The sequence below is a fragment of the Panthera onca genome, chromosome B2 (genome assembly GCF_046562875.1).
Source record: "Panthera onca isolate mPanOnc1 chromosome B2, mPanOnc1 haplotype 2, whole genome shotgun sequence".
In the NCBI taxonomy this organism is placed as follows: Eukaryota; Metazoa; Chordata; class Mammalia; order Carnivora; family Felidae; genus Panthera; species Panthera onca.
Genome location: NC_138343.1, coordinates 132,280,829 through 132,425,007, shown reverse-complemented (window position 1 = coordinate 132,425,007; position 144,179 = coordinate 132,280,829). Strand labels below are relative to the sequence as shown.

General features: G+C 42.5%; 1 protein-coding gene across 1 annotated transcript; it reads right to left on the bottom strand.

The window, feature by feature from the left end:
* Window positions 1-75,735: 75,735 nt before the first annotated feature.
* SAMD5 (sterile alpha motif domain containing 5) lies at window positions 75,736-134,436 on the bottom strand. The gene is made up of 2 exons (XM_060616865.3): window positions 130,535-134,436; window positions 75,736-80,139 (listed from the first exon to the last, which is right to left on the bottom strand). Exons 1-2 carry the CDS (start codon window positions 130,988-130,990, stop codon window positions 80,077-80,079), a joined length of 519 nt encoding a protein of 172 aa, XP_060472848.3. The 5' UTR covers window positions 130,991-134,436; the 3' UTR covers window positions 75,736-80,076.
* Window positions 134,437-144,179: the final 9,743 nt, after the last annotated feature.

Genomic DNA, 144,179 nt, shown 5'->3' with positions numbered 1-144,179 from the left:
CTGTTGACAACAGCCAAGATAAAAAGACAACCTAAATGTCTGTAATTAATAAATGATACACACACACACACACACACACACACATACACACACACACACACAGAGAGAGAGGAATATTCAGCTATGAAAAAGAAGGGAATCCTATTTGCAACAACCTGGATAAACCTGGAGGACATTATGTTAAGGGAGATAAGCCAGGCACAGAGAGATAAATGCTGTATGATCTCACTTACATGTGGAACCCTAAAAAGTCACTCACAGAACCAAAGAAAACAGTGCCTGGCAAGGGTAGGTATGGGTGGTGGGGGCGGGGGGCGGGGGATGGGGAAATGTTGGCCAAAGGATGCAAACTTTTAGTTATAAGATGAATACATTCTTGTATCTAATATATAGCAGAGTAATTAAAGTGAATGATACTATTGTAGATTTGAAATTTTCTGAGAGTAGATCTTAAGTGTGCTCATCACATACACACATGCATACAAAGGGTCACTCTGCAAGGTGATAGATATATTAATTAGCTCGATTATTTTTTTTTTTTTAACATTTTTTATTTATTTTTGGGACAGAGAGAGACAGAGCATGAACGGGGGAGGGGCAGAGAGAGAGGGAGACACAGAATCGGAAACAGGCTCCAGGCTCCGAGCCATCAGCCCAGAGCCTGACGCGGGGCTCGAACTCACGGACCGCGAGATCGTGACCTGGCTGAAGTCGGACGCTTAAGCAACTGCGCCACCCAGGCGCCCCTAATTAGCTCGATTATGATGATCATTTTACAATGTATACATATATTAAACCATGTTGTACACCTTTAAAAATCACATTGTACCCCCTAAATATATATCATTTTTATTTGCCCACCAAACCTCAATAAAGCTGGAAAGAAACAAAACTGTGTCCCTTGACTCATCTCTCTAGTTTTACCTCTTTTTGTCCTTCCCCATCTCTATGCTGAGTTCCATCTTCAGTTACAGCAAACATCTATCACTTCCTAGGTTGTCTGTCCTCCCTCACCTCTGGGATTCCTGCTACGTATTCCTAACCACAATTCCCATCAATACCCCTTTCATTTGGCCAACTCCTACTCATCCCTCAGGTCCCAGATCATGTAACCCCCTGAAAGCCTTCTCTTCTTGTGGACTCCAAAAGCATCTTACCCTTGCCCTCATCTCCCATGTTTTAACTTACATAGACTAGATGCCTTCTGCATTTGTCTCATCCCCTATTGGATCCCTAGCGCCTAGCAAGTCCCTGGAAACCGTCACGGGCTCAATAAATATTTGCTAACTCAAAGTCTGAGCGTGGGTTCCTTTTCCTCCTACGTCATCGCTGCTAAATCCTATGCAAGTTACTTAACTACACTGAACTCCAGTATCCTTTTAGGAAAACAGGGTACCAATACTTATCTCACAAGCTTGTGCCGGAAGTTAAAAAGCTCACATACACAGAACACTTGGCACAGGGCTTGCCATTGATAATGATCCTATTGTGCTGCAACCTGATGACCCAAGGGTCGGTTCTGGCCTGTTCACGTATTTTATTAAGCTCAGACTGCTACTTAAGTTTTTTTAATGGTCTCATATAAAGATTTAGTTTTAGTTTATTATGAAACAAGTCTTAAGAGCTGACAGCCCTGGATCTGTATTTCTCACGCAACATTCAGCCAGAGCCCATCACCCTTTCCCGAATAAAACACAAAGTTCAGTTTGCCACAGGCCGCACTAATCCTTATGCTCTTATCCCTGGCCTGCTTCTCAGCTTAAGCCCATCTGTGCCTAAGGCCTTTGCTGTGCAAAACTATGGAAAGCCCTTTGAGATGAAACACTGGCACACGGGAACAAGATGACACCTACTACATCGGAGTTCAATGTCACCGGCTCTCTTTCTCCAGACGGTCTGCACGTTTAAGCTGCAGTAAATTTATAAATATATTCAGCTACAGGAAAATTCTAGGATTCTGACCTGGGGGGTCAGCATCATCACCTCAAGCAGAAGAAGGGACAATATTCCTTTTGTTTTAGAAGCAGACTGGATGAACTTAGAGAAAGGAACCTGGAGAGTGCTTCTTTGAAAATAATTTCTGAACCAGCTTCCACAGGTGGTGCTGACTGAAATGCTGACCTTGTATAGCCCAGGGGAGCTGGCCTTTGCTCCATTTCTTAAAAGACAGAGGTCAGGCCCTGTGAGTCCCAAGGGGGAGGTCAGCGCTTCTCCTCGCACTCGCCATCAGCCGCCGGTGGCATTTCTTCAAATCATCCAGGCATCCTGTGGGGCAGGGTGGCGGGGAGGGGTATCCCACAGAGCCTCTGACTGTGGCATCGCCTTCTTAAAGTCCCGGGACACTGGTGTTCCATGCCCGATGAAGGGGGCTTCCCATGGGGTCTCTGATGTTCGGTTTTGTTGTCTCTCTTCACAGAGTACAGAAACCTGTGTGAGCAGCCTGATCTCCGTTTCTCTACAGATCAAACTACACCCAGCATGCTTCAGTAACAAGCTCAAACTTCAGGGCTGCTGGTCGATGCTAATTCTGACTCTGATCCTAATTTATGATTTGACCAAGGGCAAATCAAGGGCCTTCTATGAATCCCACTTCTCTTTGGTGATTGGGAGAATTCCTGAGTTCAGACAGATGGTCCACGTAAAAATACGTGCACATCCGAGGGTTTATAATTACACCATAAAATCATGCTTTAACTATGATCTAGTTGAATGAAAGGATTAGGAAGCATACCGGTTTTGAAAAAAAAAAAAATCAAATGGATATATTTGATAACGTTTCTACAAAAAAAAATTAAGAAACATATTTATGGTTCTGACCAAGTTCTAAGACTCTCTAAGTCTTGACGAGATACTGACACTGTCTAGAAAAAAATTGCTCCTTCAGTCTCATAGTTGAGGTTGTGTTTATTTCCACGAAAGCATTAACTTTATAAATAAAAAAGCGCCTTAGATCAATAAACACTAATAACAAAATAAGAATAAATCTAATTTATTCTGAAGACTTCAAAAATATTTTCTAAGGAATGCTAGTAAAATGTCTCTGTCCACTCATCTCTAATGCTTCTTGGAATATAGTACCCTATTCCTCCCTCGTCCCTCCCAAATAAAGACACATTAAGGGAAGTCCTAATTTCAAAAGGGCAGAATTCCAAGTCTCCTTGTCTCCTCAGTTTTCTAATAGGAGTAGCATTTCAGGAGCAAGGACTTCTGGGCTTGGTGTCTACATTTTACAGTCAATAAGAAATATTGTTTATAATTTCACGGAAGGTAAAACATTTCACCAAGGGCAAACATTCATCACGCAATGAATCAACATCCAGTCACCTTTATCCCCATTCACATGCAAATAACGTCCCAATTTTCCTACTTGTCATTATATGTGACATTTAAACTGAGCTACTTTGGACCTACAACACTGGTTAACCCCAGGCAAGTTAAGATCCCAAACAAACCCTTGCTAATATGTCAGGCACTCATAATTTTTTTCTTTCTTTCTTTTCAGCAAAGCCTTCTGAAAAAGTATACCAAATCCTGTGTCACAAAATGCTTCGGAGTATACACTTTACCCAAGCAGAAAAACTCAACTTAAAATTGCTTCTCATTCGTAGAGAAGTGGTAAGTCTAAGCAATTTGGGATGATTTTCCAGTTGGAGATTTTATTCTCTTCCCTCTAAATGTTTCCCCAGGATAAAAGGAGTAAAATTCAAATCAGACAAGTGGTCTTTTTTAAACTATATCAAAGTGAAATGAAGGATTGGAAAACTACTACACGCTTGGATAAAATTAGCGTCTTTACTGTGCTTTTTAGTTGATCTTGTCCCCCTTACCTTAGATAATTAAGAAAAAAAGCTATCTACAAAATTAAAAGGACTGTAAAAGACTCATCTAATTACTAAGCAAATATTTAAATTCCTTTTAAAAAAACTGATGGGATGCTGAAGCCCATAAAAATATATCTGGAAAATATATCAAATATAGAGGAAAAATACAGTATACAGGGAGAGTATAGAACATAAATCATCAAATATATTTAACCATATTTAACTATGTACTTTAACTATAAATATATGTTTAACTATATTTAACTATAAACAAAAATACATTCTTAATTTTTAAAAGAAGCATTAACAAATAGAATGAAATAGTCTTTTTTACTTAATTTTCAGGAGGTCTCAGTGTAATACAATTGAACTATTACTCAAGCTTCATGGTTTATACTCAAGTATAATTATATCATATGATTCAGTCATTTTGCAGACTACCTTTCACATAAAGGTACTCTATTTCATACTTTTAATAAAGGTGTTTTCTGGAGAAGCTGGGTGGCTTAGTTGATTAAGCATCCAACTCTTGATTTTGGCTCAGGTCATGATCTCGTGGTTCATGGGCCTGAGCCCAGCGTTGGGCTCTGTGTTGACAGCATAGAGCCTGCTTGGGATATATTTTCTTCCTTTTCTTTCTTTCTTTCTTTCTCTTTCTTTCTTTCTTTCTTTCTTTTTCTCTTTCTTTCTTTCTTTCTTTCTTTCTATATATTTTCTTCCTTTCTTTTCTTTTCCTTCTTTCTCTCTCTCTCTTTCTCTCTCTCTCTCCCCCTCCCCTGCCCATGCTCTCTCTCTCAAAATGAATAAACACTTTTTTTTTTTAACAAAAGATGCTTTCTGATAATTTGATTATGCATCCTCCCTCCAGCCCCTGCTGTCCAATTTAAATCATGTGGGATTATCTTCTCATGTGCTGCTCCGTCAAAACAGAAACTGTGATGTTCTGCTACAGAAGCATATGGATATTTTTATTGCATGCGTACAATTTACTCAAGAACATTGCATGAGTCATTACGTTCTTCTCTTTCCCCATTCTTAGGCTTTAGCTCACGGGTAGACTTCTCCATTGGTCCTGCGTCTGTATGAGAAACCACACACGTTGCTTGTGGCTCACGCAGCACCAGCGGTGGCAAAGTTTGTGGTCCCACACCCTCAGGCTCCTGGCCCGTTGACCACCCATCTGCTAGAGCTAATTCTGTGACGGCAACAACATACTTTCATTTGTCCCCTCGTGAAACCTGAGGTCTTTTCTTTAGTCCAGCTACCCTGTGTTTCCCTTCTAACAGCTTTCAAAAAAACAGCAGATACTTGAGAATCTATGAAAACCCTTTGCTCAAGAGGAGGAGTCTGGACACACAACAAAATGTAGCGTTCCATTTGGGGCAAGCCTTGTTATCATAGGCGTTGTGCTGTCCGAGGTCATCCTGAAATCCCACACAGATCCCATCGCGAAAGACCATGTAAGCAACTTCAGGTTGCTGTTTGTTTAGCAGCAATGTTGCACTTGGCCGCAAAGGCTCTGGGTGAGCCCCATCAAATAAAATGAAAGGGTGCTCTCTGTGCTTCTGCGGAGCCAAACCTCCGGCAGCGGATCTGACTCCCTCCCGCTGCCACAGGGCTCCTCCTGAAGTGGATCACATAAGGAGAAGCGAGCTAAGCCTGCCCCTCCAGCCCCCGTGCACCTTGCCTACCCACCCCAGCTAATACGCCAGATCCCCAGCAACACAAGCCTGGCAGTGTGCAAGTAGCCCAGACGGGACACGCCACCCCACAGTGAATCCCGCCCCTAGGAGAGGGGAAGAGAAGGCACACACCAGTCTGACTGTGGCCCCAGCAGTGGGCTGGGGGCAGACATCGGGTCGGACTGCGGCCCCGCCCACTAACTCCAGTTATACACCACAGCACAGGGGAAGTGCCCTGCAGGTCCTCACCACGCCAGGGGCTCTCCAAAATGACCAAACGGAAGAATTCCCCTCAGAAGAATCTCCAGGAAATAACAACAGCTAATGAACTGATCAAAAAGGATTTAAATAATATAACAGAAAGTGAATTTAGAATAATAGTCATAAAATTAATCGCTGGGCTTGAAAACAGTATACAGGACAGCAGAGAATCTCTTGCCACAAAGATCGAGGGACTAAGGAACAGTCACGAGGAGTTGAAAAACGCTTTAAACGAATTGCAAAACAAAATGGAATCCACGATGGCTCGGCTTGAAGAGGCAGAGGAGAGAATAGGTGAACTAGAAGATAAAGTTATGGAGAAAGAGGAAGCTGAAAGAAAGAGAGATAAAAAAATCCACGAGTATGAGGGGAAAATTAGAGAACTAAGTGATACACTAAAAAAAAATAATATACGCATAATTGGTATCCCAGAGGAGGAAGAGAGAGGGAAGGGTGCTGAAGGGGTACTTGAACAAATTATAGCTGAGAACTTCCCTGAACTGGGGAAGGAAAAAGGCATTGAAATCCAAGAGGCACAGAGAACTCCCTTCAGACGTAACTTGAATCGATCTTCTGCACGACATATCATAGTGAAACTGGCAAAATACAAGGATAAAGAGAAAATTCTGAAAGCAGCAAGGGATAAACGTGCCCTCACATATAAAGGGAGACCTATAAGACTCGTGACTGATCTCTCCTTTGAAACTTGGCAGGCCAGAAAGGCTTGGCACGATATCTACAGTGTGCTAAACAGAAAAAAATATGCAGCCGAGAATCCTTTATCCAGCAAGTCTGTCATTTAGAATAGAAGGAGAGATAAAGGTCTTCCCAAACAAACAAAAACTGAAGGAATTTGTCACCACGAAACCAGCCCTACAAGAGATCCTAAGGGGGATCCTGTGAGACAAAGTACCAGAGACATCACTACAAGCATAAAACATACAGACATCACAATGACTCTAAACCCATATCTTTCTATAATAACACTGAATGTAAATGGATTAAATGCGCCAACTAAAAGACATAGGGTATCAGAATGGATAAAAAAACAAGACCCATCTATTTGCTGTCTACAAGAGACTCATTTTAGATCTGAGGACACCTTTAGATTGAGAGTGAGGGGATGGAGAACTATTTATCATGCTCCTGGAAGCCAAAAGAAAGCTGGAGTAGCCATACTTATATCAGACAAACTAGACTTTAAATTAAAGGCTGTAACAAGAGATGAAGAAGGGCATTATATAATAATCACAGGGTCTATCCACCAGGAAGAGCTAACTATTATAAATGTCTATGCGCCAAATACCCGAGCCCCCAGATATATAAAACAATTACTCATAAACATAAGCAACCTTATTGATAAGAATGTGGTCATTGCAGGGGACTTTAACACCCCACTTACAGAAATGGATAGATCATCTAGACACACAGTCAATAAAGAAACAAGGGCCCTGAATGATACATTGGATCAGATGGACTTGACAGATATATTTAGAACTCTGCATCCCAAAGCAACAGAATATACTTTCTTCTCGAGTGCACATGGAACATTCTCCAAGATAGATCATATACTGGGTCACAAAACAGCCCTTCATAAGTTTACAAGAATTGAAATTATACCATGCATACTTTCAGACCACAATGCTATGAAGCTTGAAATCAACCACAGGAAAAAGTCTGGAAAACCTCCAAAAGCATGGAGGTTAAAGAACACCCTACTAACGAATGAGTGGGTCAACCAGGCAATTAGAGAAGAAATTAAAATATATATGGAAACAAACGAAAATGAAAATACAACAATCCAAACGCTTTGGGATGCAGCGAAGGCAGTCCTGAGAGGAAAATACATTGCAATCCAGGCCTATCTCAAGAAACAAGAAAAATCCCAAATACAAAATCTAACAGCACACCTAAAGGAAATAGAAGCAGAACAGCAAAGGCAGCCTAAACCCAGCAGAAGAAGAGAAATCATAAAGATCAGAGCAGAAATAAACAATATAGAATCTAAAAAAACTGTAGAGCAGATCAACGAAACCAAGAGTTGGTTTTTTGAAAAAATAAACAAAATTGACAAACCTCTAGCCAGGCTTCTCATAAAGAAAAGGGAGATGACCCAAATAGATAAAATCATGAATGAAAATGGAATGATTACAACCAATCCCTCAGAGATACAAACAATTATCAGGGAATACTATGAAAAATTATATGCCAGCAAATTGGACAACCTGGAAGAAATGGACAAATTTCTAAACACCCACACTCTTCCAAAACTCAATCAGGAGGAAATAGAAAGCTTGAACAGACCCATAACCAGCGAAGAAATTGAATCGGTTATCAAAAATCTCCCAACAAATAAGAGTCCAGGACCAGATGGCTTCCCAGGGGAGTTCTACCAGACGTTTAAAGCAGAGATAATACCTATCCTTCTCAAGCTATTCCAAGAAATAGAAAGGGAAGGCAAACTTCCAGACTCATTCTATGAAGCCAGTATTACTTTCATTCCTAAACCAGACAGAGACCCAGTAAAAAAAGAGAACTACAGGCCAATATCCCTGATGAATATGGATGCAAAAATTCTTAATAAGATACTAGCAAATCGAATTCAACAGCATATAAAAAGAATTATTCACCATGATCAAGTGGGATTCATTCCTGGGATGCAGGGCTGGTTCAACATTCGCAAATCGATCAACGTGATACATCACATTAACAAAAAAAAAGAGAAGAACCATATGGTCCTGTCAATCGATGCAGAAAAGGCCTTTGACAAAATCCAGCACCCTTTCTTAATAAAAACCCTTGAGAAAGTCGGGATAGAAGGAACATACTTAAAGATCATAAAGGCCATTTATGAAAAGCCCACAGCTAACATCATCCTCAACGGGGAAAAACTGAGAGCTTTTTCCCTGAGATCAGGAACACGACAGGGATGCCCACTGTCACCGCTGTTGTTTAATATAGTGCTGGAAGTTCTAGCATCAGCAATCAGACAACAAAAGGAAATCAAAGGCATCAAAATTGGCAAAGATGAAGTCAAGCTTTCGCTTTTTGCAGATGACATGATATTATACATGGAAAATCCGATAGACTCCACCAAAAGTCTGCTAGAACTGATACATGAATTCAGCAAAGTTGCAGGATACAAAATCAATGTGCAGAAATCAGTTGCATTCTTATACACTAACAATGAAGCAACAGAAAGACAAATGAAGAAACTGATCCCATTCACAATTGCACCAAGAAGCATAAAATACCTAGGAATAAATCTAACCAAAGATGTAAAAGATCTGTATGCTGAAAACTATAGAAAGCTTATGCAGGTAATTGAAGAAGATATAAAGAAATGGAAAGACATTCCCTGCTCATGGATTGGAAGAATAAATATTGTCAAAATGTCAATACTACCCAAAGCTATCTACACATTCAATGCAATCCCAATCAAAATTGCACCAGCATTCTTCTCGAAACTAGAACAAGCAATCCTAAAATTCATATGGAACCACAAAAGGCCCCGAATAGCCAAAGTAATTTTGAAGAAGAAGACCAAAGCAGGAGGCATCACAATCCCAGACTTTAGCCTCTACTACAAAGCTGTCATCATCAAGACAGCATGGTATTGGCATAAAAACAGACACATAGACCAATGGAATAGAATAGAAACCCCAGAACTAGACCCACAAACGTATGGCCAACTCATCTTTGACAAAGCAGGAAAGAACATCCGATGGAAAAAAGACAGTCTCTTTAACAAATGGTGCTGGGAGAACTGGACAGCAACATGCAGAAGGTTGAAACTAGACCACTTTCTCACACCATTCACAAAAATAAACTCAAAATGGATAAAGGACCTGAATGTGAGACAGGAAACCATCAAAACCTTAGAGGAGAAAGCAGGAAAAGACCTCTCTGACCTCAGCCGTAGCAATCTCTTACTCGGCACATCCCCAAAGGCAAGGGAATTAAAAGCAAAAGTGAATTACTGGGACCTTATGAAGATAAAAAGCTTCTGCACAGCAAAGGAAACAACCAACAAAACTAAAAGGCAACCAACGGAATGGGAAAAGATATTTGCAAATGACACATCGGACAAAGGGCTAGTATCCAAAATCTATAAAGAGCTCATCAAACTCCACACCCGAAAAACAAATAACCCAGTGAAGAAATGGGCAGAAAACATGAATAGACACTTCTCTAAAGAAGACATCCGGATGGCCAACAGGCACATGAAAAGATGTTCAACGTCGCTCCTTATCAGGGAAATACAAATCAAAACCACACTCAGATACCACCTCACGCCAGTCAGAGTGGCCAAAATGAAGAAATCAGGAGACTATAGATGCTGGAGAGGATGTGGAGAAACAGGAACCCTCTTGCACTGTTGGTGGGAATGCAAATTGGTGCAGCCGCTCTGGAAAGCAGTGTGGAGGTTCCTCAGAAAATTAAAAATAGACCTACCCTATGACCCAGCAATAGCACTGCTAGGAATTTATCCAAGGGATACAGGAGTACTGATGCATAGGGGCACCTGTACCCCAATGTTTATAGCGGCACTCTCAACAATAGCCAAATTATGGAAAGAGCCTAAATGTCCATCAACTGATGAATGGATAAAGAAATTGTGGTTTATATACACAATGGAATACTACGTGGCAATGAGAAAAAATGAAATATGGCCTTTTGTAGCAACATGGATGGAACTGGAGAGTGTGATGCTAAGTGAAATAAGCCATACAGAGAAAGACAGATACCATATGGTTTCACTCTTATGTGGATCCTGAGAAACATAACAGAAACCCATGGGGGAGGGGAAGGAAAAAAAAAAAAAAAGAGGTTAGAGTGGGAGAGAGCCAAAGCATAAGAGACTGTTAAAAACTGAGAACAAACTGAGGGTTGATGGGGGGTGGGAGGGAGGGCAGGGTGGGTGATGGGTATTGAGGAGGGCACCTTTTGGGATGAGCACTGGGTGTTGTATGGAAACCAATTTGACAGTAAATTTCATATATTAAAAAATAAAAAAAAATAAAAAAAAAAAATAAAAAAAAATAAAAAAATAAAATGGAAGGGTATATAGGACACTGGAGAACAATGGAATGTGAGGATGGTGGGAAGATTTTACAATTTTTTTCCCCATCCCAGCTGGAGGGATCTAGGAGACGGGGAACATCCCTGGAATCTGAATAAAACTTCTGTCAGGATGGAGTTCTGGGTTTAGGAGGAAAGGTCTGCCACTTGCTCAACCCACTTCCTGGTCCTCCCTGGTGATCTAGGTCCTAAAAGTCTGCTCCACAGGCAAAAATAGTGCTAACGATTAAAAAAGAAAACATGCTTCCACAATCAGTTTCAGGAGCTGGCAGAGTTACACCCACTGGTGTAAAAGCAAAGGTCTCGGAAAGTAAGATGAGTGACAGAGATCTGACCCCTCACCTGCGCTCCTATCTCTGGCCAGACCTCTCCCCGCTCACCGCTTTATTTCTCTACACCAAGCAATTCTTTCCTTCCGGTGTATTCGTGAGCTTCTCCGAGGACAAGCACAGACCACATGCAAAAGGTCAGCTCAAAATATAAATCTCTTGCATGTGCAAAATGTCAGCCCTAAAACAGCTCCATCTCTTAAAAAAGGTGAATAAATAATTATTCACGTGTCCATCGACACAAGGATCTGCAATATCAAATAGAATGTCAAACCAGAGAGCATTAAATAGATAGGAAACAGCTAAGTGTTCCTCACAGAATAAATGAATAGATTGGTTATTACGTCATGATGAGTTCATGTGCTAAATTTCTTGTATGTGGGGAAGTAATACTTATCCTCACAGAGTTAGGCACACCTAAGTGGCTCGGGCTTTCTGTTCCTTTTCTGGGACTTCATTCTGGGGTGACAAAGGTGTAGATGGCGACCAGCTACCCCCTGCCCCCCGGGATGCCGTTCGCATTGGCACTGAGTCCCCACACACCCAACGTGGGAGAGGGGTGGCCTTGGAGGAAGCAGGCAGGTTTTGACCTTCCATAGGCATGTTTTATGGAATTAGCTTTGTGATGTTGCAGCCTCGGTTTGGAATTATTTATAGTAAGACCGGGGTTGCATAGCTATTAGAAAGAAAACAAGAAGTCAGTTTATTTGCTCTCACGTTGATGTTTCACTAAAACACAGCTTTGTTTTCCTTATCTGTACAATGAAAGGGTTGGGCTACATGACCGTGGCACTAAATGCCGCTAGGAGCCTCTCAGAAAGAACGTCTTTCAGGGAACATGCAAAACGGGACGTTGCAGCTCAAATGGAAAGGTCACATGTTAAAAATGCATTACAGGAGTAGGGTAATTCAGCCACTGAAATAAAGGACTTATTAACCTTGAACATTGCCATGATCACTGGGTCTTCCAAATTGGACTTTAAAAGCCTTTTGGAATCCTGCAGGGTAAGTCTCCCATTTTACAGCTGAGGAGTCTGAGGCCCAGAGAGATGACATTTCTACCCAAGGGACCTTTACTCAGGGCCTTTTTCACAGCTCATATATAGAATTAAATGCACTGACCATGACAATGAGAAGCAATGGAAAAGCTGGAAACTAAACACTTTTATCAGCCCTTTCAAGTGGGAAGGTTTAAAAACAAATGGATTTTCTTTTTAACTAAGAAACAATTACGAATGTCACAAACAGTGGGCCGCAATCTAGCTCATTATTTTCCCCATGCAGAGAGAGGGAAAAAACATCGTGCGATGTGTGTACAATAACCCCATTGTTCACTTTACAGAAAACAAAAAGGAAAGTTTGAACAAAAGGGATAATTCATTATTTCCGGATCTGTACGAATTAAAACAGAACAATAAAATAGGAAAATAAACCAAACGTCTTCATGGCAGTCTGTCATTATTGCAACAAAAAAGCAAGTATCCTAAGAATGTGATTTTCTTTGAGGCGTTTTATAATTAAGTGAAAAATAGCTTTAGTAAACACATCACGAATTCAAAATTCCAGCGAAACAAACAAGGATTTTACCGCCAAACTCTAAAACTTACTCAAAGTTAATAGGTAAGATGAAGAGATTCTGTGTTGCATGCTTTTGATCAAATACCACACATGTAACCACAGAAGTCTCTCAAAGGCATGCGGGGCCGAATACCAAAGAAAGCTCCCAGCAGGGCTTTGAGACAGCTGGATGTTAATCATGTACAAAACTCTTAAAAATTTAGGATCTGAATCATCATTTTAAAACACACACACACTCTTTATAGACATTTTGAAATTTTATGATGAGAGTCTAATCATCTACCCATTAGATTTTTGAGCAAAAGAAATTTTTTTCAAGGCCGGGAGAGGGAGAGTGTCGGAGAGTTTGCAGAAGGCGATAACCAAGTTGGGGGCAGCCTGACGCGCAGCAGTCCTGAAATACGCTCTGACTGGTGCCTCTCTCCTGAACACTGCACTTTACCACATCCGGAAGGTCCACCTTCCAAATGGGTGTGACTTTCTTGATCGCACCCACTGATCACATCCATGGCGGCCCATGAGTCCAGCAGCTCCTACACAGAACTTTCCAGCAACTGGGCAGGAGATGGCATTGTGTGCTACCGATGCCCGTTTCAAAGGACAAACGTGGGAAGGGAAATTCTTGGGGGAAATCTCCCAGTGTTGGACTTCCAACTTCGAACCCAATATCTTAGCTGAAAGAGCTGAGCATGGAGCTAGGCTGTTCCAGGCAGAAAACTCCAGGGTTCCGGTGAAAAGTCCAGACTTCTCAGATCCCGTGTCCAGCCATGCCCATCTATCAGTGTGCGGCTATTATTAATGTCTACCGGATGTTAAAGGAGATTTACAGAGGATTAAGGAACCCAAACTTACTATTAGGCAATCTTTAAGTTTCTACAAGAGTTCAATGAATCTTCAAAGGGATATTTGAGGAGTTGAGGAGGCAGAACAAGGGAAGCTAACACTAAATTAAAAAATACTTAACTGCTAGGCAACAAGATAAGCATCTGAGTGATCTTCTTAAAGACAAAGTCCCCAGGTCTAACTTTACAGGTCATGGCTTGGACACAAAATCTTGCAAAGCCGGTGGCCATTTGGGTTGGCAACTTTTCTAGGTGTTCTTCCATTTTGGTATCGAGGAAATAGCCTCCCTAAAAGTTTATTTCTGTTAATAAGGACACTTCCCATTGGACCCATTTTTAATGGGAAGAACACAGTAATACCGGTTTATTTGGGTAAATGTTTAGGTTAAAATATGTTTTCCTTTAATTTGTGAGACAAGTTTTAGCGTTTTGAACATACTTTAGGGTTCCTCCTTGAAACGTGGTTAGATTTTGCAGAGCTCTGTTTCTTTTGTTTATCATCTCTTACCACCCGTAAGCCTTTTTAGCTGTAACCTGTGTGGTCTCCACTGAACAATTCAACTCTCATGCTCTTTTCTGCATCTCTACCCTTACAAAAGAACCCGCAATATTCTTGCCCTTTACCACCAGCAGCAACCTTTCCTAATTAAAGCAAATCAATAAATAACTGTCTCAATTAGAAGTTGTTCATGTTTCTAAGTGGCTATTAAAGATTACCTGTCATCATAATAAAACAGAAAAAAGCAACGAATGAAACAATGAGAGTGCATCAAGAAGGAACCCTGGGCACCCGAGATTGGAAAATAAATGTATAAATAAATAAGTGCCTTCAGTTCTGGAGATGTAAAATACATGGAAGGAGAGAGAGGAGTCTGAGATTTAAGTCTGGTCCTACCACTTTTCAGCTTTATGACTGCAGGCCGGTCATTTCACTTTCTTCCATTTATAAAAAGGGAATGAGGATATACTCATTTGCCTTTTTAAGCATTTCTTATTATGAAATATTCAAATATACACAAAAGAGAATGGGATAATGAACACTATATACTTATCATCCAGAATCAAAAACTTTCTAGATTTTAACATACATGCTTCACCTTTTTTTTTTTTTTTCCTTCTTTTAGAGCATAAGCGGGGGAAGGGCAGAGAGAGACAGGGACAGGGGATCCCAAGCGAGCTCTGTGCTGACAGGCTGACAGCAGTGGGGCTGGAACCCACGAACCGTGAGATCATGACCTAAGCCCAAGTCAGACGCTCCACTGACTGAGCCACCCAGGTGCCCCGCTTCACCTATTTCTTCTCTCTTTAAGTATCTTTTTTTCTTCCTTCCAAGATTTTATTTAAACTCACGTTAGTTAACATACAGCATAGAGTGTAGAATTGGTTTCAGGTATAGATTTAGTGACTCATCACTTACATATGACACCCCGTACTCATCCCAAATGCCCTCCTTAATGCCCATCACCCATCTAGTCCCACCCCTCCCCCTCACCTCTCCTCCAGCAACCCTCAGTTTGTTCTCTATCGTTCAGAGTTGCTTATGGTTTGTTCCCCGTGAAGTATCTTAAAGCAAACTCCTGACATTGTTATTTTTTTTAGCCCTATATACTTTGAGCATGCCTTGATTAGAAATATGGACATTCTCTTATAGACTCACATAACATTTTATTCGATAAAATTTTTATCACAAGAATTTTTATGATAAGATGTTTATGTGATAATAATTCCTTCGCAATTATGTAAAAACTGGTCGTTCAAATTTCTTTGCCACAAAATCTGCTTTTTATAGTTTGAAAAAAAAAAGATTACCTCTCCTTAAGTTTTTTAGGGTACTGGCTGCCATGCAAAATAGAATGGATGTTCAAATTGATAAACCTGAATAACTGTTACCTTGTGATATTCTAAGAGTGAACACGTAAAAATCCTTCCAAAGAAAGATGCAAAGAAAACATCTGCAAGCACATTTTTCAACCCTTTTTAGTGGGAAAGGAGGCAGCTGTGAGGGAGCGTAAGCCTTACGCTGTCCCCTCCCCTGCTACCCCTGCAGGCCTCTGGCTGCCGGAACTTTGGAAGAGGATGGAGCACCCCCACTTTGCTCAAGGAGCCCACTAAGATGAAAAGGGATCACGAATAACTCCTCCGGGGTCTCCAGAACAGAAGCTCCATTCTTCCTGACCAGTGTGGACACAGCTTTAAGGTCTGCAGGAAGCTTAGGGAGAAACGGGTCTTACTGGAGACACCATTCACACTCATAAAAATATACATTGGCTGGGCCATATAAAATTTAATAATCCTTATCTCAAAAATATGTATATAGTCACAGGCCAAGTACTCGATAATGCTCAGCACTTTTTAAATTAGAAACTTCATTAATTGTGCTTTTGTATTCCATGGATAATTCCTATAACTACCGTATGATGCTTAGAATTGTAACTACCTCCTAGTTAGAAATTCTGGCTTCCTGGCATGAATTCCGAGACTACAACAATGCAAAAAAGGTTTGACGCTGAATAACTCTCATTTGCCAAGTACTTGCAATTTACAGCTTAAGTAATTAACTTTGTCTCGTCTATCTTTAGAACTAGCATACAGAGCACCCTGCCTGTACAGAACGTGTCCAGGTCAACGGATGTTTATATATTTGCACTAACTACTCTTCCCTACTGGGAAATACCAGCCAGCCTTTGCTCTGACACAAACAAATTAATAAACACATTTCAAAACATTAGCCTAGCGAATCATCGGATAAAAACTCACTCATATATTTGTCGCCCATCAAGATGCATATACAAGTAACATGAAATAAATTTAACAGCACGATCCCTGAATTCCAGAAGGTCACCATCTAACACAGAACAGACTGAAGTCGACAGACTCATGAAGAATAAACGTGCACATAATTTATTCCATAATAGGCTATAAAAGCGTCTCACATCAAGGACTGAGACACCCCATATTTATTAGCCCAAACGTGATTTGGGCAACCTGCTGGTCGCAGCACACATAGTCACTTGGGCCCGCAGTCACAAAATAATGCCACACAGCTCAAGGTAAGCCCTGCTGAGCAGAGCTGAATTTTAAACCAAGCTTCGGAGGCAGGTGGACATCAACACCATCATGTACCAGATACTCATGTCTCATGTTCCTAATCAAGTTTTCAAAGGAATTCCCTTTGGCTGTGATTCATAGAGTGGAGGAAGAAAATGCAATCATGCTACTTTAAAACAAAATCAAATTGCCAAAGTATGTATCTAGGCAGAAAAATATCTTTATGTAATTCCTTTGAAGCCTTTGGTGAACAAATGGAAAAATTTCAGGAGTGGAGATAAATGGACTAATGTTCCTAACTGACACAAAAAAGTAAGTTACATGTGCCATAACCATCCTATTTCTTATCAAGAAGCAAAGCATTTTCAGAAAGTCATTTTTTAAAGTAGCATCAAAAGTGATTTTTCCTTTGCTTTACACTCTCTCTATATTTTTTTGAATATTTGGTGCAGAGAGAGACAGAGACAGCACATGAGCAAGCAGGTAAAAATGGTAATGCTTTTCTCTATAGTCCCCATTACCATTACTAAATGTAATTGAATGTATTAGCAGGTCTCTGTAGGAATGTGATATGCTAACACACTCTAATTTTCATTAGTTTCTCAAAACTGTCATGTGAGGAATTTAAAATATGTGCTTGAGAGAAATTAATAATGGCTGGTACTGAACAAAAGTATTAAACTGGCTTAAAATTAAAAAAAAAAAAGAAAAGAAAAGAAAAGAAAAAGAACCTGCCTATGAAAAGGAAGACACTTCAATCATCCACAGGAAAGGCTTCTGATGACTGGCCACCATGCATTTTCCTGAAACAGCTGCTTTGCCAAGAGCAATAACAAACCAAAAAAGTCCTCATGTCCCCATCATGGTAAACATCTTTTTTTTTTCTGCCCAGGGTAGAGTTAGGGGAGCTAGAAATTTTGCCGAGATTAAGGGCTTCTCTTTGTTTTTACTAAATGAGAGGTATACAAATCTCACAGTCTTCAGTTAGACTGCATTTTTGTTTGAGAAGACAGTCAATGAAGAAACCAGTTCTGCTAAGACATTAATGCCTGGGCCGTTTGGGGAGTTTCAAGATGGCGGCCACTTTCTAGTCCTTCATCCCTTGCATCTAACAAGCACACCAGGGATTGAAGAACACTTGCAGGCAGTGTTTTCATTCTACCCCTGAAATGACCCCCAGGACAACAGGTAGGTATTAGCCCTTCCACCGTACAGATAGGAAAGCTGTGGTTCTGAGACATAAAGTGCACCTGCCTTTAATGACACAGGTTCACCGGAGATCTGGAGCTGAAATGAGTTTACTCCATGCCATGTAAAGTTTATGGAGAGCCTTGGATGTCCCAGACTCTTTCATGCTGACCTGAATATATGGGGGCACTCCTCACCCTACCTGGACTCCCCCTGTTGTGGCTGTGGGATTTCCCCTCCATAGAATGAGAAGGGCTTGGCAGATAGAGCCCTGTTTCCTGGAGCGTCTTGGCTGGCCCCAGAAAATGGTGGCTGTGCGGTGCTTGAGCAGCTCTGTGCCAGGTGAACAGTTTTCCACGGGTTTCCAGCACCCAGATTTCAACCCACTACTCAACCACTTCTCTGTTCAGTGTCTTCACATGGCTGGAGCATTACTACCTGGAATGAGTAATTCTAAGATATATTCCTCTATTTACCCAAGACATTGCTGTTGTTGTTTTCTTCACTAAGTCCACTGTTTAGTCTGAAGTAAAAGTATATTTGAAATTAGGCTGCTGCCCATGTTATCACATTCGGTTGCAGAGGGGGACCATGGGTCCCAGGGGCTGCTCATCAAGAATTTAGATCATACTGTGAATAATATTTAACATTTGGTAGTGGCCTGCCACATGACAGACCGTTTATGAGGATTATTAGGTGGAGAAAAGTTAAATAACTTGAGAGGCTGGACCTTCACCCAGGTCTCTCTGACCCCAGAGCTCAAACACTTAACTGGACAGCACTACTCTCAGCCATCATGCCAGGTCTTGGCCACAAAAATAAATAACATTGATTTAAAAAAAAAATGACAGATACAGAAATAAAATGACAAGTTACCTTATTTTTTATAATCCAGACCAACTGATATAAGAAGAAGATGAGGAGACTTTATAATTTCATTCCTATAGTTTCATGCAAGTATCTTGACCACATGCTCATAGCAATGAATTACTTGGAAGATATTCTAATTTCTCAATTTTTTTTAACGTTTATTTATTTTTGAGACAGAAAGAGACAGCGCGCGAGCAAGGGAGGGGCAGAGAGAGGGAGACACAGAATCTGAAACAGGCTCTAGGCTCTGAGCTGTCAGCACAGAACCCGATGCGGGGCTCGAACACACGAACCGTGAGATCACAACCTGAGCCGAAGTTGGACGCTCAGCCAACTGAGCCACCCAGGCGCCCCAAATTTGTCAAGTTTTTGATGATGGATGTCTAATTTCTCAACTCTTGATAAAGGTGTCATCTCTGAGTGCCTAAAACATGGTGGAAAACCTCACGAAAATGTACATTTCTTGGTGTCCAGAGCACTTAAGTCCTCCTATTACATACATTTCCTTGCATTCTCAGAGCTCCTCAGCCTTTGTAGGTCTCTCCAGTCATTTGTGCTATCATCTCCTCAGACCTCCCAGAGCACAGATATAGCCACCTGCTGGGCACCTTGCCAGATTTCATCTGTCTTCCAATAATGTATGGACACATCATTTCTCCTGCCTAAACGCCAAACGTAAGACAACAATGACGTTCCTCTGTGCATGTTTGTATGCCCAGCACCTACTACAGCGGCAGGTACGGGTTAGACGATCGAACTCATCTTGGTTGAACCAATTACTAAACAAACAAAAGCACTCATGGATTCTATCGTAATGATATTGCCAGATAGAAATCTGTGTAACAAAGGACCCCGACTCAGTGGCTTGCAAGGTCAAAGATTTATTCTCGTGCATAGATTTGCCTAGCCGAGCAGATCTGAGTGGGCTTCAGGTTGTGTAGGTCAGCTGGGCTTGGCCCCAGGCAGGTTGGCTCTGGTCTGCTCCATATGTATTCATTCTTGGGCCCAGACTGAAGGGGCGGTAGCTACGCGGGCATCCTCTTTTTGTGGTTAACCACTGGCGCATAAAAGGCAAGTCAAAGAACGTAAGCACGTTTAAGGCCTCTACTTAAGTTAGGTCTTTTAATATTCCACGGGCTAAAGCCAGTCACATAAGCCCAAACTAATGGAGTGGGAAGCACATGCCACCCACAGGGAGAGCAGCTGGGGTGGGGGGAGGGGAGTGGGTATATTTGCCAACCATCATCCAAATCACGACAACTATACCAATTAACTCAAAGTCAGAATGGACGGAAGCAGAGTTGAGACTAAACGTTTGGGAGCCCCAATTAGAAACTACTTCAGAAGAATATAAGGACATCTTCCAATTCCAACCTCACACCTCAGTTTTCTCACGGGTAAAAACGAGGATATGAGTCGATCCTACGTCATAAAATCGTTACGGAGACTAGTAAAATGTTTCAGCCTAGTGTCCTGAACACCAAGAAATGCCCATTTGGGGTACCTTTTAATATGCATTTGATAAGTGTTGACATGATGACAGTGGTGGTGGTGGTGACAACGGGGTTGATGAGAAGGAGCATGGTGACAAGTCACTACCAACTGCAGCTATTCATCAACGAACTCATTTTACGTTTAAAACTTCAACGATTTCAGGATTCCTGCACAAACCAAACATAACTACATCCGTGGTTGTCAACGTAACGCGTGGCGAGTATGTGAAATTTCTGTCTGTCTTCGGTTGGCTACTCCCACTCTATCACCGAGCCGCCTTCTTTCCAAGGTCCTGGAAGTCCCACTGTGGGGTTTAGCGCCTCTTCTTTATTTTATCCTTTGTTATTTCATACTCATTCAGTTTATTACACCAAACCCTTTCTCTCAGTCTCCCTTTCACACCTTCACTACGTAGACTGCACTCTGGCAAAGCTTGAAAGATGCCAAACTTCCTTTTCCTACGTTTACTTCTATTTAGCGTCCATTCACTACTATCAAACTCGTATTATGTTGCAGAAGACAAGTCTAGTAAGGAAAGAAATCCATCTCCTCCAAATGCTCACAACCCAATGGATGAGATAAAACTTCGATGCCTCCCTTCCCCGCCCGCGCCCTCTCTCTCTCTCAAAAAAATAAACACGGAAAAAATTTACAAAGACTTCAGTGCCTCAAGAAAATGAAAGAACGCAGATGTGGTGTTTTTTCTCTCTCTCAAAAAAAATAAACACTGAAAAAATTTACAAAGACTTCAGTGCCTCAAGAAAATGAAAGAAGGCAAATAGTCCACACAATGGAATATTATTCAGCCATAAAAAGGAGTGAAATACCGATTCAAGCTACAACGCGGGTAGACCCTTGAAAACATTATGCCAAATGAAAGGCCATCATAAAAGACCATCTATTGATCTGAAAGACCATATCCAGGATTCCCTTTGTAGTAAATGTTCAAAGGAGGCAAATCTTATATCGAGAGGAATATTAGTAGTTGCTGAGCACTGGCAGGGATGGGAGTTGGGGATCGATGGGGGGTGACTGCTAATGGATACAGGGTTTATTTATGAGGTGATAAAAATATGCTGAAAGTGATTGTGGTGATGGTTACACAACCCTGAATATACTAAAAATCGCTGAGGTATATAGTTTAAATGTGCGAGTTGTATGGTATGGATTACAACTCAATAAAACTATTTTCCAAAAGGAGGAAGTAGACACAGTTTTTCACGCATGCGCACACACACACACACACACACACACACACGAGAAAAAGCGTGAAAGAAAGAAAAGGAGGAGGAATTAGAAAAAAAAGCAGATCTTGCTGAGATGCTATAAAAAAAAATCATTACCTGAAATGTTTAAATTATATATAAATTGCCAGATCACGTTCAGTGCTCTGCATAGAGGTGGTGTGTGTTAGCCTCCAGAGGAAAGGATTTCCACACCAATACCCATACTTTCCTTGGAAAAACAGCAGTTGTTAGCTTATGGGGGTATACGCTTCCTCCCTAAGGCTATCGTCACCAAGTGCCAGATTGTACCGTGTCCCCAGTCACTCCCGCTCCATTCAGCGATCCGCAAAGCTAATCATGTCGCCGGCTATTTTGCCCCTGCTGACGGGAATTAAGAAACTGTAGGCCTTGGGTCAGGAAACCTCGCAGAGAAGCGATAGCGGTAAGTGCCAGCTGGAATTTCTCCTCTTTTCAAACCAAGTGGCTTGTAACCCTGGTGAAAGTTTATCTCTAATAATTCCTACAGTTTTAAAGGGAGCAACAGGGCGATTTGCCTCAAAAAATGCTATATTTGGTATGTTTTGGAAGAAACTTCACAAAGCCTTAGGCATTGAAAAAGATGGCCTCTTTTGAAAGAGAACACGAATCCAGAAAAGCCTGTAGTCCTGTCATTTCATCCAACTTCCCTTTTCGTCCAAGGGGTGCATCTGACACTTAACTGCCTTTGATTCTTTCTGTCCCACCACACCTAAGGCATAGAAAGTGATTAATAGGTACTTGAAGAAGGGAGGAGGAGGAAGGTTAAGATGGTGGGAAAGAAAGAACATAGAAATCAGGGAGGAAGGAAGAACTTGTATTGACTGTAAGACATTTCAGTTAGTATTCCACAGCCTGTTAAATTTTAAGTCAGGAGGCACAAATACGGGAAGTGATCTAATACCCACCATAGCATCAATTTGGAAAGAATGTCATGTTGCGGTCTATTATTTTTAAAAGAACATTAGCCATTTACACATATGTTCGAATGTTAGCACTTGGTACTAGGTTGGAAATGAACAAATAGCCCAAGACAGTCTGTTGTCACAGGGCACTTAGCAAGCCTGTAGTCTGAATCATCCCAACCCTTTATTCATCTTTTGTAATGAATGGGTGAAAAGCCAGGACGATTTTGTCTTCAGAAAATCCAAGGGTCATAACTCATTAAAAACTCTTCCATGGATGGGAGGGGCACTTAGGTATTTCAGAGCACATCACTGCCAATGGGTAAGTTGGAAGAGAAGTGGCAGAAAGAGATTCTTCATACACCTCAACGAGAAGAAACCATGTGGTCAGAAACCTAGAGATAACAGTCCATGTAAGGTTGAAGAAGAAAACACCACGACACAGAGCAAGAGCTTAACAACTGTTATTACTATAGTGAACACCATAGTTCACATGGCTCTGACCATCAAAAAATAGGAGATCATATGTTGCCCTCTCCTACATATCATCCTTTTACTATGCTTGACTACTATTCACTTTCAGTTCAACTGAAACCCTCAAACCTTTCTCACACTCACTGCTAAATTATATCCTCTGTCTTGTACATATATGACTGGTTTTAATAACCTAAATGCAAGGCTTTTCATCTATTCCCATTAAATTTCATCCTATTGGAACTTCCTTATCATTCTAACCCTTTGAGACCCAATTAGAGTCTGATTTTGCCTTCCATCACATTAATATTTTCCATAGTTTCATATCCAGGATATGATCATCACCAATATCTTGCTCATTTTCTAAGTTTCTTGGGTGATGAGAAACAGAGGAGAATGCTCTGTGACCTTCCACTGGAGAACGCACTCTAGAATGTCATCAATAGAATAATGAGCACTGTTGAGTAGGGTCATTCAGTTAACGAACGCAATCAAAGATGCTATCAAATTAGTGGGTAGTTTTCCTTCTATTCTCCAAAGAGAGTTATGAGTTCCATAGGCGGCAGGGGGACAGGGAGAAAAGGGAGGGGGGTCTCCCTTCTCCCTAAGCCAACTCTTTCTCTTTTTCTTTTTCTTTCCTTGCTTTCTCTTCTTTCCTTTTCTTTCATTCTTTCTTTTTTTCTGCATATGGCGTTTTCTCATGATCTTCTGTTTGAGAACAATCCCGTATTCAAATGAATTATTGAAAACCAGTGATATAGACCAAATTTCTCTGTTTGCCTTGAGTACATCTGAGATCCTTTGACAAATGTCTTTTGAAATTCAGATAGATCGTACCGACCTTCCCTCACTAACACTCCTGTAATGCTACCATTAAAGCAAATAATCTTAGCGCAAATCTATGCTGACTCCTCATCATCCACTGTTTCTCCTTCCATTTTTCTTAATTCTCAAAATACAGTTTAAGACACTTATACTGAGCTGGAATGAGCATTAAGTTTATTATTTTTGAAAATTAGGGACACATTTGCCAAATCATAGAACTGTAGAAATGATCATTTCCCCCCACAAATTCTTAGAGATGATCAATAATGATCTATCAATAGGATTTCCAAGTTTGCTCTGTATGTCAGAGTGTAATTCATTCCTACCACGGGGTTAGAGTCCTTTAAAGGAGCCGAAAGCTCTCAACTCCTATTTGGGACCTCCTTCTCCCTCACCTCAAGCTTGTGAGCAGATTCAAGAAACCTCGGCAATATTCAGGAAACAACAAACAAATCTATCAGCAATATCTACTGGTCCTCAATAATATTTTCTTGCACAAAGAACTATATGTTTTCACCGATGAGAAAATATTTTTTCTAGGCTTTCCATTCAGTATTCAGCAAGTATTTTGAACAAATCCTTGGCATTCAGATACGGTGGCCACTATGATTAACCCTTCCACACTTATCAAAGATGTAGAACAATGACCTAGAGGCAGGGAAACATCTGGACAGAAAAGAAGTGAAACAGTCAAATATAAATAGCGTCTTTAAAACTCTAATAAAATTTCACTTTTGCCAATAGCTTGCTTTCGTTTGAGCCAAATTTCATCTAGGTACAAGGCTGGCAATACTTTAGGCTGCCATCCAAACACAAAGAAATTGTCCCGCAGATTTACTAGATAGCACTGCAAAATCTAGACCGGGCATCATAAAGAACACAGGAAAAAGGAAGGATAATTATGTAAAGCCAACATTTGAATGCATTGTGTGTGGCTGGCAGCCTTCTCCTGACTCACATTAATATTCACATCGGGCACTGTTTAATGATGACATTCAGAATGGGGATTTGGAGCAGGAAGAGGTATAGAGGCAATCAAAAAATAATTTATTGCAATAGAAATATTCCTCCTTTTGAAGCATCATTTTAAAAAGAGGCGCTTTTTTCCCCCGTCCCTAATTTTGCTAAATAGCTTCTCTTCCCTGTCAAAAACCCCAAGGATTCTTTATGAGCAATCTCAATTGGTACGATAAAAAATTCCCACATAAAACGTAGATTGCTCAGGTGACGTCCTACACCTTTCAGATCATCAAACTGGGTTAAACATAAGCAAGAGCCTTCCGTCGGTCGTGAGGTGCGTTCCTAAATATTGTTATCCCGTTTACCCGGGTAACTTTTGAAAGCAGAGAGAAAAAGGAATGCTGCTTCTGCTATTTGTACTCCAAACCTGTCCAATGTTGATATTCAAATTAAAGTTGCATCCAGGGATGAGAAATCTCAGGTTATTTCCAACACTGAATTTCAAGGTAAAGTCTCCTCTCCTGAGGTAAATATTTCCCGCTAGTTCCAAGGCCACTGCCTTTGTATCATTATTAAAGGGACGGAGTTCCATATAGAACCCAAGATGCTTATTCCTTTATTAGAAACCCAGAAGAAGGACGAGGAAGATGAGCAGAATTACAACAAAACACGACAACAACAACTCACAGTTGTTAGTGCAAATTATGCACACCAAACCCTCTGTTAAGTGCTTTACTATGCGTTACTTTTTTTTTCCCCCAAAGTACTTACCTCATAAGGTAAGGTATTACTATTCCCATCCTAAAACTCCGGAAACTAAAAGGGCAATTTTCCAAGGTTATGTGGCTTATCTAAAATGCATAAAGGCAACACTAATTGCTAAAGCTAAATCTCTATCAGAGGAGGTAATAAGGAAGTGGGATAATTATGAATAAAAATACAGATCAGAAAACAACAAGTAACTCTAGGTTGACTAGAAAACATTTCCTCGAATAAAAACTGGAAGCAATTGAAATTTCCGAGGCTAGCTGGCACCTCCATCGCTAGGAAGATATAACAAATAAAACAGCTGCAGTGGCTTCAGGAAACATGAGTTTAATTTTCTTCAACACAGCAAAACCTCTTAAGGTAGATGGTTGCTGGAATTGGTTCAATCATGCTAAGGCCAGTGACACTGCAATCCTCTTGGTTATCTCCTCATGGCAACAAGAGAGCTGCCGCAACTCCAGCCATCATACCACAGTCCAAGAAGTGAAACACGTGCTGTCAAATGCATAGGTCAGAAAAGCAAAAGCTTTCCCCAAACAGCTACCTTTTGCCTCATCATTAGACTTCCAGGCCTTGTAGGTCAGAACGAAGTCTCATGGCTACTTTTAACTGTAAAACAGGAGATACAAACAGGATTGTTGTGACTAGTTTAATCATTTGTGATCACCTGGCCGAGCCCCCCCTGCCTGGAACTAAAGAGGAGTTCTGTGAGAAAGGCTGTGACTGGATTTGGGGTTACATTAGCTGGCCACCGTGCCTTAGGGATCTGCCACCTTTTTGAGTAAAGACCCAAATAGTAAACATTTCAGATTTTGAAGCCACATGTAATCTCTGCCACATGTTCATCTTTATTCTTGTTTTTAACGACCCTTAAAAAATTCTTAAGTCCTGAGCTATCTAAGCATCAGCTGTGAGCAAGGCTGTGGTTTGCCAGAGGTTCGGGACAAGGCTCCAGATATGAAGGAACTCTAATCAGCTAAGACTGCTTCTGAGCCTTAACATTTCCCTAGATCTATACTTTGATTTTCTCAAAAGAATTAAGACCGGGAGCTAGGAAAACCAGATTCCTAGCCTAACAAATAATTTGACAAATAAATGTGTGACTTAATAAGTAAGGCAAGTAGTTTCAGAACTCCCCAAATAAATTGAGTTCTTTCAGCCAGACTGGGTCCTGCAAAGTGGAGGCTAGACTTGATGGGCCACAAGCCCCCTCCAGCCCTAAGACTGAGTGATTTGAACATCAGGAAAGCATAAAAAAGGGAAACAACAGCATTTATCGCAATGACTAAAAGCCCAAACGGTGGGAGCACCACATCCGTGTTAACCACAAAACCTTAGCGGATTGAGCCTATGGTCCCAAGAGACCCCGAGCCCTTGGAAGGCAAGGGATAGTCACCCACAGTCACACGGCCCCTCCAGCCCCCACCTGAAACGCTCACCAATGGAACAACGGGTCTGGAAAGAAGTTACCCATTTCTCTTGGTCTTTGTACTTGACCTTCATTCTAACTGCCCTCCGACATCACTCCCTCCACTTCCCTGCAATGACTAGGTGCCCAGCCAGAGGAGAATTGCCCTAAATAGGCAGGTTTTAAGTAAAAAGAAAAATAATAATAAAACAATAAAAAAGGAAGTTCTTGAATTTTTTTTCATTATCTGCCCTTTTTCATTAACATAAAAATAATGTTTTTAATTACTTCACACCAAGCCAATCGGATGCTCCAGGAGGATGAGGCGTGGTTCCCGTGGCCTGTGTTCCTGGAGTATTTCCACTCGCCCTGGGGGGTGGGGAGGTGTGCATGGCCCAGCCAGGACCACTGCTTAGGCCTGCCGGCCAAGTTCCACTTTTTAGGTTCCTTACGAGCCTAGCTGGAAGGGTTTCAATGTTCTCCCTTTGATTTCAGAATTACAAAAATTTGGAACGTGAAACAAATGTGCCCAGGAAATAAATACAATAAAAAAAGCAAATGTATGCGCCCTCGGTTAAATTTCTAACTGAAACATCTTAACTGGCATCTACCATTTGCCAATTCTTCATTTCTCTAATGTGTTCAATCTTACTTAAATTTAATGGCCCTTTGAGATCTTGAGTTTTCGGATACACTAGGCATAATGAGGTTAGAGTTACAGTGAGCAAAAGCTTATTTTCTTCCCCCAACATCCTCTGTTTTCAGGAAGAGTTCTCGCAAGGAGCTGCGGAGGTATATTATTTTCTTCAGTGCAAATGTTCTAACAGGCAAATATACCATGGAAATGGCAAAGGTAACATCAGATTATTCCACCTCCCCTATTCCGTCCCATATATGCTACAGTGGGGGAGAAAGCGGGCCACCTCTTATGACGCTAGTTTAATATTCGCTACAGTTTGGTAGCATAGCAGATGTCCTCAAATACAGACGTACAATTTTTGTGTCAAAATCCTTTGGTATTAGAATGATCTTTAACACTGAAATAATTTGTCCTATGTGGCTAACGATTCGTTATTCCTACTGTGGGTGTGCGTGAGGAATCATTGGAGGAGAATAGGTACATAAGCATTAAGAGTAGTAGGCAGGCAAATTCTGGGGGGGTCTGTGCAGCTCACACAGACCCCTCTTGATTGCCCCCCCCCACCCCATATGTGCACACACACACAGTGCGGTCATGCTTATAAACCATAATCCCACAATCCAGGGCAGCTAATTAAACCAGGCTAGACCGTCCGCTGGAGAATATGAGATTGTGACCAAGCGACCGTATGCATTTCGGGTTGGTCTCCTGAACAAGGGCTGTTGTGGGGTCACCTTCCTGCTATGTGGACTATGAAGGGAACAAAGGCAGTTGGGCCACAGGGATGACAGACAGAAAACCATGCCTGGTGCCTTTGACAGTTCACCCTTCCTTACTTCTCAGATCTAAAATTTCACAGTCTTTCCCTGAGACTTCTTACCTCCAGCCTCTTTCTCCTTTTTAACCCAACAAGTACAGGTAGATACTCAAGAAGCCTCACTCAGATCGTAGCACTCCGCATCACATAAGCCTTCGCCGACCACCCAGACTCCAGAATACAATTCATACTCAGCAGCCTGGCACACAAGACCCTCCGTGACGACGTTCTGATCCATCTTTTCAGCCTTATGGCCCACTGCTCCCTTCCACGCAAACACCCGCAAACACGCAAATGCACCCGGTTCCTTCTTCGATCCTTGTCTCCCCTCAAACTCCTCCTTACACATGCAACCCCAGCGTCCAAACCTAACCCGTTGGTGAGCGAGCGTACTCACGGTCTCTCCATCTGGACGCGCGTGGGAACTGACGCTACTTTCCCAGCCCACGAGGTGAACCGAGCCGCTGGCGATCTCTGGCTGGCCACGTCCTCCGGCAGGCGGCTTAGGTCAGCGACACCCTACGCCCAGCACACTGGTAAGGGGGCCCGGCTTCTAGAACACAGCCTCCTTCACGGAACCCCTCTGGGTCCTTCCGGAAGGACTGTAGGCCTCTTAGGGCATTTACTACTTCTGCCTTGAAGCTCAATTCGTTAGGCCTGTGTCTCATTGCCCCCACACTGTGAATTCCTTGCCGGTAGAACTCCTGCCCAGGCTTTGCCCATAATCGGTGCGCCGTAAGTGCCGTGGTTTTCATTGCGAGAGCGGAACGAAAGCAGGAAAGCGGTCCACTGCGGTGGCTCGGGTGTCCTAACAGCAGTAAGGCACAGAGAAGGGAAAGGGTAAGCGAACTAGGCAGGAGAGAGCTCCACGTTGCTGACGTAGAGGAAGGAAGGAATGAGATTCGTGGGGCTGCACGGGAAAGAGGAAGAGCAGTGCACCTGCTCTTTCCAGTAAGGGTCATACGTGGCTCCAAGGATGAAACCAACATCCCACTGATTTTGATGAAATACGTTCTACTTCATACAGAATCCGTAACAACTCAGATGGTAATAATGTATCTTCACTAAACCATTAAGGGGCAGAGAACACAGCTGAAGCTTCCCTCAGTCGACTGGGACTCCACCGGACCTGCTCTAATAGATCTCTCAGGCTCATCTGCAGGGGCTTGGAGACCCTGAAGGATCTGGGTGCTAGTCATTTAGGGGTACTCACCACTAGATGGCATGCGCCTTTGTCCGGAAGCCTAGCGCCACGGTGTAAGGCCTCCCTAGACCACTGGCTAACAATGACTATGGCCCGAACACTCTTGGGACCACCTCGCAGGTTTCTCCTGACCGCTGGCCATGTTTCTCAAGAACTTCCGAAGGAGCATTTCTTCCCGCACAGAAATCACAGCTAAGCAGAAACGGTACAAGCCCGCCCCCTCCAATTCATTTATTTGGAGGCAGAAAGCAAGGATCTCTTGTACTAATGGGTGACTTTTGGAGCATCAGGGAGCATCTTGACTTAACTGTTTGCTTAGGAGCAGTACATCCACCACGAATGCAGGTCAGGAAAGCTTCTCTCCAGATCCAGGTGTGTGCTTCTTTTCTGTCAGGATATCAGAACTAAATAACCCAATGCATTTCCCTTTTTAGCGTGGCTGCTAGGAAATTCGGATGTAAACTCAGTGTTCACTTAAGTACTTCATTCCTTTCAAGCACATGGTGTTTTTTTTTTATTGTTTTCCTTTTAGATTTCCTATTTCTTTTGAATAAGGATGGAGAGGGTGTCATTTATGAACGGTGTGGAGGCATCTCCTTTTACTGTTTTGTTTGTTTACTAAGAGTTTCCACTTCCTAGGTAGAGACACATTCTCCTCAATAGATAAGGCAACTTAAAAACATTGGTGAACCATCGGAATGTACGAAAGGAACACAATACTATGAACAGATGAATCCCCTAAGTAGACATGTGTTGTTCAAATGACTTAGTGAGAAATGCAATGCTCCTAAGAACCAGCTTGGATGGTTTCTTTCAATATCCTTTCTGGAAGTGCCTGGGTAGCTCAGTCGGTGAAGCATCCGACTCTTGGTTTCGGGTCAGGTCGTGATCTCAGTTTTATGAGTTCGAGCACTGAGTCGGGCTACGTGCTGGTGGTGGAGAGCCTGTTTGGGATTCTCTCTCTCTCCCTCCCCCGATCTCTTTCTCTCTCTGCCACTCCCCAACTTGTGCTGCCTCTCTCTCAAATAAAAAAACCAAGACTTAAATAAATATCCTTTCTGCACTCCTAACATGACCAGGTACTCTGAGGGGAGGCCTCCCACTGGCCAAGTGGGTAACTGGTTCCAGGATTCAGCAGAAACTAAAGCTTTCCAGGTTGACTAGATAGCTGGCTCCTGCTAAGGACTGAGTATGAGCAGTGCCCTTTGTCTCCTCACATCTGGCTGATGGGGGTGGACCATCTCCCCGAGTCTCTGACCTCACCTTGCCCTGTGTGTTCAGTCCCTGATCGCTTGTTTTGCTTCTGGTATCTTCACCACTGATGTCGAAACTCTCGTAGGTGCAGCTGGTTCCCAAACCGGCTGCCCAGTCTATGCCCCAGGCTCCATTTAGCCCCACCGCCCCGCCGATCCTCTTGGAATCTGCCCCACGTCCCACCGTTGAGCCTGAAGTGCTATCAGGTGTCCCTCCACGGGGCTCCCCCAGCACTCAGCCATTTCTCCATCTTTCGGCTTAAACAGAGGCCAGGTTTCTCTGTTCTCGTTCTCCCTTCAGCTAGATGTTAATGGCATCGCACTTCAGCTGGAACTTATCGATCTGTGGGCTCCTAACATCCAGCAGTGCCCAGCGTATTCAGAACGCTCCAATGTCCAGCACGTCACTTAACCTCTTTGCCTCTGTTATATCAGTTTCTTTAGCTACAAAACAGAGATTATAGGGCTATGGTGAGGATTAAACTGGTTAACACGTAAAAAGAGGGTTCTGGCCTATTCTAAGCATTCAATAAAATGTAGCCATTGTTAGGCACTCCATAAATGTTTGGTTGAATAAAAGACTAAATAAATATGGATATAATGACAAAATCAATATTCAAAGTTGAACGGCTCGCTTGCCCAGTAAGTTTTGTCTTTTAAACATTCTCACATTGGATTTATGTCAATAAACCTGTGTGGTGGTTAAGGGGTAAAGGGATTGCTATTGCACAAGGCACATATCTGTCCCAGACAGAACTGGAATGCCACCAGAAGTATGTACTGTATGGAAGGCAGTGGCCAAATTCCCTTTCTCCCAGCCCTGTGCTCTTTTTTAGAATCCAAGCCAGTGTGACAAGTTTAACATGTGACACAGTGGAGAAAGTGACCCCCATAAGCTAATGTAACCCAGCATTTGTTTCCGGCATCTGCCAGAGCAATTTCAATTAGCTTCCAGAATAGACACTGCCGTGTAGCTGATGCAGCAATTTCCATTTAAAGCAACTATGGAGCAATTTCATTTCATAAAGCCATCCCTGCAGCTCAGATTCGAGAGCATGCCACATTTGCGAAGATGAAAATGACATAATTACGCTCTAAGTTGAGTTTATAAGTCACAAACCAATTCCAAAGGCCAATGAAACAGAAAAGTTGCTTTTCCCGGGCATCTCTGCAGTCGTTTGGGGCCCAGTGGAATGGCAGCCATGGAGGAACACACAAGCAACCCACGAGATCCTGCTTTTCCTGAAGCTCCTGAGTGTCTCTCACTTGCTCTTCAAGGCAGACTATTAATTTTTCTTAATGTCCCTTCAAGTTTCCAGAAGCCAGTGCAAATCTCCCGTCCAGAGCATAGCATCTTTTGGTACCAGGTGTAAGATTCACCTAGAGAAAGACTATCCACAAACCTGTCCTGTAACAGATTCACAAGCAGAGAACCTCAACCAGGCAAATCCCAACAGTTTGAGTTCAGACAAGACACTTTTACCCCCTCATTTCAACCTGCTCTGTCCAACTAGAATGCATTTGTTAGCACCAAGGACAAGGAGAATTGTCTGACCAACTATCACTCCCTCTCTGCTTCTTGTGAAATGACCAGCTAGCAAGTGAACAGAACTATTAAAGGTGAGCGTGGCCACTGTTACAGCCTAAGGCAAGGATCGCAGTGACCACAGAATCCCCAGGAAAGGAAGTAGGTGGGAAACATTTATTGAGCAACTATTATACGCCAGACCTTACGCTTTCCGCTTGAAATATCATTCACTCTTCACCAGGCTGCACCTCGAGGCAGATACAGGTAGTTAGGCTTTTACAGATGACGACACTGTGCCTAAGAAAGGTTAAGGCAAAGGCATGAGGTCACACAGCCTACCAGGTTGTGGACCCTAAATTTCACTCTGCCTGTGACCAACTTTCTGGATCCCCTGCAGCATTTTCTCTTAACAACATAAGAGTCAAGATGAAAGTCACGACCTCTGGTCCAGAAGAGTTACAGTAAAGAAACTGTTTATGTCTTTGGTATATTTCAAACTACAGTTAACATAATTTACTTATTAAAATAATACTCATGCATACATTTTGGCTCACCAAAAAAATATGAATCATTCCAGCCAATATTTTCACATCACTCAGTCAAGGAAGGTAAGTTTATACTAACACACACTTTGTGCATATTTCAAGGAGCTAAACATTTATTTTGCCAGTTTGGCATGCACAGCGAATTCTTCAGCTATTTCTGGAGGGCTCTTAGAAACAAGTTCACAGTCGTGAATAAGATAGTGGGTACTTCCCCCCCCTCAAACAAATAAAGTCTCAATTTTTGTTAATTTTTTTATATAAATAAAAATCATTTTTTGAATTTTTGAATTTTTCCAAAGTCATAGAAAATAGATGCCAAGAAGGCACGAGACAAACATTACCTGTAACCTATTTTTAAGTTAATAAATATTTAAAGGTACACGTTTATTAAATCTCATCTTAAAATCAGACTGGCCATGTATTCACGTGTTGTTAATAGAGACTAATTTTGCATTTCAACAAGCTTTTAAATAACAGTAATATAAATTGTAAAATCAGGGCCATGGTCTAATAAGCTTTGTTTGCCTGTATTGGTATTTTTTTAAACGTTTATTTACTTTTGAGACAGAGAGAGACAGAGCCTGAACGGGGGAGGGTCAGAGAGAGAGGGAGACACAGAATCCGAAACAGGCTCCAGGCTCTGAGCTGTCAGCACAGACGCGGGGCTTGAACTCACAGACCGCGAGATCGTGACCTGAGCTGAAGTTGGACGCTCAACCGACTGAGCCACCCAGGTGCCCCTCCTGTATTGGTATTTTATTTTATTTTATTTATTTATTTATTTTTTAATTTTTTTTTAAGTTTATTTATTTTTGAGACAGAGAGAGACAGAGCATGAATGGGGGAGGGTCAGAGAGAGAGGGAGACACAGAATCTGAAGCAGGCTCCAGGCTCTGAGCCATCAGCCCAGAGCCTGACGCGGGGCTCGAACTCACGGACCGCGAGATCGTGACCTGAGCCGAAGTCGGACGCTTAACCGACTGAGCCACCCAGGCGCCCCTTGGTATTTTAAATTTACTGTTCTACATGGATACTTTCTGCTGCTTAGCTTTTTTTCTTTTTCTTTTTTTTTTTTTTTTTTTTTTTAAATTTTTTTTAACGTTTATTTATTTTTGAGACAGAGAGAGACAGAGCATGAACAGGGGAGGGGCAGAGAGAGAGGGAGACACAGAATCTGAAACAGGCTCCAGGCTCTGAGCTGTCAGCACAGAGCCTGACGCGGGGCTCGAACTCACGGACCGTGAGATCATGACCTGAGCCGAAGTCGGACACTTAACCGACCGAGCCACCCAGGCGCCCCTAGCTTTTTTTCTTTTTAATTGCAGTATATTTTTATATGGTAAAATGCAAAAGTCACAAGCATGCACCTTGACAAGCGTTTACATATGTATACTCTCATTTACTCTCCAAATTGGCACAGGACAAACTTACAACCTCCCAGAAAGTTCTCGTGTGCCCCTTCCCACACACTACTCCCCTGTAATCCCAGGCAATCACTTTTCAGCTTCGAAAACCATAGACACTTTTTGCCTGTTCATCTTCACAGAAACAGGGTCGCAAGCATGTCTCCTGCTTCTTGTGTCTGGCTTTTGTGGCTCAGCGTCGCGTTCCTGAGATGCTTCCACGTTGTTGCCTCGGTTTATCAGCTCGTCACGTTGCAGGCCGTCTCCTCGGCCACAGAGGCCACCTATTTGCTTAACGAATCCTCCCATCTTGCTGAGCTCGGTCACTGCCACCTCCGCCATCACCCGTTTCTTGCTCCTCCCGGACGAAAGTAGCATCTCCTCTTCTGTTCGTGGCTTCTTTCCAACGTGTGCCAACCGGCTCCGTGTGCCGGGGTGCCCCCACTCCACAAAGCGATTGGCAGGAGAAGGAAAGGAGTCCAGATGAATAGTCACTTAGTGGATGAGTGTAAACAGCGGCAGCCATGGACGACCGATTGAGAAAAATGTCTCATTTGGCAACAACCCGTTTTCACGATGCTCCCACCCTCCTTCCTCTTCTGCCGCTTTGTCTTCTGCTGTCTCCACCCCCTTCCCCTCCTCCTTTAAAAAAAACTTTTTTTTAATGTTTACTTATTTTAGAGACAGAGAGAGACAGAGAGTGAGCCAGGGAGGGGCAGGAAGAGAGGGAGACACAGAATCTGAACCAGGATCCAGGCTCTGAGGTGTCAGCACAGAGCCTGACGTGGGGCTTGAACTCACAAACCAGGAGATCATGACCTGAGCCAAGGTCGGATGCTTAACTGAATGAGCCACCCAGGCGCCCCTTCCTTATCTCTTTCTTATTCCTTCCAGCTCCCCCTCTGCTTCTCTTAACCTCATTCTCCTTGCTTTCCTTACCTTGTATGTTCATTTTTTCTTTTCTTATGTAATTAATCCATGGGAAAAACATGATGGAAGATCAGGCTACTGAGTTCCCATAAATTTTTTTAGCCTTCTGCCAAGACAACGGATGATGTGTCTGGTGGTCTTGAACTGGAGGATCAGGAGGACAAAACCAGTGACTCAAGGGTGTCAGTCCAATGATAGGAGTCAAGAATGATTCTTGGTGGGAAATGAGCTAAGTGCCAAACAGCTCGGGTACCCGGAAGGGGGCTCACGAGTTTGACCAGGGCTCAGACTGCTCTCCTCATGTATGCCTTAGAAGCAGGCATATTAGAGGACCAGGAGCTCAATATGGATGGAAAGCTGTAGATTCACAGGACAGGACCCACTAACTGGCCACCCTGCCTCTGCACTTCACAGCCACGTTAGGGCATGCAGGAAGGTGGGGAGTGGATTACAGGACATAATGAACTTTCAAGAAAAGCTGAGACTTTAAATGCAAAGGCTTCAGAAAAAAAGAAAAGAAAGAGGCTGAGTCTGTCACTGGCTCAGCTCTACGGCACGGATGAGAGGAAGAAAACCAGATAAAATGCTGTAACTCAGTGTATTCTCTAAATGAGACAGTGGCCCAGAGAGAAACAGTGATTCATCCGATATCACAGAGCAGGCTCCTCTGCTCTCCAGCAGTTTTATTAAGGCCAAATCTAGCCCTGTTCCTATCACACACACACACACACACACACACACACACACACACACACACACACAGGTTCAGGAGCAGGATATGACAGGTAAAGAAACTCATAGAGAGTAATTCAAGACAATAGAAGTTGGAGTAAAACATTTTTGAAAGAGGAGGTTAGGAAAGTAGTTTGAGGCCGGATTACTAAGGATTTCCATGCCAAGGAATAAGGTTGAAGTTTGATCCTTGAGAAGCAGTAATGAAATTAAGGGGGTTTAGAAAGAAAATCCAACAAATTATAAGGTATAAACAGCATTTGAGGCCATAGGTTAACCTGGCAGTGACACATATCGTGGCTTATTGGGCTGTGGTGTTTGGGTCCATCAGGTCTCAGAATGGGTCTCAGGTCCCATCCGTCACCACACAGATGCCATGTGACCTCCCCGCGATAGCCAGAGCTGGGCACTTGATCAAAGATCAGTCCACCTACTTGCTGGACAGCACCAACCAACTAAACCAACCAACTAAACCAACACTACCCTTGCTTGGTGAGACTTTGAACTTGCGACAAACAATGACAGATAAGCAATTGGTGGTGAGAGTAGAAGCCAAAACTGGATCGGAGAGAGAAGTGAACTACATTCGTGCCCAGAGGCAGCGGGAAGATAGAAGTTCCAGCTGTCTTAGAGCCCCAGTGATAGGCATCTTTTTCCCCCCCGAGTGACATTTTCAGCTCCATGGGGCTCAAATGTGTGACTGTTCCTGGGGTTCTAGGTGACCTGTGTGAGATTCCTGCCATAGATCCTTATAACCAGACCTGACTGCTTCAGATGACTTCAGAGAGTCTCCGTTCCTCTTAAAGATTTCAACCAGCAGAAAAGCTGAGGACTATCTGGCTCAATTCCAAATCTTCAGAGGAGTCCAAACCACCCTTCCCATTTTGCACTATGGAAAACACCACTGGGTGGGGGGGGGGGGTGGTCACAGAAGTTGTCCCTCACCCTCCCTGGTTGTTTCTGACCAGCCTCCACTTTAATCGGCTCTCTGTCTCTTCTCTCCCTTCCCACCTAGGAGTGTGTATCTGGTCACTCCCCGCGCCCGGCTGGCCTTTTCGCAAAGAACTCTGGCTCTTACTGACCTCCACCGGTTCCTCCTGACTCAGTCTCTCCCCAGGAGGACACTCATCCCACGCCAAGAATCCTGGTCAAGCCTTCTGCAACCATGAGGGCAATGAAGGCCAAACCCTCACCAGAATGACTGACTCAATAACGCTGGTCCATCTCCTAAGACGGAGGCTGTTCACGATGCCCTAAGAGGGTGGGGGACGGTCTGATTAAAAGGACTGGTAGGTGATTTGAATTTCAAAAATATTCTGATGTTCTTTGACATGTCCAGCAAGTATCTTACTCGTAGGAAACTACTGGTAATGATACAAATTTCAATTCCACGCTTGAATACGATTTTGTAGGAAATATATTGCACGACAGATGGTGGCGGGGAGAGACGGCTAAGAATCATATCCCTGGAGGTCTGCCTACACACAACATCGCCCGGCACGACAATTGCTCCCGCGAGTGTAGTCACTGCACCAAAGCCAGTCATGTCTTGAATAAAGTGTCTCTTTAAAGGGGACATTTGCCTCCTCTTTCTACTCCAATGGGGTAGCTAGGAATAATAGAGGTTGTGACGGACTAAATGCTTCAGGTAAATTATCCATTTCCTTCCTCTCCCTGTGTGTTTATCAGCCAGCCCAAATATTTTTCACATATAAATGTAAATGGAAACCTGAACACGCACAATGTAAAATGTGTAACAAGAGGTATGTGCCCAGCATGGAAAGTATCTCATAAGTGAGAAAATTATGCTCACCGTTTACAGAGCACAGCATACAACATAATGTGCGATCTTTATGCTTTGTTGAGGGCTAGTCTCCCAACTGTTTAATGAAAGCAACGGAAGCCACAAGTTGGGTTGACTTGAACTGGACTGTTAGGAAAATTAAACCCAGGTGTACCCAAGAAAATAAATGTTTTATATGAGGCAACTTTTTCCTCGGACTTACTAAATATATTCTCCTTTTAGCAGCCCAGTAGATATGTAAAGTCTTTTAAAGAGTGTATCAGTTTGCTGGGGCTTCCATAACAAAGTGGACAAACTGAGTGGCTTCACAGATTTATTGCCTCACAGTTCTCGAGGCTAGAAGGCCAAGATCAAGGTGCTGACAGAGTTGGTTCCTTCTGCAGGCTGTGAGGGAGGGATCGGTTTCTGGCCTCTCTCCTTGGTGTATAGGCGGCCATCTTCACATTCATGTGATATTCTCCCTGTATGTGTGTCTGTCTCCAAATTTCCCCTTTTTATAGAAATACCAGTCATATTGGATTAGGGCCTACCCAAAGGACCCCATTTAATTTGATTACCTCTGTAAACCCCCGCTTCCAAATAAGGTCACATGCAGAGGTACTGGGAATTAGGACGTCAGCATATGAACCCCACAATGAGGGATTTGAAAAATAATAGCTGTTAAAGGTAGCTCTTACCCATTTGATATAGAAAAATGAGCTTCCTTTAAAAAGTAGCTGCTTTCTGGGGCACCTCGGTGGCTCAGTCGGTTAAGCATCTGACTTCAGTTCAGGTCATGATCTCATGGTTCGTGAGTGCGAGCTCTACATCAGACTCTGTGCTGACAGCTCAGAGCCTGGAGCCTGTTTCAGATTCCGTGTCTCCCTCTCTCTCCGTGCACCCCCCTCCCCACTCCCGCTCATGCTCTGTCTCTCAAAAATAAACGTTAAAAAAAAACTTTAAAAAATGTAATTGCTTTCTATTGTCAAAAGGAATTTCAAAATTCCATCAGAGTTAATAAAAACAATTCTAAAAACTAAAATGCGGTGGAAATATGTGCTCCTTGTGCCACAAGTACAGAGTATTGTGATGGGGGACCCACCTTGGGCTATCAGGTGTGCCTTATCTCACTCCTGGCTTTTTTGTCTTGGCTTAATAAGTCCAAGGGCATTATTAAATCCTCAGCATTTGCCAAACAGAGTGAGGAAATTGAATAGGAATCAAAAACAAACAGAAAAGATCCCTTTACAGCATGTCGGAATCAAAGGGAACCAGCAAAGTCAACTGACCCAACCTTCCGTACATTTCTTGAGTCCTCTCCAAAGCACCCACACCAAAGATTCATCCAGTCCACGCCGGGCAGCAAACCCATCCTAGAGGATGTCCATCCTCCTTTAAACAGTTGGGAGGTAGAAAATTCTTCCTGATATTCAGCAAAGTAGATGATAATTCTATCCATAAGACCAAATAGAATCTAATTCCTCTTTCATATGACAATACCCCCAAGTATTTGAATCCTGTGATTCACTCATACATTCAACAAATATTTGCTGTGTGTGTGCTATGTGGCCAACATAGTCTTAGACCAATTAGAGTCTCCTCCATGATAAACATTCTTGGGCCTCAAACATCTCTCATGGGAAACAATTTTATTCTCCTTTACCATTTTGACCTCTCTGTTCGAAAGAGGAATTTTTCTCCTTTTAAAGTATGTTTGCCCGGAAGCAGATACAATCTTAATGGTTAATTTTTTTTTTTTTTTTTTTATCTTTTGGGTTCAACTCATCACTCCATCTTAGATTACTGCATGATAAACTTGCAAAACGTGGCAATCTAATTATTATAAATTCTGTTGAATTTAAGAAAACGTGAAGGGGTAAATCGCTGATCTAAATGGAATTGTAACAGTGTTTTTTTTTTTTTTTTAGAAAGGGAAATTTTGTTATGTATATCTTTTTTTTTTAATTTTTTTTTAATGTTTATTTATTTTTGAGCCAGAGAGAGACACAGCATGAATGGGGGAGGGGCAGAGAGAGAGGGAGACACAGAATCGGAAGCAGGCTCCAGGCTCTGAGCCATCAGCCCAGAGCCCGACGCGGGGCTCGAACTCGCGGACCGCGAGATCGTGACCTGAGCTGAAGTCGGCCGCTCAACCGACTGAGCCACCCAGGTGCCCCTCTTTTTTTTTAATATATGAAATTTATTGTCAAATTGGTTTCCATACAACACCCAGTGCTCATCCCAAAAGATGCCCTCATCAATACCCATTGTAACAGTTTTTTTAATGAGTTAATATTTTTCAAAACATCCCTTCTGTCCACCCCACTTTCCATCAATTGCTTCATTAAGGAAAAAAAATCTGATAAATATTTCTATTTCAAGTAGCTTACATGATTCTTTGGTTTCCATAATAGGATTAAAAGCACAAATATTATCGACAGATTCCTCACCATCCATTCCTACCGATATATTTTGCAAAACTGAAAATGCTGCTAAAACCAGCAATAAGAGCAGGGCATTGACTAACACTGAAAATGACAAACTAGTGTCAGAGAAATCTTAAATGCGGAAATGCCACCAGACCATATTTTAGCAGTTAAGGCCGTGATTTTATCCCACACAAGATAGAAATCATTGACCACAGTCTAGAGCTTCAGAAGTTCTGGCAAACAAGTTCCCCATTATGTATTTTCCTGTTTGTTTGTTTCAATAGCTCTCCCAGTCTCCGCGCTCCAGTTTTCCAATAAGGTACAGCCTGGTGTTTTCCTAACATCAGCACACACGGACAAAAGTCGTTCTAGACCTACATGGGAAGCTATCCTTAAGGCAATCATGTACTAGGTGAATTAATTCGGTTAATTTGCCAACCTGGGCTCACAAATTCCATGATGCTGAAGCTTAATTAAGCCAATGTGTCAGAGGATCAAAAGAATTCTTCCAACCAAGCTGAGTAAAGGATCCTTGGCACTTCAAGGAAAGATGAGTCAAAACTAGTTCTCTTCTTAAAAACCAGAACTGAAATCGGATCCCCATCTAATACCGCTGGCACAGTCTCGTTTGTTTCAAAACTCCCCAAACCTGCCAACTGTTTCTCCCCTGTCTTGAAAATAATTTTGTAATTACACAGCACTTAACCTTACAGGGAAACTATCTCCTGGCTCAGATTTATGAGGTAGGGGGAAAAGGGCATAATTTCCTCACAATCTCATACCAACTGCAGAACACTTTTGTTTTCTTTTTAAACTACATTCATCAAGAACTGCCAGGCCTTTCTAGTAGGAAAAATTAAGGGTAGTATTAAAAATGATCTGAGCACTAACGCAAGCCATAAGTTTGAGATGTTGATATTTAAGCATCACTTAGTGGAAAAAACAAAACAAAACAGTAAGTACATACTATGTAAAACAGCAATTTTGTCAGTCTGGCCTAACTGACTTTGGAGGTTTCGTAAACCACCAAAATTTCCCCGTGTTAGAAACAAAACATGATTTTCTAATATTAGGTCTAGACCCTAGATTAAAAACCAGAGTTATTAAATTTAAAACTGTGCATTTTAATTCAACCACCATGGGGAACTAAAGCCTAACAAGATATATGCAGCCTCATATCACAAGCTAATACAAAATGTCTTTTAGAAAAATTGGGAGAGAATAGTATCACCTAAAGCTACAAAAACACAGAGACTAAATCCACACTGCCCAGCTTTCAATTCTTGCATAAACGTGGGAAAATCTAAGCCTCCACCTCTCGGCCAGGTAGGTTCTTGAATCAAATGGGCTTTTCCATTCATAAATGTGCTAAAGGTCAATTGACCTGAAATTCGGTGCAACAGCTTAGTGGGAAGATCTTGGTCAGGGATTTGGGAAACCTGTATCTTGGACCTGGCTTTCGACATAATTAGTTTTGTGACACAGTGAGTCTGTGTCACACACAGACACCCACTCCTGCTGGGCCCCAAGGAACAGACAGCAGCAGAGGCACCCCACCCCCGCCATGGGGGGGGGGGGATGGAGGAGGGAGGAAGGAGAGGTTCATTACTCCCTCAACTCAATCTACATATTACTGTTAATTTCTGAGTAGAGCAAATTTGAAACATTGATTCCTGTAGGGTTTTTTTCTTTTTTTTGTAGTAAGATATTCAACGTGAGCCCTACCCTTTTAACAAAGTTGTAAGTATACAAGGCAGTATTCTTATAGTTACAACGCTGTGCAATGAATCTCTAGAACTTCCTTTTGCACAACTGAAATTTCATACCCCTTGATTAGCAACTGCCCCCTCCTCCCCCCGCCACCCCCCCCCACCTCCAGCAATTACCTCTCTAATCTCTGCTTCTGTGAGTTTGACTATTTTAGGTGCCACACATGCGTGGAATCAAACAGTGTTTGTCCCTCTGGGACCGATTTAGTTCCCCAGCATAATGTCCTTCGGCTTCATCCATTGTGTCACAAACCGCACGATGTCCCCTTTTTTAGGGCTGAAGAATATTCCATTGTATGTATAGACCACATTTTGTTTATCCATTCATCCATCCGATGGACAGAAGGACACTTAACGTTGTTTCTGTAACTTGGCTATGGTGAATAACGTGGCAATAAACATGGGAATGCAGTTATCACTTCAAGATCTTGACTTGGATTCCTGGAGTTTTAAAATCAGGATTGCCTTCACGGAACGCTTGACTCTAATAAGAAAGGCTAAACCCAGAAATTTAATGAACCATATCTCTTTGTTTGTCAATATAAACTTATATTAACACCTATCTACAGACCTCCATGCACACACACACAAAGTGGTTGGAGAGAGCGCTAAAAATTTACACTTGCCTGGGTCGCATATCAGTGGGCCAAAAATTATGCCGATAGGAGGCTCTGTTTTATTAATAACCTGCCATCTTTTCCTCCCTAACCCTCAATTTAATTTCTGTTGTAATCACCTAGAAATCACTTCAGTTAACATATCTGATGTAATTCCCTGGGAAGAAACATAAGATCAGTTTCTTTTTCAAAGAATGTGAATCTTGAACTTAAGCACTCTTATCTTTCAATTTCATCTTTACCTTTGTGTGACTTTAAAATTATAGCGCCGTAACTTGTTTCATACTTAGAAAATGTATTTCCATTACATGCATTCTGGTTGATGCTTATCAGCTGCAAATAATGTAGCCTCTTTTCCACTAGTTCTGCTGAATCACATGCTTTCAGAGTCCCCCACAGCCTCAGCCACACCATTTTTATTTCAGCATTCTTGGCCGAATATTTCTCTCTCCCCTTTCTCTATTTTCAGTTATCTCACAACTAATCTTATTCTGTAACTATTCTTTTCTATGGGGTGAGAATTTATTGTGATTATGTTTATTTACCTTATTCTGGAACTATTCTTTTCTGTGGGGTGAGAATTTATCGTGATTATGTTTATTTACCTTATTCTGGAACTATTCTTTTCTATGTGGTGAGAATTTATTGTGATTATGTTTGTTTCCACAGGAACCCCTTCAAACGTAGGAAAGGCACCCTTCCCAAACATGACCTAATCGACTATCTCCCTAAATAATTTTTAAAAAACACGTTAGTATAATTTAAAAAAAGAAAACAAAAAAGCTACAGACTCCATGGTACTGACTCAGCCCTGTCATCCTTTCCAGTCCAGAAGTTAAGGGAAACAGAGAGAGAGAGAGAGGGAGAGAGAGAGAGAGAGCGAGCATGCAGCCCTTAGCCTGTCAAATGAGTATGAAAGAGATTTCATAAATGAGAGATTTTACCAGTTTTCAGGCTGTTATGTAGCTCTCAATCTGTGCTAAGACATTTTGAAAATGCAAGATACATGTGTGTCTTTTACAGAGTAAGACAGCACCAATGAAATGCAACAAGGTGCTGCAATTTGGGGCGAGCAAATTCAGGCAGCTGCTGCTGGGCTAAGGAGATTGGAGGTTATCTTCCAGCTTGGCTGAATCTTCAGCCTCTTCCTTTAGGATAATTGAGTGCTAATTCAAGGGAAGGAGGCAATGGACCAAGATAGTTTTCATAAAATACGAACACTCCCTAGCACATGTTCCTTCTGGCAGCTGGTTCTCCATGAAAATTCTGAAATGTATAATCGTATTCACGGTGGAGTTAGCTGTGTCAAATCTACAGGTCGACCAGCAACAGACTGTGATTAATCCTTTAGTACCATCTGAGACAAGGATAACGGTGAGGTCAGGCAAAAAAAAAAAATAAATAATGCTTGAGCTTGGTTATTTAATTAAAAAAAAAAAAATTTATACCTCCCTAATGAGTTTTCCGATTCATGACAAGGTTTGAGGATTATAATCGAAGGTATGTTTATGCTGATAAACTGTGGACATGTGTTCAGTTGTGAACGTTTAGAGTGTGTCCTTGGACGTACTGAAGTTCTAACAGTCTGAAACAGTAGTCAACAGACACATGTCCAATGGTATTTTTTAAAAAACGATAAATTACAAGCTATGGTTAAATCCAAATCTTACACTAACCGAAGTTCTTACCTCAGTGAGAGAAGTGGTTCTGGATATAAAAAATAACCCGATCGGGGCACCTGATCGGGGCTCAGTCAGTGAAGCGTCCGACTTCAGCTCAGGTCATGGTGTCACGGTTCACGATTTCGAGCCCCGCTTCGGGCTCTGTGCTGACATCTCAAAGCCTGGACCCTGCTTCGGATTCTGCGTCTCCCTCTCTCTCTGCCCCTCCCCCGCTCGTGCTCTGTCTCCCTCTCTCAAAAATAAATAAATAAAAATAACCTGCTTATCTGAACATCTGACAGAAATAGCTGCATGCATACCAACAGAAGAATTCCAATTTATAGCATTCAGTGTATGTCTGATATTATAAATCTATAATCTGTAAACTCATATGGCAGAAACATGGTGATTTCAACCCGATGTTTATTTTTGGATACTCATTTCCTAATGACCTGCGGCCAACTTGGTGGCTACACCACACTGGTGGAGAATAAGAGCTGAATCTCAAACAAGAAATCCTGTCGGAGGAGCACGTAAATTCAGCCTCATCGGTCCTGGGGCCCCCTTGTGCCTTCCACGTGAAACCTACGGAAAACTAATCGAGCTGTCGGTCTTTCACGTTATGTTTGTCCCACAAATCAAACAACCATCCCAGTCCAGTCCCAGGCACAGCAAGAAAAGCCCAGATCTATCTTTGAAAATTCTGGTCTCGTGGATACGTGTTCTAAGTCTTCCCGTTTCACCGTTCTTGTTGGGCGCCCTATTTGCACAGCCGGGAACAGAACTGCGATGGTAGTATTTGATTTCCTGAAGGAATTCTGATCTGGGGTAGCCTCGCCTCACCTCTGCTCTCATCCACGAGAATTCATCATTTGTTCTCACACTTTCTGCTTTCTCCAAGTCTCCTGAAGGTGTCCTATTACCATCCAACAGAACGTAGAGACCCTGTGATCAAGTCTTGACAAGCTTCCTCTCATTAGTGCCTTTTTTAATCATCAAGGGTGACAACCCCTGATAAATTATGTCAAAACACAGGATTCTAAATGAGGAGAGGGAAAGTGGGGGAAAGTAATGTACTCCAAGAATAGATATGTCTATTCATCTAACTTTGAAATTAAAGAGAAAGACAAACCTGAGGGCAGGGAGCACGTTGAGCTAGATGGGGGTGGTGGTGGTGGGGGGGGGGGAGGTGGAAGAGACAGGGAGGTGGGATTCAAAATGAACCTCCCCAAAAGGAAGGAAATGGGGGGGGAGGGGGCAGTCTCTTCTCAGTTCTGTTTAGTTACTTCTTTCATCAAGAAGTAGGGTATTTGTGTGAATCCAAGACAAAGAAAAAGCCAAAAGGAAAGAAAGAAAAGTCTGGCATGTCAAACTGTAGACTCTTGCTCCGTTCCCGTGTAAGAACATGCTGACTTGTAGATGAACTCGGTGAAGCTGGGTTGGAGCAAAAGCACAGAGCTCGAAAAGAGGGATCACGGAGAAACTGCAAAATGCATGATGGTCCGCTGCTAGATGGGATGTCCGAGAGGGGCCCTTCCCCTGGGCTCTCAGGCCTGGGCACCAGTTCTGACCACACTGTGAAGAGGGAGAGTCAATTTCCACTTGTCACTTTTCTCCCAGTCTCTGGTAAAAGCTAATAAGCTCTCCCTCCCCCAAAGAGAAGACTTCAGGGAAACCCAGGCAGGGGGAAGCAAGGGAAGGTCCCTGTGCTTCCTCTAAGGGTCTCCTTGAGCCTCAGCCAACGTCTGGATTTGGCATCTGTTGTTGCCTCACAGGTCGGGCTGGTCCAGTAAAATACGTGGAAGTAAAACCTTCAGGCAAATGACTGAAAGGAACAGCCCAGGCCCAGCTTGATGTGTGTGTGGAGGGTTTTAATTTCACCCAGCAGTCGGGCGAAGATGTGCTCATTTTTACAAATTTCCTGTGACGAGAAACTGACGGAAATGTGATCTGACAATGGGTCCGGTTCGCATTGCTTCCAACGCTAACTCAGGAAGGAAACAACTGAATTCAATGTTGAGGCCTCAAAGATGCTCACAAGGAAGTGTTTGGATTGGTTCTTTCCCCCCCCAAATGATGTCACTAGTCAAAATATCAACTGCAATCTGGAAAAAGAGAATTGAAAAGTTAAAATAATGCATTTCTCATCCAATTCTGAGGAACACTAGAGCTACATTAGAGTAGAATTTGTACCTTACTATAATAATTAAAATTGAAGTGACAGATTAACTTCCATTTTTATAGTTTTTGAAACCTTATTTCATTGCAAATCTTAAATTGCTTTGGCAAGCAAAACTACCTGGAACATATCACAACACGTTCAGTCTCCTTTATCTTAAAAAACAAACCCATCTTGACCTTCTTGCCTCCTCTATTGCCTTCTTCCCTTCAAAGCCACGCTTCTTTTAGGAAATCTGTATTTTTCTCCTCCCTGGCTGCTCTCAACCCATGGCAACTTGGCCTTCTTTGTCATGACTCCCATCAAGCTCACCAGTGTTTTGGCCTTGCCCAAGCCAAGAAATACTTAGACCCATTTGTCACACTGCCTGCTTGCTCCTTGGAACTCCTCCCCTGTCTTCTATGACACCCACTGTGGCTCTCCTCCCTTTCTTGGTTCTCCTCCTACCCCACAGATCACACCTCCTCCATGTTCTGTACTGACAGCTGTCCTGCTCTCCCTTTCATAGTCTCTGCTCCCCCAAAGGTCCACTCTCAGCTTTTGTCTTTTTAACTTGTACATAACCATGTTGGGGAGTTCAAATGGGTTCACAGCCTCAACTATTGCCCAGAGCTTTTTCTTCCCTCCCGTCCTCTTCTCCATTCTCTGTGCTTGGGACACACCTCCAAGACATAAGTCAACTCAGTGTTGGACACATAATGAATGAAGAGTAAGTATCAACTGATGAGTGAGTGAATGAATGAATGTATATGGCTGATGTACAGAAGTGTTCTTATCTTTGCTAGGAGATCCAAGGGCTGGGTTCCTGAAGGAGGCTGGATTACATTCAGTCTTTTAATTTGTTTTAATGTTTATTTATTTTTGAGAGAGAGACAGAGTGTGAGTGGGGAAGGGACAGAGAGAGAGGGAGACACAGAATCTGAAGCAGGCTCCAGGCTTCAAACTGTCAGCACAGAGCCCGATCCGGGACTCAAACACATGAACCACAAGATCATGACCTGAGCCAAAGTCGAACACTGAGCCACCCAGGTGCCCCACGTTCAGTCTTTTAAATGTAGTACTCTGAGCTATGCTGTGAAGTCAGTATCATCATCATTATCCTCTTTTTCATTTTGTAGATGCCGTGCTGAAGGGTTTGGCATAATCCAGCCAAAGTAACATGGCTCCAGGAAGAAGGTAGTTACAGAAGAAGGACTAACCAACTAGGGCTGAGGTGCTGGATGGCCCACAGGGGAGACAGAAGGTAGTTCTATCTCAGCAGCAGTTAGATGACCAGATGACCAGAGCAGTTCAGCCATGCCTGGAGGAAGAAGTCACTTCTTAACCTACTAGGCAAGGATTCCCTGGGGATTCCCAAATATTGCCACAGAAGCACTTGTCCAAGGGACCTGGAGTCCCAGGTGAATTTGAAGCAAGACGCAGGAAAAAAAAAAGAGTTTGCCACACGAAGTTTTGCCTTGGAAAAGAGTGGCTCTGGAACAGTCATGAAATTTATATGACTAGAAATATTGGTATAATTTTCTTGCTTTATTGAAACAAATAAATCATATTTTAGAATGTGATGACTCTTCTCTTTTGAGCTGAAATGTTTAATTTTGTAAGTACACTTTCCAGAATGGTGGGAGGAAATGCATCTGAAAAGCTATTAAGATTTTATCAAACGTTATCAATTCACGACACAGAAGCGTGTCACATACGTGAGTGAGAAGGATAACCTGAAATAATTACAAATAGATTTTTGCTCACGGCAAACCCACAACAAGCCCTCTTAATAAATAGTCCCCCTTTTACTGTAAAGTTGAATAAGTCAACGGGATTAATTCATGGTCTGAAAACATATCTCAGGAGTGCTCAAGGGACAGTATCTCAACAGACATCTGGAGAAGCCACTGATTAATTAATAGATTAATTAATCAGACAGCTGTACTCTTAGGAGAGAATTTAATTGTTTGGATTAATAACCCTACTAATTAATCCTAAAAATCAACAACCTTATAGTTGAGAGAATGCTGATTTTGTAAAGACCCATCTGTATGATAAATATCCTTCTCAGAAACTTACCAGCTAACTAGACAATGGCATCCAGGACGCGGAGTCACATCAGGAATCCAGGTGATTTTTCATTTGGGTCACCCCTCGCACCCTCTCACTGCTAGCATCACAACCTAGCCCCACTAGCCCTTAAGGCACAAAGGGGAAAGTCTTCAGGTGGTATTTGTTTCAAACTTGAAGCACGCGGCACTAAAAAGTAAGTAATTTCCTAGAAATAAGGCTCCGAATAAATTTAAAGAGACATCACCACCCGCTGGTAGGACTGATCTGCATGACACTGTTCAAAATGAAATCAAAGCAGACAGACCCTTCTTCTATGGTACCTAACAGATAAAGCAGAGATGTACTAACATTAGGAAATGGCATGTTTTGACACGTAAGTAAAAAATTATAACTGTAGAGAAATGTTAGTTTATGAAATGTAAGTGACCATAGTAAATCTAAATGATGCTTATAAATCATTCTTGTAACTTTAAGGAGTTTTGGGTAGCAGCTCATTAATAATTGGGAAAAGAGAAACACTGGAGTGTTTGAGAACTCATTATTCAAATCGAACTTTTAAATGACGTTCTTAGCAGCAAATAATAATTCCATTTCTCTGGAAAATGTATGTTTAGAAAACGGACATTAGTCTCTCATTATCATTTGCATACACACACCCGAATTTTGCCAGTGTAGCAATTATTGCCGCAATTAAATACCAGTAGTTTTTAATATGCAATCAGAATGTGCAATCAGAAATATGCCTTTGAACCAATTTTATTAAGTTTAAACACTTGAAAATGTTTTATAAGAAAGTTGATAGTACTAAACGTACTTCGATAAGGACACAGTCATGAACCAATAAAACCCAACTACATGGTGACACGCTGATTGAGAAAGTAGAGGAACCTGTTGGGATGAGCACTGGGTGTTGTATGGAAACCAATCTGACGATAAATTTCATTTTAAAAAAAAAGAGAAAGCATAGGAGCCACTTTAACCGTATACAGAAAAACAAATTACACAAACACGTCATCCCAGCAAGAAGGAAGAGGTCAATGAAGATCAAAGAAATACTACAATCATCTGGTTCTTTAGGCAGCTTTTAGTTACCTTTACATGGCCTTGAGTATCTTAACTGGAAATCTTGAAAACGTAGGAGGGGTTACACACAGTGTAAACAGGATGTATCCCGAGTATGTTTTCCTTCAATATCCCTAGCCAGCAAAAGCTGTACTTGTCTAAGTCTGTATCACATTCATTCTGTGTCATGATGATGAAATGATAAGAATAATCCTGAGCCATATAGAGGGCAGTTGTTACTTCCTAGGTAAGAAAACAGAGGCATGAAGAGTATGAATGAGTTGCCTACATATTAAGATTTAGTAGTGAAGTCCCCTACCACTACTAAAGATGGGCGGGAAGTGGAAGGCACGTAGGTTAGAGTTCATTTTTTTTTAATTTTTTAATGTTTATTTATTTTTGAGAGAGAGAGAGAGAGAGCGTGAGCAGGGGAGGGGCAGAAAGACAGAGAGACACAGAATCTGAAGCAGGCTCCACGCTCTGAGCGGTCAGCACAGAGCTCAAAGCGGGGCTCAAACCCACAAGCTGTGAGATCATGACCCGAGCCGAAGTTGGACGCATAACCGACTGAGCCACCCGGGCGCCCCTAGAGCGCATTTATTGTAAGGGAGGCCAACAATTAAATGGGGGAAATAATAGTGCCTACCTCATGTAAGCATTAAGTTATTGGCTGCATATAAAGCTTTTTGCACTGTGCTAATAACAGCAATGCTTATTATTGGCATTATCACAAAAAAGCAGATTTCATGGTGTGTGTAAGCCTTCCAAATATATTTGGGGGAATATTTTAAGGGGCTGCTCGGATGGATGGAGTCTCAGCTAGATGAGCTCTCAAGATGACATTATGCAGTGGTTTTAACAGGTAGAGCAAGTTCTGAGGCAGTCAACGGAAACTATTCTACTGTATACAATTAATAGCTTCACCAAGCTTTTCTTCTGCAGCTTTAGGCAAGCAGAATAAGTTATCTTTCCCTGTCGGGAGTGGAGAAGGGATGTGCGAATTGAATAAATATTCTGGTAAACAGAACTGTCACATTTAAGGTGCACAGTCACCAACTCCTAAGGAAAGCATACCTGGATACTTCTGTTTTCCTGAGGCTTAAGAAGGTGTTCCAAGCTTTTGAATTACCTGAAGACCATTGGACTGAACCCCAGTTTGCCTTGCAGGGCCCAAGTTGGGAGACACATCAGGTGATAACAACTTATGATTCACCAATTAGTAGGGGACAGTGTTTACAGTTATCTGTCCAGAGATAAGGCTGTATGTAGTTTGGATGGGCTCTGAATTCCCCCTGCTCTGTCCTCCCACCTCGTGTCTTTCTCCTTTCACTATTAGAAAGAACTGGCCATCCTAATGATGCTCCAAAATCTGTTTAATTATGTACCATAAAGTGGAAACGCCTATTTATCAATATCCGCCTTTGTACAATACTAGATTAGAGGAAAACTTGTAAAATAAACTCAGCCTCATTATGTCTGCTGCTCAGGACGTGGCATAATTAAAGTCAATGGCATTATCCCTAAACTTCATTATAATCTCATTTCACCTTCAATCTTCTCTGCCACCAAACCTTTTACAGGAGCTGTTAATAAAAAAGAAAAGGGACTGTTGCATTTTCCTCTTTCTGCTCATACCTAACCGCTGATGGAGTCTTAACAAGCAAAGAAATGAGCAAAAATGAGCAAGAGAGAGAAGAAAGAAAGATCAAAGTGCTCAGACAATGCACAAACAGACTAATTAAGGATAGGAAATGGAAGCGCTCACGGTTGCACTTTACTCTTTTGCTCCTGGTGCTTTTCGCTTCACTTTCCTGGGAACCAGTTTGCATAAAGACCATGTAGACCTCCTACAATGGACGTGTTCTTTCCGACTGCAGACTTTCCTCCAGGAGAAGGGAAGTAAGTGCAAGAGACACTTACAGAGAAGAGAGCACAATGGAATCCAACACTATGCATGATTTTGCAGTTTTAATTCTTTTGAAATCCATGTCCAAGTCCGTCGCTGTCTGTAATAAACCTTCAGGGGCGCCTGGGTGGTTCAGTCAGTTAAGTGTCTGACTTTGGCTCAGGTCATGATCTCACGGTTCGTGGGTTCGAGCCCTACATCGAGCTCTGTGCTGACCGCTCAGAGCCTGGAGCCTGCTTTGGATTCTGCATCTCCCTCTTTCTCTGCCCCTCCCTCTCTCTCTCTCTCTCTCTCTCTAAAATAAATAAACATTAAAAAAAAATTTTTTTAACCTTCAGCTACAGGCAGCCTGAAAAGTGATCCTTCAACCCACGACAAATGCCTGGTCCCCCACATCTATGCAAACCCAGGACATTAGCTACAATTTCAAACACATTAACTATGAAGAATACACCACATGAATTGACCAAACATTTTATAGTGCTAACATAGGCTCCACTAAATTGGTAATTTTTTAAAAGTAGGCTCTATGCCCAATATGGGGCTTGAACCCATGACCCCAAGATCAAGAGTCACATGCTCTACCAACTGAGCCAGCCAGGTGCCCCTAAATTGATCTTTTTTTTGTATACGAGGCTTTCTTCGGTCCTTCAATCTAAAGGAGGCTCCCCACCCCTTCTCCTTAGTCTTCTTGTCCTTTTGCTCCAGTATATGGATCATGCATTTATTTGAATATTTATTTGTATGTCATCTGCCTCTCTACAAGACTTGTTTGCCACTGTAAATCTGGGTATTTTCCAGGATCATACCAAGTAGGCTCTCAACATTCAATAATATGAATGAATGAATGAATGAATGAATTGGAAAATGCATGAGTGCTAAATTCAGTCCTGGCCACTTACATCTGACGTGACCTAGCAAAGCCACTCTCCTCTACCACAGGTTCTTTTCCCTGGTACATGGACACAAACATAAAACACCACAACCCTTCCTCAACACTATAGATAGAATCCCAGGACTCTACTACACAAATTAAAAAAAAAAAAAAAATCAACCCTCCAGACCACATGATATTGAAGGTCTTATCTGACTTCAGGAGTCTTTGATTCTACCTCTGCTTGAAGGCGGTTCAAGACCTCAACACCAGCTAGGCGTTACAGATCCTGAATGCAGCATCAAAAACTAAATAGTAGTGGGGCACGAGGGTGGCTCAGTTGGTTGGGTGTCCGACTCTTGATTTTGGCTCGGGTCATGACCTCACAGTTCGTGAGTTTGAGCCCCACGTCAGGCTCTGTGCTGACAGCGTGGAGACCTCTTGGGATTCTGTCTCTCCCTCTCCCTCTGCCCCTTCCCCACTTGTTCGCGCTCTCTCTCTCTCTCTCTCTCTCTCTCTCTCAAAATAAATAAACAAACATAAAAAAAGAAAAGAAATAGTGGTAACCGCGGTTACATCCATCCATGAATGCCCACTCTGTGCCCGACACCAGGCCAGGTACTTTCCACACATTCTCTCACTTGCTTTGCGAGGAACCTTTCAATATAGACATTATTATCTCTGCTTTACAAATGAACCCTGATGTGCAGCAAAGTGGAGCATCTTGCCCAGTGCTTCACAGCTAACTCAAGTTCATGATCATCAGCATCACTCTGTACCCACGGTGCTGGGTGTTATTAACACATGGATCTAGTCTTCTGGGAGCTTAGAGTCCATTTGAGAAAAGAGAACCAAAGACAAAACTTGTGACTGCTCTGCTCTTTGTAGATCAGCAATCTTGGACCTGAATGACGGAAAGGACTTTAGGAGTCAGAGAAGAGGAAGGCGGACATCGATGGGACCCAGAGTGTTTGGAGAACAAGGGGAATGATGATGGGCATGAAAGGTTGGGTAGGAGCAGAGTCAGAAAAAGGCCTAGAAGTATGGGTGGGCAATGGATTGAGTAGAGCTTTCAGTATCTGGACTTAATTTTTTAAATCATCAGGAACCGATCTCCGGGTTCTGGATGTGCTGGCAATTTAACCTGCATGCTGCCTCCTCCAGGAGCCTTCCCTGAACACCTGAGACCACGTCAGGTGCCTCTCCTGCATCCCTGTGCAGCATGGGCCCACTCCTTCCTATCACTGACCCTACCCCATTATAGATGCCTCTACATTTGGATGGGAAGGAGGAAAGCATTTTCCCTTTAAGAACTAAATACAGCACCGGGAGGAGAGGACACATTTATACCAGCCAAGGTTGGGCTTTGTTTCGGAAACACCTAGACGTGTTGGACATCTTGAATGCAACAGGTGAGGCTCTCCAAGGATCTAAAGAGAAAGAAAGACTCTATTACTTCCCAGTCCTAATTCTGACCCGCTTTTCCCAGTGGCCCTACGGCTGACCTCCATAAGGCAGGGAGAAAGAAGCCTTTTAGGCAGAGGACCACTCCCCAGAGGTGGCTCAGAGATTCTGAGCTTCCTGTGCCTGGAGCATTCGCTGTCCCAGGAGGAAGAGGGACCTAGAAATGTGGGCACTACATGCTTGGCACAGCTTGTCATTTTCCAAAAATGTCACAGTGATCTTTATAGCCTGATTCTAAGTACAGTAAGCCAAGTTAGTAACAATCTTCTAAGTTAATAAAAAAAAAAAAAATCCCCCTTTCCAAGGAAAACTGACCAGCCTGTTCTCCAGGTACATGAAGGGAACACTTGCTAACATGCGGATCCTCATGTCGCGAGCCATAAAGCATAAGCCGTTCACAAGGAAAAGTTGAAAACTTTGCTGAACGTGTCACTTACTCAGCGAGGTCAAGAAAACTTAGTACTACCCTTCGTCCCTCGTAAACAAGAAGTGGAAAGAAAGAAAGAAAGGAAACTGAAATCCGGCAGTGACTGACCCCTCCCACGGGGTGCGACCCCCTTCAATGCAACGGACACTCACTGAGCGCTGACAGTCGCAGGGCCCACGCCAGGATCGTGAGGGTCACGGGACAGTCGGGCACTTCATTCACCGAAGGAGGTCATATTCCCCTGGAGTCAACACCGCCTTCGAGGAATGTTAAAGAAATAACATTTCTCCCAGTTCATATGTGGAAATGGCTGTGGGCCGTTTAAGAGATAAATACAGTCTCGCTCTCCTGGAAAAAACCCAGGAAATATTTAGGGCCATTAAACCATCGCGATTCTGGCTCTGACTTCAAATAAACAGGATAAATAAACCCTCCCTTCTCTGCATTTCTAATTTAGCAAAGCCTTTATACACCATCTAAGAGCAAGTGAATTTCATATTTGCATCTTATTCAAAATGTGCTGGCATTTTGCTGGATGTTTTAACTGCAGTTTGGCAGCTCTGAACCATCTATTTAGAGATAGAAAGCAGTATCTGCTCAGAGTGTCTAATTCTGGGCCCGTATACACATACATATGTATGCACATATTTAGAATATCTACGACGCATATATTAGTGCCGGGATTAGGCAGGAATAGAAACCAGAGACATGCCAGGTCAGTAGCAAATAACATTACTGGATCTCATTTACCGAGTGCCGACTGTGCGTTAGATTAGACGCTTGCATTTATACCGTGTTTAATTCTCGGAGCACTAACAGTTACTAACACTGACTGAGCACTTCCCCCGTGCCAGGCTTTTATTTATTTACTATATGCAATTGCTGAATCACTATGTCGAGCACCTGAAACGTCAACATACGATAATAAGCGTTTTGTAAAAGATATACATGATCGTCACCTCAGAACGTCCCCATCACATCCCTTCCGATTCTCCAGATGTCAGGCTTTTATTTTAGGAACTTCTTTACATGTCAGCTCCTTTAAAGCTCCGAGAGCCCTACATCGTGGCGGAGCTCGGGTTGCACGCCCAGGCGGCTGGGCCCCAAAATCCAGACTGGGAACGGCTACACTTTACTGCCTTTCTAAGAAGATGTACGTGATACCCCATGTACAGATGGGGACACTGAGGTAGTCAGTGGAGAGGCTGACGAGCTGGCTCAAGGTCACATGGCCAGCAAATGGCCAAAGTGGATTTGGATCCAGGACGTGTGGCTCCGGCATCCGATCCCTTACGGGTCACGGTGTAATGGCCACGCTCAATCGTGGCCTATATGAGAAACACCCAAGTTTGGTGTTTGAGAAGCAGAGGTGGAGAAAAGTGGGACATGTTCAAAGTATGTGGTGGGTATTCTTAAAGTCCTTCTAGATCAACTGACCGTGTAACTTACCGTACACACTTTCATAAGTGAAATGGGTGCTGTTTATAATGCCAGGACAACAGGCACAAAGCAGGAGATATGGCCACGCGATAGAGAAAATCATGCCCATATTTCCATGAAATGGCTTAATGGACGAAATGAATAAAAAGGTGCCTGGGCGGAAAAATACACCATTTTCTCTAAGTTAAATGAACCTTACAAGTGACAAAAGTATAATTTATCTTGATAAGCAAATGATGGTCTAGTAGTCCTCCAAAATCTATTCAAATTCTTATCACAGAGCAAGAAACACATTTTTTTTTAAGTTTATTTATTTGTTTTGAGAGAAAGAGGGAGAGAGAGCGCTAGAGAGCACAAGCAGGAGAGGGGCAGAGAGAGAAAATCCTAAGCAGGCTCTGCACTGCCATCACAGAGCCAGACGCAGGACTCAATCCCGCAATCTGTGAGATTATGACCGAGCCGAAATCAAGAGTCGGACGCTCAACTGACTGAGCTAGGTGCCCCCAAAAACACATTTTATTCAGGGAACTGAAATGATTATGCGAAACCACGCAATATGATTCATATTGTATATTTATCTAAAATACTCGAAGACAGGGGTGGCTCCGTTGGTTAAGCATCGCTTCTTGATTTCAGCTCAGGTCATGATCTCACGGTTCGTGGGATCGAGCCCTGCATCAGGCTCTGCGCTGACAGAGTGCAGCCTGCTTAGGATTCTCTCTCTCCCTCTCTCTCTGCTTTCTGCCCCTCTCCTGCTCTCATACAATCTCTATCTCAAAATGAACAAAATAAACCTTTAAAAATAAAGTAAATACTTGAAAACAAATTAGAGACGTATTTATGTTTCAGGCTCCTACCAAGACTTGTTAGTTAGCATATAGTGATTCCTCCTAAGAATAAAAATGAGGGAAATTTAAAGCAACTCTATCCTGGTGTTTATTCCTCCCCCTTCTGCCCCTAGTGCCCCAGGTGATTGCGTGTTTCATCTTAATTTCTTTGCTTAGTTTTATAAACCTGTATAAGGGTAAGTATCTCTCATTGTAAGAAGTCTCTACAGGCGCTTTAAATTTAAAGAGTAGAAACCGCAGATCCATGTTCATTTTGAAGAATGCAAACCTTCACACGTAAGAAGTTTCCAGTTTGTAGAACATCCTGTAAGGAAGTGGATCCTTACAGTTCGGCTCCATTTGTCATTAAAAAGTTAGAGATGAAACGGAGGAGACAGGGTAAGTTCTAGGATCTTAACGAACCCAACAAGTCATTGCTCCGGCAGATGGGGAAGGGCAGACTCGTCCAGATGATGGAAGACCTGGAGAAATCCTACCAACTCCTGAAATGCCGCACAAGGAAAAGTAAGTTTACGACAAATTCAGTGACTGGCAGGTGTATCCCTGTTGGTATGTGAGTACACTTATTATGACATCAGTATAGCTCTCTTAACCATAAATAATTATTTATTTTGCAAGATGTCAGATTTCTTACACTGGATACTTTTTCAGAACAGCATGTCTTAAAGAGTCATTGAAAAAATGTTTTTAGGATATTTTAAGAATTTTACTGCTGTGGCAAGTGCTGGGAATACAACAGTGAAGAAGTCCCCAGCGTTACCCTTTTGAAACTTACAATCTAGCAGGGAAGACAAGGATTAACAGGGAAACATACAAATAAACAAACACCCTAGAACTCCATAACCAAATCTAATGGGAAAATCACACTTGTTTCCTTGGCATCCACTTTACATTCAAGTTTACGGGAAAGCAGCTATCTCCTTCAAAGCTTAACATAACATATAAAACCACAGATGGAATAGGTGTTCACAACAATTAGAATTAGTGTTACCATAATTTACGTACCAATAATTGTTTCCTGGTTCCCACAATTCTAGAATTTTTCTTACAGTATGTCAGGGAAGGAGAAAGGCAAGGAGCAAGAAAAGTGGAAGAAGTTTCATGTATTTCTTCACTCCGGCTTTTATTTCATTAATTGGCCTTTATTCTATTTTTGCTGCTGTAGGCTCTTGTCCACACTCCCTGTATGGTTGTATTTATCTTTATGTCATTCATATCTTTCTATTATTGTAATAGAAATTAGAATAACTAATACTTTAATACCCATTATTACCACAAAGTAGGGAGGAAATGATGATCAAACAAACAAACACACAAACAAGCAAAAACCCTAGGCAAAGAGGATGTCTTAAAGAAAGCCCACGGTCATGCTAATCATCTTAAATGTGGACTTCGGGCAGAAATATTTTAGTCTCTCTATTCCGCAATCCCTCCATAAACACCCACAGAGCTATTTAACATCAACATTAACACAGATATTTCTTCTCTTGTTTTGTTTCCCTTGTAAAAGGCATATGCATTTTTATTAAATACCTGAGTGAAATATCATAAAATTTGGTATTTTTGAATGTACGTACGCAGGGTTTTTCCCCCACCCTTTTAAAAGAAGTAAAATATTTCTGTTTCCAAAGCTTTCCAAATACACACATCCTGACAAATCGGTTTGTGATGATATGAGACTAGGCAGTTTGCCCATAACTGAAGACATTTTGCCAAGTCAGAGGCTGCCAAGAGAAGCAGCGACAGCGCTCTGAATATGAGCGGATGATCCCTATGTAAATATAGAGGCTTTCTGCCCTTTCTGAAGCAACGATTCAAGCCCATATGACTGGCAGATACCTTAATTAATCATGGCGCCATGTGATGGCCATCCTTAAGGACCGCCGCTATCTCAGCTCTGACCTAATATTCACTCCCTCCCCCATTCTTTGATGTGACCCATTTCTTTTTATCATGACCATGTCGTTCTGAACTGAGACACCAAGAAAATTTGGTTTAAATTACAACCCTTGTATGTCTGCAGCCCTTCCAAGAGAATTTATGTCAACACTGGATTTTTACTTTTTCACTAGCTGTTTTTAGCCTTCGTGGTGTGAACATATGTATGTATATTCTCTCTCTCAACCTGAGATGGCACTAGGATTTAAGAAAATCAAAGTTCTTTGGAGATTCACAAAGACCAAAAATAAGAATCCTTTAAATGACAAAGAAATGGAAAGTTCTTAATTCTGTATATGGGGCTGGTTCTCCCTGCAAAGACGGGAATAATTTGCTCCTCCTCTGGAACAATTTTTTCGGGCCATTAGAGAGCGATTTCTTATGCTAGAGTAGTAATTTATTAAATGAATTCCCAGCGGCCTGAGAGACTTAATACACCCACTAAACAGAAGTACCTTGTTGCCTCCTCATTAGTAGTTCTCGCCTGTTACCTAAAGTTTCTAAGAGGCAGCAGTGAGCCCATCATAGCCCTTAAAAGCAAAATCTTATTCTCTTTGGTGAGATTAACTATTGACTCTGGGGGCATGTTTCCTGACCTAACAACCACTGGAAGAAAGTTCATGCTATAACTCCATCAGTCTTATGTCTCCTCACCTCCACTCCCTCTGATAATATTTACTGCGGCTTTTGGAGTTATCACTATAGCTTTTCATTTGAAACCGTCAATGTTTAAAAATCCTCTACTGGCCTTCATTCCTCCCCATTAATAGATCTTCCGTCTAGTTGCCATGACATTCTCCAGATTCTTATATCACTATCGATGGCTCTCAACCTTTGTCTGTACCAATACACCTCCCATAAATAAGAGTGGCTCATTCAAGTGGCTGAGGCACCAGAGGTTGGGGGCAAAGAATACAGAGTGAACACGGACGGGTGCAATCTTTAGAAGCCCCTAAATCCCCCAAAGACTTTTCATATAACCATACATTCATGTATCCTTGATATATTAAACACCATTGATTGGTTATATCTCATTTTACCAAAGCCACTTTTGCGAAATCAACAATGATTTTCTCTCAGGCTCCCTCTTTCTGTCACGTTTTCTAATAAGGGTTTTATAGCTGATATCAAACCTGCCGAGGAAAACACACAAGTTACATTTTACTAGGCACTCAGAGCTAATCTAATTAGCTGCGTGAAACACTAAAGCAAATTATGTGTCCTCATTCACTTGTCCTAAGAGATATATATCACACTAACAAAATGTGTATATAATTATAATGTATATATTAACTCATCGGTGGTAAGATGCTCTGTAGAATCAGGGGGGCAAAGCCACCAAAGCCGTGTTCCCACGCTGCCTGGCATGGTCCTTGTGCCTCATTATCCAATAATAAGGAGAAAGGATGTAGGCCAGGAATGGGCCAGAGCAACAGCTGTGAGGCCAGACCAGCCCTGGGGGCTGGAAAAGTAGGTGGAGGCCATGGGCTCAGGACATTTTAAGACTAAGTGAGCACTGTCCAGAAATAGCACCACAGTCTTGGGCACCCTAGGACAAGGAACACGAGTGGCAAAAAATGAAAGAAACAGTAGATCAAATTACAGAGACTAAAGAATTCCTTTATCAATATAATATAATGTAAAGACACATGACAGCTCTTTGAGAAACAAAAGGAAATCCTTAGTTAAGAATGTCTGAAAAAAAAAAGAATGTCTGAATGATGGTTACGAACCCTCCATAAATGGTGCGAAACACTTAGGGAGTTTTTTGGTGGCTTGTGCTTGAGTAATCATGGAAACTGTACATGTTCAGTGCTAGGATTCATCAGTAAAAGAAAAATAATAAAAATGCCTACAATCATACCAATCAGGGAGAAGAAATGGTAACATACCACCATATGACTTTCAGTATTTTTCCTACATGTATAGACTACATATATAGTTTTACTAAAGTGATATACTCTTTGAAGTACTTCAGAGTATTTATTTTATTTTATTTTAAATGTTTTATTTATTTTTGAGGGAGAGAGAGAGAGACAGCATGAGCGGGGGAGGGGCAGAGAGAGAGAAGGAAAGGGAGAATCCCAAGCAGGGTCCACACTGTCAGCTCAGAGCCCGACTCGGGGCTCAAACTCCCAAACCATTTGATCGTGATCCGAGCCGAAATCGAGAGTCAGATGCTTAACTGACTGAGCCACGTACTTTAGAGTATTTTAAAGACTATTTTTTTAATTTGGCAACATAATGGAACATTTTTTATTTGCAGATATTTTAGAAATGGAAGAAGAGTCAAGAGACTTGCCTTTCATTTATCAAAAGAATCAACTAATTTTTTCCCCCAATTTTTCACCTTTTCCAGGTAAATGGTGATTTTTTTTTCATGCTTTTTTGGTTCCACTTTTTTTACATAATTATCAGGTAACTCATTCTAGAGCAAGAGAACCTTCCATAAATTTCTCCTGCTCTTCATCGTACAGCTCAATGATACAGAATGGCAGTAGGTTACGAACCAGTTTACAAGCAGTTTTTCATTTCAGTATAGAGCTGATGGTTCCTGCATAAAAATTACCTGTAACCTTCTGGATCTGTCTTTCAAGTAGTTATGCATATGATTTAATATGCTGGCCCAGGCATATTAGAGTCAGCTAAATCTATGGATTGTGCGTGTCAGCTCTTTCTCATAAATAATAATGTTGTACTTTCTCTCTCAAAACAATTGGCTGTCACAATGACAACTGACTGTATGAAAAACAAAGAGAGTTTCTTGTCAGGGATCCTTAAGAAGTTTTAAATAATAAAAACTAGAACATGGTAAGCTCAAAAGCACAGCAATTACATTTCCGTTGTTTAGATTATAATCCGAATTCTCACAATAATTCCAGGCTGTGGGTTTAAATTTTCGTTCACTGAGGATTGCTGATTAGACCAGAGACATCTTGAAGTGTTCCCTTCAATATCTAGCTAACTATCATATTGGATTTAGCAACTATTCCCTTCAGAGCCCTGATACGGCATCTGGAAAAACAGCTGTTCAGTTTCATATCGGGGAAATAGTCATGTAATGAAATGTTTATGTTTAAAACTAGATATGGATTTTATACATCCTGTTCCTACTTAACGAATATGTTACTTTAAGAAATCATTAAGTGTTTCAGCGTTTAGTCATATTTTCACTCTGCGTAACAAGATTTGCTCAGAGGCCGATGCCACCCAGATCCCAGCACACCCTGAAGGCTTGAGGTCAGTGTGTTTTCCAGGACCTGCGAAGATACCGTTTCCGCTGCGCATCGGGACAGGCAGGCAGGCTCCATGGACCCCCTGGCACACAAACAGGTGCCTCTGGACATAGCACTGATCCAACCTGAAGCCTCACTCTCAGCATAGGGCATCCGCACCTTCGAAATTCAAGGAGGTGTTCTCACAGATTTTTTAAAAATTAAAAACCGCGCTTTTGCAGCGCAGACCACAGAGAGCAAAAGCTAAAACAATTACTGTGCTTGCTTCCTGCTTTTAATTTAGTCAAGAGGCATACCTAAAGCTCCTCTCCATTCCAGAGTTTCAAAACGACTTGTCATGCGAGGTGACAGCAGACCAGGCAGCTGTCCCAAAGCCCCACACCAACTTCTCAAGCACAGCTGATCTGGATTGGGACTCTTCTTATGAGCATATTTGTATTGGCTGTATTAGCTCTATAAAGGTCACTGTAGGAAAATATAGAACTTGAGACGTAAAACCAGTTTTGGCAAAACCAGCCCCAAGGACCTGTCTCAAACCATCTGCTGAGCCCATGAACTTACCTGCGGGCACACTAGTCCTTTCCACCTTAAACTGAAAGTTGTCCCTCCCTCTGACTCGGGTTGATGTCTCCCCTCCACTAGTTCTTGGACCCCAATCGCCCCTTCTCAGGAGCCCCATCTCTGGAGGATCTGCTCACTCTCTTTCTTGCATCAGATCTTCAACCACTCTCCGTGGACTCCTCAGCTGGATCCAGATCTAACCTGGGGTGCCTGGTGGCTCAGTCGATTAAGCATCCGACTCTCGATTTTGGCCCAGGTCATGATCTCACAGTTCATGGGTTCGAGCCCCATATCAGACTCCACGCCCCTTCTCTGCTTGCACTCTCTCTCTCAAAAATAAATAAATAAGTTTTTTTTTTAATTTTTTTAACTTTTTTTTAAATTTATTTTTGAGACAGAGAGAGACAGAGCATGAACGGGGGAGGGGCAGAGAGAGAGGGAGACACAGAATCGGAAGCAGGCTCCAGGCTCTGAGCCATCAGCCCAGAGCCCGACACGGGGCTCGAACTCACGGACCGCGAGATCGTGACCTGAGTTGAAGTCAGCCGCTTAACCGACTGAGCCACCCAGGAGCCCCAATAAATAAGTTTTTAAGACAGAGTCTGACCTACTTTCAAAATAAAATCCACAAACCTCTCCACTTCACCTTCTCTAGCTCTAGCCACCCCCGCTTCCCCCCCTCCACAGCCATCATTTTCCAAGAGGTTGGCTACACTTGCTGTCGCTTATCCTCACCTCCCACCCAGCCCTCAAAGCCATGTCACTTCTTCTTCCCAGAGTCTGTGCTTTCCACGTCATGAGGCTTAATCTAATGGACACTCTTCATTCTTACCTCGACCCTTCTGCAGTGTGTGACACTGTCGAATATTCTTTTTCATAGAATTTTCTCTTCTTTTGGTTTTCGTGAATGTTTTCTCTTGGATTTTTCCTCTTACCTGGTTCCAAGCTCCCGTTCCTCACGCATCGCACAAATGTTGATGCGACGGCTATGTTCTGTCACTCAACCTTTCCTCTTTTCCCTCTGCACACTATCCCTGGACCATCTTATCCATCCCTGTGGCTTTAGTTAGTACATGACAATTACCCCCAACTATTTATCTCCAGAACACATCATTCGCCAAAGGTGCAGACTTATGGCCTACTTCCAACCACCCATCTCACCATAATGACCTCAGACTCAATGCGTCCAAAATGGAGTTCATCCCCTTTCTGGCCCTGCAAACAGATTCCATCTCTGGTGTCCCGTTCATGAATGAATGCACCATTCGTAGAGGTGTCTGCAAAGTCATACATGGTCCCTCCCTCTCCTTCACCCCCACATCCGTTAATGAGGAGTCCGTGACAGACACCCATATTATGTTTCAGGGTACGCTTTTGTCTAAACAGAGCTACTTCTTGTCTCTTGCGATTCTTATCCTCAGGCAGCCTGTTTGGAGAGAGAGGGAAAAGAAACTGGTCTTTTCCTTGACTAGAGAATGGCACGAGGTAGATGAAAATAAAAAGCCACAGTGGAGCTTTACCCCTGAGGTGGCATCTCTTTCTTGCCTGTCCTATGACTACAAAGCCATATGCAGACCAGGCATGATCAGTATGCCATTTTCCTGCTCCTAGATCTAGGTGAGCATTAAAAAAAGAAAAAAATAATCATAGGTTTGCTGCAAAAAAATAACTCCAGGTACTTTAAAAGGTAGAGACAATGCAAGAATTTGCCCAATATATGATTGTCAAAGAAAAAGAATACAAAATTAGATAATTTTATGAACATCCAGACCTATACTAATATATTACCACTAGCTACAACAATCTATTTAAATCAAAATTAATTTAATTAAATGTGATTTATTCATTTCTTGGGGTGCCTGGGGGACTCGGTTGGTTAAGCATACAACTTCGGCTCAGGTCATGACCTCATGCTTCGTGGGTTTGAGCCCCACGTCGGGTTCTATTCTGACCGAGCCTGGAGTCTGCTTTGAATTCTGTCTCCCTCGCTCTCTGCCCTTCCCTCACTCACACTCTGTCTGTCTTTCTCTCTAAAAAATAAACATTAAAAAAATTTTTAATAAAGTAAAATTGCGTCCCTCAGTTGCACGAGCCACATCCCAAATGCTCAGTTGTCATATATGTAATGGCTACTATATTGGGCAGTGCAGAATAAAACATTTCCACCACTGCAGACAGTGCTACATGATGGTACTGGTCTAGACTAATATAATTAGAGAAATAAGAATGCTACATAGGGGCGCCTGGGTGGCTCAGTCGGTTAAGCGTCCGACTTCAGCTCAGGTCACGATCTCACAGTCCGTGAGTTCGAGCCCCGCGTCGGGCTCTGTGCTGCTATCAGTCCAGAGACTGGAGCCTGCTTCTGATTCTGGGTCTCCCCCTCTCTCTTCCCCTCCCCCATTCACGCTCTGTCTCTGTCTCTCAAAAAATGAATCAACATTAAAAAAAATTTGAAAAAATAAAGAATGTTACCTAAAGTAAAGGGGGGTAGGATATAATGAGAAGAGAAGGCCAGTGGTGGATTCGCAAACAGCCGCACCCTTGGCCTTTATGGTCTCAGGAGAGGCGCTCACCACAAGGAGGAGGTCTTGGGGGATGCCCAGGGAAGGAATGCCCATGGATGCACAGAATGACAGCGTTCAGAAAAGCTTGAATGAGACTAGTCCGGATATTACCACCCACTGGTTCGTCCTCAACTTCACTGCCCTCCCCCAAGACCCGAGCAATGGGTGTCACTGCTGGGGTCAGGCACTCAGAAGAATGGCTGCTGGTTCTTAGGTACCAAGACTCTGCTAACAAGTACACCTGAAGGGGTGGTTTGTGCGTGATCGGCGATTGCGTGCATTTGGCTCTTCCGTCATAACCAGAGTGTCGTCTATTTGCATTTTGACGTGCCTCATTGAGTGCACAAGAAAGCAGTAGCCAGCACCAAATAGCCACACCTATATTTCATTACAAATGCAGTCTCCACGACGGCAGGATTTAGGCCTAGTTCCTCCTAGCATTTAGAACAGTGCCTGGCACACGGAAGGAGTCAGTACACATTTGCCACATGGAAAATACTTTGGGCATGCAAATACCATCAGTCATATACCTCAAGAAAAAAAAAAACAAAACTAACAATACCCAGCCTATAAAATAAAGTACATCCTCTTAGTAAATTTGAGAATCGGAGACCTGCTCCCAAGCTCTGAGAGATGTATCTTCCCTCACCTACTCATCCTAGACTCCAGAGCCACTGGCCAACGTCCATTCTTCCACAAAACAACCATGCAATTCTGTCCCTTTAGGTGTTTGCTCATGTGGCTCCCCCATCTGGAAATCCCTCCCTCCTTCAATAGTCACAATCCGGTCCACCTTTGAAGGAAGGTGACTACTCACCTACATGGTACACATCTTCTCTTCACTTCTGCCGTTGAGTACTAGGAATTTATCTGGCACCGTCATCGCGTTTTCATGGAGCTTGAGTTGAGTTCTCCGCACATCGTCTCCTCCTCCACAAGGTAAATCCTTTGTTCATTCCTCCTTGGGTGCCCTCGGAGCCCAGCACGGTACCTGCCGGGCACACCGCCCAACAATTTCTTCTCTAACGGGAGCATTTAGGAATTGGTTGGGCCTCCGTCCATCACACAGTCTTAATAGCGTATTGGTCAGACATGAAAATGAACTAGGACGACAAACGCAACCAATTATTGGTCACTTACTGTATGCAAAGCACGGCACAAATAGTTCATATAGTCCCCACAGAGGCCAGGTAACTTGGCCAAGGCCACGTGATTTAGGTGGCAGAAAGCAACTCAAATCCCTGTCCCACCCCTTCTTTTCCACACCTGCTTGATCATCTGTACTAAGTATGGCCTCTTTTATTTGTTTTCACTTTGTTAACATTATTCTGGATGCTATTATACATAGCATGTATAGATATGAGTGATTATTACCCACAAATAACTTTCAATCTCTGCCATATGCTTTCCTATGATTATTAACTCCCAAATTTTTAGAAGCATTTTTACTACAAAATGTGAGCTACAACCTGTTAATATTTTCTCATTTGCCAACCAACATTACCATCAAGGGAAAGATCGGATTAATTTTTTTTTCTACAACTAGGTAATTCCTCAGAATCATTTTTGAATCATGCAAAGAATAAACTCACCCGTTATTGTACAGATATATTTATTCTCATATAAATTTTTAGAACTGATATGATTTCAAAGCTTCCTCAGGATCTCCAATTGCCCAGAGCAAGTTACCCTCCTAACTTAAAGAGCATTCTTTGGGAAACAAGGTGGAAATGGACACACTACATTTGTTGCTCAGTATTATTTCCTATTTATGAAGCCACATAAATTATAAATAGACACGGAATAGTCTACTAAAAACACGACTAAGTAGCATAGTATCAAAATAATTAAACCTAATAATTGAACCTAACTATTAATTCGAGTCAAAAGATCCAAAGGAAAGATTAAAAAAACTTGGGGCTCCTGGCTGACTCAGACAGTAGAGCATGAGACCCTCGATCTTGGGGTTTTAAGTTCGAGCTTCATGTTGGGTGTAAAGATTACTTAAAAATTAAACAATTGGGGGGGCGGCGCCTGGGTGGCTCGGTCGGCTAAGTGTCCAACTTCAGCTCAGGTCATGATCTCACCGTTTGTGGGTTTCAGCCTGCATCAGACTCTGAGCCTGGAGCCTGGTTCGGATTCTGTGTCTCAGTCTCTCTCCTCCCCTCCCCTGCTTGCGCTCGCTCTCTCAAAAATAGATATAAAATTAAATTAAATTAAATTAAATTAAATTAATAAATTTTTAACGTTTATTTATTTTTGAGAGAGAAAGAGAGAGAGAGGGAGAGAAAGAAGCATGAGGGGGCGTGGGGTAGAGAGAGGGAGACAGAGGATCTGAAGCAGGCTCTGCACCGATAGCACAGAGCTCGACGCGGGGCTCGAACTCACACACCGTGATCTCATGACCTGAGCTGAAGACAGATGCTTAGCCAACTGGGCCACTCAGGCGCCACAAAAAATCTTCTTAAAAAATTATAAAACGGCGGGGTTATAAACATCTGACAGGCAATAAACTAAATGTGTGGTTCTCTCTTGGCCTTTCTTACTCTCTCAGTTGTGTATGAATTCACTCCACGAAGCAGGCTTTGTACAAGTGTGTCAACTTCTCCCGGTGGTAAGACACAGTCAGAGGCTCTGCCTCCTTCCTGACACTGCATTCAACAGACCTATTATCTTTGTAGATTAGACCTTTGTAATAGGGCACTCGATGCCAGAATACATCCCTCATTGGCTTATTTTTTTCTAATTATCAGTTGAAATTACACTAGAGTTTATGATACAAAAACACTACACATGAGATTTACATATACACATATATATTCAGTCGTTACATGCTTGTTTTGTTAACTCATTCATCAAAATTACATACAGCCTGGCTATTTTCTTTACTGAAAATGGCTACTTTGGTTTATATCAATGTTGTCTCTGGGGATTTTAAGCGAAAGTACAGATTTAATTTTTCATTCAAAAATCACTTTTGTGCCAATTCTTTCCTCACACCTCCCAAATGTAGGAAACTGCCAAGATTTTCAGAAAATATATTTACTCATTCTTGGAATGTACTTGGAAGGAGACTAAAGTATGGAAAAATAAAAGCAGATAAATAGGATTTGTGGGCTAAAAGAGATATATTTAGTTCATTTTGTTGTCAAGTTCAAGAAAGAGAGGAAAAATAGGAAGGAGGGAGGGAGGGAGGGACAGTAGTAGGGAAGTAGGGATGGAAGGAAGAAAGGAGGGAAGGAAGAGAGGGAGGGAGGGAGGAAGAAAGGAAGAAAGAAAAGAAGGAGGGAGGGAAGGAAAGAGGGGGGAAGGAAGGAAGGAAGAAAGAGTTCCATAATTTGAGGCGGCAATTCTAATGTTTCTCAAAACTATACCTTAATCAATTACATCCATCAAATTATTACAGAAACTTGTCTTAACATGTATATAAATATTACCCTATTTTGTATTCGGTGGAGGCAATGAAATAATTTTCCAACGGGAGTATTTCTCATGCAGACACTGGAATTTTATTCAGCTAAGACTATTGGAAGTTATGGTTTGTTATGTATCCAACTGGATAGTTATGATTCTTTAAAATACTGAAGATATTATGTAGTCTCACCCAGAGGCCCACTAAAAAAAATATCTGGCCACTAAATTCCTTCAGTTTAGTCATCATGGAGAATATTTCCAGGGAGTAGAAAGTACCGAGCATTGGTATAAAGCTGCTTACTCATTTTTCTAATTAAAAACAAGCCAAAAAAAAAAAACAAAAAACCCAACACCAACAACAACAAACAACCCAACAACTTTTAAACATTGTCACTTAAGACAAAACAGGGAGAATCAATCTGTGTAACCGAAATGGATTGGAGGTGGGGGGGTGGGGACTTTAAAAATTCCAAAATGCTCATTTTCCTCTCAGAATCCATAAGGCGATTTCAAACAGCAATTTCACACTCTTTAGGGAATAGGAGAAGAAAAGGCCATTTAAATGAGTGTGATAAAAATTAGTTTCCATTTCAAGCACCTGATAATATGCAATATGCTGTATCCAGAATATGACTGGTGCCCACTGGAAGTCTTCCTCTCACAAATTCTAAGGACATCTAGGATAGTAGAGGTGAAGTGAGCTTCCTAAGGTATTTAGCTCTGAGCCTTAGTTCCTGACCTGTAGAATGGACCAGGAACAGTAACTACTTTGTTGGGTTATTATGAGGCTTCAACGGAATTTGTAGAGAACTTGATCTGCCTTGTGAGTGTACTTGTGGGGTTTTTTTTGTGTGTCGGTGTTTGGTTTTTGTTGTTTTCATAAGGTCACCTAGTAGGGAGTTTAGAGTTTCTTTCCTCCTGGTCTCAAGGCCCCGCCCTCTTTCCACTATACCGCACATACGCTGAGCACAAAGAACGGGAGCCCAAACTCCCGGAGACATTTAGAAACTCCAAACACTTTCACAGGATTCCAATATTTAAAGGCCAAATAATAAAGTTTTAGCTGTCACGTGGAATTCTAATTACAATGGAGAGTTTCTCTTACCCTAAAGCATGAGTGAGAACAAAGCCCTACTTCCAACAGTAGGCACGTATACTGGTGCTCTATCATCAGCCATCATTATTAAAAATTGAAATACCCAACACACACACACACACACACACACACACACACACACACACACACACACGTGGAATATTACACAGCCAGAAAAAAGGAGATCTTGCCATTTGCCACAATAGGGATAGACCTAGAGGGTGTTATCCTAAAGGAAATAAGTCATCCCGAGAAAGACAAATACCATATGATTTCACTCATAGGTAGCATCTAAAAAAACAAAATAAATGAATAGCAGATAAAAGGCAGACTCGGGCCTATGAATACAGAGAACAAACCGATGATTGCCAGAGGGAAGGGGGTACAGGGATGGGCAAAATGGCTGGAGGAGAGTGGGAGATACAGGCTCCCAATGATGGAACAAATAAGTCACAGGAATAAAGGCACAGCGTGAAGAATATAGTCAATGATACCATAATACCATTGTATGGTAACAGATAGTAGCTACACTCGGTGGCCAGTGCGGCACACATAAGAGAAACTGAATCACTACGTTGAACCCCCTGAAACTATAGTAACATCATGTGTCAACTATACTCAAAGATAACACTTTTTTTTTAAATTAAAACACCCAAATAAATTATTATCATTCCCTGGGGCAAGGTGCTAAATTCTATGAACTAATTGTTAAATCGTTATTTAAAGACTTCCCACAAGCCAGCGATGTCCGTGTAACACAGACTTCAGTAAGCCAAGTATTACCAATATGTAATATGTGTCTGTGGGATAAAGCACGTCAGAGACGCACTGGAGAACGACGCTAGCACGGGCTCGACTACAAAAAGAAACAAAAGACGTTCTTATTCTGGGTCCAAGTCATTCGAATTTTGTTTGAGACAAAATTACTGGTACGTAATTATCAACAAAGTAAGAGGGCAGAAGGTAAAATGAGATGGGCGGGCAACATCCCCTTGTAACTTGAGAGACCAGCGTATTTCATGGACTTGAATGCACACGTTTTCCCAAACACGTATGAAACCAGGGTGGAGAACAATCCGTGGAGAACTACAGTCGATTTTGACCAGCAGCGAGTGAGGTCGTGGCCATGTATGCACGTGTGCAAATGTGGCTGCCATTCCTGGGGACGTGACTGCCAAGCCACAAGCCCACGACATTTCGGCTGACGAACCATTTCATAACCATTTGAGGAAAGAATCAGTTCCTGTCCGAAAACCTGCAGACAACTTCTGGTAAGATCAACAAAAGTGCCCGCATCCAAACTCATAGACTGATTTGGATGAGATCCAGAAGTGACAAGGCGCTCAGGGCGGCTACATCGACAGGGCTCCTGCTGGCCAGATGGTGACACCATGGGGACAACAGGAGCAGGGACTGGAGGGACCTGAATCGAAAGTGATTCAGAAGATTGTCTAAAAAAAACCTCATAGGATTACCTCACATTTACTTAGTGATCTTTTATGTTTATGTATGTCTGAGTAATAAATCATAAACAACTGTGTGTAAATATATCTAAGCTAGTTCTTTCGAGAAGTTGAAAACAAAAATCCTAATTGAGGGGCGTCTGGGTGGCTCAGTCAGTTGACCGTCCGACTCTTGACTTCAGCTCAGGTCGTGACCTCACGATTCTTGGGATGGAGCCTGAGTCAGGCTGTGCGCTGACAGCCTGCATCCTGCTTGGGATGCTCTCCCTTTCTCTCTACCCCTCCCCTGCTCGCGATCTCTCTCTCTCTCTCTGTCTGCCTCTCAAAATAAATAAATAAACATTTTTTAAAACAAAGAACAAAATCCTAATTGAAAACCATGCTGTGTAAGAGCTGGGCTGGAGGACTTCCTCTTCCTCAAGGGCACACGCTGGTGGCTGGTGGTCTTGCCCTCTTGGGTCTCTCAGACTTGACGAAATGCAACGTATTTCCTACCTTCTTCACCTAGTCTGCTGACCTCCCAAACACCCTCTTGTAGGACAAACCCTGCTCTTGTCAATCTGCCCTCTCCTACTTCTTAATTCGTCATCCTCACGTTTCGTCTCATGTTAAATTTGGCCCCATAAAACATAAATACAGGTTAAGAGGACAGGCTTAAACTTACACTGTTGAGATTCAAATTCCAGTGTTCCCAACTAATGGCTGTGTGGCCATTAATTAACAAAACCCGTCTTTACCTCAGCTCCCCCATCTGTAGAATGGGAATAATGATGGCATCTACCTCACAGGGTGACTGTAAAGGTTAAAGGAGAAAATACATGTAAAGTGCCTTGAACTGTCCTGGGCACACGTTAAATGTCCTTTTAAGTGTTGGCAGTTCTACTTTTTTTGAGAGAGAGAGAGAAAGAGAGCACGCACGCGTATTCAAGTGGGAAAGGGGCACAGAATTCGCAGGGGGCTCCGTGCTCACAGCAGAGACCCCCCCAGGCAGGGCTCAAACTCGAGAACCATGAGCCTGTGACCTGAGCCGAAGCTGGACACTTAACCCACTGAGCCACCCGGGTGTCCCCGCCATTGTATTGTTTAATGTGGTTGTTTTGTCATCAATTCTGGAATGCGAGCTCTTTTTCTGACTTATCTTGAAAACAATTCAAGCTCATGGGTCGGAAACCTCTCCCCTCTGGCCCAGGCCTCCCCTTCCCACCTGCCAAAGACACTGCCTCACTGACTGTGGGGAGGACTCCTGCTTCTCCAACACCAGACCCTCTGTGGGTTCTCTTCCTCGTTAGTGTGTTCACCTTCCACAGGACCTCTTTGAGGGGGTGTTATCAACCTCACTTTTCTGGTGGTGCAACGGACTGGCAAGGACTCAGTAACCTAAGGTCACTGAGCCATGTGCCAGGGGTTGCGATTTGCATCCCGGGTCTCGTGAGTCCAGAACATTCATGCTCTTCCCAGCCTGCCACCTGATGCATGCACATCCATGGGACCAAAGAAAGACAAGGCATGTGACCGCTGTATACCTGCCGGTTTCTGCTTACATGGTAAGCAGTCATGACAATACTCAGCAGTTCTGTGGGATTCAAACCCAGATCCGAACATCCTGGACTGACACTTCTTAATTTCTTCACCTTTTTTTTTTTTTTTTTGGACTTCGTATGGGTTAGAAAGGAGAAGTAACCTTTAAGAAGAAATAACTATCTCCAGGGACAGAATCACGCGTTCACATATTTACGTTAAATATATCTAGAAGGGGAGCGTGTCCAAAATGCAATCTAAGAGAGAAGTTAATGTTTATGTAGGGAAGGTATCAGGATATGTTCACATTTTGTCTAGCAGCATACCATACGCTCGCATGGATGCCATGAATACATTAAACATAGTTTGATTATTTTTTATTGCAGGAATTGATTGCCATTTTATTAGCTTTAATTGCAGGAATAGATGATACCCCTCTCACAATTCAGATTAAAACAAAAATAGGGCCAAAAGAAAATTGTAATTCAAATAAGCATGTCATTTTAGTATTTTCATGTGCCTTCACAAATTGCCATATTTAATACCTGCTGGCACAAGAAAACCTAAATGAGTATGTAAAATTTTATTTTTAATGTTTTATTTTATATTAGAGAGAGAGAGACAGAACACGAGCAGGGGAGGGGCAGAGAGCGATGGAGACAGAATCTGAAGCAGGCTCCTGGCTCCGAGCCAGGAACACACAAAGCCCGATGCGGGGCTCGAACCCACAAGCAGTGAGATCATGACCTGAGCCGAAGTCGGACACTCAACCGACTGAGCCACCCAGGTGCCCTTGTACAATTTTATTTTATCAATTATTTGCATTTATAGTTTTATCCAAAAGACAACAGGAAAGTCAGAGGCCCTGAAGAACAACAAAATCCCACCCCAAGGTGAACTTCTGATAAAGAGAAGCTTGGTTTCCAGGGTTTTCAGGTGAAGGGCAAGCTCTCCTCTAAACACAAAGGCCACAGGTTTCCTCCCTGTTCTCAGAAACCAGGAAACGCCCTGCTAGAGCCAACCTGCACAACTTCAGGGTTCCTTCTCCTTAGGCTTTAGTCCTCCACTCATATGTCAATGTCACTGAGCACCTGCAGCGTCCCCCAAAATACACAGGAACTACGGAAGTATGGGGAACACTAGTGGGGACAAATCAAATGAGCGCAGAGCCTCGTGCAAGCCACGGTAAAAACCAGACCGTGTCACTCCGTGACTTTTCTGCTGAAGAACGTAAAGTTGTACAGATACTGTCGCCTAAGCCCTCCGTGGCTGTGTCTACGTGATGCCGGGCCCTGGACACATTTACAGACCAGAGAGCAGCGAAGGTATAAAAAGTACGGGACTAGACAGCTACTCACCAGGAAAACCAAAGCTGCATTGAGGGCTTCCGATGTATAGGTCAGGATTTAGAAAAAATGAAACGTATATTCTTCACCCGAAATGGCTATTTTTGTAAATGTGGTTACATAGACTAATTTCCAAAATGAAGTGGACCTTAAATTGATCGAGCTCAACGGATGTAAAAGAATGCATGCTGAAGATCTACAGTTCACCATCGGTGCTCATTATTCAACCAAGAAACAGATGAGATTCCACAGACATCCTGTTACTGGTACATGGAGAGATTTGAAAGTGGAGGAAGTTGGCCAAAAAAGTGTCCGTAATTACACGAATACACTCTGTCCTCGGGGTAACTCTAGGAGGGGAAAAAAGGTAAATTTTTCATTTAAAATTGTTCAAGAGTACTCTTTTAAATTAAAAAATCCTCAGTGGAGCAGCATATGGCCGGGAATGAGACTAGAAGGTATTCATTTTCCAGTTTCAGATGAAAGACGTTTAAAAGCTGCCTTATGTGAAGTGATTTTATTAATGATATAAACCATCCCATGTTTTTTTACCAAACACTCCTTACTTGGGATTTCTATTTCATGCATGCAACTCCCCATTAAAAAAAAAATACATTCTAGTGCTGGCTGCCAATATCATTGACTTTTCTAAATATGCTTGATAGACCAAGGAAGACTTGAAGCCTAAGATTTTAGAGCTGAAAGATGAGGCTTTCATAATGTGATGCTGGCCCCTGCAGAGCCCTGGGGCTGCTTGGACTTTTAGGATATGAGTAGAAGTGTTCTGAGGCTAGGTCTCAAAAACTATGGAGCTAAGTTGAAATTAAGGCCAGTCTAGAGAGATGGGTCTCTTTTGAAGATGCCACGGATCCCTTGAGGTAGACTTTCCAGACTCTGAGACAAAAAGCCAGGATTTAGAGGGTCTGGGAGAACAAACATCAGGCCACAAACCCCGGGCTCGCCAGTGTCTGAACCAGATTATGTTATCCTAGGATGCTTTCCACTTCTCACATTCTAATTGTTACATATTTCTTCCTAATAGTTACCCTGCATCTTGCTTTAAATTTATATTCTGCTCACCTTGAATTCAGTGGGAATAAAAACAGTCCTTCATCATCACCAAACATATCACACGTGGTGCCATTTATACAGAACCCACAATGCTACTACTGATTTATATATATATATGTGTGTGTGTGTGTGTGTGTGTGTGTGTGTGTGTGTGTGTGTAACTGATGTTTTGGGCCTGCTTATCATGTGCTAATTATCGTGCTAAGGTCTATATTTATTTATTCCATTTGCTCAAGATCCTGAAGCCAGAAAGCAGTGAGGCCAGGATCTGAGTCTGGTAGACTCTAGATCTAATGATCCCTGAGATGCCGCTTGTCTGTGGATGCATCACAACCTGTGGGTGATGGATATTCAAGGCTGTGGGAGCCTGCCACCTAATAGATCCCGCCACCCCACCTCCTACTCTGGTGAAGCACAATTACTGGCACAAAATCGCATGCTATCACCCTCGGGAGTACTTTTTTAGTTGGAAGCGGGGAGGAGGGGGAGGAGAAAGGCACGACATACGCGTCTGTAACAATCACACAGATGCATCCAAGCACACATCGTAACGATTTATTTGCATTTTGCATGGTGTGTGGGGAGCCTGGCTTTCTCCTGTCTTTCAAGTTGGACCTCTGATTTCCCATGCTACCCATAATGCTACATTACTGTAAACATTTATATATCGTCAGTTTAAACAACACACAGACTCCACGCCATTCACCGGAATGTAAACGATTACAAAAGAGGCCAAGGCGGAACCGCTGTGAAAGCCATAACATTTATTGAAGAGCGGACATATGTTTGCAAATCACAGCGCTGCACGGGCACACAATCCACGGTTCACGATGCTGTTCCAATTAAGCTTTTAATAGAGCCTTCTCATATAATCCGTTTTAAAGACAATTAATGAAAGGGGGAAAAAGGTGTCAGTTGCAGTTACATTTGCAAAAACCAAACTGCAGCTTTTATTTAGAATGAATCTGTGCTCAGCTATGTAGACGTACACATGTTGATTATTTGGACCTATGCACGCATTTCTGGATGGGCAGAACTTCTCAATGAATAATGGCTGTAGTAACCCAAAAAGTATCTCAGAATATTGTCAGTCTTAGAGACCAGGGCAACAACTGCAATAGAATTTCTACCATTTGCCCCAATTAATACACCACTTTGCCCTGAAGATGTTCAAGTCAGCATTTTATTGTTGGAATAATAAAGAGAAATTCATCTGACAAAGGGCATGATACAGAATACATCTATAGAAGACACTTCTCATCTTAATGTTGACAAGTTGATGTCCTTCCTTTTGTATCAGTGAAAGAAATTTTGGTCAAATTGTCAAAAAAAAACAAAAAAAACAAAAAAAAAAACCCACCAGCTCCTAATGTGGAATTTAACCTCCCATTTTCGTCTAAAAGTTATCTTTTAACAACAACAATAAAAAAACTTCATTTCCAGGAATTTAAAAAATTGAAAGAAAAACATCAAAGTTGATAATTAAAAATAAAAATTTATATTATTCATTTTTCTGACTACTACCATTTTGTTTTGTTTTTTTATGTGTACCTTTCATGGAAATATCTGTCACAGTGATCATGGAATAGAAATTTGATTTTATATCCTTAGAGGTTAATAATATGATGTTAACAACAATTTTCTAATCAAAGAATCTGATAGTGTAAAACATCTGATGTAGGAATATCTAACCGATGACCACTGAGATTGCGAAGAATCTAGAAACTTCAGAAAGAGAAAACCTAGCTGATTTGATTGGCTCTGTGTTGTACTACTTACTTTGTTTAATACAGCATCTGTTATTAAAGATGCTTTGGTCAAAGCACAAGTTGTCAACTGACTTCTAAGCATTGCCTATTACTTGGCCCCTGGTCTGAACAGAGAACTGGCAATTTAAGGTCAGGCTCTTGCTCATTTCCTGTATATGTCTCTGGATATAATATTCTATTGTTTATTCCCTATTTTACTTTGAAATTCAGAAACCTTCTACCTGCCTGAACCTGATGTTTTGATACCTAATTTAATATTTCATGTAAGAACTTATATAAACCAAATATTTTGTCTAAAATTGTAATTTTCTTTAACCTCTCTTTTTGTTATTCTTCAATGCCCAGGCAAGGAACCTGTTTACAGCAGTCAGACTCTTTCCAGAGAATAATCCAGATAGGCTCAGCTCAGTTTTCTGGCGGGTGCTTCCTAGTCACTGGTACATCTGGTTTCTCTTCACATAGAAAAGTTTGTTGATCTGCCATCATCTGCCTGGTACCTTGCTGGATTTATCCCAGAAGAATCTACGGGGAAATGCCCATTTGCACTCCTAATTTGTAAATCACAGTCACAAAATCAGATACACTACTCACTAACCTATACACCAAATTTATAAATCTAAAGCTGTAAAAAAAGAAGAAAGTTGGAGAAATACCTTCCTATGTGTCTATGGGACTATTTCCTCAGCCTTGAAAAGTGCTGGCCTTACACATTTGCTCACTGTTTTTAAAAAATCACATTCTTTTCATTCAATCAATAAACATTTACTGAATTCCTACTGTGAGTGGCCACTGTAACCTTTCTATCCTTTCTAAAAGAAAGCAAAGGGGCCTTGTTCAGTGGGTCTAAGGCAGTAATAAGGACATGTCAATTTATGCTGGAGTTTTCTAGTCAGTTTTAAGGTAATTTCTTTCATATAAGAGGAAATAACAGAGTAAAAAATGGAAGAGAGGAAGGCACTCAGTACCTATTTGTCAAGCACTGGGCCAGGAACTCTGTGGATGTTTGGTGCAGAATGCTAATAAGCCTCTTAGGAATTATGGAAGGTATTTATTTTTCCTATTTTATGGACAAGGATAAAAAACTGTTGATTAGTTCAATAATCGTTCAAGACCATTCCCCATGCTACACTATAGTTTATGTTCTAAATTGATTCACCACCTGAAAAGGCAATCGGCATGATTCCAAAATTTGAACTAAGAGCCAAGGAGCTCCAAAGTAAAAACTCAAGGCTTACTGTTTTTGTTGTTGATTTCACAACACAAGATGCTGTAAACTTCTCTGGACTAAGAAACTGCTTGAATACAGCTGTTCTAATTTGCTTAAATTCCTGTAGTGGGAGGAAGCCCTTCACATTATGCATTACCTAAGTCAAGAAAAGGCTGATTCCTCACCCCACAAAATTGTGTTGTAAGATGAACTGAACAGGAATTTTGCTATAATCCTCCAAATTCATAATATCCTCAATATTATGAAAGAAAAGTCTCTAACTAATATCTTTTGATGTTCTAGGAAATACAAATCAAGGTACTCCTCTAGTTCTGTTAACATATCTGTCCCTTACTTACCTTATCTTAAAATATTAAAGATATCATAAATGTTAGATAAAAGAGAAAATGCTACGAAATGATTACTCATCCTTAAGAGTAATTATCTCCAGGTATAATTCATGGTAAGACTCCTTCCTTTCTCTTATATTTTTCTCTTATATTTCTTACCTGATCTTCATTTAATGCAAAAGAATTAATGAGCTGCCTTTAATACTTCCCTACTTAAAGTTTTCTTCCTCTGGCTTTAGGTAAGAAGTCTTACAAGTCCATTGGCTAGTTAACCATTCTAGATTGTGACTCTTAATTTAGGTAGAGAATCATTATTTTCAGATTCCAACAGCAGACACAAAGAGATTTAAATGTAGCAAGATAACTGAAGTTAGACATAACACAAATAGAAAATAAAACTTTAAATGACCAGAGTCCCCCCCACCTTTTTTTTTTTTTCCGCTTGCCATAGATTGTATCATAATGCCCATGGTGAGCAGAGTTTTCAGAAATTGGGTCCCTTCTAGCAACAGTTCAAAAAATGCATGTAAATGTACATCTGTGAAATAAATCTACCACCGATGCTGCACCTGGAGATGAGGTGGTGAAGAGGAAGCCATTTGTTATCACAATAAATTATATCTGTAATCTATACAGACCTCCCACTCCTTAAAAAAACAAAACAAAACAAAATCTAGCTTGGAAATTTTAAAGACTCTGGTTCCCTTAGAAAAAATTACGAAAAGGTTGACTGGAGTATGATCCTTACTTATCTCCAAGCAACATAGAGTTTAAAGGACAATTTATACATGCTTTTGAGCTTAGTCTCCTTGCGTTGCATTTGAGACTGATTTTACAGTGTCTAAATTAATCTCTAGAAGTAGATAAACTATGTAAACCTTAGATTTTTAAAGCAGTACTGTGATAAAAATGCTCTTGGAGACCTTAACTGCTCACCTAGGGACCAGTATGCACCAGGAAGAAAATGAATGTTAATTGCTTTTCCTTTGAGAGCCTCCTACTCTTAAGAATCACAATGCTGATGTAAACTTACATATCGTGTCTATTTCCAAGTAGTGTGGGAAAGATTCTGTAATGCAGGACTGCTCAGGGGCTCTCAGAAGCTGCCTGCCCTGGGAGCCTGCTGTGTATCTGTGTCTTCTTTGATAACTTCCTTTCAATTATTTTTGATCCCATCAACATGGCTGTGTTTTCTAAGCAGAAAATAAAACTACTGACATCCAAAGGCAAGAAAAGTAAGAATCAGGAATATTCCAGATTTGTCTTCATTTCCTTCCCCTACTTCCTTCTACTCTCCTTTCTGGCTGTGGTTATGCGACCAGTGGTTAGGTCTACCACCCTGCCCCCCACACGCCTGACATCAGAAACTTGGAGAGTGAGGTGGGATTGGACACAACACTGGCCTTGGCAGCCCCCAGGGAGTGAGGGAAACTAGCTATCAAGTTACAGAGCTGGCTCTAGCCGGGCTTCTGGGAGAGCAAGACACTGTTACTGGTCCTAACACTAAACTTCAGCCAGGTTAAATTTAAAACGAGAAGTTAGAAAAATTGGTCTTCCCTGGGTGATGTTCCTTAATTCATCAGCTTTATGATTCTACCTATATATGAAATGACTATAAAAAGCACCTTAAAATAAGAATTCCATCACCAAACTATTCTATATTGAATTCTATAAAAAAAAATCTCAACCCACGAAAACATGGTCCTATATGAAGCGAGAAGAAGATGTATGTTAAAATATAAAATGAAAGCTCCTAACTCTCAAGTTAAAGGCTAATGTGGAAACGATGTAATGGCGAGCTAATGCCAGAAACCTGCTCTGTGTCTTATATTACACTTACAATCAGTTATCACCCAAATGCCTCAGCCAACCTCATTTATTTCCCCCCAAGAATTTGGAGAATGGACAGGAGAGTTCCCAAAGTATGCACAAGACCTTATCTCAAAACTGAACTCAGTTCTTCTTTATGTGATATTTCACTGCCTCATTTCTAGCTGTTGTAAGTTAGTTACCCAGGATACTAAGTTGATTATTCCAGAATTTTTCCAAGCAAAAAGTTAAGCTGATGAGTATTTCCAGGGTCATCATCCATGTCCCTTTTTTGAAAGAAGGTTCTAAATATGCCCTTTTCCAGTCTTCAGGCACCTCATCAGTCCTCCACGAGTTCTCAAAAATGATATCTAGCGGTTCTGTGATGACTTCGGCCAATTCATTAAGTACTCTAGGATGCCGGCCATGGGGACCTGTGGATTTGAACATATCGGGGTTATTTAGGTTCTCCTTTACCCATTCTTCCCCTAGTCCATCATGGATTTCTGCTCCTAGTTTTCTTTTAAGTAAACTCCACACCCAGTGTGGGACTTGAACTCACGACCCTGAGCTCAAGAGTCACATGCTGTACCAACTGCTGCTTCTATGTTTAAGTCACAATTGTCCTTTCTGGTTATCAAATGGACTTTTAAACAATAGTTTTTTTTTTTTTTTTTAATGTTTATTTTTTGAGAGAGAGAGAGAGAGAGAGAGAGAGAGAGAAAGTAAGTGGGGGAGGGGCAGACAGAGGGAGACACAGAATCTGAAGCTGACTCCAGGCTCTGAGCTGTCAGCACAAAGCCCGACGCAGGGCTCGAACTCATGAACCATGAGATCATGACCTGAGCTGAAGTTGGACGCTTAACTTACTGAGCCACCCAGGTGCCCCTGAAAAAACAGTTTTAAGTCTCTGGTTTTTTTTTTTTTTTACCTATCAATTTTCTCCTTGAAGCTACTGAATGAAAAATGTAATTTTTTTCAGGCCCAAGTCTTATTTGTCTTGTTTAAAAACGTTGTTCTCTTTTTCCCCCCCTTTTATGTTTCTTGTAAGAACAGGCAAGTAAAGCAAAAAAAAAAAAAATAAATGAAAGTATATCTTGCAACAGTTTGTCTCCTGACGTCACCTCGCTCCCTACTACGCGGGAGCGTCCTCAGTAGCAGAAGTAACAGCACACTTGGAGACATTCTAAAGGCCACCTATCTCGGGCTCAGAGGGTACATATCTATTCAACTTGTACCTGCAACTGCTAACTCAAAATGCACCTTCTGAAATAGAAAAAAGATTCACAGTCATCCTTAGAATCGTTTGTAGGCACACACAGTCACTTTTTCACGTAGGCATTTCAAAAGCGTAGTCGTACACGAGCTGGAAAGAGATCGAGAAGGATTTCTTAGGAAGCAGCCCCCTCTCGTAGAAATTGCCTGCTGTCCTGCGGTCATCTGTGCCGACGTTCTGGGATTGCTATTACACTAATTATCACCGAGCTGTGATAGGCGTTGACAGTTTTAACCCCTTCTTTGTCACAGAGAGTCCTCAGAAACCGAAAGCCAGCAACAGAGTATGGCTTCCTGCCCATATGTCGCCGCATGCCCCAAATCCCCTGATGGATCTAGAATACAGGCAGGGGAGGAAGAAAGAGAGTGCAGAGGGGAAGAATGAGGACACGTGAGTCTTCCAACGCGATGTCTGATGTGACAGGCAGACCGTGCTGCTTGGATTCAACTGTTAACTTGTTTCATTTTGTTTTCTAATTGGAACAGCTTTTGAAAAAGGTTGAATCAGTTGTGTGGTCTTTTGTTTTGCCTTTCTAGTCTCCACCTCTCCAGCCCCACCCCTCGTTTTAGCTCTTAAAAGAGCCGTGTTAAGTGCCAAAAAAAAAAAAAAAAAAAGTATTCTAGACATCACTAAAAGACTCTTTTAAAGAATAATTCTGCACATTTCTCTAGGGTACAACAATTTGTTTTAGCATGTGCCATTTTCACCCCTGCTCAAATAGCCACCTGCTGATGGCAATATGTTAACTAATATGTCATTATTAATTAGTGTGGGTAATATCATCCACCAACTGCATCTAAATGGAGAGAAAGTATTACTATCCGTGCTCAGAAAGTTTCTTTCTCCGGGGAATCAAGCTCTTTCCAGGCCCTTTTTTTTTTTTTTCTATATTACTAAGTAATAATATCATACTACTAATTTACATATTCAAATAGTCACTCCAATAAATTCACATCTAAGCTAACGCCTCTATCAAGATCACTTCCTGCTATGAACTGTGGAAAAATCATGTTCAATCTATCTTGACAAACTATTTTTGCAGGGCGGTGGGCGGGGGGGGGGGGGGGAACGAGGGGAAGTTCCGTAGAGGAGGGAAGTCACCCTAATATAAAGACGGCAAGACTGTGTGGTGTAACGTTGTCATAGGTGAATGAATGGAAAGGCATTCCACCAAAAACTATCTTGCCTATACAGTGCAAGAGACTGCATTTCAAACAGAAAAGGCAGAAGAAAGAGCTTCAGGTTACAGCTTTAGGCGTCAGCGTTTCTCGGATGGCAGGAAGACCCCAGCTAGGATCAGGGCAGAGTCACAAAGGGAGGGATAAGGCAACACCCATGGTGAGGACATTCTTCCTACAACGAAAGAGTCTCTGATGTCTGCCCAAGCTAGATATAGTTCCGTCTGAAGTCAGAAAGATGGCCTCACCTACCTTGAAAGGTCATTTTTATTCTAGGAACCTACGAAAGTAAGGAAAATGCCTTTGGACAGGTTATCACCAGCAAATGCAGACACCTTCCATATTATTAAACCCCTTAAAGACGTGGGGCGTGAAATCATTCACAAACCCAGCACCGAGCTGACAGCCTCTGAAACCTCATGTGTGCCTTTGCTTCAACAAAAACAAATCACATTCATTAAACAAGCCCAACCTTCCATTTTGCTTTGTTTTATTTATTTATTTACTTACTTACTTACTTGCTTGTTTATTTATTGTTCTTTGGGGGAGAAAGCAGGAGGCAGACAAACAGGATTTCCGCAGCTGGGTCAATGGAGAGTTTCAAGATGTGAGCAGTCCCAGAGAGCTGTAATGAGCCCAGCACATGTTGGTTCATGATTGCAAGGAAACGTCACTAATTTCTCTGTTACAAACGCGGCTTCACGCTCTGGCAGCTGACATGCACCGTGACGTCCCTGATCCGGCTCCTGATAGAGCCCACTCTTCGTGTGGAATAGGAGCGAACAGATTTTGAAAATTCTGCCCGGCTTGCAGGGGATACCTGCTGGAAAGGAGTCTTCTGGGCACCGCCAGTCCAGCCTTATTTCGCACGGCTGTTCTCCCCGCCACACTTTTTTCATATTTCCTTTCCCCCCTAAATTATCTGGCAGATGCCTACCAAGAAAGAAGCTCTTTCTTCACTCCAGAGAAATAATAATCTGTTTATATGTATTTATAGGCTTCTTTGGATATTAGGTTGACAAAAAAAATCATGCATGGCATTGCTTCAAATCTGGTCCTTTCTCAAAAACCATGAAAAGCCAAGCCTTGGAACAATAAATAGCAGGCTATATTTTTGGTGCTATCAATGCTCCTGAAGTGTTGCTATTTTTAAAGGTGGAGTTTATGAAAAATGAATGCAGTAGTTTGTAATGTGCCAAATTATATCTCTCTATTTCTAGGGAAACACTGCTAGAAAAGAAGAGAAGAGAAGAGAAGAGAAGAGAAGAGAAGAGAAGAGAAAAGAAAAGAAAAGAAAAGAAAAGAAAAGAAAAGAAAAGAAAAGAAAAAAGGGTTCTTCCCCAGCTGGCCTAATTCTCCCCTAACCTGCCTTTGAAACCACTCTCAATAATAGTTATGGCCACACAAACCTAATTCTTGGGCTGAACGGTGACTTTTCAGTTTTATATGTTCTAGGCTATTATGGGGAGTGGGAGGGGCGGAGGGAAAGTCTTTCACTTCACAGATATTTGGCAATTCTCCTAATCGACGTTAGAGTTCCAATCCGAGAAACAGGGAGGGGCGGCGAAAGTTATTTAATGAATAAAAAAACTATTGTGCTGTAGTTAAAAATTAGATTTATGAGACTACATTTTTTCTCGGTTGATTATTCTGATTTTTAAGTGATTTCAAGTCTGTTACTCTTTTTAGCTTGTGATTTACCCCCCTAATTAAAGGCAATCAGAGTTACACGGAGGGTGCCCGATTTAGAAGTTATTTCTCTGTTGTGTTATTATTCTAGAGGCTATAACTCCACTGCAGATATAGAGCCAACAGGCAGAAAATATCCACATTTGGGTGCTGGGATAAAGACATAAAACTGGCGAGTGAATATTAATAGCCCATGCAGTTTCCTTACAATGGGGGTGGGGAAAACACTCTCAGGAAAAAGTTAAGATTGATGGTACAAATGCCACGTTCTCTCCTTCTGGATGACACAAGGGGCACAGAGCTGAATGTGGTCTGGTGGTCTGGTGACAAGATAAAAGCTTTTTTTACCTCATGACTTTCTCAAGCTAAGTTTCCCAACATTCAGTCACATCACAATGCCTATCGTTATGGAACGAAGGATGGTTGGAATTTGCTTAGAGAGACGGGGCTTAAATACAGCTTGTTTTTCTTTTTTTATTATTTTTTTTAATGTTTATTTAGTTTTGAGAGAGAGAAAGCGGGAATATGAGCGGGGAGGGGCAGAGAGAGAGGGAGACACGGAATCCAAAGCAGACTCCGGGCTCCGAGCTGTCAGCAGAGATCCCGATGTGGGGCTCGAACTCATGAACCATGAGATCAAGACCTGAACCGAAGTCAGACGCTTAACCGACGGAGCCACCCAGGAGCCCCTTCAGCTTCGTTTCAACTGTGAACTTCTCCAAGGGCAGAAACCACATTTCATTCTCTTTATGTCTCCAGTGGAAACATACATATAACGTCACACACACGACTATTGCTGACCAATGGGATCCCCCACAGTATAACGTTTACGTATCATTCCTCAGTAAGCTAAGTTCCTACTGGAAAATATCAGTCCGGCAGTCAGCTGAGAGTATCTATTTCCAACAGAGAAAACATTTTCAGTATATGTCCACTCCACCAGTATATATCGTGATGGTCACCTTTCTGTTCCTCAAAAGGCCTGGGTCCCCTTGGCTGCTGCATTAGGAAAGGCCAAGGCTGCCTCCCAGACCCCAGGAAGCTGGAGGATGCCTACTTAAGGTCACATAATTAGCTGGCATACATGTCCTTTCGCTGCTAGATTTCCCAGGGAATTCTACAGACTAAAAAAAAAAATAACTGACTTCGGAGTGACCTACGTATATTTTCTTTTTTTGACTTTAAACACAAACACCCAATGGGGCTCCTGGGTGGCTCAGTCAGTTGGGCGTCCGACTTCGGCTCAGGTCATCATCTCACAATCCATGGGTTCGAGCCCCACATTGGGCTCTGTGCTGACAGCTCAGAGCCTGGAGCCTCCTTCGGATTCTGTGTCTCCCTCTCTCTCTCTGCCCCTCCCCTGCTCAGACTCTGTCTCTCTCTGTCTCAAAAATAAATATTCTGATACAACAGAATACCAGAGACTGGGTGGTTTATAAACAACAAAGGCTGGGAAGGCCAACCTCAAGGTGCCTACAGATTCGGTGGTGAAGGCTCTCTTCTTGGTTCACAGACACCATCTTCTCGCTGAAGGAGTGAGGGAGCTTTCTGGGGGACCTTTTATAAAGGCGCTGACCCCGTCATCCGTGCCTCATCCTCACGACCCAATCACCTCCCAAAGGCCCCACCTCCAAATACCATTCTAGGCATTAGGTTTCAACCTACGAATCTTGGAGAACACAGACTCAGTCTGCAGGAATGTTTGTCTCTAACCAGACTCAAGGCTGCCCACTGAAGGGTTCTCTCCTCTCTCTCTCTCTCTCTCTCTCTCATCTACCTAGTCACTGTAAAATCATCCATTATTATGTACTAATGGTCTCTGAAGACACCATTAGCAGTAATCTGCTAACTCTTACTATGATTATCATCGATATGATTGCCCTTAACGGTATGTTTACAGAGAATACTGTAATTATTATTACCTGCCTATCCTAGCAACAGTAAACAACTGCTAATCTTTATTAAGTGACCTTCCTCTGTGCCAGGCACTGTGCTGAGAACATCGTGTATTTACGCGAAATCTCCATCACTTGTCACCAGAAGCCAATGTGATGCCTATCACAGACCCGGTTTTATAGATGAGGAATCTGAGGCTTTGAAGTGTAGGTAACCTGGCTGGGTTAAAGTATTAATCAGTGGCAGAGGGGGTCTGTCCAACAGCAGAGCCTCCTCTTATAAAAGGACGTCTGCACCCTATCATTTTTTTGAATTTTTTAACATTTTTATTCATTTTTTGTGAGACGGAGAGAGACAGGGTATGAGCAGGGGAGAGGCAGAGACAGAGGGTGACATAGAATCCAAAGCAGGCTCCAGGCTCTGAGCTGTCAGCACAGAGCCCGATGGAGGGCTCGAAGCCATGAACCATAGAATCATGACCTGAGCCAAAGTCAGATGCTCAACTGACTGAGCCACCCAGGTGCCCTAAGTAGGTCTGCACCCCACCGTTTGTGATTGGGAATGTATAATAAATGGTGTTCCCCAAAGTGCCTATCACTTAGAATGTGAACTTAGAAATACGGCCTTTGCAGAAGGTTCAGGATCTCAAGATAAAATCATCCTGGATTTAGGGCCCACCCTAATCCTAAATCCAGTCACTGGTGTGCTTGTAAGAGGAGAACAGTCCACAGAGAGACATACACAGAGGAGAAGCCCATGTGAAGACAGAGGCAGAGAACAGAGAGAGAGGCAGCCATAAGCCAAGTGATGCCAGGAGTCGCCTGACGCCGGAAGGAGTGCGGAAGGATTCTCTCCTGGAGGCTTTGGGGGGAGCACGCCCTCTCCCCCAAGACCTGATGTTGGACTTCTGGATTCCAGAACCATGAGAGAATAAATTTCCGTTGGTTTAAGCCACTCAGGTTTTGGCACGTTGTCACAGAAGGCCTCGGAAACTAATACAGACCCCTCTTACAGAAAGATATAATTTCTCAAATGCTCTTAGGAATATTTTTAATCACTTCATTGTTTTAGGCAGTACATGAAAATGTGATTTGAGGCAAAAGGTATTTTTATTCAGAATATTAAATGCTGAGCATAATGCTTACTTAGATATTATATGCAATGTCATTCATAATATATAAGGGAAATTTTGCTTCTTCACATTAAATAAATGATGCAAACTAAATTAATTATATAAGAAAAATACGACTTATGAAAAACACATTAAAGACGATACACTGTGTTTATACATGAACTCCGTGTATATTAAAAAGCCGGCTGAGATTTAACCACTTGCTACAGCATCAAAAATAGAAAATAATCAGAATTTGAAATTACTGCTTTTCTTTTGCTTACTGTCCACTGGTTTATTATTTGTTTGGATATTTATGATTTGCTTTAAATTGCAGGACAAGAGAAGGGTTCAGTGGCTATTTGCAAGCATTTCTCTACAGATAACAAACGATGTATGTGGATACTTTCATTTCCAATGAGTTAAAATTGCACATAATTGCCCATAGTTTTCTGTTTTAATATCAGTTATTGATGAATGAGAATTTAATGTGCAAGGTAAGCATATTTGAGCTCTATGAGGTTTTCATTTTAAAGAGGACAATATTTAAATAATTTTCAGTATTTTCATTACAAAATACATTTAAAGGTCTATAATGAAACAGTCACTATTCCCAACCTGGAAAACTTTTTTTGATTTCTCTGACAGCTCAGAAGGCTCCAGCTGGAAAACACTGCAATTCTCTATTAGCAGTCACCAAACATTTGGTTCCAGGATCCATTTGTATTTAAAAAAAAAAAAAAAAAAAAAAAACATTGAGGATTCCAAAGAGCTTTTGTTTATGTGGGTTATAACTATTGATATTTACACTATTTGAAATCACAACTGAGCAATGTTTGAAATATTTAATTCATTTAAAAATAAAAATAGTAAATGCATTACATGTTAACCTAAGTAAGATTTTTATGAAAAAATACATTTTCCCCCCAAATTAAGAAGCATGGCGTTAATTTTCATTTTTGGATATTTATTTAATGGCTGGTTCGACAGACTACTGGATTCTCACCTCATCCACATTTGATCTGTGACAATATGTTATTTTAGGTGAAGTATCTAAACAAAATCTAGCCTCACACAGATATGTCATTAGAAAAAGACTAAAAAAAACAAATAAAAAGGAAAATTATTTTCATAGTTTTATTTTTTATTTTCAAAAAATTTAATGTTTATTTACTTTTGAGAGAGAGAGCCATCAGCACAGAGCCTGAAGCGGGGCTCGAACCCACAGGCTGTGAGATCATGACCTGAGCTGACGTAGGACGCTTAACGGACTGAGCCACCCAGACACCCCTAGTCTGTTTTCTACTAATGGACCTCTTTCCATATATGACTTGGTAACATCATGCATTGGTCATTTGGAAACGGGTGGATTCATGGGTTATGCACTCTGCCAAACAATACACATCATTATTCGATATCAAAAAAGTAATGTATTTGTTAACGTCACTGCCCATTTCATCAAAAAAGCCTTCGACATGGGAAAATTGTCAATCTCACTGTGACAGATGTAAGTTTTCCAAAATGTACTTTTATTTGAATATTCAGATTTTAGCATTAACCATAAATATCCGTCACTCACGTTCAAAAAGTTATCTGCTAAAAAAAAAACAAAAAACAAAAAACAAAAAACAAAAAAAAACCCAAAAAGTTATCTGCTAAACACCCAAGTCTAAATAACCACAGTTTGTTTCTCAGTCACTCTTTCAACTGAAAGTGATGTTCCATGAATAAAGCAGCCAATTCAGCGGGTAACTCAAACAAGAAGAGACTTGGTTTGCAGAGTCAAGGTTCACACACACTTCCATTTGCAAAGGAAGTCTTTAAGGGTACGTAGGAGAAAGAAAATAAATTTCTCCCTACCCTCTAGGTTCTTGGCTGAACTCACCCCCCCACCCCATAATAAAAGAGAGACTAAAAAGAGAAAAACAAATTTAATATCGTACAGAAGCCAATTTGACAATAAGTTACATTAAAAAATAAATAAAAATAATATTGTGTGCATGAAGGCCCCAAAGATATGAGACCCAAAGAAGTGACAAAAACAGGCAGCTAGTATACCTTTTCGGCAAAGAAACAATAAATGTGTAAAGAATTGACAAGGCAAAGAAGTTGAGGCTTAGGGTAGTAACTTAGTAAAGAAATATCAAGGTTTGTTTACAAAGGCTCTTGGCCTTGAACTCCCTAGCTCTGATGGTAAGGATGACTCCTTTCCCCCTGGAGCAGGGGCCACCATTCACATGGAGATTTATTTTCTGCTCTCAGAGAGACAAAGGACAGTCAGAGCATCCTTCCTGCATCAGCTGTTTCTCATGGAACTTTAATTCAAAGTAATCAATATGCCAAAGTGGTATTATTTGGGGGAACCCGGCCCCTAACCCCCATGAAACAGTTTTCTCTTGGTCAGATAGAGTGTTTTGTTTTTTTTTTTTTTTAAATGTACGCAGAGATTGTGATTTAATAAACATACGTATCTCCACTACTCACCAAAGACATTTTAAGGCAGATGACTTTCTGGGGCATGTAAAGGTGAGGAATACAATAAACCCTAATACAGCTGGTGTCAACTGCCTTGATCGGCACCAACATGCCTGCGTTTTTGCTCCCTGTTGCTTTTGTGCCACTGGTGCAAATGTCCACGGGGCGAAAAGGTGAACAATGTCACAGGGTTGCTATAAAGTAACTCTTACCTTGCAGAACCTAGAAGGGTCTCAGAGACCCCCTGAGGTCTGTGGCTCACACTTTGAGAACCACCGCTCTATACCACTTCTAGACGCAAGGGTCAAGTTGATATCGCAAAATCAGCACCAATCTCTGACCAACTCCTCAGTCTGGAATAGAATTCTGCCCTTTGAAATAGAAGCTCCTTGCTAATAATTGCTCTGCGTTTACCCTCCTGGCTCCCTATTTGCCTCAGCCCCAAGAAACTAGAAAGTCTGGAGCCTTCCTGCCATGAAAGCCAGTTGACTTTCTTCTCCTGTCTGGTGAGAGAGACTGCAGCGATAGCCGGTCTGAGGGGGTCGGGGGCGTCTCTAAGGCACTGTGCCTGCCAGCTTTCACAACAGGAGCTTTTGAAGTCACTTGGGCAATTCTGAACACAGCCAGCCTGCCGCATCAAAATAACCGTGGTCTCTTGGCATCCCATCCCGGCTTCCCGAACACTGAAGCGTGGCCTCCACGGGGCCTTGACCTCACCTGCCAAATTGGAATGGGCAGGGAAGCAAGGCAACTGTCATAATCCTCTTTAGCAATTCCTTGCAAAGCATATTTGCATGTTTAGTGGCAGCCAGAATGAAGGACTGTCCAGGGCATCTGTGAGGTTTGCTATCTCTCTACCTCTTCTCTGGTGTTGGCAGGGGAAAAGAGGGACAATTTCAAGTGGCTCACAAAGGCCACACTCTCCGATGCCGTCACTCAGAGTCTCAGAGGCCACTGGCTCATTGTCTTAAAGGAAGAGTGTTTATAAAGGCATCCGAAGAATCCTCAAGATTCTGGCCTTGGCCAAATGAACTCCGAAGACACGTGAATCGGTCACCGGAAGCCGCAAAATATGTGACTAGGACTGAGTTGCATCACACACCGGACGCCTTTGCCACACATACTTGCTGCTAGGAAGTGATAGTTCCAGAAGGTCTGGGAACAGAGCCCAGATCAAAGGACTCCACAGTTATAGTACAAGGTAGCTTAATGTCATTGTGTCCAGAGTAAGCCCAGGTGACTGTGTGTGTGTGTGTGTGTGTGTGTGTGGTGTTGAGGGTTAGGGATAGGGAATGGAGAACACACAGGGGTACACTACCTGAAATCAAACCAGCCTACCCTCCAGGTAGTCCTCAAGAGCCATCTATCCCTTTCTGCCAGGAAAGAAGTGAAATCCTCTGTGGGTTGGGGGGGGGGGGGGGGGGGGTGGGGAGCGTCAGAAAGCAGTGCAGGACCAGAGATCCAGGCTCACAATCTGAAATGAAACCCTAGGTTTACTGCTTCCTGATGGGTGGCCATGGGCAATCACTTAATCTAACCATTCTGTGCCTCAGTTTCTCATCTATAGAATGGGAACAACAGTAGTACCTACATCTCAGAGTGTTATTAGGAGCATTAAATGAGCTGGCTAATATTTCTAGACTATTTAGAACAGTATCGGGCACAATGTAAGCCCATATAAGTGTCTGGGTGTTTTTTTTCTAACACTTACCCCATAAAAGGCACGGAACTCTATTTCTTCGTTCAGTCACTGAGTGATATAAACCCTCCCCCCGCCCCCCCCCCCCCCGCCTTAGGAGGCACAGAGACTTAGGCACATCTTCAGGAAAAAAACATAATAGATGTGCGGCAGCATTAAGTTAGTCATCCACAAATGTTATTAGAATAAATCATGAGTAATGTGTATGCTTTAAGCACTATCTAGCCATTAACTTTTAAATATTTCATTTAGCTTTGTGAAGCATGCCCTATAGAACATAAGTACCATAGGAGTATAGTTCTCAGCTTCTTCAAGCACAAAGACCTCTTTAATTATTTTAAAAACATAGTACAACATAGAACCACGGCCCCCCCACACACAGGGCATGTGAATAAAAAAGTAATTTTACTGTTATATATACTTTTTTTACTTTCCTCCTGCCCTTTGATTGAGAGAAAAAAAAATACTGCTTTAAAAGTGACCAAGAACACCTTCGAATAAATGTATGCAAAGCAGGTTATTTATGTGGATATCCAACTGAGAATGTTTGGTACCCAAACAGGTTCTAGGACTCTTATTCCCCAAGGGTCCGTCTTCTTTGGATTAGGAGCAACTTTGCCAGAGGGACAGAATCCTCAGAAGCTAAAATCACATTCTTGGGAACATTCAAATGTATTAAAATGAAGAGGGGTTAACCAAATGAAAGTCAAACCCCAGAATCCCAACCTCAGGGTCACCCTTGTGGCCCCTACATTCTTGCATTGGTTAGCATTTGCCAGGCAAGACTTTTTAGAGCAGTATTTCAAGAAGCCAAAGGCCAACATTTTTTATGTCTTAACTCAGAATAGCCTGCTTTGCTCTTCACACAATCTTCCACAGTTGGGCCTTACAATTTTTCATTGTTCACTCCTTCAGGAATCCAAACCACCGTAGCAAAGACGTTAAACAGAGAAACAGATAATCCCACGTAGTTTCTGCAGGAACCAAGCCTGTTTCCAGAGATAATAGAATGGATCCAAATTTCATGGAACTAATACAGATCCATGGAAACCTCCCCAAGCAAAAAACACAGAAGCTCAATGCATTGGATATTTTCCAGAAAATTCAAAACCAGGATAACAAGGGATTTTAGAACTCCCCCACCCCTTCCGTTGATAGGAATTTCTCTCCTATGTGACCCGGAACACGATTCCAAGAACTGACTTTTGTCCACCCGGTAAAATAGTATTTAAAATAGATATATCCATCGGCTGAAATCATGTTTAAGAATGACTTGTCTGTTTCTCATTCCCTTTGAAACCAAATGTAAAATAACCTTTCACATTGCTGTATTTTACTACCACTTTAAAGGAGTTGTTTTTATTTTAGGATATAATGTGCAAAATCATGCCACTTAACACTACATTATATTCACAGATCAGGAAAGTTAAATACAGACACCTTGCTGATTTCCTAATATAGATTCAGCTAAGATTAGTTATGCATCCACCACCTTAACATTCAGATTGGGGGGAGGAAAAGCCTTAGTTAAAAATCACACTTGCATTGTAAGTGCTTAGATTTTCATGGTTCATTTAAGAGCTTCACAATCAAGAATTTAATTATGTCAAAAAAAAAAAAAAAAGAATGGTATCTTCTTAACAGGCAGGATTGCATCCCCCTCAACTTCTCCCCAACCCCCCCAAATGGATCATTATCTTTAACCTCTGTGGACTTGTTTTCTGACCTATGAAATAAGGCATTTGGTTAGGTGATTTTAAGATACCCTCTGGTTCTATCATGCTGCGATTTTAAGATTTCTAAGGAACAGACTAATGAGGAGGCGAAGAGGAAACAGAGCCAAGATGCTATGGGAACCTGGCCAATTCAATTCCTAAACAAGGTGATGTTTCCCATGATGCCAGACAAATGTCCCACACCTCACTGTCGGGGGACTGGTAACCGGGCTGATGGGTAACAAGGCATCATAGAACAACGGAGACCCCAAAACCTCAATTTTGCTTTAATATTTGAACATTTGCCTCACAATATGCTATTCAACAAATCACTGACTCTCAAAAATCATGGCCCTGGGTGTTAAGGCACCAGGACGGAAGGAGAACTAATAATAGTAAGAGACTAATCAGGGTGGGGGGTGGGGGGGGGGTGATGGTCTTGTTTTTGGATCAGCAAATCTAACAATAACTTCCAGGCTGAGTAACAGAGTGTTCATGCTTTGCAAGTTTGTATCAATGCACAGTATAATCCTTTACACTGCTGAATTACTTAAATAATTCACCGTGGTGGTAGCCAGTGTTCTGACTGGTTCGACTAAATGAAGGTCTGACTGGTGAGGAGTCTTGCTCCCCCACCAAACAAAGCCTAAGACACAGGCTTGCGTGTGTGTAGTTTGTTTGGGAACGCGATCCCAGAGAGTAGAAGTAAGGGCCAGGGAAAGTGAAATAAAGGAAGGAAAGCCAAAAGGAGGATGCATGATGGAGTTGGCCACTTGATGTATTCCTTCAATCCTGCAGGACCTTCTGAGGAGCCTTGGGAAATGCATCTCAGAACCGTGCATGTAAGAGAAGAAAGAGGGAAACATTTATCCCTCCAAGTTTCTTGCCCATTTGTCAAGGTTTTGCCTCGTGGGTGTTCATTTCCCTGCACTTCCTGTTTATACATGTGAGTTCTTAGCTCCCATAGGAATGCATGACAAAGCCAGAGAAGCCCCTGGACGTGAAGCAAGAAGCACGGGCTTATGCCAACGAGCTGTCAGCCTGCACCTATGTGCTGCTAGCTAAGGCCTGTGTACAAGCGCTTGTTTAGCAGTGCCTGGAATATGAACCAAGGCCAAGATGATTTGAACTGGCATACACAAGCATCAAGGCATGTGCAGCAGTCAGGATGGGCCAGTTACGCTGCAGGAACAAATGCCCCCACAGTGTCAATGGCTTACAACAACAAAGGTTTGTTTTTCAGTCACGCTGTAAGTCCATTGTGGGGCTGCTATGGTTCTGTGCCATTTTCTCCACTCCAGGACCAAAGGGGACAAAATGGTCTCCATCAGGAACATTGCCAGTCAATATGACTTGAGAGAAAAGGTTAAATTTATGAACCATGCATAGTTTTGTCAAGCTTTTGCCTACAAGAAATTCGCCTTCTACTCACCTTTCATTGACCAAAACAGGCCATACACCTATTCTCGGTTCAGGGCTGGAATGTATGATACTCTGGCGGGGGAGGGGGGCGGTGGGGGGGATGGGGGCGGGCAATGCAGGAAGGATGATGTGGAGTAGAGTAATTAATACAATCTAGCACACTATGCCTTCACTTTCATGGAAGAAAAGCCAAGGGTAGGAGGAACAAATCACTTCAGGGAATCCTGTGGAAATTCTTTTATAGCACCAACTTTTCCGTGGGCACATGGCCAGCCAATATTTAGAAATGTGAAGTCCCAGGGCACTTGGGTGGCTCAGTCGGTTAAGCATCTGACTCTTGATTTCAGCTCGGGTCACGATCTCATGGTTCACAAGATTGAGCCCCACCTCCGGCTCTGTGCTGATACAGCGTGGAGCTTGCTTGGGAGTCTCTCTCTCTCTCTCTCTCTCTCTCTCCCCTTCCCCTGCCCTCCCGTTCTCTCTCTCTCTCTTAAAAATAAGTGAAAGAACATTTAAAAAAAGAATAGAAGCTTTAAAAATAAAAACAAAAAAAAAACCAAGAAGTATTGAGTCCCATTCAAAGAAAGCAGATCTTTTCCCAATGAGAGAGGAAAAAAAAAAAAAAAGGTGGTGGGTGATTCCTCAGGGGGAAGCATTAGAAATCATCTACTTCTTATGCCATAAATTTCTTCATTTTATAGATGTTGAGATGGGTCAGTTCTCAGAAATCACAAATGAAGTGACTTGTACACAAGTTCGTGACAGAGCTGGGACCAGGCGTCAATCAATTCTCCGTATTCCCATTCCAGGGCAAAGTTGAAGGAAACATTGCGGTTATAACTTTATATTCAAGTTACCTGAAAGGTATCTATATTTTCCAGAAAATATATTCTTTTCAGATTTAACAACCTCGCCTAACAATAAAACAATTTTAAATAGCTAGGTTAGCCCTACACTGACAAGATAAAGTCCAACCTAATTTATTAGTAAGTATTCCTGTGAGTGAGCATTTTACGGTCAAGGCACTTATCTACCAGCCTCATGACCAGAGACATCAAGTGCTTTGTATAAACAGTTAAAAAGCATCAGAATTCTGTTGGACGAAAGGACCAAGAGGGAAAAGGCCAGAGGGGCCTCCCTCTAGAGGAAAGCAAAGTAACCTCCAGGCCCTTCCTTCACTTCATCTGCTTCACAGACCAATGGGGAAAGGGTGGCAAATCATTTCATTCGGTTATTGATTCAATCAATATTCACTGAGCCCCTACCACGTGCACAGGGCAGTTCGAGCCACAGGGCTTACAGTGAAAATGTGAGGCAGCCGAGGTCCCCGCCATCGTGGGGTGCACACTTTAGGGAAGGGGTACAGAATGAAGAAGAGAAACAATTAGACGTGCAGATAACCAAGATCATTTCAAATTACAACCTGTCTGTAAATCTAGCAAAAACAGTGACAGGGAAGTGAGAGGTGGGGGGCCAAGCCATACGTGATGTTCTCCCTGAACAGGCAATAGGTAAGAAAATTACAAAACCGCTTCGGTAAAATCACAACATGGTTTTCAGCAGCAGTTAGCAGCATTATCCCATAAGGGCTATTGTTCCTCTATTAAAGATCTTGGGATGAGTTTTACCTTCTGTGCTCTCTACCTCCCGTTCCCCACTAAATCTCTCCCTTAATTGGCCATTACTATAGTTCTTCTGGCTGTATGTATTAAATGCAGTTTTGTGATTATGGTTCTTAATTTAAAAATCAAGCAAGGAAGCTTTTTATATGCCCCTTACCTAAATTCAGTTGCTTTTTAAGTATTTTCTGTATATCACAAAGCCTTTGAAAGAAAATTCATCCTTTCTCCTCACAAACGCTAGCCACCCTACCGGCATCTAATTCTTGTTGTAGAAAGATCTCTTACCTTTCAAAACCGTAGTCTGGGGCAAAAATGAAAACTTCCTTTCTAAACTATCTTGGGCAACACCCATGCCTTTGTCCAACGCCCTCCCTTCCAAGTATGGGTGGACCTGTGAATGCGTGAGAGGTTCCTATGATTAGGTTACATTATCAGACAAAAGGCAGATTCTTGCAGTGTCTTCCAGTGCCTAATCTAACCCTCGTGTTTTAAAAGTATGGCGTTTTTCTGACTAGAAGACAGGAAGTCAGAGAGATTGACCCAACCCGCCACCACTGGCTTGAAGATGGAGAGGATACTTGAGAAGAAATGCAGTTAGCATCTCAATGCAGAGTGGCCCAGTCTAACAGCAAAAACCTGGGGACCCTGGACGTACAGCTGCAAGGAACTGGATTCTCTCAATAATTTAATTAAGCTTAGATACAGATTCTCCCCCAAATCCTCCAGATAAGAGCTCAGGCTGGCTGCTCCCTTGACTGGCCTTGTAAGACCCTGACCCGGTCCAGCTTGCCCAGAATGTTGACCTACGGAACTCTGAGATACTAAACGAGGGTTATCTTTAGCCATTAAGCTTGTGATAATTTGTCATGCAGCAATAGAAAACTAATAGATGTAACCAGATTTATCAACGGAAGTGTTCTGTTAAACGGCTGAATGACTCTTCCCCGCCTCCAAAACGTGCACCATTAATTCTAATGAAAGGAAGGGAATTCTCTGGGGGGAAAGGGGAGGATGGTCAGTGATGGAAAACCAGGACCCAAGGTGGGACAGACCAGTGGGAAACACGGTATCATTTACCTGCCCAGTTGCAATGTTACACTTGGGCTGGACCACCAACTACTCTCAAGGAAGGAAAGAGATAGATGGACTGAGATAAACTGAAATGCTCCAAGCCACAAGTGATGGGGATTTGGAGACAACCAACTGATTTTCTTTCCTATTCTTACTACATGGGGTGGGAGTGAGAAGGATGTTGTCGTGTCATGTTGATCATGCTATCCTTGTCATGCCTTCATGGCATTTCTCCAATTATAAATTCACATGCTTGCATGCAAAGAGTTCAAAAGCATTTACAGAATGCAGCAGAGACACTGCTTATTCACCTGGTTCCCCCCTTTTCCTTGGCACAAAGGAAGGCTACAGTTCTCAGGCTCCTCTACAAATAGGTGGGAGACATCTGATGGCATTCTGGCCAACGGGATGGAAGCAGAAATAACCGAAGTCATTCCCAGGCCATACTTTTTAAAAAATATCATGAGTCAATATCCAGTTCTCTTGTCCCTGAAGAGGCCATGTGTTGAGATGATAGGTCGCTGGATGGAGGGAGCCTGGGTCTCTGAGTCACTAGATGGAAGAAAGTCTCCACCAACACACTGGACTTTGCAGGAGCCAGAAACAAGTATTTGTTACATTAAGGTTTTGAGAGTTGGGGGGGGAGGGGTATTTTCTTATTACAGCATAGCTTCCTAAATGCAGGAGTCCCTCCATCTGTGATACGAATGTGGGCTCCCTCTCTCTTACCACCTTATTCCACCGAGCTCCCCCTTCTTCTTGTGATGATGTGAGATGATAAATTGCCTATGTGACGAGGTGAAGCGAGGTGAGCGACGTAGGCACTGTGACCTAGCACGAGGTTGCTACTGACCTTGTGAAGCTACGTCAGAAAGAGGATCGCCTGCTTCCAGACCCTGATTAACCGTGGGTGACGCAAACCGCAGACGGCAAAACCACAGCTAAGGGGAAGACTACTGTCTTAACCCACCCTGAATAAATCACACACGTTTTCTCATTGGATTCGATTTAACAGGTTTAGACAGAGTCTCTTCGTCTTCGACTTTTTCTTGATTTGGTACAACAACCAAGCATTTACACAAGAACATTAGCACAGGCATTTGAATATCAAATTTAATTACTGTAACAAGAAATTCATATTCTGACACATCTGATATTTACGCTGGGTGAGTTCTGTCTTACATAAAACCACAATGAGGAGCATATAAATCCTGATCTTTTGTGTCCATGTGTAAATATACTATATGTATACACACACGTAAATTTACACATATACAATAGCTATTAATAACAGGAATGATGGAATAACAATAGAAACCATGACAAACTCCTTGCGATGCCAAATGAAAGTGTGCTCAGCCAGGGGCACCTGGGTGGCTCAGTCGGTTAAGCGACGACTTTGGCTCAGGTCATGATCTCACAGTTTGTGAGTTGGAGCCCTGCGTCAGGATCTGTGCTGACAGCTCACAGCCTGGAGCCTGCTTCCGATTCTGTGTCTCCCTCTCTCTCTCTGCCCCTCCCCAACACACACACTCTCTCTCTCTCAAAAGCAAATAAACATTAAAAAAAATGTAAAAAGAAAGTGTGCTCATCCTTAACTACCGCTCAGTCTCCCACAACCCCACCCCCAAATCAAGAGAAGGGCCTACCTCTCTGATCCTTTCCAGACCAATCTCAGCAATGTCAACCTAGAACAAGAATAAGTTTAAAACAAAACAACTAGCATTTGTTTAACAGGGAGAAGGACTGGCAATGAGGAGTCAAAATCACTTTCCCAAACACTCAGAAAGGTGTTAACCATTTATAAACCAGGAAGCAGAAGTGAAGGCACCCATCTCTTCCAACCCCATCACCCATTACCCCACTGACTTGAAATGAATTTCAAAGGGCCTAGGAAGTGACGAAGGGCTAATACATATTCTTTAATGTACAAGATTATAATTAACCTAACGTCTGTTTCAAATTTACTATTATCTATTAAAGAATAAATAATTTTACAGCCCTCTAATATAGGTCTTAAGCTTTAAATCACTGACCATAACTAATAAGCAACTTAATAGCAAGAATGCCCTAAATAGAACCACAGACTGCAATTTCACTGAGCATAAATCATCGTCATTTTTAATGCAAAGGCAACAGCAAATCTCGGTAATTACTGGGTGCATTTTGAATCACTTTTATTATTACTGCACTGGCCCCATTAAAAATCCAAAACACTGAACTGCATGGAATATAAAACTGGAATTATGATACGCTACAAACTCTAATTGAAATCCATAAATTTCCTACTAGTATTCAGAATTATTTTGTTGCCAAAGAATTTCAGCTATTCAGAATTAATTTTGAAAGCGTTTGCTTCAAACCATAAGCCATAAGTAAGAAGATTTTATACCGCCAAATTTGGAGAGTCAGATCTAAAGCAAAACTATGTGGATGGTTTCTTATTCATTCAGGACTTCACCTTTCTCCAGCAAACCAGAATATGCAAAAAAAAAAAAAAAAAAGAACAGAAAAATAAAATAGAATATACCATCCACAAAAAGAATATTAATTGGTGCATCCCTTCCAGAAACACTGGCATGCCTAAGGAAGCTCTCACCCACTGTACAACAGGGGTGAGCCTCCACAGCATCAGCGTTAATCTCCTTACTAAAAATGAGAGGCGCCTGGGTGGCTCAGTCAGTTACGCATGTGACTCTCGGTTTCAGCTCAGGTCACGATCGTACAGTTCGTGAGTTCGAGCCCCGTGCCAGGCTCCACGCTGCCCTTGCAGAGCCTGCTTGGGACTCTGTCTCCCTCTCTCTGTGTCCCTCCCCTGGTCACTCTCTATCTCTCTCTCTCAAAAATAAATAAACATTAAAAAAACAAACAGCACAAAACCTCCTTACTAAAAATGATAAAGAGATGCCACTAAATTCATAAAAGGGTAACAATGGCAACATTATTTGTCTGCGTAATAAGAAATGATCACAGGATGGACCACGAGCTGTTGGGGGGGGGGGGCAGCGGTGAAAATACTATGCACATAACTTCCTGTGTAAATTTAATGGCTAATGATTTAATAACGGCCTCATACGTATTCCATAAATACTGGCCTTCATATGAATGTATGTATGTAAACAGAATGTTTACTATTTTACATCAGGTGGCTGAGCACGTAGTGCGATCATCCTATTAAAATCAAATTCTCTATCCGTTGACTCTTACTAATTTGCCTGATGTCCACAAAGGAGGGTACCGCCCTGAAAACCAACAATTTTCTTATAATCAGGTTGTGCCACCATAGGGAACCTTTTCATAAATTATATGTCTTCTAATTTTCTATTCACAGTACGCTGGCATCTTAAGGGCCGTAATCTCCCTGAAGGATCTGTATTTTAAACATCCCTTTTCTACCTTTAAAAAGAGAGGACTTCGGGGCGCCTGGGTGGCTCAGTCGGTTGAGCGTCCGACTTCGGCTCAGGTCATGATCTCACGGTCCGTGCGTTCAAGCCCCGCGTCTGGGTTCTGTGCTGACAGCTCAGAGCCTGGAGCCTGCTTCCGATTCTGTGTCTCCCTCTCTCTGACCCTCCCCCGCTCATGCTCTGTCTCTCTCTGTCTCAAAAATAAATAAACGTTAAAAAAAAAAAAAAAAAAAGAGAGGACTTCGTTCCTTTGAACACTCCAATCCCACTCTGCATCACCCTATCTTACGCTCTCCAGGACTGCCTTGGCTGCTCCTTCCTCCCCACATCTGCATCCGACTCAAGTCCCATCCTTTCTGTTGGAAACACCCAGAGCACCCCATCCGAAAGAATTCATCCTCCTCATTCTAAAGATTATTTTTAAGGGGGCTCAAACTCACGACCCCGAGATCAAGAGTCACATGCTCTACCAACTGAGCCAGCCAGGTGCCCCCACTCTCCTTATTCTAAATTCTGTCTTCGTTTAACAACCATCCTGATTTCCTATCTTTGCTGCCTTAAGCTCTCTTTGAACTTACGCATTTAATACTCCACAAATTTGTTTTTCTCATCAACTCGAAGTTCATCAACAGAGACCCTATCTTAGTGCTGAAGCATCCAAAAAAACTGTTCATGATTCTATTTTTTTTTTAATGTTTATTTTTGAGAGAGAGAGAGAGAGAGAGAGAGAGAGAGACAGAGTGTGAACAGGCAAGGAGCAGAGAGAAAGAGAGACACAGAATCCAAAGCAGGCTGCAGGCTCCGAGCTGTCAGCACAGAGGCCAATGCCAGGACCCGAACTCACAAACAAGAGTAAGCTACACCTTTCGGTGGAGAGAAAGGATTTTGCGGACAGAGGGGATGTAACCTCAAATCTGCTCCTGTCCTTCTGTGATCTTGGGACGCTGCTTCATTGGTTTAAAAAACCGGGATTAGAGAGTACGGTGAGAATGGCAGCGATTAGTGATTCTGGCCCCCGCTGCGGCGGGGAGGCTGGGTCCCGTTCCTCGTCCTGCCCCGTCATTCAAACTCCTTCTAGCTCTGTTTTCAAGTTTGAGACTCCTTGAGAGATTCTGCCTCAAAAAAAGTTTCTACAGGAAACAAAAGACAGAAACCTCCAGTCTTTTCGCCTCTGACATGCACGTCTCTGCAGACACTCCCATTTTATAGAGCAGAAAAGTCAGGCTGGAAAGGTAAAAGGGCTCCTCTCCCTCAGGACCGAAAATGAAAGCAGCCAGTGGCCGAGCGGGGGTCTCCCTGCCATGTTCCACCTGTGGTTCTGCTCCTCCATTCTGGGTGCAGAAGGCCGTCTCCACAGTGTAGGAGGAGGCGAGCTGCCCTCCTCGCCCTCTGTCGTGGTCTAAGCCACAAGAGAAGCTGCACTGGGGCTTGTGATGAGTAATTCTATGTGTCAACCTGCCTCGACTATGGTGCCCAAGTCTTCAGTCAAACACAATCTAGAGGTGGCGTACCTGGGTGGCTCAGTCGGTTAAGCATCCGACTTCGGCTCAGGTCTGTGAGTTCGAGCCCCACGTCAGGCTCTGTGCTGACAGCTCAGATTCTGGAGCCTGTTTTGGATTCCGGGTCTCCCTCTTTCTCTCTGCCCTTACCCCACTCACTCTTTCTCTCTCTCTCTCTCTCAAACATAAACAAACACACAAAAACACAATCTCGAGGATGCCGTGAAGATATTTTTTAGACATTTAAATTAGTACATTGTGAATAAAGCAGATTATCCTGCACAATATGGGTGGGCCTTATCTAATCAGTTGAAGAGCTAAAGAGCAAAGAAGGAAGAAGGAAGGAATTGTCCCTCTGGGCACCAGTCCCAGTCAAACCGACAATATCACCTCCTCCCTGGGCCTCCAGCCTGCTGGCCTGCTCTGCAGATTTCAGACTTGCCAGCCCCACAGCTGTGGGAGCCAATTTCTTAAAATCAATCAATCCCTCTGTTTCTTTCTTTCTTTCTTTCTTTCTTTCTTTCTTTCCTTCTTTCTTTTCTTTTCTTTCTTTCTTTCTTTCTTTCTTTCTTTCTTTCTTTCCTTCTTTCTTTTCTTTCTTTCTTTCTTTCTTTCTTTCTTTCTTTCTTTCTTTCTTTTCTTTCTTTCTTTTCTCCACGTACCCCACCCCCACTCGGTTGCTTCTGTTTCTGTAATACAGGGCTCTTCCTTCTGCTGGATTCACAGTGACTCCCTCACGGGCTGTTGCCACCACTGATGTTCTTGAGAATCCTGCTATCTTCCCATCTCAATCTGAGAGCTTGCCTGATCTCTTAAATGCTTTGTTTGCTTGAGCAAAGGCAGGAAGCCTCAGGGCTTCTTACTGGGGCTTTTCCCAGGACTTTTACCTAGCTGCATATGCCCTCAATTTTCTAAGCTTCACCTCCATACAACCCAGCTCCAGTGGACTGATCTGGGCTCCTACATTGGAGTCTGAGCTATGAATGTCACAACCTTCTGGAAGCACTGCTAGACTCCTCCTCTGCCCAAGGCCTGACCATTCCGGGGGGGGGGGGGGGGGGGGTGCAGACTCTTACTGTAGGTGCATTGAGCATGGAGAATAAAATAAGACCGTGCCTTCAAATCTCAGTTCAGGAGTTAATAATTAACTGAAGTTAACCTTTACTATCCCAAGTCCTAGATGTAACTATAATAAGCCCTCCTCAGTGGGGCACTGCTAAATATTTGGAAACTGGCTTTCTGGGAGACCGAGGGCAGGGGGCGGGGGGGATATATGCACATATACATGTTCATACATTTATTATTTTACTGATATAAAGGATGTATATTGCACAATAAAGTTTATAATACCCCTTATTGTGAATTCTATATCTCCACCTGTTTCCCACAGAATACTTTTGATGGTTTGGGCTGAACTCATAATTTTTTCTTAATGTTTTTTTTTTGTTTTGTTTTTTCTTTTTTGAGAGAGAGAGAGAGAGAGAGAGAGAGAGAGAGACCACACGTATGAGCGTGAATAGGGCAGGAGCAGAGAGAGAGAGAGGGAGACACAGAATCCAAAGCAGGCTCCAGGCTCTGAGCTGTCGACACAGAGCCCGACGTGGGACTTGAACGCTTGAGCTGAGCCATGAGATCAGACCTAAGCCAAAGTCAGAGGCTTAACCGACTGAGCCACCCAGGCGCCCCTGGGCTGAACTCTTACATTAGGAGCCAACATATATGATAATAATGAGTATATCTGTGACGTGAACGTTGGTTGATATGTTTGCTCACGCCAATGAGCAAGATGAAAATGAAGGCAAGTGCCCTATTAGTACACATTCCATTCAGCGTGACACTCACTGGGAGCCTGCCAGGCACCAGGCATGGTATCCTCTGGCCTTGGGGCTAAACGGATGAGTGAGACATGGGCCCGCCTTCGCGTCTTAAGGAACTAACGAGACTTAAAACAGCAATTATCTTGCCAATAATCTAAAATTACAATCACCTACTGCAATTTCAGGCAAAATATTTTATTTAAATTTTTTAACGTTTATTTATTTATTTTTTTATGTTTTTATTTTTTTAACACTTATTTATTTTTGAGACAGAGAGAGACAGAGCATGAACGGGGGAGGGGCAGAGAGAAGGAGACACAGAATCTGAAACAGGCTCCAGGCTCCGAGCGGTCAGCACAGAGCCCGACGCGGGCCTCGAACTCATGGACCGCGAGATCGTGACCTGAGCCGAAGTCGGCCGCTGAACCGACTGAGCCACCCAGGCGCCCCCAGACAAAATATTTTAAATGCTTGGCCAAATTCACATCTACAATTTACATAAGCGTAACCGACTATTATGACTTTGGTGTAGCTTTCGCATGTGGACTCAACTTTATCCACATAAACAAGATTAAAGTATTTTTCTAAGACAATGGAACAAAATGAATTGAGCATTTTAGACTCTGAAGAATCTCTTTGATCTCTAAAATTGAAAAGAGAGAGAGAGAGAGAGAAAGAGAAAAGGAGGGAAAGAAACAAAGAAAGTAAACTATTATTTTTAAATCCCTGAAAGTTTAAATGTCTGGGATAATTGAACTATATATTCTGGTTTTCTTGTATAGACTTCTCAAGCCAAAAAGGATCTACAGTAGGAAAAGAAAAAGGCCTATGTTTTATAAACAGAGCACTATTTAACGTGCTGTAGTCAAGACAGTTTACAATTTTAAATAAATTGTAATTCCAAATGAAAGTAGGCCAAGTTCGGAGGTTAACTTGGATTAACTTGGATCTGTGCACCATGACTTTGTAGTTCTCAGAATAACAGATTAAGACATCAAACAGCAGAAATTGCAAAGAAGGCTGATTAGGCAAAACGCCCAGGGCTCAGAACCCAGAACGTGACGCTGCTCCCAGAGTTTGGGAACCACTGATCGGGCCTGAGTCTCCCTAAGACCTCACCTCCACCCAAACGCTTTGCACGCCTACTCTCTCCCTCCCACTTGGTCATCCTCTGCACTTACAGCAAGTCCTTTGTCTGCAAGGTTTGCATCTCACTGGTTGTTCTGCTTTATTAAGTTAATTACACAATCCTCAATAACCACCAGAAAGATTTAAAAACAAAACCACAAGCCAGTGGTGGCTGAGGAGGCAGGGGCCGGAGCTGTATGGCAGGTAGGATGTCAGCTAAGGAAGGAGTCGGTTGGCCCCAGAGGGCACCGTGGGTGGCTTCGCTTTGTACTTCTCTGCAAAGGAACTGAGCCTTGACATGCCCTATGACTTACAGAAAGCTGTCTGCACCTGCCTCCCGCACACTGCGTGTAGGCTCTGCTCCCAGGGAAAGGCCAACAAGTCAGTTGTGTGTGTGTGCGTGTGCGTGTGCATGCGAGCGTGCGCGTGCACGCGCACACACCAGGGGAGGAAGTCACTGTGTTGCCAAAAAACATGCCTCCGCTAATATCAATGTGGTTCCTATCCATATCACCGCTACGTAGAATTAAAACTCTAGGGTTCTTACTAAAGAGAACTCTCAACCACAAACAACAAATATTTCCCTTCCTGCAGCAAAACTTACGTTTGACAGTTCTGTTTGCAGTTTTTTTTTTTTAACAGAACCTCAATATCAGAAAAATATCTTGCCCGTATATGTAAAGACCAATCCACTTTAAAGAAAAAAAGAAAAAACACAAGAAGAAAAAATACTGAAATATCCCAACTGTATATATTTTTTAATGTCCTCTCAACCCATCTCTAATAAAATTTTCTTACTAACTTGATTCTTTTATATTTTTTAAGTTTATTTTTTTTATTTTGAGAGAGAGAGAGTGCATACATGCACAAGCATGCGAGGGAGAGGGGCAGAGACAGAGAGAGGGAGAGAAAATCCTGCTCGGGTTCTGTGCTGACAGCATAGAGCCTGACGGGGGGGAGCTCGATCTCATGAACTGCGAGATCATGACCTGAACGGAAATCAATAGTCAGACACCTAACCTTGACTGAGCCACACAGGTGCCCCTAACTTGATTATTTTAAACACCCAGTTTAAAGCTGTATTGGAGATACCGTCTCTAAATAGATACTTAGGGTAAAACAAGCTCATAGGAGTGGGTCTTAATACACTACGTCCAGAATCCTTATAAGAAGAAATGAGGAGATTAGAACACAGACTGCACAGATTAAGGGGCCACCATGTGAGCACGTGGCGAGAAAATGCTCGTCCATAACTGAGGAGGGAAATGTCAAGAAACCAAGTCTGCTGACACGGTGATCTCAGATTTCCTGCCTCCAGAACTGTGAGAAAATAAATTTCTATTGCTTAAGCCACCCAGGCTATGGTATTTTGTTATGGCAGCCCTAGCAAATTAATACGGTCAGCAATCAAATCCACATCCAACCCTTGCAGGGAGTCCCTGTTCCTGAGTTACATGCTTTTGACCAATATGAGCAGGAAATTCAACTGCCATTGGAGCCACTTGTACCAAAGATTTATTTTTTTTAATGTTTTTTTTATTTTATTTTTGAGACAGAGTGAGACAGAGCATGAACGGGGGAGGGGCAGAGAGAGAGGGAGACACAGAATCGGAAGCAGGCTCCAGGCTCTGAGCCATCAGCCCAGAGCCTGACGCGGGGCTCGAACTCACAGACCGCAAGATCGTGACCTGAGCTGAAGTCGGACGCTCAACCGACTGAGCCACCCAGGCGCCCCTTTGTACCAAAGATTTTTAAGCCAAAGCCAGAAGATGGAGGGCAGAGTGGGACACAATAAATGGGGTGTCTGTGAAAAAGAGATTGAGAACTCCTGAGGAGAGAAGGGGGAAGAAATCAAGGAATGTTTAAGTCAAAAGGAGATTTGTAAAATAAATAGGTTTAAGTATTTAAATAGGTCAATATTATCCGACGTCAAATATATCCGTCAAATATATCCAGGTCAAATATATCCGACGGGTTCCAGTCAGTGGAATAAATCCTAATCCCCTGGCATGACAGAAGAGTGTCTCAACAACTCAGCCCAACCCTATGCTTCACCTGGCACCATATAACCGGCCTCCAACCTGCCAGCACCGACGATGGACCACTCACCAATCCATATCATATACTTTCTCTACTCTGAGACTTTGCTTATGCCATCTCCTGTGTTCATTCAACAAATACTTGCAACAGGTGCTGAATATACCAAAGTTTATAAAGATAGGTAAGATCCTTGTAGAACAATCTTGTTCCCTCCACTTCCGGTTCCTAGTCTACCTCTTGGCTCTGCCTTGTGAAATCCTACCTATCCTTCCCACCCCGGCTGTTCTCCAAAGTTCCTCCAAATCCCCAACCACTAGGAACAGTTCTCACTTTGGTGCTCCTAGAGAATTCTATTTATATTTCACGCTGGCATTCACATTATATTGAAATGTTATATATACGTGCTTAATTATATATTATGTATGGATTTGTGAATATATATGTGTGTGCGTGTGTGTGTGCATGTGTGTGCACGTGACTAGAACAGATACTGACACTGACACAGATCTCCCTCCAGATTATAAATTCCACGAGGACATAATTATACTTGAGTAGTTATCTCTGAATTCCCCACATGACACCTACCCTCTGTGCTCAATAAATATTTGCTGAAGGTAATTAATAATATTAATGAAGAATAATCAGTAATACGCTAAGGCACAGAACTAAACAAAAATATGAAACTCACCAAATCCAAGCCGAAACATTTCTAGGTTTCCAATGCTTTCTCTGCAAAACACTGGTCCTCATTCCCCCTACAACTGTTCGTGCTTTTCAGATGAATTGCAACAAGTCTGCATCATCACGCTTGAACTCTGCCCCAGGAATTCATTTCTAGCAGGTCATTTGAAGAGTGTGGTGTCGAGGTGACATGAATGAAAATGTCAAAAAGCGGCCAGGTGCAGTCTCTGTGGTATATCCAAGGATAACAGCCAGAAGGTTGGACCTGTATCTGCTTGTTGGGAACTTATATTGGTTTAGAGACTGATGTCTTATCGTCATCATGAAACCATCTAGCTTTCCAGAAGGCACCCTGGCTTTCTGGGTTGTGTTTTTCTACCTGTAGACAACCATATCAACAGACAGATTCTGCCAAGCAGCAGAATTTGTGTAGCACATTCAGGGACATTGACGGTTCCCAGTGCTTCCCTCGAACCTAGGCTGGCAGACGTTTCTCTCTTCCTCAGACTGTGACACAGACAGGCATTGGCTGATTCTGCCTCGTAAGAACCAACCACCATGGTTCACACCTCAATTAAAATCTTAAGGGCTGTCTTTAGGAGGTTGATGGCCGTGTTTTAAGTTTGACCTTTCCACTGTGACTAACGACAATGCCAAGTCACAAATGGGAAAAAGTTGGAATCCTATTCCTTGGAACCTCTAGCTACCTGTACTTTGTGTATCAGTTGATTGAAAGATCAAATACTATTTACACAGATTTAGAGGGCCTTTTTTGTTTTGTTTTAGTGTTCCAGGGACTTTAAAAAATGTACTCCCGCTCCCAAATAGGCCAAACTGATGGCCAATTTGCCTCCAACGCATACTCCTTAGGGTTCAGCCATATCATCACCTCCCCCATAAAATCTTTCTCCCCTCCAGATTAGATACCTATTCCACAGACTCCCATAACAGGCTCCCACGCCTACTCATGCTGCTTACCACAGTCAATGCACTGTAATCCCCTACTGATTGGTCTGTTTTCACAGTAAGTTCCTGGAGGGCACAGACCAAGCCTGACTCTTCGAGATAATTCTACCACTCAACCCAATGTCTGACATACAGAAAGTACTCAACAAAACAAAACAAAACTCTGAAGGAACACAAAAATGATCCCATACAATGGCAAAACAGCAACATTCATCTAAGTTCTTAGATCAGGCCGTCAACAAGTGGAGCTCCGACCACTTTCACATATAGAAGCTAAAGGAGCCTCTGGGAACGCACGCTGGTGCAGCTACTCTGGAAAACAGTATGCAGGTTCCTCAAAAAAACTCAAAACAGAACTACCCTACGGCCCAGCAATTGCACCACTAGGCGTTTACCCACGGGATACAGGTGTGCTGTTTCGAAGGGACTCATGCACCCCCATGTTTATAGCAGCACCATCCACAATAGCCAAAGTATGGAAAGAGCCCAAATGTCCATCGATGGATGAATGGAAAAAGAAGATGTGGTGTGTACACACACACACACACACACACACACACACACACACACACGGGAGTATTACTTGGAAATCAAAAAGAATGAAATCTTGCCATTTGCAACCACGTGGATGGAACCGGAGGGTATTATGCTAAGTGAAATTAGTCAGAGAAAGACAAAAATCATATGGCTTCACTCATATGAAGACTTTAAGAGACAAAACAGAGGAACATAAGGGAAGGCAGACAAAAATAATATAAAAACAGGGAGGGGGACAAAACAGAAGAGACTCATAAATATGGAGAACAAACGGAGGGTTGCTGGAGGGGTTGTGGGAGGGGGGATGGGCTAAATGGGTAAGGGGCATTAAGGAATATACTCCTGAAATCATTGTTGCACTATATGCTAACTAATTTGGATGTAAATTTTAAAAAATAAAAAATAAAAAATAAATAAAATAAAATAAAACAAAATTTAAAAATTGAAATAAATAAATAAATAAAAAGAAGCTAAAGCAGCCTCAACATCCTCACGGAGAGCATTATTTGAGGACTTACTATGTTCTGGGAATTTTTCTAAGCCCTTTATGTGTACTATCTAATGAATGCTCACACACACACACACACAAAAATCAACCAAGATCTGTAGGACTGGTATCTCATTTAATAGACAAGGAAAATTAGGTATTAAGAAGGTACTTAACTCAAGGCCACTCAGAGAGCACATCGTTATCAGACATTGCCCACATTTTTAAAATCCCATTTTAAATCATTTTCTGAGAACCTACTACATGGCCTTCTGGAATTTCACAGCATTTTTTTGGATGGGTTTGTTGATATAATTTGAACACAATAATTTGCCATTTTTATCTATTCAGCTCAAAGAGTTGGCAAATGTATAGTCACATAACCATAACCATAATCAAGATTGTATAGGCAGTCTGTAGTCAGTCCCCTCTCTAGCCTAATCCATAGCAATCACTGATTGTCTGCGACGGTCACCATAGTTTTGTCTTTTCTAGAATATCATATAAGTGGAGACAAACTCAATGTATTCTTTTGTGTCTGGCTTCTTTCCTTTTGCATAATGCTTTTGAGGTTTATCCACATTAGGTAAGTATCAGTGATTGGTTCCTTTTTTGTTCAATAGGATTTCATAGTATGGATATTTGACTATCTTTTTCCATTCACAAGTAAAGAGGTTTGAGTAGTTTCCAGTTTGGGGCTGTTTTAAGTAAAGCTGCTACGTATCTACACAGCAAGTCTTTGTTATATATTTGATTTAACAGGCTTTTTAATTCTAATATCCATTCTAATGATGTCTTATTGTGGTTTTAATTTACTTTTCTCTAATGACTAATGATGTTGAGTGTCATATGCACAACTAAAATCCATAGATCTTCTTTGACGAAGGTCCAAATGTCCATTTTCCTGGTGAATTGGCTTTCTTCTTATTAGTAAATTGTAAGAGTTCTTTATAGATTTTAGTTTGCAGTTCTTTACCAGTTTTGTGCTTTGCAAATTCTTTCTCCCAGTCATTGTCTTGAACTTTTCTTCCCTTAACAATACATTTTAAATGTATCCCTTGACAGTGTAATTTTTAATAAACTTTATTTTTCAAAAACAGTTTTGGAGTTAGCTGAAAAGACAGTACAGAGGATTCCCTGATAATCCTTCCCTCAATTTCCCTTGTTATTGACATCTTACATTAGTATGATAGATTTTTAATAATTCAGAGCCATTGTTTAAGTTTCTACCTGGCAGTTTCAACATCCGAGCCATTTCTGGGTCTAGTTCTATTGACTGCTTTTTCTCTTGGTAGGTCAATTTTTTTTTTTTTTTTTTCCTTTTTCATTTGCAGGTCTTGTAATTTTTTTTTTTTTTTTTATTAAATGCATAACATTGTATGTAAATGAACAGCCAAGACTGAAGGAAACTGAGTTTACTTCTAGAATGGGCATATCTCTTCTGCTGTGAAGCTATTTCCGGAAGCGGGTAAGTCAAAATAAGAGTAGTTGAGGTAGCTTTGTATGTGGTGGTTGCTATAGTACTCTTCAGTTCAGCAAAGGCCGTGAATTCCTCTAGCAGTGCATTCCAGCCACCTTGCATTTCATGTGAAGCCTGGAGTGACAGAGGATTTTTCTCAGCGTTCCTCCTCCACGCTTACATCACAGAGGGGGCCTCTCTGTGCCCACATCCTTCCCCAGCTTTAGACTTGCTATTCCATGGAAGTCTCATAGTGGAGTCAAAGGAGTTTTCTTTAATCTCCTGCTGCAGCCTCTGTCTTTGATAGACCTTGTGTACCTAAGCTTTAGCTGTATGGCTTTCTCAGCATTCCTACTTCTTTCAAGCATGGATAACAGTCAAACTCAACCTGGTACCGTTGGTGGCTGTTGGGTCTACCCAGTTATGGTGGACCATTGTGTAGTATCAGTTCTGGCACGAGGGATTTCCCACCCCTCCCCTGGCACAGATAACATTTATCTAGTGTCAGTGCAGTGTCTAGCTCTCGCAGAGGGCAAGAGCATATTTTCTATTCCTATCCCAACAACTGTCCATCTTTGCCCAGATCCAGGTGTTTGGGCAGGTTTCCGGCCCTCCCTCTATGACAGCCTCTATGTCCTCTGATAGAAGTCCTGGGACACTAGTGGATTCTGTGCCTACCTCCCAAAGGTGGCTGATCATTGTCCGCCAGCCTGTGCCACCGAGGGGCTCTCTCTGGCTTCCTGCTCCAGTTCTAATGTTTCTAATGTTTCTCGTGAGCATCTAATGGAGGCCTGTGGGCAAAGAGCCGACAAGTGGATACAGATCTTCTGTGCGTCTGGGGTCCCTGAATATTTGAAATTATCATGCCAGCCCACACTTGGCCTTTAAAAATTCACAAAAATTTTAGTTGTTTTCCTCATATTTTCTTTAATGGTTGCCAACCCTCCCTCACTTGGGCTCTACCAAAGACAGAAGGCTCTGTCCCTTCTCTCCTTTAGATCACGTGGTTGCCTTTAGGCCTCAGGTCTCCGATGGAGTGAAAAAGGGCATAATGTTGTAGGTTATTCATCCTTTTCTCAAAGTTAAAGAGCAATGTCTTCTTATGGCTTTCTACACCCTATGTGAAAGGAGATTTATAGAGTTCCATATCATGTAAAACGATAATCCTACAGGAAGTGTTGGTTCCATAGAAAATTATAGTATAACCAAACACTTTCTTGTTATTTTGAAACTCCCCTTTCCTCTCTTCCTACGCAATGAAGTCACTAATCAGGATGTGACTCTTTTGTTCACACTCAGATGATCTGAAAATATCCTAGACATATTTCCATTAAACACACATGATGTTCATAGATGTAGCATGGGTCTCAGTCTTATTGGAACTGTACAGTATGGCAACTAATTCTTCAGAGCAGGTTCACTCCCCCTTTCCCAACTAAGGTCTAGGGAGAGAGCCTGTTTCCTCAGATTTATATTTGCTAGTCACTGAATTTCTAATATTTATTCTTAATTTTGATAGCAAAATAAGACCATTCAAAGGGGATACTTATTACAAAGGGGTAAGTAGATCTTTCAAGCAAACAAATCAAAACTTGAATGCTAAAAAAGTATCTTTAAAAGCGCTTTTCGTTGGGGGGCGCCTGGGTGGCTCAGTAGGTTAAGCGTCCAACTTTGGCTCAGGTCATGATCTCACAGTTCGTGGGTTCGAGCCCCATGTCAGGCTCTGCGCTAACAGCCCAGAGCCTGGAGCCTGTTTCGGATTCTGTGTCTCCATCTCTCTATCCCTCCCCACTCACACTCTCTCAAAAATAAATAAACACTAAAAAAATTTTTTTTAAAGAATAATTTTTGTTCGGAGACTATTATTATTATTACAACAGAACTACATACATGATCAAGATATTAATGAACCATTTCCCCTTGGAAGTGTCCATTTCTGAGAAAACTAGCCTTATCGCTTTGTAATCACATTTTTTTTTCGTTTTTTATTTGAATGGGATGTGGTACTAAAAATAGGACTACATACTACCTAACTCATTTACCAAAATGACTTTCAACTGTTACCAAATCTTACCTCAAACACCGAAAATGCCATTATGGATATTTAAAAGCTGCTGGAGGCTACAAAAGCAACTCCAATTAACTTCTAGAAGGATTCTATGAAAGAATCACTTGCTTAAATGTCTGGTTCCCAGGGGTGTCTGGGCGGCTCCGTCGGTTAAGCATCTAACTCTTGATTTCAGCTCAGGCCATGATGTCAACGGTTCGTGAGTTTGAGCCCCACGTCGGGCTCTGCACTGACAGTGTGGAGCCTTCTTGAGGTTCTCTCTCTCTCCCTCTCTCTGCCCCTCTTCCACTCACGCTCCTTCTCCCTCTCTCCCTCTCTCTAAAAATAAATTAAGAACATTTTTTAAAAAGTCTTTAAGTATTTAAAAATAAAATAAAGTACAATAAAATAAACGCCCAGTTCCCATATTATTCTCCCCTCTATCTAAAAGAAGGAATGCCTCTGATCTTAAGAAGATACCATAAACTAAATTGCAAGGTATGGATCTAGCAAAGACATTATCATGGTGAAAGTTCCTAAAGGGCTAAACCAAAGAGAACCAATATTTGTTTGCACTTTGGGACACAGTTGGGATTCAAACACAGTTAATGTTTGCTAATCACTTTGTCAGACGATAGAATATGGGACAAGACATTAGATCCTCAAGTTGAACAGGAGCTATTTTTTTTTTTTTTTCACCAAATTGGTGCGATTTAATTTACGTATGACTTACTTTCTTGTCTCCTTCTGTTGATGAGTATTTGTAATACGTGTTCAAAGAATGAAGGAATTCTCTTTGACTTAAATCAAATACAAATTATGGACTCATTCTACCATTAACGTCCTTGAAATCTACACTAATTAGCACGCTATTATATTTTTAAAAACATTTTTTTAATTTTTTTTTTTCTTTTAAGTTCATTTATTTTTGAGACAGAGACAGAGCATGAACGGGGGAGGGTCAGAGAGAGAGGGAGACACAGAATTGGAAGCAGGCTCCAGGCTCTGAGCCATCAGCCCAGAGCCCGACGCGGGGCTCGAACTCACGGACCGCGAGATCGTGACCTGAGCTGAAGTCGGATGCTTAACCCGACTGAGCCACCCAGGCGCCCTATATTTTTTTAAGTAAACGTGAAAATCTCAAGACATTCCCAGTCCCTACCTCACACCTGCTTTTCACCAACTGAAAGGCAGCTGACAAATCCCAAAAGCAGAGTTTGAGGCAGAACTTTACAGCAAAGATGATCATGGGCTCTGGGGTGAGTACACCTGGTTTCCAAAGAAGATCTGCTAACTGGGCGACTTTGGACAAGTTATGTAAACCCTTTGAGCCTCATTTCCTTCATCTATAAAACAGAGATGACAAAAACATTACCACAGAGGCTTGTTATGAGGATTGAATGAAACAATATGGGAAAGCACTCAACAAACAATATATATTGACCATTATCAGATATTATTATTATTCTGCATACGTCAAAACTGGTTCCTTATGTTCTATCTGAAAAAGTTACCAAGAGCAAGAAGCTTATCCTAATTTGTGCGAGTCTGACTGAAACAGTAACTCTAGGTAGGACGGAAAATGATATTTTAGCTTTCTAAACTCCACGGGGAGAAAAAGGGAGGAGGTTCAAGTAAGAAGAGAAGTCCCCTCCAGATGTGAAGAGTAAAGTCAAAATATCCGTAACTAATGGCCATATGGTTGGATTAAGAATAAATCGAATTTTCACAATTAATGAAATCAAAGCACAGGGGAAAGGTTTTTAGAATATGGGTTGAGTTCACTACCCTAGGGGCTCTTGCTTTTTCAATTTGCCTGCTTTCAGAAGAACAACATCACTCTCCCTCTTTCCCCACAAATCGCATTTAATATAATTGAGCACGTTCATCCCCAAATAGCAATATTGGGGGTGACACAGAATGTCATACTTCCTGTCAGAGAGCGAGATTGATATGGCTCAACAGTTGAAGCATATTACTGTCCCACTGCTTTAATAAGCGATCAGAAAACGATCAGAGGATTCAGCTCACCACCATTTTCAAGGTAAGTATATCCATATAAGGGGTCATGTTAACAGAGATAAATACACTGGCCCAAATTGCTGTGCCAAGACGTGGCAGGAAAAACTCTGATTTAAAAAATGACACCGCAATAAAACTCAAAGTTAATGCCACCAACCTAACTCCAACTCCCCACCACCTCTCGGTCATGAAGTACATCTCAAAGGAGTAAAATTACTTTGCATACCCTCTGGCACAACTTTAATCTCTAATGGATGCAATGTGCCTATCTTGAATTTTCTCCTACTGTATAAACCTAATGAAGCCAGAGACACGGTGGATCTGGGTGATCCCAGATAGCAACTAATATACCACCTTTTCTTCAGATGACTTATGAATGACAGTGACTAGAGCACCAACGTTGGATGCAATTAACAACTTATCAAATTACCAGGTTTTTTTCTTTCACATTTAGGTAGAGCTCCTTTTCACCTTAACGGGATCTACCGTAGGAAGCAAGTCTTCTGGCTGGGTGGCGGTTCCTTATGTAAAATATTTTCTCTTCATAAAGATTATCTAGAGCTTTATTACTTTCTGGCCATGAAAAAATTGCCCCTGCTTAATGCAGCACTACTTTTGCCAATCAAGAATTTCCCAGAGGAGCATTTCATAACACAGCAGTGTTCCATTCTGTGTTGATACATGGTTACTTGAAAGTGGTTATATCTTTATTGCCTGATTGATGGCTAGCTTGGGAAGAGCTGGGTGCGTCCTTCTCTGCAAACCCAGCTGATTTCTGCAAACCCCGCCGAATTCAGCACCTGATAGAGGTATTTTCTCCAGAAACATAACATCCGTGTACTCCATTGTTAATTCTTGCCTCAACGACCTTTTAAGGAAGTCATTCTATTTGACCAGTCAAGAAATGTTGAGATGTAAATCAAGGACTCGGTACAATATTTCTTATTCTTACTGCGTCTTCCAATTGTATCTTTGTTACACATTGGGCTGTTGTTTCTATGCAAAATCAAAGACCCAAATTAAAACGAATGCCACATCAATTTCCTTTATAAGGGTTTTCAATTTAACACGGCATCTGGCAAGCAGCCCCTTGTATTTTCCACCAAAAGGCCTGGGGGGGGGGGGCAGGAAGAGAGCAGGTGCCCTGTGAGGTTTGGGGGTGCAGTGGGTGGACAAGAGGGAGAATTCTCGGAAAACAGTAAAATCAACAGGGATTCAAGTTCAACCCGACTCCCTACCCTCCTCAGAGTTTCTGCTCTGTGGTTCAAACACAAAATGTCTGCACAAACCAGAAAAATAAGTAGTTACCCACAACTATGCAGCTGTTGCCTTCTGAGCCACAGGCTGCAGGCCTAGCCCCATGTCTCACCACTGTGACTTCCACAAAGCCATTGGCACAAAGTCAACTGTAATAATGTCATGATGGTAACTGTCGAAGGGGTTAGCAAACTGAAGGTAAATGTCAAGCATTATTCATGAGAGAAAAGATATGCAATGTAAAAAAATGTCATCACAAACTGGGAGTAAGAACATAATTCCTCCTCCCAAGCTCAGGTTGCTTCAGAAGACATTGCTTCATTATTGACTTCACCTCAATGATGTAAGCATGGTTTAATAGTGAAAAAATCTATTAACGTAATACTACATCACAACATTAAGCCCAGTAAGAAAAGCACTGTCGATTATTTTTAAATTGTTGAAAATATATTTAATCGAATCCAATATCCATTGCCAATAAAAATTTCCACAAATTAGAAAAATGAAAATAATTTTTAACATTATGAGGAGAATCTTACAATGAGAACCAGTGGCAGAATAATTGCAAAATGTCTGCAGCATTTCCATTAAAATTTGGAACAAGACAACACAGAAATGAAAGCTAGAATTCCTATAAGATGCACGATAAAATTGTCATGTATGTATGATTACATATAACATCAGAGCTTTACCTTATCATATTTATACTTTATATCATGCACCAAAATAAACTTCAGATGGATGAGAGAGTGAAATGTAGAAATTAAATGAACAAACAAAAGGAATAATGGGAGATGTAAGTAAATATGAACTTATTTTGGACTTGAGAAGGGGTTTATAAGGGTAAAAGTGATCACAAAGATAGAGATTAACTATATATATTCTCTACCTAAAAAAAAAAAAAAAAGGAAAACCTAAAAAGCAAATGATCAATTCAGCAAAATATTCTCAATGGTTATAGCAGGCAAAAATATTATACATGTTGCTATGATTTAAAGAGCTTTTTGAAATTATGAAAAGAATACTTAGTTTCAATAGAATGGTAAGGATGTGAACTAACTATTTAAGGTCTTCATACAGAGAATAGCTTCATAATCATAAGGTTAAGAAGTAGATAATATTATACCTATTTTATAGATGAGACAACTCAGATTTAGAAAGATTAAATGACTTGTCGAAGTAAATGGTAAAAAAAAAAAATAATTCAAATTCAATTATATCTGAGTTTGTACCTTCTATATTCCACCAGTCTGAAAAAAAAATACTAAAATTATTGGCAAATTAGAATACATAAGAGTTTTAATTTTGGTGGCATACGGAAAAAAAAAACATAAAATTCTAAGGTAAACCACCATTCTGGGAAATAGCTCTATAAACCACTATGCAATAATGATTGTTTTCCTTTATATATAAAAAGTTCTTGCGAAGCAACTGGGAGTAGTCTGAGACCACAGGGGAAGAAAAAAACAGGCAAGCACCATGAACCGGCAGTACATAATTATAAATATTAAAAGCCATAAATACAAAATTATGTAAACTGGTAATCTAAGAAATCTAATTCAAAGAACAACGAAATACTCTTTCTCAAACATGCCATCCTCAAATGACAAAAAGTTGTAACAATCAATAATAATATGGGTAAGGTTTCAACCCAATAAGAAATGATTATAAATTATGGTATTAAACTCAGAGAGACTACTTAGTGTAAAAATCATTTTTCAAATGATATCTGAGATACAGGAACAGCCTGCCCCTTATCCATTAACAGTGTAACACGAAATTTGTGCACATGTACAAAACAAATATTCTTATATATAAATGACTTTTAAAGAGATACACTGTATCATTAGAAATTGCAATGTAGACTGTTTTAAATTTCTTCCTGATCTGCTTCAGTGTTCTCCAAATTTTCTCGCTCCAGGATTAATTTTCAATCAGAAATGCTTTCAAAATGTTAGGATAAACATAATGACTTATCCACTATCAATAAACACACCTTAAGTCTGTAAAGTCCTCCTAGAACTTAAAAAACAACTTCATAAATATTATCCCATTTCATTCACACTATAACCCGGCGAGAGGTGCCAGCACCACTTTACAGAAGAAACAGCTTCTCTTAAACTAAAATGATCACATTGCTTAATGTCTCCCAGGCAGGGCAGAGGAAAGGGTTCACCTCAGTTGTAGGCAATAGAAAGGTACCTAAAAACAAAATAAACCTTTTAATTATAAACATGCCCTACAGACAATTCTAAACAATGTTAGCGGTCTAACACTTCTCCCTGAAAAAGTCTTTGGTCTAAATTACTTACTGTAGCTGCTGCAATTACTTACTGTTCAGTTTTAATGGTATGTATATTCACTTCCAATTAGCATCTTTTTATGACCTGTCCTTTAAATGAGCACCGTGTTCTACATGACAGTTAACTCCGAGAACTCCCGGTGATACAGCTGGCACCAACCCACAGACTTGGTTCACAAGAGTCCTTTTCTAGAATAAGTACAAGTCTGTGGGTTGGTGACACGTGTCTCTTATGCTATTATATATTCCTAAATTAAACAGGATATTTGAAATAAACAGTGATAGGAACCATGATTTATAAAAACAAAATAAAAAATAAAAAAAAAAACAACTTGAATTGTTTCAATTCTATTTGTCTTATGTGACCACTTAGAGTTCTTGTGTTGAAAATTCAAAACAGGGGCGCCTGGGTGGCTCAGTCGGTTGGGTGATTGACTTTGGCGTAAGTCATGATCTCACGGCTTGTGAGTTCGAGTCCCACATCGGACTCCGTGCTGACAGCTCAGAGCCCGGAGCCTGCTTCAGCTTCTGTGTCTCCCTCTCTCTCTCTGCCCCTCCCCCACTCATGCTCTGTCTCCGTCTCAGAAATAAACCAACATTTAAAAAAACTGTTTTTTAAAAAGAAAATTCAAAACAGTGAGACAGCACAAATTGCAAAGCATAATACTTCAGTCTGGTTAAGTGCAAGTTTTATTTCATAGATAAAATGTTTGTTAAGTTTGAATACTTTGTGTTTTTTTTTTTCAGTTTATTTAAACTCACGAAACGTGAGATCAATACCTGAGTCAAAATCAAGAGTTGGATGCTATACCGACTGAGCCACCTGGGCTCCCCAAGTTTGAATATTTTAAAATTAAAATGTGTTCCTTATTTTAATTGTTAATTGCTTTAAAACTAAAGAAGAAATCCAGAAAATCATTACTATATACTATCCAATGACTATTACTTAAGATAATTTTGTCAAACAGAAGTGGGGTGTTAAAAAATTATACACCCTCGGGGTTAAATACAGTAGACATACCTCTAGTCTTATTATAAAAGTTATGACAGATTCTAGGGAAAACGCCTTAAAATTTGGAACAGCTGTTCCTTCTGATTTGGGTAAACAAAAAATACATACCAATTCTTTTCCTTATGTTTTGAACGTGTTCCAAATAAAGTAGGTCTTATTCTGTTTGTATTTATAACCTTATGGAAACCTAAGAGTAAGGTTTTTAGAGCTCATCAGACCATTTATTTCGATTAGAAGCAGTAATGAAATCTCTTTAAACTATTAGATGTCACTTAATCTCTATGTAAGACAGATTGTATCCTTAATGTCTCTTGGCACGATCCACAGTTATTTACCCTTAATAGTTTTTATATTGACTGAAAATGAGAATTCCCTTCCGATCCCTCCCAGGCCTCTCAAGTCCGAATCAGCAGCTGATCTGAAATAACATTTTTTCATAAAACTTAGAATATAGCTGTTAAAAACCTACCAACTCAAGCTTGGGTGGCAGCGAGAATAAGCCAAGGACTCCACGCCATTTCCAGCTCTGCACAGGCTGTGACGTTGAGAGGCCATGACCATCTTGGTTCCTGGCGAACTTTCCGTCGCTCTGGGCACTGTTTCTCCAAATATCTCAGGGCACCCTTGTATGTTTCGAGGACCAGCCCTGGTCAAGCCCGTGGCATCTGACCCACCTTCCTTTTTAAGAACATTCATTTCAGAACATACTTCCAGTGAGCTGAGATCAGAGCAATGACATAATCTAAAAATAACTGCATTTATATCAAAACCTGTTGTCTCTTTCTTATCTGTCACCGTAAACCTCAGACAACTACCTAAGAGCACACCAGGTTCACAAAGGCATTCTTAACACTGGCGTGCCTGCCCTTAGCATCTTTTCTGCACTCAACAGTGAGAGGGAAAAATGAGAACTCTGACTTCCGTAACCCTGGTGAAAGCAGCCAGAGAGCAGAGCTTTCTAAGAACAGCAGGATGGGCAAAGGAAAAGCCACACACACCCCCAGGAGACTACCCACACCCCGATTAGCCCATAGAGTGCTGCGGCTTACTAATATCTACGTAGTTACCAAACTCCTCCCCTTTAGGGCCACAGGCACCTGGGCAATAATCATCTCCTCGCAGAGCCCATGACTAGTGCCTTACTCTTCGCAGATACGCAGGGAATGGACATTGGTATTTTACACAGCTTTGTTGAAGAGTTTCCATCCTTAGGACGTGGGTACACCATAAAAGCGTATTTTTAAGGATGCAAAAGTAGGAAAAGGATTACATCGTAAAATGTAAAACTACTTTACAAGTCATACCAAGAAAAAAAAAATACTCCATCTGTTGTCAGATGCCGTCTTCCATTTCCTACTTGTATCGAATGTCATTACTCATAATTGTCAGATTTGATTCCAAATCACTCTAGGTATTTACCCCAAACCGGATCCACCTTAGAAGAACGAAGGCTTGTCACCACTGAAGATGTTCTAGAGTGTTCTGCAGATGCCAGACCTTCAGAAATGTTTTGAGTAATGGAAACGCTGTGATGGATCAAGCGACTGTTTTAAAGATTACGATCTAATTTTGAACGTCTAAATGCTGAAATGTTTACATTTTTATTTTTTTAATGTGTATTTACTGTGGGGGGGCGGGGGGGACTGCTCCAAGAGAGGCAGAGAGAATCCCAGGCAGGCTCCACACTGTCAGCACAGAGCTCAACGTGGGGCTCAACCTTACGAACTATGCGATCATGACCCGAGCCGAAATCAAGAGTGGGACGCTTAACCAACTGAGCCACCCAGGCACCCCTGAAATGTTGATATTTTTAAAAATCATTTTCATTATTGTATCTTCAGGCAAGAAATGAACGGACATCGGTTGTAGTAATAATCTGCCACTCATTAATTACCAAACACCCCGATAATCAGGAAGGGGACCTGAGCCAAGGGGATTTTCTGTACAAAGCTGACAGAAGGCCACTATGACGGAGGCTGCAGCATCTGAGCAAGATGAGGTATGTGTGGCGGAACAGGGACTGCAATAGGGGGGCACTTAACCTGAACAAAGGTTCCTCATCTGGCAAACGCAATTTTCTCAATGCCCAGAAAATCCACCAGGCAAGGCCAGCAGTAGATCTTCAGTGACCTACCCCCCAGGGGCCATAGCAACTCTCTAGTACCTCTGTCATCATTTAGTTCACAGGGTTCTCGATCACACGTCCCTCCCGCCGGTGATGCCGTGCCACCTGGACCTAGCGGACAAGGAGTCGCAACTCCCCTAGACTTCGTGGTATGAAATTTGCACGTCAGAAGGTGAGAAATCTGACACACACTGAGGGCCCTTCCCGTGAAGTGTTCAGGGGCCCTGGAGTGCGGGGCATCTTGAGACATCTTTTCATAAGGGAGGAGAAGTTGTGCCATCGGGCCCCTCCTAAAACCAGAAGGGAGGCACGGCGCCTAAATGGGCCCCTTGGGGCTTCAGAGGCAACCTCTCCCTCACTGGGAAATGCCGCCCCAGCCCTTTTACCAAGCTACTCGTTCTGAGTTCGGCCCAGAGTAAGAGAAGGTTCTGCAAGGGCGGCACTGCCACCCGGGTCACGCATTCCAGCAGACCCAACGGTGCCCGACGTGACAGGTGGCACATACAGGGATGCCCTCCGGAGGCTTGGGCGGCCCCTGTAGGTAAACCACAGTGCAGACCCTTAGGATTTTGGAGCAAGACCCCACAGACACGTTAAACTGGGACCTGCAGCCCCCAGAACCATGAGAGAATAAATGTCTGTTGTTTTATGGACCCCGTCTGTGGTACTTTACGACGGCAGCCCCAGGAAACAGATACAAATTATAGCCTCCTAAGTTCTTAGCGCATCTCACCTCCATAAGAACCTTGTGACCTAGTCACTGGTGTTGTCCACTTTTCACAGGGGGGCCAAGGTGACCCCGCACAGAGCACAGCTGGGGTCTGGACTGGACGGTCTGGTTCTGAGCCGGTGGTCTCACCCACCGCAGCCCGGTGTGAGCGGCGAGGACCGACAAGGATGCGCAGAGCTCTCTCCCATCTGGATGAGCTCCACCAGCTGCTATCGCACACAGAACGCAGGCCAGTCCAAGGTGGGCGCTCGGGACAGGTTTGAAGCATGGGAAGAGCAAGTGACGGCTTTGCAGGTGACTGGAGGGCGGCCGACATGCCCATCGATACCTGATCTTCCATGACGACTGACCTCCCCCGTTAATGGCGGCCAGCCCGCTGTCAGGGCCTAGAGTGCACATCCCCAAGGATGAGCACCTTCTTAAATTTTGTACCCTGGTCCTGACCCTGCTTTGCAGGTCTGCTTTTTATAAATTCTTCTTACTTTTTTTGGAATGTTTATTTATTTTTGAGAGAGAGAAAGAGAGAGAGACAAAGCACAAGCAGGAAGGGCAGAGAGAGAGACACAGAATCTGAAGCAGGCTCCAGGCTCCGAGCCGTCAGCGCAGAGCCCGACGCGGGGCTTGAACCCATGAGCCATGAGATCATGACCTGAGCTCAACTGACTGAGCCACCCAGGCACCCCAGAGGTCTGTTTTTTAAATGACCTGTCCAACCAGCCATTTTAATTCCCAGCTCTTCTTTGATGATACTTAACGAATAAGCATACTTGGATTTTAAATTTCTTCACTGACAATCTGCATTCAAGTTTTGACCAAAGTTGATCTTTTTTTTTTTTTTTTTTTTTTTAAACATTTGAAACCAACCTAAGTGCAGAATTCACCAACTCTTGGCATTTGTGGAGACAACGTTGAACTGTTTTGTTTGTTTGTTTGGAAAGGCAGACTGCCCCATGCACAGAGACTCACTGGGATGTGTCTGGAGTCTTGGAAGCCTGACTGCCCGACATTCCACAAATGGACCTTGAGAGCTTGTTTGGAGGTTCTAGGAGGGCGGTGCAGCTATTCATAGACCCTTGACCCAGGAGCAGCCCTCCCCCATCTGGGAAGGTCATCCTCTTAGACTCAGTGTCGCCTCGAGGAGGAAAGCACATGGAGCGGTGAGGGAGGAAGGGGACACCTGCCTAGCCAGCCAGATCAGCCCCATCAACCCTGGCGATCAACAGGGTGACAGATGTCACAGCCAGATAGCCTTCGCATCCCACATTCAACTTTTACAAGGTGTCATTTTTGCATGTCAGACCCTGGGCGAGTCCCTCCAACATACACATCCATCGATCGTAAGCAGGAGCCATATCTTTCCGGTTCACTGCGAGAATCCTAGGGCCTGGCTGCTGGATGGCGGTCATCGAGAGAAGGTGACCGCCAGTGGACCCGAGAGCTGGACCCCAGCAAGCGGAAGCTCCTCAGACTCACCCGTCTTTGGAATGAATACCCACTGGTACGTTCCCATACCAGGAACCACTTCAAGAACACAGCCTTTAGACAGTAGTGTGCTGTTGAGAGCATCTGGATGATGTGTATGACCACGCCCCATTGCGACCTCTGTAAACTTTTAAGATTCTGGCAGGCGGGTGCAGAGAGCTACTCACCACACAGCACCCAAGACAAGCCTCACTTGTCAGTTCCCTTGCTTATTTCAGACCTGCCACCTACCAACCTGGACTGGTCTGCCTCTCTCTCCGGTCTCTCTCCGCGCTCCGTGGACAGGGGCCAGTTTCAAATTTCACCTGAGGAACTCTGGAGGGGATGTTTAAGTAGATGGACGGACAGATGGACGGCTAGACGGCCGGCTGGCCGGCTAGGAGTCCATGTTCGTGGAAACTCTCCGGAAAGTAAACTACAAAGAGCATGAGGAAAGTCGTCTCACTCCCAGCCCCTTCTTTCTAGATGGAGCTTCATTCGCCGAGGCTGCGGATACTTGAGGACATCGACTTGAGCTGGGAAAACTGAACTTTGCCAGCTTCCGATCTGTCCCTGATAACTTCACGAAGGTGGAAGAATTCTTCGGGAGGAATATTTATGGTCAGTTCAGCTCTGCCAGGACCCAGGGCAGAACTCTAAAGTTATTTTCACCAACTTCTGTCTTTCCTTTCTGACTATTTCTTCCGTATCCTCACCCTGGCACAGACACAGGAGCCCTCGTGCCGCCTGTCCTTCATCCCAGGCCATCTCTCCCAAACATCCATTAACAGGCCTATTACCACAGGCGTCTTGTTACATAATTAAATTCACGCTGAGGTATTAAAGAAACCTAACACTCTGACAGCATTATTAAATAAGGTTATACTAACTCACAGGTTTTTCTTAAAGTTTATTTATTTATTTTGAGAGAGAGAGAGCACACACAACCGGGGGAGGGGCAGAGAATCCCAAGCAGGCTCCACACTGTCAGTGCACAGCCCAATGTGGGGCTTGAACCCACAAACTGTGAGATCATGACCTGAGCCGAAACTAAGAGTCAGACGCTTAACCATATGAGCCACCCAGGGGCCCCTAACTCACAGCTTTAACTGGAAAGGAGATGTTTTTCAAATGAAGAAGTCAAGAAACCTACCCCGTCTGCTATCTATCCTGTGGCCTGCTTTCTGCTTTTCCAAGTCTGCTAGGAAACAGGATACCTTTATAGCCCCATAGCATTCCCCTCTACCACACCACAGTCCAGAGCACTGCCAAACTCCACAGGACTCGATAAAACTTACGCACAGCCTGCAATTTGCACCCCACACATATGCACGATGAGGGTGCCTTCTATACACGTGTGGTTACGCACATCCTATAAATACTGTGTCATGTTCAGGTACAGCCATAGCACCAGATCATAATACCCAATACTTGTATATGACCACAACCTTCTCCCCTAAACCTCTAATCCCTCCACTTCCCCCTCACTGGCATCAGGTGGTCAGAGAAATGAGGACTTCTCAATGTCACCCCCTCAACGTTCCCAGTCTCCTTGCCCATCCTTCCTGTGCTCCCTCCCACTATGGAGGAGGAACCCCTCTCCTACTAGAAGCAAATCCACCTTTTCCTTCCAACGCTTTGGGCACGATTCCCTCCCACCTCCTCCAAGACTTTGACCTCCTGGGTGTCTCCCTTTCTCTGGCTCCCTACCATCAACACTTCGACACGTTTGAGTTCTTCTCATCCTTAAAAATAATTAAACAGGGGCGCCTGGGTGGCTCAGTCGGTTAAGCGTCCGACTTCGGCTCAGGTCACGATCTCACGGTCCGTGAGTTCGAGCCCCGCGTCGGGCTCTGGGCTGATGGCTCAGAGCCTGGAGCCTGCTTCCGATTCTGTGTCTCCCTCTCTCTCTGCCCCTCCCCCGTTCATGCTCTGTCTCTCTCTGTCTCAAAAATAAAATAAACGTTAAAAAAAATTAAAAAAAAAATAATTAAACAAACAAACAAAAACACAACCCCGCAAAACCCTTCCCATGACGGAGTCTACCTTCTTCCCTAGCAGTAGCCTTGGTTCTGTCTTCTCTGCCAAACTTCATCATGTCGGTGTTATATCTGTTCAACGGAATATGGTTCAGCGCTAAAGAGAAATGAGCTGTCAGGCCATGAGGAGACATGGAGGGGCCTTAAACACACATTACTAAGTGAAAGAAGCTAATCTGAAAGAACTACATACTGTGTGCTTTCAACACACAGTTCTAGAATGTTCTGGAATGTTCTAGAAAAGACAAAACTATGGAAAGAGTAAAAAGATCAGGGGTTGCCAGGGTTTTAGGGAGGAGGAAGAGTTGGAACTCAAGAGGATTTTTAGGGTAGTGAAGACACTGGAGACACTCTGTATGTTTACACCTGAAGGCAGCCTCTTCCTTGCCAAACTTGCTCTTCTGTCAGGTCCTCTACCTCGTCAGGGAACAGCATCAGAATCCGAATCCTGAAATCCGCAGGTCCTCCCAACCTCTCAGAGCCCTCTCATCCCTGTCAGCCAAACGGTCACCGTGTTCCGTCCATTCCACCTCACAATTCCCTCCACTGCTCCTCCCCCACTGTCACTACCCAGTCCAGGCCACCAGCAAATCTCTCCTGACCCTACAACAACCTAAACTGTTTACCCTCCTTCTGGGCAGGATCCATCGAGAGCTCCCCTCTTAAGATACTCTGAACTCCTAAGGATGAGTTCAAGACCACCCAGGACCAGCCACTGTCTGTCTCTCATATCTTGCCGTTTCCTCCAAGCATTGTGGGCTCTGTCCAGACTGAATTCCCTTAAGTTCCTGTTGCCAGGTTGCATACCCCAACCTCCTCCCTTTCTGGCCTTTGCACATACTGTTCTCCCTCTCTAGAACACTGTTCCCTTAGGATCCTTGCTCATAGCAAACCTTCAGGCCAAACCCTTCCCAACCTTCAGCTCTCTGACCCAATGTCTGTTCTGGAAAGCCTGCCCAGACCCACCTCCCTGCAAATGAAGTCGGACGCACCTGTCCATGGCATCATGTGCTACCCACCAAAGCAACCGTGCCTTTAGCATTACTGTTCATTCCATTTGATGTCTTCCCTGCTAGACCAAGCTCCTCGAGGCCAGGCTTCTGCATCCTGCCAAGCACAGGGACCGGGAGCCTAGAGGCCTGGCACAGGGCTCGGAGCTTGGTGAGTATGGAGATAATATGTGTAAAGCTTGACCTAATATTTACCCTGTGAAAACATAACCCCATTCCACTGAGGCAGGAATCACAGCAGTCACAGAAGCCAAGTACAGGACAGAAAAGGGACCCATCCAGTGCTTTTTTATTTCAAGCAGCATTCGTTCTTTGCAAGCTCCTGGTTTTCCAAAGCTGCAGACTTACTTTGGGAACCAAAGGGGAACTTACTTTGAACTTACATTTTAATTACTTTCTTTGGAAAACCAAAGGGAAACTTACTTTGAACTTGTATTTTAATTACAGCCTTTGGAAAACAAAGAGGAACTTAACTTTTTACTTACATTTTAACTCACCGAAGAGGGGAAAGTGGCGACAGTTGGTAAGATGCACAGCACCCCCAACATTAACTGTTTCCTGAGGCAAATCCTACAATCCTAACGTCCTCTCATGTGATTCTTGGGAAAACTCCTCAATTTACTTTCCTCTCTAAAGATTTGCTATCCCTGCCTTGATCATTCATGGTATGACCCACTTTCAAGCCACCTAATATTCTTACCAAAATGCAAAAAAATAATCACAGGGATCAACGATGCAAATGACTATAAAGGAAATGTAAGGCCTGCTTGAATAAGCAGAATCCCAAATGCACATAATGAACCACCTACACGTTCTGACCATGACCGAGCCAAGGAACTTGGAGCTATTATAATGTGGCTCACATTCTGAAGGAAAAGTCCTAGCACTATCTGCCCACACACAAGCTGTGCCAGAAAACAATTCTTTTTTTTTTTTTTAATTTTTTTTTAACGTTTTATTTATTTTTGAGACAGAGAGAGACAGAGCATGAACGGGGGAGGGGCAGAGAGAGAGGGAGACACAGAATCGGAAGCAGGCTCCAGGCTCTGAGCCATCAGCCCAGAGCCCGACGCGGGGCTCGAACTCACGGACCGTGAGATCGTGACCTGAGCCAAAGTCGGATGCTTAACCGACTGAGCCACCCAGGCGCCCCAGAAAACAATTCTTAAATCATTTAAAACCCAAAACTTTAGAGGCAATGCACACATAAGTGACACATTCAGAACAAGCAACATGATTTGGCACTGTGGCTCACTTGTATGTTCAATGCAACGTTAATTACACCTTAGTTCCTATTATGTGTTTTTCTTATAACAGGTGTATAAAACTACAGCAACAGAACTTTTTTTTATAATTCAATTTGTCATCTCTATGTTTCTGGTCCCCAGTCGGAGCATCCGTGGAGGTCCAAAAACACTTCTGCCCCCATTTGGTTCCTCCATCAGTTTAAGAACCAGAATTAAGTGTGTATGGAAAGTGAATAGGGTGTTATCTTTTTTATCAAGGATTGTTACCGGATTTATATGGAAGTTGACTAAAATCATCATTTACACGGAAAGTAAATAGTATTACAACACGAGGTGAAATCTTCTTCTCTAAATCGCACTTGCTCAAATGAACTACCATATGGACACCATGATCTAGGCAGGATTCAGTCCAAAGTCTGCACCCAGACATTTCACATCCATAGAATTCTCGACCGCTTCTAAATGGAACAAGAAGCCTTCTCAGCTTCTAAGTTTGATATCTATGCCTGTATGTTTAAGTCTCAGGACCAAATGGGACACTTCCTGCACATCACTCTCTCCAGCGCACGCTCTCCTCTGCCCTCTTGCCCGTACTCAGCTCTGTTCCCGAAGAATAAGCTAGTGGCACAGTGATACACCTTATTCTCTGTATCCCATTCTGGCCAGGCCTTGACCTATGTCCTCACCATGTGCCCACCTGCTCACATATTCTCAGCCCACACCCACTTCACTTCCTGCGATGTAAATCACAAGAGTCTGACACCTTGAACTCCTTTGATCTGCTGTCTCCGGGAACGAGCCTTTAGACTAATGGTCCCGTCCCTCTATCCACACCAGACGGGACTAACTCTACCTGCCTGGGAAAAGCGTGCTTTCCTCTCTATTCCCCGGTTTGGGGCCTACATCGGTTATATCGGTAACACAGGGTGGGTGACTGGAATACAGGTTTAATTTGAGGCAAACTGTCCTCCGGACCTGCCCTCTCTATATTTTTATAAGTCAAATGTCTACTCTCAAGCAAGTTATCCAAACTGCCTTTCTTGCAAGATAACATGTGGATAATATCAAACGCTTTATTCCCGTCTACCCTATCCACTTTTTACCAAGTTTTCGCTTGCCCTTCCTGAAAGCTGGACGTTATGACCTTCACTTAAGAACATAATGCAACGCAAGTGACCAAGATGAGCACAGAACATGTAGATAATCCGTGTTCCCCTGTTAGGGTGCTGTGTTTACAGCCGTTCCCCCCACCCCCCCTCACCCCCCAGCTGCAGCTCCTTTACCACCATTCCCCCCCCTGAGCTTCTCTATAGGATTTCCAGCTGAAGTCCTCCCTTTCCTGGGTAAATCCAAGCAAGTTTGAGGATCACCTGTGCTGTCTACTTCTCCCTTTCAAGGCAAAGACCCTCAACTTGGAAGGCTTCAGGAACCTAAACGGAACAGACTCGGCTGGAGGGAGAGCTCCTGTGTGAAAATAAGACTTCCTGTTCATTATTCAAGGCCCAAACCTGTATTTGAGCCTTCCTCACAGGGCAGTTTCCATAACCTCCCAGTTCCTTCCCCACCCCTCTCCCCCCTGCCCAGAATTCCTCACTGGCCACTGAAAAATCTCACTTCCTTGCACTGTGCTCTCCCCTCCCAACCGCGAGCCCACTCAACACTTTCTAGAACTCACAGTGGTTCCTACTTTGTGGCATCTGGATTAACAGTAAACCAAATCGGTGACCCAGCACAGACCCCGGCAGCACACCCTCCGCGGCCCCATTATCTTCAGTGTCTTTAGCACAGATGACCTCCCTGTACTCCAGGTGAGGGAACTCATCCCAAGTGGCCACACATTTGTTTTACCCGCCCCCCCCCCCACTGTCCCTGTCAGTGGTTCACTTTACAAACGTGCAGCAGTGTTGTGATTTGACTTTATGGAATTGGGAATCACAGGGCTCGACTTCCCACCCTTTAAAGAGTTCGTCAATTTCCCTCTGGAAATTTCTCAAAAAGATAAGGAAAAGGATGAGAGAAAAAAAAAAGATCGACACCAAGGTAGGTATTAGCCACCGTTCCGGTACCTGCCAGACTTAAACACTACCACAGAGGGTATCTGGAATTGCCCTTCGCTCCTGGAGAAGCGCCGCTCATTCCGGTTCCTGGCAGGGTGAGCCCCAGACACTAAGCGGAGACTTGGTCCTCGTTTAGAACTGACACCTGGGTGCGGGATCTTGCCTTACCAACCGCTGGTGACACCGGGAAGGAAGGACCCAAGAGCGAATACGGAAAGAACAGACGAGAGCATCCCAACTACCCAAAGCATCCTTGGCCTCCCCGTCGTCACCTGGCATGCGCTGCCGCCGCTGGGCCGTGTCCCCTCCCGCCGCGCGCCCCGCGCGGTCCGGGCGGCGCCTCCTTACCTTGCGGGAGTACGGGGGCTTGCTCAGGTGGATGCCGTCGCGGACGAGCTTATCCCTGATCATGATCTTCAGCTTCAGCTTGGGGTAGCTCACCAGCTCCCTGCTGCGGGGGGCGGTCGTCTGGCTGCGGGGGTCCCCGCGAGTGCCCGAGGCCGGGCCGCCACACGGCTCCCCCCGGCGGCCGGTGGGGACGGTCACCGCGGGCGGCACGGGCGGCGGCTGCGGCTCCAGCGTGAAGTAGAGGCCGGCGGCGGCGGCATCCTGCTCCCGAAGCCGGCGCACGGCCTCCAGGATGCGGCGGCGGTGCGCGGGCGCCAGCACCCCGATGGCGTCCAGGTCCGGGTCCCCGATCTGTTTGCACACCTCCAGGTCATCGTAGCCGTTATCCACGAAGGACTCCGCGTACTGCGGGAGCTGCAGCGCTTTCAGCCACTCGTAAACTATGTTGGTGCACATGGTGGGACTGGAACCCCGCCGGCAAGCACCGTCCCAGTGCCCGAGCGGCACGGGCGGCACCAGTTCTTGGAACTTTTAATCCTCTCCTCCAAGGGGAAAGAGAAACCGCCGCGAAGTTCTCCGTGTAAAGGAAAGGAGAGGGCCGGAGCCAGAAAGCCAGCAGAAGAATCCCGAAGAGGGAGAAGCGTAAAAGCGGCAAAGTGAATTCCCCAAGCAGCCTGGAGCTCGCAGGCACTGGCGGCTGTGCGAGCCGCTCCGCTCGGCTCCGCGCCGCCCCTGGATGCGCCGCCGCCGCGGGGAGGGGCGCGCGGCGGGCGCGGGAGGGGGCGGAGGCGGGCGGGGCCGGCACAGCCCTCGGACTCGCGCCGGGTCAGCGGCGCGCGGTGCCGCCCCGGAGTTTGCTCCGCCGGGACCCGCCGGGAGCCGCGCGCCGCATCTCGCCTTCCGGCGGCCGGTGGCGGCGTCTGAACGCGCGCCCCACGCTGGGGAGGCGGCTCCTCCGCGCAGCCCCGCGGCCGCCCTGGAGCGCCTCGTCTTCGCGAGTGCGGGTCACCGCCGTCCTCCCGGCGCGCAGGGGGCGGCTTCTAGGCTGCCCGGCTCCCGCGGCTGCCTGGGATCGCTCTGTGCATTTCTTTTTAATCCGATTTCTCTAGCTCGTGGAAATCTCACTTGGTCGCGAGCCGCCCCGACTTCGGCCGGCGCGCCCGCGGGCAGCCCAAGGGCACGTCCCGCTGCCTGACCCGGCCGGGCGAGGCCGTGAGGCCAAGTTGCCCTCCTCCTTGCCCAATCCGAGTTAGCTCCCCTTCCTCGGAGCCGGCGCGCAGGCCGGAGCCAGGCGGTCTGGCTTCTTCCGTGGACGCCCGCCCACAGCCCCGAGCCGCGGCGCTTTAGCCCGGCGGGTGGGCGCGACGAGGGGACCGCCCGAGTCCAGCCGGCGCTGCGTGCCGCCCCTCCTCGCTGCGGCGGGGCGCGCGGGGCGGCGGAAAAAGCTGGCGCTCCTGCCTGGCTCTCCCCTCCGAAGCCCCCGAGTCTGCGAAAGTTTGGGATGGGTCGGACCTTTCCCCTGGGCCGGCGCGTTCCACCCGGCCCCCCCACCCTACTTTCTGCCAGGTTCTTTCATCCTCGTCTCCAGTGTGCTTTCAGTCCGGTCCGCCCACCTTGCATTCCGCCCGAATCTCCCGGGTGGCTCTGTCCCCAGGGACGCTTCCGGCGACCTGTCCTGGAGCCCAGGGAGCAGAGCTCACACCTCCCGCCCGGGATCGCGAGGACACGGATACACCGCCACCCAGCCGGCTTTAGAGGAGACGCTGGGACACCTTGGCGCGCCGCACTTTCTCTCCAGGGAAGAGAATCAGCCGAGTTTCCCCCTTTTCCCCAAATGCCTGGGCAAACGCCTGGGGGTGGGGACCCGAGCGGCAGGTGGAACAGAGCGAGTGCCTCCACTACATTTCCTGAATTATCTGACCTCTTCTTGGGGCTGAGAGAATTTTGGTCGAGGTACTCGATGGGGCAAGGTCTCCTCTCTTCGCAGAAGGGCGATTCAACTTCGCGCCTGAGATATTTGAGGACCGAAACTGGGCGCTGTTCCCGGAGGAGTCCCGGTGGGGAGTGCCATCCGCTAACCTGGACCTTGGAGACAGACTACTGATGATTTCAGAGTCGTTTCCAGAATTGCGCATTTGGCTTTGGGGGGTGGGGGAGGGGAGAGTCCTCTTTCCCTAAATCAGAAAAGCTTAACCCCTTAAGGGACACAGACCCCTTAAAGAAGCAAACGGCAGCTTTGACCCTTTTGCCCGGAAAAGCACCCCACCTAGGCGCACCCAAAATGTTCCCTACAGTTCGGGGGTCGGGGGGGGGGGGGGGTTCCGGGGCTAGGGTGTCCGGGTTTCTGAGCTCAGGCACTAGCGAGCGGATCCCACGTTATGAAGAGCCGCCAGGAAGAACCTGCCAGGAAGGGACCTGTTGCAGGGTGGGAGGAGAACGAGCTCGAAGAGCTGTCGGGCTACCTGTAGCCCCTCGCTCCTGCTGTCATCAAGGCCACTCCTTCCGGAGCCCGAGCTGGGGCGGGGCGTTTCTCCCGGACGCTGGGATCCAGTCCTCGCGGCCCCGCGCTGCTGTCGCCTCTCCCGCGCCAAAGCAGACTCACAGTGCCCCCTTGCGGTCGCGCAGGCGAATTTTAAGGCGTTGTCCAAACGCGCTTTATTCAGTGTAAGAGAGTGAGCCGAATCGATCTTTGTATTAGTTCCCTGCCCCACCTTTTAAATGAAGAATTTTTACATCACGTTTACCATTGTACCCCAAACGCTCTTTCCTAAGGACCTTTGATCTTTAGGAGGAAAACATTCCAGCAGTTTGAATTTTGCTGCTGAAGACATAAGTTATAGAAGATACTTACTTGGAACTCACTATATGTCAGGAATCTATACATGTATCTCCACGTATCTGACTAAGTAGTATTACATTCAGCATCTTACAGAAGAAGAAATTGAGGAAGCAGAACACTAATTTGACCCCTCCCCAAGATGTCGCCGTTCAGGACGGATCAAGAGCTAGAACCCTGGAGGAATAAATTCAGGCTTGCCTGCCAGCTGCTATGCATTCCAGTCTCCAATGTATGCTGGAGGAAAACTTGGGCTGGTTGTTAGATAGGAGTCCACACCACCCCCCTTTCTTTTGGGCTAGAAAACTTAAACCTCTGGGGTTCTATCATTAGGGCTTTCTTTCCCAAGTCGTGCGAAAAGTCCAGCAGCTTCTGACTAGTTCTTTGCTTACTTGTATACAGCCTTTTCCCCTCCGGGAGCTTAAAGACATTCACCTTATCTCATTAATCCTCTGTGAAGGCAGCAAGTATTTTTATTTCCATTTTATAATTAGCGAAACTGGTTTGGGGGAAGATAAATGACTGGCCCAAGGTCATATAGTAAATCAGGAGGGAGACAAGAATAAACCTGCCTTGTCAAACTGTCACCCCAACAGGCAGCAGTGATTCTCCTTTATTTATGTGCAAAGTCACCATCCAATTAGGAAATAAAGTATCCTGGTGCTCCCTTTGGAAGGGAAGCCTTTTATAAATTAATCAGTTGTTAATCAGTCATAAATAAAACTTACTGTTAACCTCTAGAGAAAACCTGCTGTCTGGAGACTTCTGAACTACAGGGGCGCTTTTTCTAGATATCCTTCTCCTTCTCTGGTCTCCTCCACTGGCTCACCTCTTTTATGTGTGAACCCTCAAGGCTTCTATCTTTCTACTGCTTGCCTTAGCATACAAGCCTAAAGAGATTTAGTTCTAGAGGCCACTACATGTAATTTCAAAGGCAGAGGGTTTATAGCCTAAATGGGTCTCTACCCATGGCTACCGTCCAAAGCAAAACTGGAAAGAATGACTGGTTAATATTAAGATTTAGAACTAGGGTTTGGGAGGTAGGAGGCCACTCGAGATTGTCTGAAACATCCGCGTTTGCATGGAGGAAGTCAAGGCTCAGGAAGGACAATGGACTTACCTGAGATCACACAGCTAGCTCAGGATAGAACCTGAGCAGCAGGTTCTCAGAGCAGCAACCATCTTGATTTCCTCGAATACTCATCACAATTGCCACATGACCTCATTTTTCTGTAAGTGCCTGGCTCCTGTCGCAATCATTCATTTACTCATCAAATGTGTATTAAGTAGACATCCCAGTGCCAGTCACTGAACTAAAAAGAGAAGAGTTTTCTTCATTAAATGGAACTGGAGAGCTCTCAGAATTTTTAACACGTATGGAATAAATGGAAAGTTTCTTTTAATATATATTAGTTCATTAATTAGGAAGATTACAAAAGTTCTATTTTCTAAAAGCTTGAATTGATAATCCAAATTCTATGAATCCTAACATTAGCCGAAATCTGAAATTAAACTGTAGTTTACATCCACACAAAAATGTACTTAAAAAAAAAAAAAAACAAACAAGTGGCTATTATGTTCCTAGGCATAGCCTTAGAACAGCAAATTAATTTACTCAACATACATTGTCAAGTGCCTATAATTTTACAAGTACTTCTGAGTGGTATTGCTTTATTAGAGCTTTTTTTTTTTTTTACATGAAAATTTTCAGAACACTTATCATGCTGTTTATTATTTAATATGTTTGGGGCCAGATTTTTTTTTTTTCCAGGAAGAACTTCTTACCTAATGAAAATCAATGGAAAAATAGGTTGTGAAAAAAGTTTCTTTATAGGCACCATTTTAGAATTGTTTTGCACTAGTGATAACTCTGGCAAAATGCCTATTGATATGCTCAGTGTAATAAATTAATGATAATCATATTCAGGTTTTAAATTCTAAATATCAGGAAACAGCTTTTCCACTTTGCTCAGACTCTGTAACTTGATTTAAGGATATAGAGTGAAAAATCATTTATTATGAAATTTTCTTGGTGCCACATAGGTTTCACAGCATTTTATCCCAAAGATAAATGTTCTCGCACAGGGTGCGTAAAAATTAAATTCCATTAACATCTGTTAAACGTCAGTCCCCAGGGTGTCTAGCCTTGTAAAAGTCAAGTATATATAATATTAATCTTAAAATGCAGAATATGTTTTGCCTCTCCTTAACCATGAGCTAAAAAGCATCTAGAAGGAACATATGCCATAGGGAGAAATGAGAACAATACACTTGAGTGATGTAACGGGCAATCTGTTCTCTGGTGGCTGGGGGTGAGGCAACTACATTAGGGGAAGCCTGGGTGGAGGCGTCTGGTAAGATGTCTGATCTGTATACATTATACTCGTGTGACAACACATATATGCAAGAAGGAGAGACAAGAAACAGTAGGGAGTCACAGCAGGATACCATTAGATTATTCATTTCTATTATAACATGCCTTTCTTTCTTTAGGGAGGGAACAAAAGGTGAAAAGAAAAATGTGCAAGAAGTCAAAGACCTGGAGGTCACTAACAGAAAGATAGCCCAGCGAGAAGAGGATAGTGATAGACAATAAAATGAGATCCAATTTTTTTTACATTCGTATCCTCTCATCTCTGGTAATCCCCAAACATTCTATTATTTTTAAATGCACCCACAAAGAGGGCGAAAGTATTAGTCCAGTGTTTTCTAAGGTAAAATGATAGGTGGGGTATTTCGTTAAATAACCATAAGCAGCTCTTAGAACTTCCTTTTTTTTTTTTTTCCAGTCTAAGTCAGCAAAAATGAACCTAAGAGTTAGGTTGTATAATCTCCTACGAATGAAACGATATTGAGAAAAGCTATTTCAGGACTCCTGGATGGCTCGGTCAGTTAAGCGACGGACTCTTGATTTCAGCTCAGGTCACGAACTCACGGTTCGAGAGTTTGGACCCTAAGTCGGGCTCTGCACTGACAGTTCGGAGCCTAGAGCCTGCTTTCGAGTCTCTGTCTCCCTTCCTCTCTGCCCACTCCCCTCCTCCACAAACACAGGCGTGCACGTGCGCATGCTCTCTCTCTTCCTTTCTCTCAAAAAACAAATAAACTTTTTTTTTTTCAACGCTATTTCAGAAAAGTGAAAGTTATTTATGTAACCACAACATTGCAATCACTCAATTGATAACCAGGTGTCCAAATCAAATAAATATTAGCTGTTCCCATCTAACAGTGACTTCCATTCCGGAGTTAGGACAAAGAATTTGATGGAGGCTACTTCTTGAGATCTACCTGGCTCCAGATGACTGGGAGGTTGTAGGTTGTCTTTTTTGAAGCAAAGTCATTTCATAGGTTTGTTTTAAAATCTATTCCTTCTAATTTGACTTAAATTTGCTATGGGGGGGTGCCTAGCTGGCTCACTTGGTAGACCATGCAACTCTTGATCGTGGGGTTGTGAGTTCAAGCCCCACATTGGGTGTAGAGATTACTTAAAAATAAAGTTTTTTAGCAACACCTGGATGGCTCAGTGGGTTGCACACCTGACTCGATTTTGGCTCAGGTCCTGATCCCAGGGTCGTGGAATCGAGCCCCATGTTAGGCTTTATACTGAGTGGAGCCTGCTTAATATTCTCTCTCTCTCTCTCTCTCTCTCTCTGTTTCTCTCTCTCAAATTAAAAAAATAAAATAAAATCTTCTAAGAAAATTTTTGCTATTGGAATATATAGGCTAAAACTCTTGAATCCTTGACTTATAAGAAACTGGCACATAATTAGAACTTCTGTGGAAGCCTGAGGTCTTTCCAGCTTTGGAGACAGGTAGCATGCATTGCAGTTTCGAAACGCTAACCTTTGGGGTCACTTTTGATATATATATGACATCTTAGACCTTATTTGTGGATGTGGCAACATAAAACCTGAGTGCAACATCAGATCCTTAGGCCAGCAGAGCCCTATTCCTAAAAGGATGGTTGACAAATATGGGAATAGCAGATGTTTTGGCTACACCTTTAAAACTTTTCAGTTTAACAGTTTCATCAAAACCAAATTTCAGACTCTCTTTTAGGGTTGTTCAGCTGTCTTGTCTGAGTGAGCCCAGACCCCCTTGGACCACAGTCATGGTCTTGAAAACATGCTCTCAGCCAGGGTGTTCTGACCTCAGAGAACTTGCTAGTGGCCAAGAAAGGGGGTCTTCAGGAAACCTGCCCAGAAAAACATAAACGATTCATTGTTTATATTGTACACCAGGATAAATTCCAAATGGATCAGAAGCTTAAAGATAAAGATAAAATGATATACTTATTAAAAGAAAATATAAGTATATGGGGAAGACTTTCTTAATTTTGCTTCAATTTCCAGAAAGAATGGGAAAAAAAATTGCTAACATTTGATTACATAAATATAAAAAAATGCATGCATGGCAAACAAATAAAATAAAAACTAAAAAAAAAAAAATCAACTGTCACTAGCAAAGTAAAAAGATAAATGACATGCTGTGAGAAAATATTCAGATTTGTATGACAATCAAGGACTGATATAGTTAATACCAAAAAAAAAAAAAAAAAAAAGCAAAGAAAGAAAAATAAAGCATCTAAAAAATAGAGAAGGAAACAGGCAGAAGACCTATGGGGAAATGGGCCAGTTACAAGCAATAATACAAATGGATATTCATTTGAGCGATTCTCCACCTTCCCCAAATAAAAGAAAAACACATTCAAACTCTACTGAGAAGCCATGGCTTACCTAACAGATTAGCAAAAATCCAAAAGTTTAGCAACAAACTCTGTTGCCGAGGCTGTAGAGAAATGAACATTCTCACAGATTGAGGGTAAATAAATGCAAGATGACAAAACCCATACATTGGTCAGACTCAGAGAAATAAAATTCACATTATCTAATTTAATTAAAAGAGAACTGTTAACCAGGTATTGAATCTAAAAGACCAAAAGTAAACCCTGCAGTCTCACAATATAGTAATTCCAGGAAGAAGCTTTTTTACCTAGAAATTGAGGAAACCAAGGAAACAGGTTGGGATTCGAATATGGACACTTGGAGAAGGATCCCTTTTGAGCTGGAACCCAGAATCCTGAGAAAGTCGCACTGCCTGACTGGTTAAGAGAAAGGCGACCTGACTGGTTAGGAGAAAAGACCCGGTGAGCTAGGATCAGACCTTTGAAGAAAGGGTACCATCTCACTGGGCATGAACCCCAAGAGTTCAAAGGAGGCCCCACAGAGCAGAGGTTTCTAGGGTAGGTTACTGACTGCCTGGGGCAGAAACCTAACAGTGGGTTCTAGGAGTGTAGAAAATCAGAAACCATATCCTCCCCTTACTGGAGGCAACAAAGCAGAAGGCAGTAAATCCCTTGTCCATTTTCCTGATTTGCATTCTGCCTCCAGCACACTTTTACCAAAACTCAACAGGGAGCCTGCTGGTACAGCAGAAATGTGGTGTGCTGAGTTCAGGTGTCAGCGGCTTTAAGTGGAGGATAAAATGGTGGATCTGAGAAATGAGAAAAAATAACCCGCACCGCACCGATGGAGGAGGATTTGGCAACATTCCCCCAAACATCATGTTCATTTACCCTTCAATTTAGCAATCCCACTTCTACAAATCTTTCCCAAAAATACTAGCAAAGTTTCTAAAAATTAAGTATGCGTAAAACTATTTATCCCAGTCCTGTTTGTATTAGCTATTAGAACCAAATGCCCATCAATAAGGGACTGATGGAATAGGCTACGGAATAAGTCAGCACAATGAAGTAGGCGGCAACTGTTAAAGGGATCAGGACTATTTCCATACACTAGACATACCACTATTTGAAATACCAGGACATATTACCATTTGAAACAAAAACAAAAGAAAACAAAACAAAAACTCAAGATGGGGGAAAGTACTTATAACATGCTACTCTCTATTCAATGAAGAGGAAGTATGGATATATGCCCTATAATTTCAGAAATGGTTACCCAAAAAGAGATATATGGAAAGGATGGAAGGAGCGGGGATGGGACTTTAAATAACTTCGCTTTGTAGATTTGACTGTGAAGCCATGAAAGGTAATTATAAAATTAAATTTTAAAAGGTAACCTCCCCAAACTAGAAATAAAACAAAAGAAATATAATTGTTTGGTAGTGGCATAACTACATAGAGAGGAGCTTCCCACGCCATGCCTGCTTTTGCCCTATGATAGAGCTACCTTCATTCATTTTACAGTTGAACTATGTGGCCTGATATTCACTAAATAAAATACAGCAAAATAGATATGGCCAAGAAAGGATAAGTGACAGGCAAGATGTGACAGAGAATTCTTTTTCTTATTTGTCCCTGAGTGGTGGCAATGAAAGTAATTTGAGGAATACCAGGAAGGGATTTGAAAAGGCAAGAATTACAGGAATGAACAGAGCCACTCTGTCAATCATTAGAAACATCACCAAACCTCCTCAAAATCTTTGAAACATGAACGTTTGCAGTTCTCCCTTTGGACTCAACAAGTTCTTTACACACCTGAAAGATGAAGGTGGTTATAGAAGGTGGATATCCAAACGTCAGGTGTATTCTTCGTGGTGCCGTGCAGAACTGTCGGTTCTTTGGGATTCTGAGCGCCAGTAGAGGTGCTGAATGGGAAAGTTCAAGTTGGAATCCTAGCGGTCTCCTGGCAGCAAAATGAAATAGATGTGGTAAAATTAACACTTTTCTAACAAAGAAACATAGATTTGTAAACTCTTAAAAAATGCAGCAGGTTCCGTTCTGCCACATTGATAGAAAACAAGAAAATAGGATAAAAGCATCACCAGAGACAGTAAAATTGAACATAAATGTTAACATTTCTATTACAAAGCTTGAAAACAACAATTTTACCAAGACTTTGATGAGAAAAGGGTGAAAGTACTTAAAAGCACATCAGAAAAAAAAAATTCATGTTTCACCTTTTCTAATTATCAAAATAATCCGTATGGAAAACGACTGCAAAAGTGTTAACCTGTTAACCAGGATTATTGTAGGATGATGAGGTTATGAGTGAATTTATACTTTTCTGTATTTTTTCAACTTTTTGCAATTACAATATATTTATGAGCCGATAAAAAAATAAATAATAAATGAATAAAGAAAAACTTTTTTTTAATGTTTATTTATTTTGAGAGAAACAGAGAAACCAGGCGCAGAGAGAGAGGGAGAGAGAGAATCCCAAGCAGGCTCCACACTATTAGTACAAAGCCTGATGCGGGGCTCGATCCCAAGAACCACGAGACAATGACCTGAACTGAAACCAAGAATTGGATGCTTAACTGACAGAGCCACCCAGGCACCCCAAAATATTCCTTTCTTAATAATCATGTTGTCTCTGACATTACCTTTTCCAGGAAAGCTTCCAAACCTTTAGAGGACCCTACTCCTCTAAAACTGAATTTGTGACTATGATAAAGAATCAGGCTTCAGTTTTGATGTCTGCCCACAGCTTTAAGCCTCACCTCTCCTTCCTTTGTGTACCACATCTTGGCAAGCTGGTCAGAAAGAGGAGGTGCTCCCTCCTTTGGATCTAGCTCAAGATTTAGACCACAAACACCTGCCCATCCGCAAGAATTCTCACAACAACCTCACCCATCAACCACAATAAAAACAGGAAACAAATATTTTTCCCTTGCTCTCTCAAGCCATTTATATGGAATCCTACAAAAGGCATAATCTATACTATGATTATAGAGCACTTCATTGGTGGGCTGAGACAGATCCAGGGCTGGACAGCAAAGTGAGAAGGAGGAACATTTTGGAGTGAGAGAAATGTTCTACATCTTAATCGTCATGCAGGTTTCAGGATGGTACATGTATAATGAAATTCACAGAACGGCACAATTCTGATGAGTGAATGTCACTAGATATAAACTACACCTGAGAAAAGGTAAGTTTTGAAAATTGCAACAGATACCTGATCAATGACAGAGCCTTCTGAGGACATTCCAAGATAGTATATGGTCCTGTGGTCTACTTGGAAGTTCATATAGATAACATTTCAAGGGAGATACCCTGTTGGTTTTGACTGGGTATTCGTATAAACTTTTTAAAGAGGTGAGTGATAGTGCTAATCCTTATCTGTAAGTTTTGAATTTGTATTGTTTCTTTCCATGTACAAAGCAAGTTTTTTTCCTACAAAAAAAAATTTAAACAGAAAGAAAACACTACCAATCTATAAAGCAAAATGGCAGACATTGAACTAAAAGCTATTACTTATCACAATAAATTATCCTATTTTTTCTCTCTACAATGGCAGTACTGAAAGCAGAAACTTAGATTGGGTTAAGAAATTTAAGTAATTAACAAAATACGTAGAATAGTGAATAATAAACATAAAGGAACTAATCAATAATACTACAATAGTAGGGGCCTTTAACACCCCACTTACATCAATGGACAGATCATCTAAACAGAAAATCGACAAGGAAACAGTGGCTTTGACTGACACTCTGTACCAGATGGATTTAACAGATATATTCAGAACACTGCATTCTAAACCAGCAGAATACACGTTCTTTTCAAGTGCACATGGAACATTCTCCAGAATAGTGTCATAGACCTGGTCTGGAGTTCTCTCTTGTCCAGTAAGAGAGAGGGATGCAGGATCAAAAATGTGAGAGAGGCTAATGTCTGGGAGGAGACAAGAGCCCCGAGTAAGGGTCCTTGCTCCATTTTTATTAGGATCAGAAGGCTTACAATTGTGGTGATATACGTGCACAAAGAGACAATGAAATCGTGATCATTAACTCGTGGGCATGAGGGAAAGGGGGTTTTGAAGAAATGCGGTGTTAGGGGTTTGGGTTAATACAAGATAAAATGCTGGCACTGGGCAAAGGTTGTTTACAGCAGATGTGAGGCGCCACCTCTGTTTACCTAAACTGGTCTAGGGGACAAGAAAGACTGAGCATGCTACCTCAGGGTCAGTAAGGCATCTTTCTTTTGCTAATTAGCTCTGCTCTGGGCAAATTTGCCAGCTGCAGTCCATAGCCCTATTTACCTGTTTACCTAATTTGGTCCTTCCTTCCTATGAAAGCAACTTTCTGCTATTATACTAAGTTGGGGGGCATTTCTACCCTGCATATCTAATCTTGTTTACCTCATCTTGGATGTTTTCATCCTGAGATTCCCTATTCCTATACCTTTGTCCTATACAGCGGGCTTTTGCCCCACTTGTTCTATATTGGGGGCCTTTGCCCCATTTGTCCTATATTGGGAGCACTTGCCCCGTTTACCTAATCTTATTTACCTAATCTTGTTTACCCAAACTTGCGTGTGTTCATCCTATGGCTTTCTAATTCGTTATGCCTTGTTGATCCATAAGTACAGACTCAGGGAAGCCTGAGCCTAATTAAGGGCCTAATTAGCTAGAATTAAGCTAATTCTAAGCTTAATCCCCACAGAATAGATCACGTTTTAGGTCATAAAGCAAGCATCAACAGTTCAAAAAAGGTCTAAGTCATATTGTGCCTCTTTTCAGACCACAATCCTATGAAACTAGAAGTCAACCACAAGAAAAAATCTGGAAAGACCATAGATACCTGGGGGTTAAATAACATGCTACTAAACAATGAATGGGTCAATCAGGAATAAAAGAAGAAATTAAAAGTACATGGAAATGATGAAAACACAACAGTCCAAAACCTTTGGGATGCATCAAATGTGGTTCCAAGAGGGAAGTTTATAGCAGTACAGGCCTACCTCAAGAAACAAGGAAAAAAACTCAAATAAAGAACATAACTTTATACCTAAAGGATCTAGAAAAAGAGCAACGAACAAAACTTAAAAACTACCAGAAGGAAGGAAATCATAAAGATTAGAGTAGAAATAAATTATATAGAAACTAAAAAAACAATAGAACAGATTAATGAAACCAGGAGCTGGTTCTTCAAAAAAAAAATCAATACAGTTGATAAACTTCTAACCAGACTTATCAAGAAAAAAAAAGACAAGATTCAAATAAATAAAATCACAAACAAGAGGAGAAATAACAACCAATACCACAGAAACATAAACAATTATACAAGAATATTATGAAAAACCATATGCCAACAAATTGGACCACCTAGAAGAAATGAATAAATTCCTAGAAACATATAAACTACCAAAACTGAAACAGGAAGAAATAGAACGTTTGAACAGACCAATAACCAATAAAGGAATTGAATCAGTAATCAAAAAACTCCCAAAAAACAAAAGTCCAGGACTGGATGTCCTGTGAATTCTACGAAACATTTAAAGAGTTAATACCTATTCTCAAACTATTCCAAAAAATAGAAAAGGCAGGAAAACTTACAAATTCATTCTATGAGGCCAGCATTACCCTGATACCAAAATCAATAAAGATACCACAAGAAAAGAGAACTATAGTCCAATATCTCTATGGATATAGATGCAAAAATCCTCAACAAAATACTAGAAAATTAAATCCAATATTCATCACAGTCCAGTGGGATTTATTCCTGGGTTGCAAGAGTGGTTCAATGTCACAAATTAATCAACACAATACATCACATCAGTAAGGGAAAGGATAAGAACCACATGGTCATTTCAATAGAATCAGACAAAGCATTTGACAAAGTACAACACCCATTCATGATAAAAAAAAAAAAAAACCATCAACAAAGTAGATTTAGAGGGAACATAACTCAACATAATAAAGGCCATATATGAAAAACCCACAGCAACCATCACAGTCAAAGGCAGAAAACGGAGAGCTTTTCCCCTAAGGTCAGGAACAAGTGGTCCATTCTCATCACTTTTATTCAACATGGTACTGGAAGTCCTAGCCACGGATTCATAAAACAAAA

What these genes read in the sequence shown, in the direction of transcription:
- SAMD5 (XM_060616865.3), bottom strand. Translation starts at nt 130,990, where the DNA reads ATGTGCACCAACATAGTTTACGAGTGGCTGAAAGCGCTGCAGCTCCCG. An exon ending in AGCCCCCGTACTCCCGCAAG is followed by an intron (nt 80,140 to 130,534) that starts GTAAGGAGGCGC and finishes TCAAATCCACAG; the next exon opens with GTCCCCATGGCCGGCATCCT.